This window comes from Oxyura jamaicensis, chromosome 22, assembly GCF_011077185.1.
Source record: "Oxyura jamaicensis isolate SHBP4307 breed ruddy duck chromosome 22, BPBGC_Ojam_1.0, whole genome shotgun sequence".
Lineage (NCBI taxonomy): Eukaryota > Metazoa > Chordata > Aves > Anseriformes > Anatidae > Oxyura > Oxyura jamaicensis.
In genome coordinates this window covers 301087-420111 of record NC_048914.1, presented here as the reverse complement: position 1 = coordinate 420111, position 119025 = coordinate 301087, and the positions used below count along the sequence as shown (strand labels likewise).

The following is a 119025-nucleotide window of genomic DNA, read 5'->3' as shown; positions in this document are numbered from 1 at the left end:
TTGGGCCCCGCGTCCGCTCCGCCCCGGACCCGGCCCGGCCCCCGGGACGTGGCGACCGGAGCCGCGGCCGCCGCTGCCCGCAGGCGGGGCGCTGCCCCCCGGGACGTGGCAGCCTGGGCTGCGGCTGGGCGGGAGGGGGCGCGGCCCGGGAAGGGCCCACTCGGGGCCGGGTGCTGCTCCCCGAGCCGGGTCGTAGGTACCGCCACCGCCGGGCGGGAGCGCCCCGAGGACCGGCGGCGGCCAGTTGGGAGTCCTGGCCCCCCGAGGGCTCCCGCAGGCCCGTGGAGGAAGGGAGCGGCGCCGGCAGCTGTGGGAGAGGCAACCCGTGTGCCCGGCGCCCGAACCCGCGTGACCTGGCTTCTGGTTTCCTGCCATAATGGCATCTATTCAGAAGTGAGATAAAGAAACCATTAAGCCGGATCCGCAAAGCGAAGCGGGATGGGCGTGACTGCCGGCGGAGGGAGAGGCTTGTTCGTACAGCTGGACATCCGAGTACACCATCTACGTGCAACTGCCACAGTCAAGTTCTGTTTGGAAAAAAAAAAAAAAAAGCCTGAGTATACAAAATGATAGCAAAATCCCTCCTTAATGTTCCCTTTATCTTGACAATGAAGAAGTCAATACAATAAGATTTCCTTACAAAGTCTAGAGAGAAACCAAAAACGTTAGCATACATAAAACAGGACAGTGAGAGATTTTGACCCTTCTTCTAGAACCTGGCAGAATATGAACAGAAGGAGGTCGCCAATCTAAGAAATGTTAAAAGTGAGCAGACAGCACACATAGCCATCTCTATGCTTTTGTTCAGCAGCAAAGGCATTACAGTAATAAATTGATGCAACAACACAGTTTCTATGACTTGATGCCATAGGGCAGTAATTGGGAATCAATCTGCTTAGCCCTCTATTTTCCCTTTGACCATTGTGGAGGTGGAGGAGGGCTGACTTAAAATTCTGATCTTTCCACACTTGTCCACATTTCCTCACAGGAGTCCACATCTTCTAGGGTGTGGAAGCCCCAACGCGTGGAAGCCCTGGAGCGTGTCCAGAAAAGGACTACAGAGCTGGTGAAGGGCCTGGAACACAAGTCCTATGGGGAGAGGCTGAGTGAACAGGAATTGTTTAGTCTGGAGATGAGGAGGCTCAGGGGAGACCTTACTGCTCTCTACAAATACCTGAAAGGAAGCTGTGGGGAGCTGGGAGTCAGCCTCTTTTTGCAGATAACTCATGACAGTACTAGAGGGAATGGCCTCAAGTTGCACCAGGGGAGGTTCAGGTTGGAAATGAGGAGACATTTCTTCTCAGAAAGAGTGGTCAGGCATTGGGATGGGTTTCCCAGGGAGGTGGCGTCACCATCCCTGGGGGTGTTCAAGGAAAGGTTGGACGTGGTGCTTAGGGACATGGTTTAGTGGGTGACAGTGGTGGTAGGGAGATGGCTGGACAGATGATCTCTTCCAACCTTAAGGTATCTTCCATTAATGAAAGAATCATCATAGAATCATTAGAAAGATGGATACCTTGCAACAGTGGACATGGATTTCCTAGATGAAAAAAAAACTACTAACCCACTCTAAAAGTGACCAACAGAAATATGCACAACATATGTTCAAATACTGCTCTCACCAGGCTCATCCACAATTCAAACTACCTTTGTTACTGACCTACTAGAGATACTGGTTTGTCTGCTGCTTTATTTCTATGTTACGGGTTTCTGTGCTGTCCTGTAGTAGGTCCTGCTTCACAGCTTCACTGCCAGAATTTATCCATAGATTCACTACAAATCAAAAATGTACATACAGCATTATGTGAAGAGAAATCGAAGGATATGACCCTACTTATAACGAAGGATCCACCAGACCTGAAAAAGCACGGACAGGCCTTACAAACACTCCAAAAATACATAGTTCATGTCTGCAGCACAACAAATCCTGAACCTTATGACTTAAATCTATGCAATACTTGGAAATGTATAAAAAATAAAAATACTTCAGACTAAGGCTATATGTGCTAATAATCCTGGTGCAAATTTCTCAGAATTTTACACAGAGAGAAATCTAGCTCCATGTGTTTGTTCTCAAAGTGGCTATTTCACATTTTCCCCATAAAAAAATAAATTTATCCCCTATGGAACTTGTTTAGTTATTCTGAGTCTTGCTGAATGTGGCTTTACACCATAAAATAGTTCATACCAATGTAGATGTGCAACTTAGTACCAAAGGAAGAAATATGAAGACAGTTTCCCAAACCATCTCTCACACATGTACCTTTTAAAATAAACAGTGTGGGCCACATTCAGGAAGAAGTACCCTCTCTCCTTCCCTAGCCTCAATGTACTTCAATTGAAATAGAAGTTCTGGCTACAGTCCCGAATTCTGGATAGAATGCATCTATCACCTCCTGGAAAAACATGTATTTTGTGATACTAATATGACGCACATTGAATGTTAACATCAGGTAATGTCAGCTGTTTCTTCCTGCTATGTTGACAGTACCTGCTCCATAAATCCTGTCAGTGAAGGCTGTGGCTGTTGATTGCCTCGTACCATATAAAACAGTGTTATCAGAAGACTGCCTAAAAGACAAACAGGCTACTTTCTCCTTGAAGCATGGAATCTATCAAATCCTGACCAAAAGCACATCTCCACCTGCAAACAGTTTCAAGACAGAAAGAGTTTAGATGGCTATAATCAACTTCTATAACAGAGAGCACTAGAGTAGCTTAGGAAACACAAATGATTTTTTGTTTTCTCTACCTGAAAGTGGTGAAAACAAAAATCACTGAATGGCAGACTAATTTTACACAGCAAAAATACCAACGTACTTTTTCCTCTTATTTAAAAAAAGCAAAACAAAACAAAACATGCAGTCATTACTATTTTAAATGTAATGGCTGGCTGCAATTTTTAGAAAAACTGAACAGTTAAAACCACCTTGCTGACCTGAATGTTACAGCACAGTAGTTTCCCGGCTCCCTTAACTGAAGGGCCCTCTTAAAAAAAAAAAAAAAAAAAAAAAAAAACAAACACTGAGAAAACAACATACACTGAACTGCCACAGAGGACACTGAGCACCTCATTAACTCCTAGGCTAAGCATTGAACAGTCATGGCTCTATTCCCCTTTCTGCCTCTGTCTGTGAATGCAAAAGGTTTTTTGGTGGGTGGAGGAGGCGGGACACCCTTCACCATCAGGGCTTCTTTCCATTAACTAAGCTTTTTCATTGAGATGGGAAGGTTCACATGATCTCCTAACGATTCGATACGATGCTTTTATGGGCTCTCATAAGATCAGAATTTACGGTTATTGCTAATGCTGTACATACAGTTGAATTTTGTCTTATCCCCCTGAACCAGTCCTCTCCTGTGCCACTGAGAAATGGATCTCAGCGGTTACAGCAGTACAGAATGCAAGGGCTGGTCCTACAAAGCACAAACTGGCACTCAGCCCCCTCTCTCTTTATCCAGAGCTAGAGAGCCCCTCCATCACTTCATGCAGGACAACCACTGATCTAGAAAGCTTACTTTGCTGTGGGAACGAACAGATAGAGGGGGATGGGGTGCAGGCCTTAACTTCTCTCCACAACAGCTTGAAAAACTTGGTTGAAGACACACAGGGCATGTGCTGGACATGCAATCTTTTCAGTCACAAGATCACAAGATGCTTAATATTCATCCAAAGTGCACGCAGGCTTAATTTGGTCATATTGATACAAATCTAAACCCCGTTAAAAACAAGACTGGAAACAGACAACAGCAGAACTGGATCCTTACTGTACCTTAAAGAAATTATTACTGCTTAATTGAAGAATAAAGACCACATCTGCAGAGATACATTTTTATTTAACACACAAATCAGATACTTTGCTGCTTATGTTATATAATGCATTGAATTGACAAATTAGACCTAAAAAAGCTGTTTTTGAGAAACAAGAAACATTACTTGCCATTCTATGCTTTGCTGATGAACATGGTGATGAAGTTTGCATAAGCTCTCTTGGATAGTATGAGCCTACCTCAAGGGGAATTTTGTCACTGATAAAACTTGTAAGAGCAGGAACTGTGTACTTTGTGGTGGAGTTGAAGAAAACATGGTAATTTCAAACCAATTTCTAAATCCAGAGTGGGTAATTTAAATGACAGTAGGTCATTACTCTACATGAAAGCTAAAGAAATATGTTGCTAAAATATTTATTTTCAAATTTCCAACAAGTAATATGAAGTTTGTTGTTACCACATGCTGATCTGGCATGCTATATAAGATTCTCCACTGACTTAATTGATCCCATTTAAGGGACTCAGTGGAATTACACTGGCAAGGAGGGGAACAGGAAATATACCAGAGGCTGTCAAATCCTTGCATGCAGGGAACACTACTATAACCATAAGCCAAATAATGACCGCAAACTCAGCTCAACTGTGGCAGCACAAAGAAGAAATACTATCTCCATTAGGCAAGCCATCTGCTAACGCTAGGCACCAGGAAGAAAATAAGTCCTACACGCACAAGAAATAAACACAAGTACTTGCAAAGCCTGATTTACGTATTTCAATTTCAGAACAATAACTATTTCTCTTCCCATAGTCTCTAGAACTGGAGCGTGTTCTGCTCTGCCACGTCCTCCCCTCACTCAGCCAGGGCAGCCAAGTTACACATAAGCTGCACTCTTTGGCACTGTAGAAGGAACAGGATATTGCATAGGTAAACACATTCATTTTCTTTGCTATCCTACAAAAGTAAATTTGTGCCCTTAAGCATTGCACATTCATCTTGATGTAGGAGTATTATGTACAGAGATCATCTTTTGCAAGTTTAAACAGACCACTAGCGGTGGCTGAACAATTTTACTTCTAAGTAAGCTAATTAGTTTTGCTACTTACTGATGTTGATAAGGATCATTTTTTAACATTTATTTAAAAATATATGTTTTTTAAAAACAAACAATTCACTTTGTTTCAGTTGCTATTACTTGTGCTGTGGTAGCAAACAAGTAGGTAACTTTCACAAATGATGGCAATATAGCACCCTCTAAAATTAACAGTTGAAGTTCTGGGTTACTTTTCACACAAAACTGACATAAATAAAAAGCATTTTATTAAGACTTGATAAAATTAACATTCCTGAATCTCCCATTTATAGAGCAATGGAAAAAATATTTAATATTTCTCTTGCATAAAAAAAGTCAAGAAACTTTACTTCTGCCCCCTCTTTTTTTTAATCTTGATTTTTTTGTACGGAAGAACAATGAAGAGAGACATTTTCACCATTTTTAGAAGCCTGCCATTTCAATAGAGGGAATTTAATAAATTAGTGGAAAAACTGCTTAAACTGGGGACACATTTTCACAGACAGAAGTACAACTATTTTTCTGGCAAGAAAGTCAAATTTGTTCCTCAGCACAAGGCTGATTTACATACCACAAGAAATAAATACTTATTTGGCCATAGATGATGCTAGCTTAAGTAGAATTTGCTTCTTTCTCCACGTCCTCATCATCATCAACAACCTGAAATCAAATCCAGAAGTAGCTTAAGTAAACAGTGTAAACTCTCAGTCCTATAGCATTGCCTAGAGAATTTATTGCATTAAATCCTTGCTGGACTCAAGGGGAAGAGTAGCTGTTCTATGTCACTGAATGACGATGGTGACATGAAAAACGTAAAAAAAGCTTTCAGCCAAAAATACCGTATGGAAATATGGTTGAAATAACGAGCTGGTCACATTACTACAGAGGCTACTAGAATCACTGCAGCATATCAGATTTTTAATGAAAAAGCAAAAGAATCTGCATTGGAAGGGACATGACCTTGTCCCTTACTACCACTAACAATCACATGCTAACACAGTTCTGGGCTCCTCAACAAAGAAGGAGATTCACATGCTGGAGAGAACCCAATGAGGGATCACCTCCCTCAACCTGCTGGCACTGCTTGGGGACACTTAAGTTTTCTTTGCACACTGCTGGCTTATGCTCAACTTGGTGTCCACCAGGAGCCCCAAGTCCTTTGCAGCCACGCTGCTTCCCAGACAGGCAGCCCCCAGCACATCTTGGTGCAATGGGCTGTCCTTCCCCAGGTGCAGGACTTCGCTAAGTGCCAAATCTTTTGCTAAGGCACAGCTTCTGGCTTATAAAAACTGCAGCTATATATCCCATACTTTTGCTTAAACTGCCAACCTGGCATGCTGGAAAGGCAGAAAGACCCCACCGTTTTTTTTTTTTCTTTTTTCTTTTTTTTTTTTTTTTTTTTAACAACCCCCCCCAATTTAAAAAAAAGCAGCTATTATCTCACACCAACCCACCTGTTCCACGCCTTCTACTTCAGGGATGTAGAACTGGAGCATGTTCTGTATCCCATTCTTCAGGGTGATGATGGAACTGGGACAGCTGGTGCATGAACCCTGCAACTTCAGCTGCACAATCCCATCCTCAAAGCCTTTATAAATAACATCGCCACCATCTTCTTGCACTGTTGGCCTGATGGAACATGATACTCAATTTAAAGTAAGTGTAGCTGAAACAAGTTTCATTCTAGGAATCTTAAGAAGAGTTCAAGTTAACATACACAAAGAACTGGCATGCTAGAGTAACTACAGCAACCCTCTTTCTCTACAAACACCCGATTAAAATTTCCAACAATCCATAATTTGCTGGACTTTCTCACATTTATGGCTACTCTTTATTGGATATTAAGCAAAACATATTTGCAGTAACATGCAAATAAATAGTTGAAATTCTAGGGGTAAGCACCTTAGAGAAGAGCTTGATCCAGCCTGCAAAGCCCTCTCCACATGTGATGATGCTTGCCTCAATTATGCACCAAAGTCCAGGCAACTTCCATCATATAATAGGTGTATGTCCACCATATGATGCATGTGCATCTGTTACATGACTTGGGACAGAGATAAACAGCCCTTACATCCTTCCATAAATAAATACACAGTTTACTGTAGTTTACATAGAACACAAAAAAAACTCCAACCATATAAAAGCTTTATTCTGCAAGTGGGTGAAGAAACCAGCATCTGTTAAGATTATATCCCAGTACTCATAGCTTTCTGCAGCCTGGTCTCCTTTTGCAAACAACAAATTACCAGCCTTGTAACTGCATCCCCATAGCAACATTTTTCCAGACCAAACTAAAACCATCCCATTACCCTAAAAGAAGCTTTTATACTGATTTCCAAAATAACTCTTTTTAAGAGCTACACTCCTAACAGAATAACCTATGAATCTGACACATTTATTAACAGCTCACCATAGCTAATTATCTCCATTCCAAAAAGTCAAAGAACGTGAATAAAAATTCATTTAAAAAAAAAAAAACAACTTTAAATTAACATTTTAAAACACCCTGCAGAAACTTTCAGATCTCCATTCCTTCCATCCTGCACCTTCTTATAACATTTTTGCACATATTTTTTATTCACCAAACAATAAGGCTCTGTATGTACCACTGGCTTGTATATAGTTTCCATCAGCTATCCTGCTGTATAATGAAGTAAGATGCACTGCTGCTAATATTCTCATCACCAGCTTCTTGGTCCACCAGGGATGAGAGAAAAAGACAGAAAGAACCAGTGATTTTGACAGAAATTCTGTGAATTTTAAGAAGGGCTGCTGGTAATTCAAGGACAAAAATACCATACAGATTTTAAATGACCACATGCCGAGCCCAGGCAGACTTACTGAATGCTACTTTCTGTCATGGTTTTATGCAAAAGTATATTTCAGCGACATGTTTCAACACTTAGTGCATACATCAATACACTTTGGAAAAAAATGTTCCATCTTATTTCTGCTTTTCTCCTTCTTTCAGAGAAACCAACCAGTGTTAAACTAAAAACTGCAACTAAAATATCAAGTTGCTTATTCCTTTCAGTTCACTTTAGTAAGCAACTAATGAACATAAAAATATTCTCCAGGTAAACAACACAATCCACAGCCACTCTTGAGACTACAGTTACAACCAGACTCTAAATTCAAACCATGCTAAAATACCGATAAAACTGCAGCAGAATATAAAAGATAGTATAAAAATAATAATATAGAAATAATATAAAAATCCAACGAAGACCAGACAGCAAGGGAATTCTGCTAGTAAATTTTTCCTAGAGTATGGCACAAGAAAGAATATAACCTACTTTGGAATACTTGGAAGGGAAGGACCAGTATAAGACAGAGATAAATGTAACAGAGGAAAAATGAAAGATGTCACCGTAAAAATGAAGATTATTTGTGTTGCTTTCATTATTTAGAAATAACCAGGTTAAACACAATGCTTAAAAGCTTAAATGCTGCTTAAATGCACTCCACGCGGTAAGACTGCACTATTCTGAAATCACTCAGTAATATGGACTCTGTTCAGTACACAGTTTGCTTTAAAAGGAAAACTAGATAGAAAATTTTCAGTTAGAGGAAACAGCATTCACAGCTCTAGCCAGTTCTGCATTTAAACTCCCATGCTAGATACTGAACTGTGAAATAACACATACCCAGAGTAAAATGGACCGCTCTCTAAATAAATCCAAGCCTATCTCAATCCATCTAGCAGCAATGTTCCTGGTTTACCTTATTCTTGTATCCAGCAGTTCTTTAATCATTAATACTACTTCATCATCTTCTTCTGATGGAGCTTTGGAAAAGAAAAAATGCCAATCAGAACATGGAGAGAAGTTTGTTACGATTGCTAACACTGCACTACCATAATAGCAGAGTGTAATAGCGTAAAACCATGAGATGACTGAAATCAAGGTGGACATCTAATTCCGTGTATGTATCTTTATCCGCATCATCCACATTCACATACCAGGCAGTGACTGACATAAAACAATGTTGGCTCATAAGTACCAAGCAAAGGCCTTAACAGCAGTGCCATCTTTTATAACAGCGAAGACAGCACACAAAAAGAAGAGAAAGAAAAGGAAACAACAACTACCATTCATGGGTTGGAAGCATGCGTTAAGGCAGGGTCCTCAGAAGATTCATTCTTTCTTCTAAGGCCGGCACAATTTCAGGCTCTGTGTTAGTCTCACGGAAGCATTTTTGAAATAACTTTTTCAAATAAAATAAAGCCTATCTTAATATTGAAATGAAACCCAGACAGAGAAGAGCAGAGGGGAATTATAGTCATCATCTGACTTAAAACACTAGGCGAGGAAAAACTGTACAAGCTGGTAAGTTGCAACCATAAAAATACAGAACAAAATACTGTCCTTGTCTCAAACTATAAGTTAGTCTCAATTATTTTCTGTTACAGCTTGGAAAGGACTTCTACGCACTTCTTGTTCTTGTAAGACCATAAATCTATCATTAACAAACGGATGTTAAGCCTGGGCACTCCCTTCTGATTTAAGAGGGGAAATGAAAACCCTTGTAGGTGCCCACGTGGAAAGGATGTGCAGCAACACCCAGTAGCTTTCTAAACACAGCCTCAACACTTGCATAAATATTTCATGCCACAAAGTACAGCAGAACGTGGGCCATGCTGCCAAAACACATAGCTCAGCATAGCTCCTGTGAAGGCACACTCATACTCCAGCAGATAAAAATCAGACTTCATACTTAGTTAGGCAACTTTTCCAGACAGTTCAGCATTTCTTCTGCTAAAACATAAATGTTCTGAAAAATCTTTCCTCTGTTAAGCTTTAGCAGCTTTCAATTTAAGTTCTGTTGTGTGCTTTTCTGAGGGATAAATGGAAGCTCAGATATTGCACAGACTAAACCCAGCAGCTGTTGGCCGCTTCCTTAAGCATTTGACTTACCTGTATCTGTCCTAGGTGCCTCTTCAGTAACTACAGGTAAACCAGAGGCAAAGAAATCCATTATAGTTGCATAAATATCTGGTTTCAGCAAGTTCCAATCCAGGTCTTCACTCTCCTATGAGAATCAGAAGAAAAGTGATAGAACATCTGCTTCCTAAAAATAATAAAATTAGATAGGGATTCCTCTTATGTTAACATCATAAGGGTTCTCAGGTTTCATGCCCAAGTCCAGCATTGCCAAAAATGACTCAAAATAATCAACAGAAAGGTTTTCCTGCTTGCAAGCCACGTGCTGTTAGAATATTAGCTACAAAGTGAAAAATACAGTTTCCTAAATACATTACTTGACACTTTTTTTTTGGTTGTTTCACCTAACCAAACCATATCAAAGACTAAAGTTTTTTATGGTTCCACTTGATTTTGAGCCAAAGCACAATTCACTGAATTGTCCAGGGCTCCCCATATAGCAGGAGCATAACTGTGCAGTTCCTACACATCACCTTATCTCTGCTGACATTGAGTGCCACACCTTCAGTAAACACAACGCTGCCTGCAGCACACCTCGTTCCGGTCACGCAGTCGCCTTGCAGGAGGTGTTCTCGGGAGGTCACCAAGCCCAACCACCCATTTGAAGCAGAGCCAGCTTCCAACCTGATCAGGCTGCTCAAAGCTTCCTCCAGCCTAATGCTGACAATTTCCAAGGACAAGATATCTACAGCTTCTCCAGGCAACCTATTCCAGTGCTTATCCACACTTGGTGAATTTTATTTTATTTTTAAATATTACCAGCATTTCCCTTAACACCCTTGTGACTATTGCCTCTGGTACTTTCGTTACTTATCTCCCAATGAGAGTCTGACTGTGGCCATTGACTTGGCAGGTGAATCTCAGGTCGTATTTCAGCACATGTGAACCTATGTTGCGCTTACCTTGGTGACTGTGATGAAGTCTGGCCCAAAGAAAACACTTTTAACTCCTTCAATTCTGAATAACTGCCTGTTAAGAAAGTAAACAAAAAATGCAAATGTTTCAGCCAAACTTCTAACTATTTATTTATTCATTCACAGAAAAAAAAAAAAAAAAAAAAAAAAAAGCTCTAGAATATATTTCCAGACAGAAGCAAGCACAAAGAGTGGAACCATTATGAGAAACTGGCATCTAATTCACCTACAGCGCAGCCAGGAGCTCCTGCTATGAAACAGCGTGGGTAGTCAAAGTGAACATATCTTTCAGGACTTTTCCACAAGATATGTGAAGAGAGTTACTCTCTCTCCAAATCTTCTTTGCAGGCAAAGTGATATTCTATGTATAAAAATGTATTTGATCAGCATCAAAACCACTTAGTACCTATGGTTTCAGGTAGGATGAGTGCAAATACAAGGAAAAGTTCCTTAGATTAAAGCAAGCTATTTAAAGTAATTGAGCTCAATATAAACTGCCTTCAATTTCACTGGAAAAAATGACAACCATTGCCATTCACTAAAAATATTAGTGCCAAATGGTCCACAAGGCTTTAAGACACCAATTCACATTGTGATCAATCTTGTATATTTTAGCCATTTTTACAGTATATAAAAAACTTGGAGATTTAGCATTCATTCTGAATTGCTTGAGATGGCCCGATACAGCACCCAGCACCAGGTGGTACATTAGCACACATCCAAAGCAACACAAAAAACGTAGATGATAGGAAAGATCACTCTTTTGATAATATTTTAAGTATAAAAAGCAGAACGAGTCTAAAGACCCTTTTCCACAAACACTTCATTAAAACCCAACAAACTTATCTATAGAGTAAGTATATAATGCTACTTGTGAGAGTTAAAAAAAAATTGAATAAAAAAAACACATTCTAAATGAAAAGCATCGAGTATTAAACCTGTCAAAAGGCTGCAGTTTTTTTTTGTGTGTGTAGTTGAGAGAAAAAAAGATACTCTTTCAAAAGACTGGAAAACATCAAAAACCACAATGAATGCAGGAAACAGAAATCTTATCACAAATGTATTTGTGATGAAAAAAAATAACAGAAGAGATTTCATAATGCCTGTCTGAATTTCCACACACAAAAGTTATGCATGCAGCTTGTTTTTACAACATTAAATCAACCAGATTTTAAAGTTACTGAAACAACGAAATTAAGAGTACACCAAAATATCTAAGATCAATGAAATACTTCCCACCCTCTCATGTCTTCTAAAAGTTATTTCATTTTAAAATAAATGATTATTCCATTTACAAAAAATGTAATATGTGGTTTATCAATACATACAGACATTTTTTTCCATTAACCCACACAACACACAAGCTGCCCTGCCACAGTCCACACTAGCACATACATTGTTTTTGATGAAAATGTCTGTTTGCAGACGTATGACAACACAAAGGCGCTTTCTGACAGCTGTTTGAGCTCTGCAACCTGATGTACTTTGGCATAATCAGATTCTACAGTTTCAGCATTGTAGTAACACACTGTGATGTCCTGGAAAACCTTTCACACTGTATTTGTTACTCTAAGTCACAGAGCTTTCCTTGTAAAGATCCTGTTTGCTCTCAAACAATGCTACCAGAGACCTTCAGAAACACTGAGCTGTGTATCTGATAACCCTACGCCTCCTGGACAGATCACATCAAGTAGCTTCTACTTGCCTACAGTTCTTCCAGTATACACAAAGATGACTTAATTTAGGACCTCTGGACGGAACTTATTGCAGCCTTTCTGGACCTTATTCTCCAAGTGCAGCCCTTCCACCCATGTAACAGATACAGGAAAGTTTATATTCAGAGGCTAATGGCAAAGAAGAAAAAATAGATGCTTCCAAATACTTACAGAGAGACTTGTGATGATGCTCCAAGCCCCTTCTACACCACGATGATATGAATGGATTACCTGCTTAGTGATTCTTACTTCAGGTTATGTATTTCAGTACTGAAAGCTGCAACTCCCAAGACTTGTTATAAATTCAGCCTGAGAGACTTGGCCAAATTTGGCCACATTCCTTTGTATGAAATATTATAAACCTTTTGGGAATGAAAAGGTTTATAATACTAGTTTTGAAGTTCAGGTTAACGCTAACAACTGCCAAAGCAACCTACTACATTTAATTCATAGCATTTGGGGAGTATTTACGTCCTTATGTTGTGTATTTCCCAGTTCTGAAAAGTTGCATGATTTCTGAGTAACTCCTGGAATTAGGAGTCTTCCGATTGGACCAGTTTTTCAAAATCAGGGCCAGAGGTATTACTTATGATGCAGCAACTGTTCAAGAATCCTGGACTTACAATACCACACAATCCAGCTGCGTAAACCAGACCATGATGCATTCTGCTTTAATAGAGACATAAGAAGCACAAACACACAGAAAGGCTACTTTGATACCAACAATCTGCCCAGGTTCAATTTTATGCTCAAGTAAAGAAGCACCAAAAACTGAAACCCAACCTATCTGCTCCTGAGTACACTGAGGTGCAGTACAATGAGAAACTGCATTTAAAACATCAGTTGTAAACACACAGCCCACATTGGAGTGTCCTGTCCTGTCCCATCTGTCCCCCTCAACCCCCCAAATTATTATGTATTTATTAATACCTTGCTAAAGGTGAGCAAAATGCTGCAGCAGGTGTGGAAAACTCCATAGTCCTTGACTCCAGTACTTCTTTGCCTGGAATAAACTTCAAACTATTTGGATTTGGTGTGTCCTGAGTTTGAATAAACATGCATCTTACTGGAAAATAAAAAAAAAAGAAAAGGGGGGGGGGGGGAGGGGAGAGAATAAAGTTAACGTAATCCAACCTAAATAGCTTAAATGGAAGTCAAGGATCTCAATTTCTCAATTTCCTGATTACTTGGCAAGCCAAGACTGAAGGCTCACTGTGCTACAACCAACAGCAGTCCACCCACCAATGATAAACAGGAATACATGAAAGGATCCAGGCTAACAAACATAGTAACATTATCTTATAGGAAACAAGTGGAATCCTGTCTTTGCTTCTTTTGCTAACTTGTATTTACTAAAGACTACAACAGTATCAAACCATGTGAGGCTCCCACCATCCTCACTTTCTACAGAGACCAAGAGATGCAACCTTCATTCCTTTGCTGTGCTCAGTTTATTTTTTTTTTCTTTTTAAATCTTCAAATGCTGTGAGATCCCTGTCCAGCATTATCACTTCCTGTTCAAAGTAAAGGCTCAGCATAAGTTTTACTAGCCCTCTCTTGAAGAAACACAATATGGAAATATATTTCCACATACATGTAACACATATATTACAATATATATTACATAGATACTACATGGAGATAGTCTCAAGCTGTACCATGGGAAGTTTAGACTGGGTATCAGGAAAAAATTCCTGAAGGAATGAGTGGTTAGGCCTCGGAACACGCTGCCCATGGAAGTGGTAGAGTCACCATCCCTGCAGGTATTTGAGGTGTGGCACTAAGGGACACGGGATGGTGATGGGACTTGGCAGGTCAGGTTGATGCTTGCACCTGGTGATCTTGAAGGTCTTTTCCAACCTAGATGATTCTGTGATTTAAGACTTTTTTTTTTTTTTTTTAGTCTTTCAGCATTACAGTTACAGTAACCATGCCTTCTTTTAATATTTATCTGAGGGTGAATTACTATAAGCTATCACCTGTGTTGTAGAAATTGAACCAACCTCAAAATTTAAAATTAAATGCTAAGACTGGTAAAGATATTTTTTTTCTAATATTCCTTTTGAGGTGTACGTTTTTCTTTCATTATAAGAGTCTAAAAAAAAAAAAAAAAGCCAAAACTGGTTTTGAATAAAAATTAAGTATTCTGCATCTAATGGTGTATGTTTAACAGTGTATTGTCCTGTAAACATGTCCATGCAGCATACGCTTGATGTTCTACTAAAGCCCAACATCAGGTAGGGACAGTCCCACTCCTTCTAATTCTTTCTAGTTCTCCTTCTAACTCTTCCTACACATGAAATAATTCAATGATATATGCACAGACAGCAAAGAAAAAATGCATTTTAAACCCCAAAATATCTAGTAAATAATATTTATAAAGAAATTATTCTGGAGAAACTGGCTCACATAGCTTCAAAAAGAATGATTTAAAGCAACAGAACGAGCTGACACATTTCCTAAACTGCCATGTTGCTCTTGACTCCCTAGCATTAGATGATAAATCACACTATTAATAAATTAGCAGATTGTTACTGTATGCGTCTCTCATCACAACAACCCATTTGACTCCAACATACACAATGGCCAAGTACACAGATACTACTACTTTTATAAACAGAAAACAGGCTTAGCATGGAAGTACTTAGTTTCAACATGAAAGGAACAGTCCTGATAGAACAAGTGACTTGTCAGCTCTCTCTGTGAGGATGGAAGACCCGCTCATCTTCCAGGTCCTGTTGGCATCCAAAATCACATCCAGCACGACAGCATGGTTGCAAGCAGCTTGCAGCAGGGGATGTGGATGGTATAACTAAGATACATTCTGCCAGTTTTTTGAAAGCCGTGGGTCACTAAAAGCTGTCATGCAGTGTTCACATAAGCATCTCAAACACCCTACACCACAAACGGCACCTCCCAGAAGAGGTGCCCAGGTGGGCAGACACTGTATTTTGCACATATCTTCAGTGGCTTAAGATCCACCTTACCAAGGACAGGTTTTTTAATCATTAATCCACCTGGAGTTCTTTGTACAACTGTGAATAAGCCATTCAGAATTTATTGTTGGTAACTGGCTGTATTCACAGCTAACATCTGCGTTGTTTCTTTCAATCCTCCAAGGCAGGTTGTATGCTTTCTTATTATCCTTATCTGCCAGCTGCTCAAGGTAAAAAAATACCAAATAGAGGCAGACTTTGGTAGGACACTTGCAAAAGCTGGTAAAACACCAAGTCAGAGTGTACCTGTTGCAACTACGTGGCTAGAACTGAAATAAAAACCATGGTGCTGGACCAGGTAGGATTAGACTTGCTCTGAAATCAAAAGTAAAAATAAACGTAGTGTTCTTTTTGTTGTTGTTGTTTGGTTGGTTAGTTTTGTTTTGTTTTCCCTTAAACTCTTTTTGCTACCGCATTAGAAAGCAGCTGTTAAATGCTAAATCCCCCAAGCAGGTGTAAAAGCGCAATGTTTTTCTGCACTGCAAGTTTCACAGACTTTTGTTTCTTTTTGCTGAGCATACAGCTTTCTAAAAAGCTGTTAGGAACAACAAACACAATCTTTACTGCTTTTTCTGAGTACTACCAAGTTACCCTTGCAGGTGATATTAATGGAGAATGACATTAATGCACCATACATGGGTGCATTCAAGGGAAGGAAAATTAAAAGAAGAAAGCATCATAGGTCTAAATATGGAAGGCTCTGCCTTCATCCTTGCTGGGATAGCTCAGCAAGATTAAGCTGCTGCCTAAGGAGCTGACGCAGGACAGAGGGTTACAGGAAGTCTCTCATGAGGGATACAACTACACTAAGACAAAATTTAAATCCAGAAATGCAGCAAAGCCCAAATATTATTTTATGCCAAAGTCCCTTGTACATCTTGGCAGATGAATGCCATAAAGAACACACGTCTAATCAAGCAGAAAACAAGCCATGCATGTCTTCTTCCCAAGCTTCAAATGTCCAGTTGTGCTAGTACTTCATTAAAAACCAGTAAAACCACCCAGGAAATTTTATCACACATTTCAAAAAAGAGAGGGCTTTCATTATTAACACAAGACATAAAATCCCACAACGCATTAATCTACTTATTTTTAGCTTGTATTTACCTGTATTATGCAATACTGCAGATGAAGGAAATGACTTCTTTTGTGCAAGTTGGTGGAAAGGCTGTTTAGTTGCCAAATTATGATCTTTTAATACTGTATGACAAAACCTAGAGAAAAATCATAGTTTTGTTAAGAATTTCCAAATTATAAGTTTGCACACCCCCAATACCCGAAAGTTTTTTCAAATGCTCCAAGAAATCCCCAGAACCCAGCAAGACACCCATCTACCTTGATTCAAAGTAGCAAGCCAATAGGTCAGACTATGAAATGCACCTTACTTTTCCCCTCTTCAATGCTTCCTCTTGCTCAGTAGACCTAAAATTGGAATCTAGACTCCTTCACAGTCCCTAAAGACAGACAAATTGCCTCACGTATCTGTAACAGAAAAAGGAAGGTCACCCAAGAGGAGCCCACTGAAGAAGCGCCAACCAAGAACATGGACATCTAGCTTAGACAAATTACCTAATTTTCTGAACATTTCAGACAGCTGAGATGAGCCCAACTCCAAGCACCTAAGGCTAAATAAAGGCCAGATTTACTGCTTTACTCTGGCTGGTTCAGCTGGTCAAAGTATTTCCCATGTGCCTCCAGAAGCCTTGGTGTTTCAGAACAAGGTGAAAACTGGAAAATGGAACCAAAACACCCTCGTGTCAAAAATAGCTCAGATAAATACTAATATGCAAACAATTAGTTATCCGGTTTCTCTCCTTTTCATCAGGTACAAAAGGGGAAAACAGGCAGATGAAATAAATCACATCTGCAGGGGGTCTTAATGGGGAAGAAATTCTCTCTGGTTTCTGTTCAGAAACCAGAACAGAGGCACTACACCCAGATGCAGATTCCGCAAACACAGGAACAGGCAGAAAGTCTCTCCTCACAAAACTGACCTTCCAGCTGTGGGTAGGGGAGACAAAGAAAAGGTCTAAAAGGTGTATTTCCAACCTAAACCTCTATGATACTTTTGTGGTCTTGGTAACAGGTACAGAGACCACAAAGGGATGTGTGTCCCCCAGTTCTCCTTCCTCCCTTTAGCTTTGGGAGTGAAATGAGATGAACGGTTCTAACTCCTCATCTCTGCTACACAGAGCCCACAGCCCGTGCTTCAGTTGTAAAACAAAGCAGATGGAAGAAAAGGAATTTTTCCCATCTGCATACCCATTATCTGTGTACAGAAAGAGAAAACTATGATTGTTCCTCTCCCCTGTTTGCTTCTTCCTTACAAACACTAATGAATGAGAAAGTCCACCAGAAACTAAAGTATAAGGGTACAATTGCAGGTATTTAACATTCTGAATGAGTACATACATACAAATACAGTATGTAAACCACTCACTGACAAGAAGGGCTTGCATACCTCAAGGCAGGGCAAAAGGAAAAGGAAATAATTAATCCCCCATTACTAAAAGCTTAGTCTATGGTCCCAGTACCCACATGTGGGAAATTACCTCTCGTTTTATAGTCCCCAGCAGGGGCTTTGCCTATCACTACATGGTCCATCGTGTGTCGGGGCTTTGAATTTCCCCTTCCTGTGCAGACCTGAGCAACCGTGAGGGAAGTTTCCCCTCGCTGCATGACCCCAAGCAAGTATGTGTGGAGGAGATCATCACCCCTCAGCGCCCACTCCTGACCAGAATGTGGTGGCAATCACCCTTCAGTGCCCACTCCTGAGCGGAAATTGGGGGCAAACACCCCTCAGTGCCCGCTCCTGAGCACGCTTTGGGCAATCACCCCCCGTTACTCCGACGTGTGGGCGCAGGGGTCGAGCAGCCCCTAAGGGAAGGGCCCTCAGCACACACGCGCTGGGCAGAAATTAACGCCCGGCCGCTGTTATGGAGCTGAGGGGAAGAAACAGCCTTTCGCCGCCTCTCTGTAACGATGAGGAGGAAGGGAAAGAAATAGCTTCAACCGCGGCCGCCCTGCTGCGGCGGAGAAGGGAAGGGGAAGGCCGAGGCGAGACCGGCGCGGCGCGGGAGGTCGCGGTACCGCTCGCTGCCACACGGCGGGGAAGAGACGGGGCGGGAGCGAACCCCCGGGAAGCGCCGGGCTCCCTTCTCGGGGCCGGGACAGCGCGGAGCCGACGGGCCCCGCAGTCACCTACCGGCCGCCCAGCCCCGCAGCCACGCTGAGCCACCGCGCGCCCGCCATCTTGGCGCTCCTCAGCCCCGCCCCAGGCCCTACCGCGACACCTGGCGGCAGCGAGGCCGCTGCTCTCCCCACGCCGGCGGCCTTTCCTGGCGCCCTGCCCTTGCGTTAGCATTTTTGCTAAAAACATCAATTTTTCCTTTTATTTTATTCCTCCCACCCTTTCAGGACGTTCCTGCCACCGGGGTGACGAGGTCCCGCTGTCCGTGCCCAAGCTCCTGGCACCCACCTGGGAGGAGCAGCAACGGTTCCGATGAGCGGTTTTTGGAAACCTGGAGCTGGCCGGGTGTCACTCCCAGCCCCCCGGGAGGAAGCCCATGACACACAAAACGCCTTTCTTTTTCCACGTTACAGTAAGTTGTGAATCCAGGCCGCTTCTGAATACCCTTCCTGAGATGGGGCATGCAGAAGTTAGAGGTCGTGTACTTGTTTTGCTCGCATGATTTTTGGGGTGGGAAGCTCTTGATTTTGCAGATTGCACCCACTGTGGACTCCAGGGCTGTTGCCTAAGGAAGAAGAAGAGTTTCCCTTGGGAGGAAGACTTTTGCACTTTCAGAAAGACAGATGCCAATTTGTGTGGCTGCTTTTCCCCCTTATATTTCCCCAATTATATTCCTGCCAGTTTTGGACCAGAAAGCCACTTACCTGAGGCCAAGTATGCCTGCTTATTCCATTACAATTAATGAATACAACCTAGAGTTCCACCAATGTTCCTTGAACAAACTTTCAGCTCTTAATTTCAGCGATTCCTTGCTGCACTGGCTGGATTCACTGTACCTTGGCACGCTGCAGAGCTCACAGCAAGCACGCTTTCCCTGTGCTTTGCCAAAACCCATCTCCAGCCCCCCCACGCCTCCCACAGCACATGCATGCAGCTCGGGATGACCCGTGCAGCACATCACCCACGGCTCACTGACCCCACTCGTGTGCAGTGTGTCCTCTTTGGGCACAGGTTTGTTGCGCATCCTCTCTTGCAGCAGCTCCTGTGTCTGCAGGGGGCTCGACAGCTCTGTGCCATTAAATTGGAATATCCCATCAAGTTGGAATATCCTCAGCTTAAAAGATCAATTTGACTTTGCAACTGCCAGATAAAATAGTAGAGCCAGGACAGAGTTCAGTACCTTAGCAGGAAGAACTCATTAAAAATGAGTATTTATATCTAGCAAAAATATTTTGCACGGAGAGAGGAGAAAAAGGCACAGGAGAGACAAGGTATTGTAATCAGGTACAGTTTTAATAGAATGTACATAAGTTTACAACTTGAACATTTCTTCATAATGATTACCGGAAACATAGACGATCACACCTGGAGTGCAACCCTCTACTCCACCAATCTGCAAGTCAGAGGTATTTTCAAGACCACTATGAACCACTTTAATAACATGGTTCAAGCAGAACACTGCTCTTGCAACATAAATCAGAGATTGCTTGTCACAGTCAGCAGAGGCCACGAACACCTGCAGCTCCAGCTTTCTGCTCCACACGGAGACAACGCTCCTCCACTGACAGCAGGAGTTGCTTTCACTGCTGGATGTGGTGTGCGGAGATGCTCAACCAGTTGCAACCCCTGGGGCTTTCCTGCATCAAGCTCCCAGCCCCGACCACACAGACACAGAAAGCCCCCTGCCCTCCCTGTGCTCGCAAGCAGCTCACTCTCCAGTGCTGCGGGAGAGAGTAGGGTCAGGGTGGGGGACCAGCAGATTGCCAGATCACCACCATCCTTCCCACTTCTCAGGGGGGCTTTTCTAGCTGTGTCTGACAACCTTCACCCTATGCGCAATGGGAAATACAGGCCGGGGGCTTATTTTTAGAAACTCCAACACAGCTGATCAGGTTTCAGGAATGCATTTCAGGACTGGAACAAGATTTCACTGTCAAGATACCTGCTCAGAAAATGCTTTGGAGTCTTTTGGTGTACTGAAAGGCCTTAAATTAACACTGTGAAAAAAAAAAAAAAAAGGGAAAAAAAAAAGGAAAAAAAAAATCAACTCCCCAACACAAGAGTCTTTGGTGGAAGCTGAGTTAAAGTAACCGATTACCACTTTGGAGTGATTGAGAGTTCAGCAATTAAACAGATTGTGCTCTGACTTGCCTGATTAAGTCACTCTGAAGATGTGCTCCAGGCAGCGCACATCACGATTGCTCATGTGGGTTTGCTGTCACGAGCTTAACATCACAGACGTGCTGCATGCATACCGTGCAGTACGGATTGAGTGTGCACTGGCTTCAAGAGACTAAGATTGTAAACTGAATGCCACACATGACTAGTGCCAAGATGAGAAATGGGGAGAAGTCCCAAAAATACTGCAGCAGGCGAACCCTGGGGCAGCTGGTCCAGGTACATGCACTTGTGCAAATGTTGCAGCAAGGAGGCACAGAGAGCAAAACCTGTTTCCTTTTCTTTTCTTTACTCCGCCCCCCCCCCCCCCCCCCCCCCCCCCCGCCCTTCCCTTTTTTTCATGCAGAAACTCTGCTTACTCGTTTTGAAGCGCTATGTTTCTAAGTGCATTCAAGTTAAGTTGGCAATGGATAAGAACCATGTCTAAGATTGTCATCGGACTTAAGTGGTAACTACATCCCTCTGGCCATGAGGTCTCCTGGGAGACCCAGGGCAGCTGGCAGAATTTACTACAGCTTTAAAAAAGGTGAAACCAGTGGTTCCTTCAGAAAATTGACTTTAAAATGCTGTATTGATGCCATACCAGTCTTACTGCATTAACATCACCAGCTAGGTGGCAAAGAACGCTATAAACACTATTACTCCATGATCATTAGAAACTGTAGCTTCATAAAATAAGGAAATGAAATTTCCACTTACAATACAACATGCTGAAGCTGCAGTACTGGCCATGCAGGATTAGGAGGAATACGGGCTGGAAATTAGAATGGCATCGGACTAATTGGTATTGAAATTCAATTTTCTGACTGCAACCAGAAGCCCATTCCTTCATAGGTCACACACAGAGATTCAAACAAGCTCTCTCCCCATCCCCCCAACATATTTTTAAACAAGTTAAACACTAGATGCATGCTGGCAGGATCATTAGTTTCTGGGGCATGGTTAGCTTGCTCTGTGTAAAGTGCTTGCGGAACATAAGCTGCCAAAACGCTAGCTGGAAATTCATCCTGACCCAACCTGAGCCCGTGCTGCTGGTGAGCCCTCACACCCAGCTGCCCCATCCTTCCATGTCTGGCAGCACGGAAAAGTGAGCTCTGAATGATACACAACTCACCTCCACCTCACTGATGTGAGCACAGTTTTTTTTGTTTGTTTGTTTTTTCTTACTTTTGTTACGTGAGACCTGGATGTGGCATTTTAAGAAGTTTCACAGAATTATCCAAAAACAACTTTTCAAGTAAAAAAAATGAAAGGAAGGAGAACATGAATCCAGTTAGCAGAGGTAATACCTTGAGCCCACATCTTATTTATATGTGGTACCTGTTTACTCCAGCAAAGCATATCCTGAGTGCACAGATCCATCCCTATACCACCAAGCCCTGACCTTCCTTCTGTTGGCTTCCCAAGTGAATTTAACAGCTTAAGGCCAAATTCAGCCTACTGGCCACATGCACAGCCATGGCACAGCCGTGTGCTGAAACAAATCTACACCCTCATGCTTAGCCTTCTTGGTATCCCCTGCATTTCACAGTTGGATATCATGGTCCTCCTTGGCATCTCCCTCTGATCCAATCCAGCAACAACCTGCATGGTCAATCACTCTTGGGTATGTATTTGAACAGAAAACTCAATGACAACAAAATGCAATAAACAATAGCTTCTGCTTCACTGAAGGTCTTAAGGGAAACCCAGACATTTCTTTGCAGCACTTATCTCCCAGATGTGATGAGGAGCACAGGAAGAACACACCTGCAGCAGAAGCACACCGGTGCTATGCAGCAGAGCAGGGCAGGAGGTCCAGCTGCACACAGCCTCCGTGCCTCCAAGAGCTGTCCCTCCCCTCTGCAGGGCTTTCAACACTTCAGTCCCACTTTCTCTGTCTTCCAGGCAAACCTAATGCTGAGTGTTCCCTGCAGTAACATTTGGCTTATCACTTGCAACTGCAGGTTTTGGAAGGGAACTGAGACTGGGGAGGGGACAGGGAACGCAGAGCAGTCGGTAACTCCTCTCTGCACATGCTTTGCTTGTCATCTCCTGGTGCTCCGGACTTTTCCATCCACCCTCCCCTTAATGCAGGGCTGAAATTCAACAGAGACCTGAATTGTGTTCCCATTCATGTGCACTGCTCTGCTTTGTTTGAGCAGTTTTCACGTGCATCTGTAAGAGTTCCTTTAATGTTTATTATCTGGACATCAGTGGCATAGAAAGCTATGGATGGAGGTGGTGTCTTTTTTTTTTTTTTTTTTTTTTTCCCAAAACTAGACTGAATTTGGCTGCAGCAGCTTTCGCTGGTGTGATGCCAGCAAATTACAAGGAGTTACATTGGCCCTTCCCTCCCTTAGTGGGACAGTAGTCCTGAATCTTCTCTCTGAGTGCAAGCACATTGTGAAGAGGGCAGGACAGAAACATGTTCCATTTGCAGCAGGCCCTGACCGCAGCAACCTACCTCAGCAGCCAGCTCCAACAACTCCCCCACAAAAGCTCAAAGCCACTTGTGAGAGAGCCCCAAAGGCAAAATCTGTCCTCTATCCTCTGCGCAAGGCTACAGCTTACAGGATAAGGATCAAATTCACTTGGGAAATGGTCACTGCAAGGCTTTCGAGAGGCTTGGCAGAAACTCCTGGAGTCAATGGGGAAGCCCTTGCAAACAAAACAACTGGAGATTGTCCTTGGGAGACATTCTGCAGCATCAGCACCTGTTAGGACGGAGGACCACTGCACTACAGAGGCATAAGTGACTGCAAGCCTAAATAGCCCTTACACCTGCATGCTTTGAAACCAGACAATACTTACAAATACATAGCTGCCACTGGCCAGAAACAGCAGGACCAAGACAAGCAATGCAACAGGCACTTTGCAAAAACAAAGGCAGGAGGTTTCACTCTTATCTCTGCCTTGTATTATTGTGAAGAGAGGGGAGCAAAGTCTACTTTATTTCTGCCTAGCGGCCAGCAGGTGATAAACAGCTGGAGTAAACATTCTGGACTATTTTCCCACCAAACACTATATTGGGATTCACTACGTCAATGGCAGAACAAACAGGAAGATTATGTCTTTCTCTTTGAGAATATGGTAGGAAGCACAAGATTTCTGAAGCAGAGCAAATGTTACCAGAGAAGAGTGAGTAGATTTTGTTTGGGTTCATCTTGATTGATAAGAAAACAAAAGGCAGAACTGATGAATCTAGAGTCAACTTCTCTGCTAGCATCTATCAGTCTAACCGGACTGCACCCAATGCAGAATTACACCAAATGAGGTATGCAGATCAGGACATCTGTCAGGTTGTTTCCATAATAAACTTTCATCAGGCATATTTTTAATACTGTAATAATGCACAGCTCTCTCCTTCACAACAACAAAAGCAAATTTCTGGGTCCTACGCTTTGGCATAAACCAGACGATGCATGCATGTCAAAGTTTGCTTGATCTTTTGATTTTCCTAGTAACAGCAGTGGTAGCAGCCTGACAGATTGCTACACTGAAGTTTCAATTCTCGAGCGTTTGAAAGACAAGCAGTGGAAGGCACCAAGTCCTCCTACCAAATGCTCCAGGCGCTGACACACTGCGCTCTGCACATGGCAGCAAGCTAAGAGGTGCTGGCTGCCACTGTTCTGCTCACCTCTGTACTGCATAGACCTGGTGCTAGGCATTGTCTATTGTGCATAAAAACCTACAGACACGCACTGTAGGTGAGAGGATGACCCTGGAGCCTCAGCTGCCAAGCTTGCCAGTGCTACCAGCAGCAGAACATGTCACCTTGCTGTCCTCCAGAAGCCCCCACTGCTGGGAACGGAGTCCCAATAACCCTTCAACATGCAAAATCACTTCTTTGCCAGAGCATGAGCCAGTCCTGCTTGACTTGCTCTGTAATGAATAAGCCTCCTAATTCATCTTATAACACCTTTCCCCAGCCAGAAAGTATGGAATATTACTGTTTTGGAAAAGCATCTAAAAATAACTGGGGGTGGCGTGGAAGGCAGCGAGAGGAGGAAGGTAAGAAGCAATTGAAAAGGATATGAAGATCCTGAGAGCCAGGCATTCAGATTACCTAACATAACTTAAAATGGTTCAATTATGTATCACTGCAAATAGAGTTCTGACCAAATAATAATAATATATATATATTGCTATGTCATTCAATTCAACTAAGATGTTCAAGGTCCCATGAGATGTGTTCTACAGGAAGCACACCTCCCAGCTCACAGCAGATTAAGGCTTTTGCTTTCCTGCTTTGGAAGGAAAGGGTGCTGAAGCAAAAGGATCCCCCTCGGGCAGTTCTGTAGTCCTGGAAGACAGAGAGGCAACAGAGACAGACCCTGCTATTGCCTGTCTGTTGGTCTGAGAAACCACTTTGTAAGCAGCTATGGGTTTGACTTCAAGACTTTGCCCATCTTCTGGACTGTAGTGACGGGAGTATTTTGACAAGGATTGTGGACGGAAAGGCTTGTTAACCATGGAGCCCAGGATGGCTTCTTGTGGGAGCACCTGTCCTTGGTTCCTCTCACTGGGCATGACGCTGTGGTCGGGCTGCACACCTTTAGAAGGGATGTTCTCCTGGGCCTCCATTGCTCTTACAGAAGAAGGAGGAAGATTGGTCAGCTGAGCAAAGCCTGCAGAGGGATACTGAGGTCTTGCCAAGGCCGTGGACCCATGAAATGCTGTATCCAGGCTTTGGAACATAGGGCTGGCTCTGTGTTGGATGTCACCTGCTTGACTTATGAAAACAGGAAGTGTGAATTGTTCCTTAGGCATGCTATGAGAAGTCAACTCTTCCATGCTCTTCTTTTTTGTGAAAGGGGCTCTCAGAAACACATCGGCTTCTTCTGGGTGTCTGTGAGCCACATTGCCCTTGGAGATGAAAGGAGCTTTGGTAAAGACATCCACCTCATCAGGCACTTTTCTTGAGCTTCGGAAAGGAGCCGTGGCAAAAACATCTGGTTCATTAAAAACCTCCCCAGAGTGCGACTGGAAGGCAGGGAATGGCATCTCCCCTGCTCTGGCCTGGGAAGACTGGGAGTGGGCATCTTTGGAAGCCTCCTGTCTTTCCCTGGGCCCAGCTTGCAGGAACCCTGGGCCCAGCTTGCAGGTTTCCTCCTCCTCTTCTGAATCCATCAGTAAAGGCCTGGACCCACTACAATCCAAAATATCTCCTTCATGGTCTGTCCCCTCTCCTTCACTGCTGTAGAAGGAGCTATTGCTTGAAGGACCATCTCTTGCTAAGTAGTCTGACTCTGAGTTGTGCTGGGTTTTCACCTCTAGCATCTCAGACTGACCTTTGTACAAAGCAAGTCCATCACTGCCAGCAGGTCCTTTACAGACATCAAGAGCTACAACTGGAAATAGGGCTGGATCCCTCTGCAGACCTAAAAACACAAAAGAAGAGTGTTACTCAACAAGATATATCTCTTTAGTCATAAGAAGGAATGTCAGGTACTTATTACACAAGAAATGTCATGAAGTTCAGATTTAAACCACCACCACACATGGAAAATGAGACGGAGAGGGAGAAAGTAAAAAAGAAAGTAAAAGAAAGTAAAAAAGGGAGAAAGTAAAAAAGTAAAAATGCCCGGGAGGGTATTTACTGCACGCAAGCTGATACAACTCAGCACTGTCTCATGACTCAGGGATACCACAAGTACAACTTTTCAGGAGATGGATGATGTTTGACAGACGAATGGGCACACTCAGCACCACTCACAGAGGTTTCTGTGCCACCCACAACCGTGACCATCAGAGAGATTTGCACTTTGTAGCCCTGCTGCCTGGGATGAAGCTTCAGTAAACTGTTCTTGTCATTTTATTCTGCACTGTTGCTTATTGCCACAGGAGTGCCCTATAAACAGATGTATGGCTTGGCATAGCCTCTCCTTCTGTGAGCCATCCCACAGATACATGCAAGCACACTCGGGCATGTAAAATACGCAGGGATGCCTTACAATCTGCTAAATGTCAGCCTGTATCTTTTAATGAATTCTGGTAACTATAGCAGCGTTATTTTAAACCACTGCAAGACAAGTGATTTTAAACAATCCATACCATGATTTCAAATGAAGTGTCTAACATAACTATGGCAACCTGGCTTGCTTCTGCATTGGTTTAACAGGGCAATGCAGGGTGAGGCTTGCAGAACTGCTCTTCTCCAGTTACAAGAGCCTAAGATTGGGTTGGTTTTGCCTTATGACTCACAACAGACAGAACAGAAGATATCTTACCTTCAAAGAACTATTGGCAGGTTAGGAGTATGTCATTGGACTCATGTTAGCAAAAGGATAGGAAAAAGGCACATGAGAACTAAGCAGTACGAATTGCAGGAAGAATGGGTGGGGTGGCACGGGGGACAAGGTGGTTTGGTGTCCACTGACTGATGGACAAGCGAGGTACTACCCAACCACACCTGTGGTGACAAAATAGCTTTACCATGTCCAAACTCTGTCCAGATTAATGGTTGGAACTTACACAGCCATCACAGGCTGCAAGGCACCTTTTCTTGACAGTCTGTAGACGTATGCAAGTTAACCCATTTTCAGCCATTTCTTAATTAAAGACACAGTACTCATTCATTAGGCATCAAAATTGTTATTTATTGGGAAACTATTCACTGCAATACATTACACTGCTAAAGAAAGACAGTGTAGATATGTGAATATTTTATGTTGCTCTACAAAAATACTATCTATCTTTCCTGAAACCCACATTGTCAGCAATGATTTAACCTTAGATACTAATCTGTTAGATTACAGGAATTATGTGTGCATGGTTGTGTTTTCTTCCAGGAGGCTGGTTATGTATTTTACCAGGTATTATTGTGAGATTTCAAGAATACACATGGAAGCAGACCAAGACCAGTTGCCACACCGCGCTAACACCTCTGAATTACCCAGTCCTCATTGAGATAGAGCATAAATGAAAACAGGAAAAGCAAAAACACATTTATCATACTGAGTATTATGCCAATGCAAACCAATCCAGTTTTCACAAGAACAGCACAAACAAGTAATTTGAAGAATTTTCTTTTTAAAGAGTTACGTGCGTCATGATATTTGGGACAGAGTTAAGAGAAAGGCTGACAGGATATAAGCCCCAGTTGGTAGAGAGGTTTTTTGTTTGTTTGTTTGTTTTTAAAGCATTTTTCTCCTTTGCTAAGGCCAGTACAGGAGTTAAAAATTACTCTGGGGAAAAAATGAAGTGATGTTTAAGTAGGAACTCATTCTGGCCTTCAATTAGGAGCTGGTTTCACTTGAAGTTGCTAGACAACACTGCAAAGAGACTAGGGTACGTGGTAATTTAAAACCAATGAAAAATGGTACAGCAATGTTAAAATCTAGTACGTTACCAGAGAAACTTTGCAACTTAGTGATGGAGAGGAGCACCATCTACACCCTGACATTGCATTTTTCTGATACTGAAGAAGGCAGACCTGGTTTCAAGACAGCACCTCAGGGTAACTCATCTCATGCAGCTTCCCCCCACGTCCCTGTTCTTGCTTTCCTTCATTTTACTTCACCAAGAGAAGCAAAAGGCAAAGTTACAGTCTCATGAGGAGCTATGGCAGCATCACTACGGAGAAGACAACATCATGGAGCATTTCACTGCAGCTGGGTGCGTGACTGACCAGACCACGGCTTAGACCTTTCCTCTTGCAGTCAATAATCTTGTATGTTAAAAGGCCTGAGCTATGCTCAGGCACAAAAATGTCCAATCAGACAAAAAACAAAACATAAACCCCTTTGTTAGTGCTAACCTGACATTTAAACAAGAAAAAGTCAGGGTTTCCCATAAGCAGCCATAGCTATAACCTGTGCAGCTGAACTCTTGGAGTCTCGCAGAGCACAGCCTTTAGGACGACAGAATTTACATTGGCGAGCACCAATGGATGGGTGTGCAGGTCTGCGATCACAGATGATCGAGATCCACATTAAGGTTTAGCAGTTTTGTTTGGCATTACAGCAAAGGAGAGAAAGGGTTGCCCCATGAGGTGTTAATAGTATGTAAAGGGCAAATCTCTTAAATTTCATAAAGTGCTTTTCTGCTTGAAGCTCTGGCCCTTCTCTGCAACAACTGTGCTCCTGTTCACACCAAAGGCACGCTATGCGAGAGGCCTGGAAAGATACAGGCAGATGGCTGCTGGAACCAACCCACACAGCACCCACAACCCCTCATGCTAAAGGGACGCTGCTCCTGCAGAGGCAGTGATTGCTGACAGCCTCCTGCACCACGCCAGACACTGTCACTGGGCAGCAGCCGCATCTTTTGTCCCTACCTCCCCAGGACTCCTGGGATCTACAAGGTACTTCACTGGGAAGCAGCCCTTATTTCATCAATTAAGGCTTCAGTTTTATAGCACATACTTTACTCCATGAAGTCTTTACAGAAGCTTGTGCTTACAGATGACGTTTCTTTCTACCCCTGAACCTTTGTATGTAATTGCTTTTATTCCAGGGTCAGATACAAAGCAATTATCTGAATGAATGAATGAATAAATAAATAAATAAAATCCTCAATTATACTCAGGCTCCCTTTCTAAGGAAGTTTTTGTTACTAAGGGAGAATTTAAGTAATAGAAAGCACCTCTGGCTCAGTACATCAGGAACACACCCTGCCTTTTGAGGTGGGGGCCACAGAGCAGCTCCGGCTTCCAGATTACCACTGCTAGCAAAACACCACAAAAAATGGGTTGTAATTTTACATGCAGGTAACAACCTGAAGACACTGTTTACCCTTGAGATACAGCACTGACACGCAGGGGTCCTGTCTCAGAAAACATCACACAGATGGGGCAAGGTATTGAAATAACTGATGGGAATTTCCCTTTTACAGGGCCTGCAAGGAGGTAGAGCAGTCGCTGAGATGATCTCATTTCTGGATCAGAAGCCAAAACAGGAACACATCAGAGGAATACTGAAGCATTCTGGGGTTTAAAGCTGCTTCTTGACCAGCTCTCCTCGTTTTATCTAGTTGAAGTCAGGAAGGTCTCAACACGTTTAACAGGCAGCTAAAAATCATCAGTTAATAGTAAGCAAGATTACTAGTTTGGCATTTTAAACGGGTGAGAAGACTTCTCATTCCTCCTTTCTTGAAATGGTGGTGTTTTTCCACATATTCCGATTTCTAGATGCATCGTCACTGAACATCACCACAGGGCCAGCCCACACAGGGCTTTCAGTTAGCAGACATCAAAGCAGGACACTGAAGGTCAGCATCACCCTTCCCATGTCACTGGCCAATTCAGGCAGCAAAATGGTTTTGCCCCAAGTGAAGATGAGGAATTTAATGCTCTAGTTTTGGCACACTTGCACAGTTGTTTGCACTGTGCAAAATGAGATAGAGCAGGTGTTGAAGGCACAAACTGCACACACAGTTCATGAACCATCAGTTCATGAACTAGACCAACCAACTGGAGACTAACAGCATCTGTTGGGTTTTCACCCTGCAGCAAGGGTGAAAAAAGCTTGGTACAAGCCAAGCATTACATATCCAAGTCATTTTTAAGATGCAGATGAGCTTCTAGAAGTTAAACTCCCTCCTGTGGAGGGCACAAGCTTTGTGGATCACTGATGTCCTTACATCCACCCAGCAAAGCAGCCCACCCAAGGAGCAACGAGGAGGTTTGGTGCCGTGCATGGAGTCTGCATTCCTGTGTGTAGGCACAGCTGTCCCCAGAGCAGAATTTCCCTTGGGTACAGAAGTCTACTACACCACTAAAATCACCCTACCACTCCCTCCCCGTCTGTCCTTGCCTCCCAAGTCCATATTTCCTGCTGGAGTTAATGTGCAATGCCCACACCTCAAAGAAGTCACAAGGGAAATTCTCACCAGACTACTGGTAGCTGAGTGGACTGATAAGCCTCATGCACTGGAGCACTTCCCCATGGTACATTCACTCTTCCCCCACAACTGTGCCAGGCCCTACCAGCTCTGACTGGTACCTATACAAGTTCTTGAACCGCAAACTGTATTGGCCAACAAGAAGAAAACTTTTTTTTTTTTTTTTTTTTTTTTTTTTTTACAGACACGTACATGTTCACACTTCAAACACTGATGCAGCATGCTGCTCGATGACATTTTCTGTAGTCAGAGGCCTATACGTTCCATTTCTTGCATTTGCTTCAGTATCCCTGAAATTTGCTCAACTGTCTTCGGCCTGGATTGCATTTGAGCTTCCATTTTAATAACATGATTAAGAAACAAAACAAAAAAACAACATTTCAAATAGGGTGGTTTTGGAAAGTCACTTGAGGCAATACCCTGTGAGGTTTCAGACTGAAAAACACACTGGGGACAGGATCTCTTGAGATCTTCCAAACAGAAATATAGACATCATCATGCTCTTAAGAGAAGTCTCCCACTAAAAACATTTTTTAGATGCAGACCTGCCACAAAGTCATCCATGCCACAGCTTTTCCACACATCTCTCTGCCTTTGCCAGCATGCCCAAGTTTTCAGGTTGCACAGCTCCTGCAGCACTTGCCAATCCTTCAGTAACCTCATACTTGACCAAGTTCCAAGGAACCCAGTAAAGACTTGGACAGCCAGAATTCAGGAAGCAATAACCACCTGGCTATGGGACAGCTGCACCTGACAGTGGATCATCAGACACAACATGAATTTGCTGATCTCTGAATTGTGGGTGACACACTTGTCCTAATCCAGTTAAATAACTGGGGAAGAGTTTGAAAGGCAGGGGCAGTTTGAGACCCAAGACCACTCAGAGTCAGCAAGAACTGACATCTAAGTTCCAGCTATTGCTTTTAGCATCTCACCACCCCAAAAGCAGAATTTATTCTTGCAACCAAAGCACAGCCTTGAGTTGAAATGTAGTTGCTTTGTGTATTGTGGTCGCATCTGAAGTACCAGGATACATCAGAACAATCAATGCCCAAAACAATACAAGCTCAAGCCTACAAGGGCAAAAGGGCTCCTCTGTCATCCTGACATATATAAACACCACATACCAGGCAGGGAAGAAAATCACTCTGCTGCAAGTTTGCTGTCTGTATGTATATATTATGTTACTTAACAACATCTGATCCTTAGAAGAAGACACGAAACACCTCTCAGGGCTTCCAATTAGGTTGCAACCATAGCTACATGAGAACCATTCTGACACAATTTCAGGAATTCTGGGTACCAAACTTCTTCCATGTGGACACCGGATGAAAGTTCAGTTTGTTCCTTCACAATAGCAGCTTTCACACAAACTCCTCAGCTTTTGAGCAGCACACAAATACTAAACTACTGCCTCTAGGACAATCACATTTTTTGGAGAGCTTCAAATTAATCCCATGTATCCACCCATTTCACATTCCTTACATTTTTCATTCACTTAGCAAGTAAGCGGAGAGTCTTTCTGATGAAGCAGGTCTAGGTAACAGACATCTCTAAAAATGTATGTTTCCATTATATTGCATTTCCCCCCCAGATCCATGAATGGCTACTTGAAAAAGCAATAAAATGAACATTCATATCTGCTTATTTAATAGCATTATTAACAACCCAGTGCATTTATAATTTTTCCAGAACCCTTGAACAAGTGCCATTTAAAATCTTAAACATTCTTTAAAAGTACTTTAATTCACAGAAATCTTTGTTTCTAATATACAGTAGATGGTTACTTTTTAAAATCCATTCTCTTTTCATATATTCTCAGTATCTGACTATACAATAACTTTCTATCTATAGCGTCTTCATGTTTCCAGTCCAGCTTGCCTGTGCTTTAGGAATATAAAACAAAAAAATAATAAAGTTCTATCCACAATTTTACTAAGGTCATTTCCATAGTTCTCATGTAAAGCTTCTCTTGGAAAGTGCAGTATACACATGTAATGATACAACACGCTTAAGCAATACTTTTATTATTAAGTGTAGGTTTTAAAAGAAGAGTAATGTAGAGCAGACACAATCGATGGTAATTCTATTTACAGAATTTGTTAACCTAAGTGTTGGGGTGCGGGAATAGTGGAGAGACTGGAGATAGGAAGGGAGTAGTCATGAACTTTGATTTCTTTCCGTCTTAGCGAGAGGTCAGTACATACATATTTCAGTCGTTCATACTTTCGCACATGGAAACTGCACTTTTACTAATACAGCTACATACACATACACAAGGTTAGCAGTGTAAGCTATTAATTATTCCACTACAGAGGAAGAGTCCTTCTGTTCAGAAAGAGCTTTCAAATACAAGATAGAAATTCCAGACTTCATGACCATAAACCAATGAAAACAAGTTTAGCGTATCCAGCTAGCTGACAAACTAAGCATGTAAAGGGAAAAAGAAAAGGTAAAACCCATCAAATTGTAGCAGCACTTATTTCAAACCACCTGAACCAAGTGCATGCTTGATCCATAAAGACTGAAGAGTGGAATAAAGTCCACAGTAATCTTTGTTTACTGAAAGAAAGAGGTTACATACTTAACTGGTTTGCACTATATGCAGTTACAAGAGAAAACAGGGAACCCAGAACAGATACCAGATGCTTGACTAAAACCAGGATTGAAGTAGACAAACAACTGTAGGACAATTTGTTTCATACACAATTTACAGTAGGTTGGGGGGGGATTTTTTTTCCCAGTCAAACACAGAAATAGTCACAGAAAATACATCTGCTGCTGCCACAATGCCCTTTTCAGCCTAAAATAGGTCAACAAAAAGCTAATCACAGCCATACTTACACATATTTGGTTCAAAATCTTGTCATATTTCACTTAGGGTCATTTTTGCAGCATTAACAACCTGGTGGCTTTTTTTTTTTTTTTTGAGCTTCCCCCCACCCCCATCCCATGGAAGCACAGTTCATTCATAAGCAGGATTGTTAAACAGCAAACAATTAGCTGGGGGCAGTCCAGAAAACTCTCTTCATATGCACCATCACCAGAGGTACTAGGCATGACTACTTCAGGAGAATTCAGTGCTTTTTCCTCCTCTGAAGCATATACTGGCATTTTAGAAACATCAGCTCTCCTAACCTGTATTCTGCAGGAGAAGGACGTCCCTACCAATTTCACTCGTCCCCTTCCTCCTGCCCATTCATCAGAAAATTAGGAACAAAACAAAAAACAAACCCAGAAACACAAACTCAAAAGACTGAAACAGTTGTTTAAACACTACTATATGGAGAAAGGAGTCTGTTGTATGCAGGGATTGTACATCAGCTATGATAATCTAAATCATTTACAGTTAGGCTTTCCATGATGCTATGTGTACATCTCAGCAGGGTGGCTAATGACGGTGCTCTCTTTAGACATGGGCTAGCAGAAACAGGTGCAGAAGGAACCACAACAGGTTTTCACCAGCTTTAGAGAGGACTACCTGGAGAACTGAGACAGACTCTTTTGGGGGGCATGGGAAGACAGGGAGAAAAGTAGGTGACTGTCTCCTGTTGGCAGATGTGTTTTTCTTTTAATTAAGGAAAAGAACAAAAAACAAAAGAACCACAACTGAAGGTAACTCCTCTGGAAATGAAAACGGAGGATTAGGTACGTTACAGAAACTGCGTCTGCTACTGTGTCACTGCTACAGGTCTATGAGCTGATCCACCAGCAGTAAAGACCTGGCTATGTTGGGAAGACTGGACTCAGAGCTTCCACTGTTGTTTCTAGAATGCCCACCTGAAAGTGTGAGAGATAGGAATTCAGTATTGAACAGGACACACACACACGACAGTTTCAGATGTTCAAGAACAAGCAAGAAAAAAGTCAAAGCAAAACAGAAAACCTGCTCAAGCTCTTCTCATTACTTGCATCATGGTAGCAACATTCCCTTTGCTTGCTCTTTCACCCTCTCCCTCCCCTCCAAATCCAAGCTGCTAGACTTGCATGGAAAAACATCACAGCAGCTTCTGTGCCAACAGAAATCTTTACATCCAAGCTGCAGAATTCAGTCCTTACTAAAGGATCTATAAAACAACTTTAAGTACTCCTGCAACCAATGGGAAGGACTGTTCAAAGTGGAAAGTTCAAAGTTGAGCTTTCTCAAGAGAGAGATGCTGCTCTTTATTCAAAGTAGCCTATCTTGGCCCAAATTTGGTAGAAATCTCCTCTCTCTGCAGGAGCAGAGTTTAGTATCTCATAACTTTTTCTGATAAGCACCAGTCTTTGGAAGCTAGCATTAGATGCAGAGCAGGTATACAGTATACTCATGCTGTAAATGAAAATGGTAGCTAGGGAAGTCAAAAAAGTTCTACCGAACTAAAAACCAAAACCAGATAAAAGGAGCTCTGTAATACATTTTAAAGCCTATGCTAGCATACCAAAAGCTGTAATCAAAGCCCTTCGATGGCTTAAATGCACAGAGAAGATTCATTCGATTGGCCATACTGAAAAATCCTGTCTACAAGAGCTAGAAAATTCAGCAGTATCATTTGTTTTAGGGAAACAGTACTGCTCCTTAGAGTCAACCTTGCACAAGGCTGAAATTGTTTGCAAAGACAACATTATAATGTGATTCAGGTAACAGGAATACTGTAAAAGAAGAAACTTTCCAGTCTGTGTCTTAAAGGTGAAGAACACTCAAAGCTCTTCAAAGGAGGTGGGTGCCACCTACCAGGCTTTTCACACAGCTCCCACAAGCACCTTTGAAAATCATTAGTCAGAAATAAAAATATTCGCTTTTGGCAGGAGTTTCAGAGTTATAAATGATTATTATCACCTCCCTTTCCTGTACCTCATGCCAAGTTCACTTAAAAGTCAAAGGACCTCCTTCCATTAGCTTAAACAGTAAATAAGAACCTCAGAGAATAAGAATTTGCTACTGTACTTTAGGCATAGAGCTGTTAGTGTACCCTGCCTGGCAGACTGGTAGAAATTACTTCAAGGGACCGAAAGATGCTTGCATGTCTATTCTATCTCTTTGGACATGCAACCTTCTCATAAACAGAAAATCTAGAGACACTGCAGGGCCAATATAAATCAGAGAAAGACTGAGCTCACTAAACACTACAATGATAATATCTTACAATTTATGATTTACATTACTTCACAGGTACTGTAGTACTACTATCCCAGATATGTTCATTGTTTCTTTTCTCCTTCCCCTTTCCACACCCAAATCCTGGCTTACCTTGTGAATTTTTGGATATCAACACTGGAATTGGGTCAAACTCATCTTCTGTCACTTTTTCAGAACCCTCAGGAGCATCAAAGCCTGCTATCAGGTTAGTATCTTCTGCAGTGTAAAGGAGAAAGAGGTACAGAAGCAAAGATAGCAGAGAAAGCTGGTTAGAATTGCCAACAAGTGTTAGAACATCTTAATGTTTTCAGAGACAGGGTTTAGAAGAAGGACTTTCATTTAAAAGGTGAAATACAGTCAGTAAGCCTTTAGAATAGAAGATAAGAAGTAGAAGAAGCAATTAAATACCAAAGTAGAGGGAAAAACCAACCAATCAACCAACACTAAACAAAAACAACCAACCAACCAACAAAAACAACCAAAACCCAAATCAAAAGGCAAGCCAAGTGACAAGAAATAAAGTTTGGCCAATCTGAAGGCTTAACAAGTGGCAGAGCTCAACGATGTGGTAAAAGCCTGGGGCGTAAACTGATGAGGATTGAAGGTACTCTAAGTCATCATCCAGTGGCCATCAGATATTAGCGCAGTTTGATAGAGCAATCTGTCTCTCCAGTTACCAGCCAGCTCTCATGTACAGGGAGAAGAAAAGGGCTGGGGAAAAATGCAGAAGAAATTCCAGTCATCTACAGTGGATTAAACCCCTGAGCTATTTTTACCCACAGGGATAAAACAAAAAATGCAGCATAAAGGCAGACTTCCAAGGTGTCCAAGATAAAACAAGACACACTGAGAGATATTAAAGGCAACTAGAACAGCTCTGGCAAATAATTACATTGATTTTAAACCATGTCAACAGGAATTAGATACTTGGTGGGAGGCACTTTCAACTACTTCCACAGTAGCTCAGACATTTGTCTGCCTTATCAAGCAATTACATACCTTTACGGACTTTCACACTCTAACTGTGCATCACTACTACTTTAGACACCTAAAATACCTTTTCCAAGGAACGGTAACATTCCTGTTTAGCTCGGATCAAAAATAAAAGCTCTTTACCTAAAGCTGATAGATACACTACCAGTTTTGGGGTAAGATGATGCAAGAACCAGCTTGTGAAAATACCTTGTCCACTGGAAGGTCAGATTCAGAAAAAACAAACAAAAAAAAAACCAAAAAAAATAAAAAATAAAAACAAACAAAAAACACCAAGTTTTATGGAAGACTAGGCTATAAAGCATCAAAACCAAATATATTTGGTCTTGACAGGAAGTCTCATCCTGTCATCATTGTGGCTCTTCACAACATTGCTGGGAGCCTCTGAAAGCACCCTATATCCATTTGACTTCATTTATAATTACAATTGCTCATATGCCCAGAGCTTGCTGTACAAGAAGCTAGTCAGTCAAGGAGCACTGCTCAGTTGTGGACTATCTTTCCTGAGGAGAGGGAAAGGCTGGCGAGTGTCCCAGTTTGGGCAGAACTCCTTGGAAAAAGGATCTATTCAGAAAAGCATTTGAGCTTTCCTTAATAACTATACAACACAGTAACTGGAGAAAAAAAAAAAAAAAAAAAAAAAACACTTTTCTCTCACACACATGCAGCTTAGCGCTGTGTTCAACAAACAGGGTTAAGAAATCCTGAAAGCTGAACAAATACTCAGCAGCCACAAAACGTAACACAGCCTAGTAAAGCACAAATGAAAAGATGCTATGGCTTGGCTGAAGCATTAAGCCATGTTCAAAACACAGCTGCTCTTTCTTGTCCTCTTGGTCCCACTGAGAACTTGCAGCATTGCAGTTCCATGGGCTGATTACACCTATGGATATCACTATCTGCCCCATAGGTGCTTTACAACACCGAAGCCAGGACTGGATAAACAAACCAAAAAAAGAATGGACAGATGTATCCTTAATGGCCGCATTCAGAGCTATAAAAGCAGGGTTTGAAGAGAAGTCACACATTAATTTTGGAAGAGCTTATTTATATTTTCTCCCCTTCCCTCTCCCCCTGCCCCTCTTGCTAATGAAAGTCTCATTGTCCCTGTCATATGCGAGCCTTTCTCATTCCAGAGGGAACAGCAGAGCAGCCGGGGAGAAGTCACACAGAAGTCTGTTAATTTGTTTTCTCATTAAGTCACACCAACAATGTTTTGGCTTTGCTGTGTTCCAGACATGGAGTAATAATTGCTTGACATATATTTCAAGCCATTTACTCAAAATAAAGTGGCATGAAAATGTATTATAGCAAAGAGCAATTAGAACAAATGCTTGTTTAAACCCAAAGGCTCTATGAAAAACAGTCTCATTTTGAAGTGCCATCAAGTGTAAAAATTGATTGCAGAGTGATTTACAGCAACTCCTCTGAGGAGGGATCATTTTCTGTTGCTATAGGGATACTTACCAAACAAACTAAGCAAAACCCACTGTCAAGGGGCACCAAATGGTTAGCATTCAAGCCTCTGAGCCTGTCTTTGCAAGGCAATAAATAGCACAAAAATCCTGGTCCTCCCTCCTACTCAGGTGGAGGTGTAGTACCCAATATTCACTACAAGCTTGGCTTATACAAATCATCTGCTAACATTGGCCTTGTCCTCAAGGGAGGCACACACTGTTCACAACTGCCTTAGCCCATAGCAGGAATGTGCCAGAACAGAGCCAGAAGAATTCACCATGAAAGTCACACTTCAGCTGATAGCTCTTCAAACTACTCCACTGCCACTACACTCCACCGACAGTGCATGAGAAGGCCCAAATTTTAGCTGGATGCTCTGCGGCCTGGAAAAAAAAAGTCATCTGATTCAGGATCCAGCTTCCCAGGGTCCTCTGTTCTTGATTTTTAGTGGAACTGAGAACAGAACTCAGACCACTGTACTGTATTTTCATAATTCCCCTCAAGTTCAAATAATAAAGGGCAGATCTGCAACTCTTAGGAATTATCACACGTGGTCTACTTCTTTGCAGCTCTGCTATTTTGTTACTGTAAAACTATTCCACTTTTCAATTGGATATTGTACTTAGACTCTCATTCATTTTTGCTGCAGTTTGACTCAATAGTCTTCTCCTAATAACCTCTGAAAATGAAATCAGCCTCCAAATCTGAAAGAGCTGTCACATGCTACAGACATGAATGTCGACAGCCAAAAAAAACAACATTCAGAAACACGTGACACCAGTATAGATCGTTATCAGGCTCCCTTCCAGACTCAATAATACAGCATAAAAGCAAGTCTTACATCATACATGCAAAAGGCAAAACAAGAGTGTATTCACGCACCATCCTGAAGAAGGGTTGCACACAAAAGCCTACCTATCCTTTATGCTCACTATGCCATTTTGTCTTGTGGAAGATATCACCTATCTTTATTTACAATCAGGCTGAGTACATTAACCTGCATTTTCCCCTTAGTGCTTCAATTCCCATTACAAGTTTCAGCAGCTTGGGAAAATAAACAAAAGCAATGGCCTGGGGAAAAAAAAAATAATAAAAATAAAATAAAATAAAAATAAAAAAAAAACACAGAAAACCACCACTAGAACATAGAGCATAGCATCTTCTTATGTAAACTGGTATTAGCTTCACTTCATGTCAGAAGACCGACTTCTAGGATTGATTAGGCATTAGAGACAGGAGGGACAGTTTACCTTTGTGAGGTTGAGCTGTAAAAGCTACAGGAGCAAACTCATCCAAGAGATCAGCAGCAGGGTTAGAAAGCAGAGAACAGTCAAGCAGAGAGTCTTCCCCAGTGAGAGAGTCTGAATCCAGGTTAACATCCCAAGGCCGCAAGGTAGCATTAAACAGGACACAAACACTGTTAAGCTCATATTCGCACATTCCTGTTCCCGGCCGCTTAGTGCACAAAGAGCATTGATGCAAAGCCAGCAAAAAAAATTGTCCTTTTTTTGTAGTGAAAAATATTTCTCACTTCTCTGCAGCGAGGGCAGAGGGATTTCCAACACCTTCATCAATATATAACACAGTTTCGCTGGTGCTAACTGCCCTCTGAAGTAGAGTATACAACGGTGAAATCCCATACAAGCAATACATTAAATTAGATAGGGGGAATGGAGGGGAAAGAGTTGCAGGGACTCTCTGGCAAAACTAAGTACACTGGCTGTTTCACAGCAGACCTCCAAAAAGATGTCAAGTACATCTGCAGCAGAAGATGCCAGATCAACACCTTCATAATTAGAAAGGAACATGAATGGCTCATTACCATTACAGAACAAACAGAAATCTACAAGTGTTCCAGATTTAAAAATATTCATCAGAGCATTACTCTGGCACCTACAGATTTGTAATAGTGGGCTGAAGGAATACTGTACCTTTCAAACAACAAACAGCATTGACTTTTAAGGAACCGTGCAGCACCCACTTATAAAAACACACCAACAAGTGCAGTTTACACTGGTGGGGAAAGCAGTGAGAGAAGAGATGCTTATGTCCATGCAGATACTCTGATTTATTATAGTAAGGGTACACAGCCCATCCCAGTGCAATGCACCCTTACCCTGCCACAGACCCTCCCACCTCACCAACCTGTTCTGTTGGAAGCAACCGACTCAGTCTGCGACACAAGGCGTTGGGGCAATGGAGCCTCGAGGCCTGGTATGAGACTCTCAACAGCTACATCAGGTTTTCCTTTCCAAATGTGCAAAATGCCAGAGCAGAGGAGAATCCAGAGGTTAGTTTGCAAGACACCACAGAAGTTAGAACTAAGAAGGCAGTTGTCTGAACCCTTTAGTGACTCATTGATCTCATTGACACCTGTCAGCTACATTGGCAGTGAGATGCTGAAGTTAGACTGATAGCAATTTAATCATGAGAAAAGATTAAGACACTAGTGTTTGTTGGCTTTGAGCTTTTCTATTTTGTTTTGGTGTGTGTGTGCAATTTGAAATATCCAAAGGCTGAAACTGAAGGCTACTAATGCCTGCCCTGCAGCTAAGCAGAGGGCCTGGGGCTGGGCAAATAACCACAGGCTTTTGCAAGGACCTTTTCCAGGAAACAAACAAACAAACACACCACCAAACAACCAACCAAACAACAACAAAAAAGCACTGACCTTTGAGGAGTTTCCTTGCAACAGAGGTCATTAACAAACCCACTGTGGAACCTTTAGCATGTTCCCAGCCAAGCTTATAAAAAGCCAAGACTGTGAGATCCTTTCTCATTTTGCAGTGCTCAGCAAAGCAATATTTGTAGTCCCCAGTGAGAGGTGACACATTTTTAGAACTTAACATCTTACTGAAAACACTGGTCCCTAGTATTGTTGAAAACTGACATCCATTATGGATGGAGATGCTTACACAGGCTGGACAGAAAGATTTATTTTTATATAATCCTTAAAGGGAAGGGGGACAGACAGAGGATGACTGTCAACACAGTCACAACAGCCAGGTATAATGCTTGTCTGGGTCTCTTCCTCAAGGACCAAAATTAAGGTAACGAGCCAAGAAGTGAAATTGAATAACAAGGATGCATTCAAGCGCTAGGATCAGAAATGGTCTAGTTGACCAATGCAAGAGAGATCCATGAATAGTTTTGTTTGCATAGCAGTCAGTCTCCTTGTGACTTGTAGGATCATTATCTAAGAGTATTCAGACAACTGCCAGGAACTACAAGAGGAAGAAACCATCTTACGGTTAGGTGACTCATTTCCTACCTTTTCATTCAAAGCTACAAGGTTGCAACCAGCCAGCCAAGAAACCCTGGCTTGGACCCAAAACCAAAAGAGCAGCTGATTGCAAGTTACTGCAGTCTGCAATCATTAGTTTTTAGTACATTTGGCAAATGGATCAAAATATGGTTCTACAACACTGAAACCTTCACACTTGGAGCCTGCTGCATTTGGGCTCATCACAGCTCAGCACATTTATTCTCTCAATATGCCCCAGAGCAAACGCTCACTTCCTCCTCCTGCTGAGGGCTGATGACTGACAGGTGAGTGCCCAGGCCACAGTCATACATGCAGTCTTTAGAAGAAATGTTTTTTTTTTTTTTTTTTGCATTTTCTTCGGTTAACAATTAACTCTCTTCTACCTATGACCAGAAGAATACACAAGGCCCAACCATGCCTTATTATCATGATTCTCATGGTTTCCCAGAGAAGGCAGATTTGTCTCTGTATAGTCCATAGCTTCCTATCACACTGTGTTTTGCCAACATCAGCAGCTGTTTTCAAAGCCCAACAGGGTAAACACGCAGAGTTATCATGCAGGACAAGGCATGCCGTGTCAGACAAAGGGAAGGAGGTACCCTGAGTTTATTGTTACCATTCACAGCATCTGATGCGCTACCGAAGGGGTCAGCAAGAGGCAGGATATCAGGGAGCAGAAGCGCAGTCTCAGGAGATTTGAGCCCCTCAATCAATTTTTCTGGGTTAAGCAGGAAAAGGAGGAAGGAATGCAAAAAAAAACAACAACAAAAGAAACATTAATTTGGTACTCAGTTCAGTGGCTTATCACCTACTATATCAGCCTCTGAAAAATATCTGCATAATCTTGTGTGCAATTAACACTATTCCTTAAAGAACATCTTTTCACTAAGGATCAAATAATTTCAAGACAGGGTCAGCTATTCACTAGCTGGCTACGGTCACCTAGACAGCTGAGATACACTGGACAACCTAGACACACTTAAATACCTTAAGTGTGGGAGACAGAGGGATTTGGCCAACCTCTTTTCAGTGGTTTGTGGGGACAGGACAAGGGGCAATGGCCAAAAAATGGATCACTGGAAGTTCCACACCAACATGCAAAAGAACTTCTTCACGGTGAGGGTGACGGAGCACTGGAACAGGCTGCCCAGGGAGGTTGTGGAGTCTTCTCTGGAGATATTCAAGGCCCATCTGGATGCCTACCTGGGCAACCTGCTCTAGGGAACCTGCTTTGGCAGGGGGGTTGGACCTGATGATCTCCGGAGGTCCCTTCTAACACCTACAATTCTGTGATTCTGTGAGGACATCCACAACCACTATGCACTGCTCTAATTAAGCAGCCACTGTAAAACAGCATACAGTTCCTTCACTTCTATGTGAAGCACAATGGTTTAACATGCCCCCCTGAAAACCTAATAAAAAAAACTATTCCTTTTCACCCTCATATACTTGGGAGCTCTTCATTTGTGTTAGTCTTCATCTAATGAGAAGAGGGACAGATGATCAGAACCTAGAGCTAGGTTTACAACTCCTATTAATTTTCTCAAAAACGGAATACTTAAAGTGCTTAAGAGCTCAAGCAAGATCAGAAAACACTGAGACAGTACCAGACATCAGAACCTGCCCTCAGGATAAAGAGCTGTCTAGTTACCAATTACTTATTTCAAATATCAGGTTTCAAAATCAGGTATGTCATTCTCAGTTACATGACTCCCATGGTTTCCATTATCCATCATGCACAGAAATTTAGATTGTCTGCGTGAAAAAAAAATTAATCTCAGTTATTAATCTGGTGGATGAGTGACTTTGCAATCAAAGTAACCAGGTTTTCAATACTGAGCTTAATTACGTAGCTTTCACAACCTTTTTTTTTTTTTTTTTTATCAGACAAGAAGATAAGGGATATTTTCAGAATTTGTTAGAACTAATCACCTTCAATAGAACAGCACTGATAAAACTTGCTCTATATGGACAAATTTGGTCACTTCAACTTGTTAAAACGACTACATTTTTAATCTATCATTAGAACAAGCTGTCAAATACCACAGCTATGCCTTTAGAACATATTTACATCTATATTTATGTTTTGAGTTCAACGGCTAGTATTATTTATTATCCAAAGAAAACATGCTCATAACTGCACAAAAGAACAGGCTCTGGAATACAGCTGCATAATAAACTTATCACACTGAGAAAGCCAAAGAACAGCTTAAGTTGTACTATTACGTACATGGTAGTAATATTGATCTTTTATATTGCCCTATATAAATAATAAAACAGCCTAGTGGCTTTGGAACTCCTTATTCAAAGCAGGACAAATTCTACTCCCCATGAGCAACTTCACAAGCCAACACATTAAAGCAACCGGAGGGGGTAATAAAATCTAAAAAGGGACACAAGAGGCAGCCATTATATAAGTAAAGGCCCAAAGAAGGTCAACTGAAAGGGAAACTTCAATGGGAACATTAGCCTTGAATGCATTTGAAACCTTCCCATCACTGTGAGGAATACTCCTATTTTTTTTAAGGTTGGATTTGCAAAATAAATCATCTGCCAACTGCAGAGGTATCATTCATGGTGTCTCACATAAGCAATGAGCGACTCTTTCCTCAAAGGAACAACTAGGCAGGAAGCAGGAGATTTGCAACGAAAAGCAATGGAGACACCATTAGAAATGTGGGATGGCTCCAACAAAGCAAATAAGAAGGTTGATGCAAAGGCTGGAGGCCATCTCAGGCACAGGAACCACAAATTAATGGAGTTTTCAATTCTTAGAAAAGTGTGTGTGTGGGGGGGGTTATCAGGACTGCCACCCTGGACTTCCAAAGGACAGACTTTGGCCTGTTTAGGAGACTGTGTGGTGGAGTCCTTTGGGAGGCAGTCCTGGAAGGCAAAGGAGTCCAGGAAGCATGGACTTCAAGAAAGAAGACGCAGCAAAAGGCTGTCCCCACATGCCAAAAGATGAGCTGGCATGGAAGAAGACCATCCTGGCTGAACAGAGAGCTGTGGCTAGAGCTCAGAAGAAAAAGGTTTATGACCTTCGGAAGAAGGTGCGAGCCACTCAGTAGTAGGTCTACAAAGATGTCTTGAGGCTACGTCTTGAGGCTGTGCAAAGGTCAAAATTAGAAGGGCCAAAGCCCAACTTGAGCTCAGCCCAGCTACTGTTGTTAAAGACAATAAAAGAGGTTTTTATAAACACATAACCAAGAAAAGGAAGACTAAGGAGAATCCTTTATTGGATGGGGCAAGGGTGGTGGGGAAACAGTGACAAGAGATGAGGAAAAGGCTGAGGTACTTAATGCCTTCTTTGCCTCAGTCTTTAATAGTAAGACCAGTTGTTCTCTGGGTACCCAACCCCCTGAGCTGGTAGATAGGGATAGGGAGCAGAACAAAGCCCTCATAATCCAAGAGGACATGGTTAGTGTCCTGCTACACCACTTAGACATACACTAGTCTATGGGGCCAGATGGGATCCACCCAAGGGTACTGAGGGAGCTGGTGGAAGTGCTCGCCAAGCTGTTTTCCACCATTTGTCAGCAGTCGTGACTGTCAGGAGAGGTCCCAGTTGGCTGGCAGCTAGCAAATGTGACAGCCATCTACAAGAAGGGCCAGAGGGAGGACCCGGGGAACTACAGCCCTGTCAGTCTGTCCTCAGTGCTGGGAAAGCTCATGGAGTAGATTATCTTGAGTGCCATCACGTGACATACAGGACAAACAGGTGACCAGGCCCAGTGAGCATGGGTTTATGAAAGACAGGTCCTGTTTGATGAACCTGATCTTCTGTGACAAGGGGATGTACTTAGTGGATGGGGAAAAGGCTGTGGCTGTGGTCTACCTTCAGTAAGGCTTTTGACACTGTTTCCCACAGCATTCTCCTGGAGAAACTGGCTGCTCATGACTTGGATAGCTGTATGTCTCATTGGGTTAAAAAGCGACTGGGTGGCTGAGTCCAAAGAGTGATGGTGAATGGAGTTAAATCCAGTTGGAGGCCAGTCACTAGTGGTGTCCCCCAGGGCTCAGTACTGGGGGCAACTCTCTTCAGTATCTTCATCAATGATCTGGACAAGGGGATCAAGAGTATCCTCATTAAGTTCACAGACAACACCACGTTAAGTGCCAGTGTTGATCTGCTCAAGGATAGGAAGACTCTGCAGGAGGATCTGGATAGGCTGGACTGATGGGCAGAGGCCAATACTAGAGGTTCAACAAAGTTAAGTGCTAGGTCCTGTACTTAGGGCACAACAACCCCATGCAATGCTACAGGCTGGGGAAGAGTGGCTGCAAAGCTTCCCAGAGGAAAGGGACCTGGGGGTACTGTTCAATAGCTGGCTGAATATAAGCCAGCAGTGTGCTAGGGTGACTAAGAAGGCCAACGGCATCCTGGCTTGTCACAGAATCATGGAATCATTAAGGTTGGAAAAGACCTCCAAGATCATCTGGTCCAACTGTCTTCCTACCACCACCGTCACCCACTAAACCATGTCCGTAAGCACCACATCCAACCTTTCCTTGAACACCCCCAGGGACAGTGACGCCACCACCTCCTGGGCAACCCATTCCAATGCCTGACTGCTCTTTCTGAGAAGAAATTTCTCCTCATTTCCAACCTAAACCTCCCCTGCTGCAACTTGAGGCCATTGCCTCTAGTCCTATCACTAGTTATTTGTGAGAATAGGCCAACCCCCAGCTCCCCACAGGTTCCTTTCAGGTAGTTGGAGAGAGCAATAAGGTCTCCCCTGAGCCTCTTCTTCCCCATTTCCCTCAGACACTCTTCACAGGACTTGTGTTCCAGACCCTTTACCAGCTTTATTGCACTTCTTTGGACACGCTTCAAGACTTGAATGTCTTTCTTGTAGTGAGGGGCCCAAAACTGAACACAGTACTCGAGGTGCAGCCTCACCAGAGCTGAGTACAGGAATCGGGAAGAGTGCGGCCAGCAGTACTAGGGAAGTGTCTGTCCCCACGTATTCAGCTCTGTTGAGGCCGCACCTCAATTACTGTGTTCAGCTTTGAGCCCCTGAGTACAAGGACATCGAGGCCCTGGAGCATGGCCAGAGAAGGGCTACGAAGCTAGTGAACACAAGTCCTATGAGGAGCAGCTGAAGGAGATAGGGTTGTGTGGCACTGGAATAAGCTGCCCAGGGCAGTGACTGAAGTCACCATCCCTGGAGGTCTTCAAGAAACATGGAGATGTAGAACTTACTAGTATGGTTTAGTGGTGGACTTGTCAGTGCTAAGTGAAAGGTTGAACTAGAAGATTGTAGGGGTCTTTTCCAACCTGCATGATTCTATGATTCTAAGAACTGATTGTAAGATGCTAGGAGAAGACAACACAGGAAATAAATGTGGGGACAAGATTACAGGGAACATGCTCAAGTCTTTTTCCCAACAGGAAAATGGAAAGGTAACAGGTACATCCAGAGTACAGTTGACTTAAAGAGTGCTTTATATTAAGTAATCCAAAGAGCAAGGCACAGAACACAATTGTGGGAAAAACATGGACTGTCTCAGAGTTGTGCAATTACAGATTGGGTTTAGCTCCTGCTTTAAGATGAAGTTTCTAAGCTATTAAGTTATACGTATGTATGCAGCAAATGTACTTACGTTTTAGAAATTTACGCCTATGATACTCCCTTCAGAAGCAGGCTCTTACAGAAGGCCTGTTTTCAAATGCCCAGGTTGAAGCAAATGCCCTGAAAAGCTGTGTCTTTAAAACCACATATATACTGCCTGAAATCATTCCTTTTATGATCCCATTTCCAAATGTCTTGCTCCTTGTAGTCTCCCTCCTTGAATCTTAAGTTTCCAAATACAGTTTCCTTCTTTTCCTCAATAGCGTAGATTGAAACTGTCTCTTGGTCAGATACATAGGAAGTAACATATTGAGCTCAGACATTTTTTAAGCAAGTAGAAATTACAAGAATAAACATGTTATTCTTCTCCCTTCTATCCCCTGGGCTCAACTGACTTTATGCAAAGATTTAGACTGACGGTGGTTCTTTGTCTTGTTCTGTTAGTTGTCTCATTTTTGTTTCCTTCATTGTTGGTTCTAATCTGTCAACACTTCTACTTGACCTCTTAGTGCATGATTAAAAGAAACTTTATCCCTCTTGAGTAAGGCTGAAAAATTAAACAACAAAAAAAAAGGCATCAGGATATACCAAAAGTAATAAAAACATCATATGCTTCTGTCTATTTTGAGGTTTAGCAATTTGTTTCTTGGGTTTCTGTTTAGTTTATCATCTTGTACCAATCCATAGGGTTAAGACAGAATAGAGGAACAGCAAAGTCACTTGACGCAGTGGGAAAATGATGTTTAACTAGAAGTTAAGGGATAGCTAGTGATGGCCCAGGGAAAACCACAGTTCCACATTAGGTAATAGGAATACCTTCTCTACATTTGTTTGGTTTGGTCTCTTTAGCAGAGCACACTTATTAAAAAACACACATGCACTAAATGAAGTTTTTCAGAATCCACATCAGACATTCCTAAGCCCAAGAACAGCACATGCTTTTGCAATGACATATAAATTCCACTCTTAAGTCTCTGCCCTGCAATAGCTCCAATGGTAAAAGCAGTAACTTAAGGCAGGTATACTCTGCACACCAGACTGTTTCCCTCTGCATTAAAATTAGGCAGCTTCAGTTTAATTAAGCTCTTGAGAGAAAAAATAGGCTCTCTCATGATACTAAACAGCATTGGGGGTCCTGATACCAAAGGAATTATCTAGCAGAAGTTTAAGAGAAAAGACAAAAAGAGAAAAGCTGCTTCATCTTCAAGTGAAGTAATGGTTGAGATGGAGAGAAGCCAACAATGCTAAGTAATTTGAATAAGAAATTCAGCAGTGCAAGAAGGAAAAATGGGGATTAGTGATCTCCTTTCTATTATCTGTACAAATGCACAGTTCCAAGTCATGCATATATGAAACGATCATCAATCGCTGAACAGATTCCACGAATAAAGCAAACAGCATGCTATGTGTATCTGCCATTTGTAGAAAGGATGAATGATACAGTTGTCTATGTACAACCTGAAGAACATCCTCTCCCATCTCCCATTCCCTTAGCACAGATTTTCTACTGCAGTAAAACCAAAAGATGTTTTGTCACTACAGTACCAGTTTCCTGTGACTCTCAGGACATGCAGGAACACAATCACAGGATGTGATTTGGAAACAGTCATGATGCCAAAGAAGGTCAGTTATACAGCAACATAACAAGACATAGAGAAATAGCCTCTTCTATGCTGCAGTTTCAGAATCCATTGCGACTAATTTTGTGCATGTATAAAGCTATCACTGGAGCTTAAAAGGACAAACCACATTCTGAACCAGTCACCATGCTGTTAAATTCAGGATTTTGCAGTATCAGAGATCCTCCTGCCTCGTATAGGCATATCCAGACAATTAATATGTAAGTATATGAGTAAGTCCAAGGATAAACAAGGTTAAGACAATATACCCAATTTAAAAAAAAATCACACAGCTCCTGAAGGGCTCTCAGAAAATGGCTTTTATCAAACTCCAGCTGGGAAACGTGATTTATTTGATAACTGTACACCCACATGAGGTTTTCTGTTGGAGGCACCCTCATTCCCAGTTAGCCTACCAAAAGTCTGCCAGAAGCTTCCCAGGTCACAGGGAAAGTAAGCTTGATTCAGGTACAGGATCAATCTCACCTTTGGTACTTCATTTTCTTTTTTTTTTTTTTTTTTTTTTTTTTTTTGCCTGTTTTCACTCATGACAGGATGGCAGCAAGTTTGCTACAGCTTTGCATCAGCTAGTGAGAATGCTGGCTGTGTAAGCAAGATTCTTTAACAAATCTTAAGGAGGTATCTCTGTTTAAAAGAATGCAGAAGGCATTAAAAAGAGTTCTGTCAGCTGTTCCAAGAGCTGAAGCCTAGCCACATTCACCTAAAAGCCCGCAGTATGTCTCACTTCATTCTTAAGTTCCCAGATCCACACAAGTAAGAAATTACTGCCTTTTTCCCTAGTACAGTCAAAATGAGCAAAACACACACTGCAGAAAAAGCAAAGCAAGAGTATAACTACAACTAATAGCTCTCAGAGGCATCCCCAAATGCAGACATTGGTAGCTTCTCAAACTTGAAAACTCACTTCGTTGGGGAATGAACACAAGAACTTCTCCTCTGATTTGCACCAGTATAAGAAGGATGCAATTCCATTTAGCATCAGCAGAATTAACTCTGAATTTATGTCACAGGACAAGAAAGCAAGATCAGACCCCACACATAAATTAAGGAATAAGGCCTTGGACAATTTATTAAAAAAACATTCTGATCTTTTTCTTCATTCTTTTCCAAATCATGCACAATTTAATTTGTGAGGTTTACAGTTAGTCAGTTTGCACAGACTTTGCACCTGCAACACCACCACTGCCAAAGACTAAGTTGGCATGCTGCATTTATACTTGGTGATATACCTTTAAGCAAAATATATGCAGAAAGCCTTTTAAGAAGAACTACAGTGATGAAAAAAATAATCAAGAGATAGGGGAAGCAAACAGGTTTTTAGTTAGAGCAGGCTATTAGAAAGAGCAAAGATTCCTGAGAGACTTGCAAGTTAAAATGGAAACCGAGGGCAAAAGCCTGTCATACTTGGGTAAAATGCCAGACAATCAAGATGCAACATCTCAAAAGCAAAAGATGTCCACCAGCCAGGCACTGCACACAATAAGAACATTACTCACTCATGTACTGCAGAGGAATAGCAAAAAAGAAAGACAATTCAATAGAGCACACAGCAGAGTTCTTTTCTTCGGACGGCAACTGAGAAAGAAAGACAAGGTTGTAAAAAATGCCGCCAAGTCAACTGTGCTGTGAGTAGGAGGGCAACTTACCAAGGAAGGTATAGATTAGTAACTTAGGAAGATTTGTACCTATTGATTAATCAAGTATTAAAGATTAAAGGAAGCCTTGCACATTATTCAGCCACAGAGAACTTTGACTAACCAAGGGAAAGCACTGGACTTCCATTTTCCTAACAGATTTTCTGCCAAATGGAATTGTTTCTTATATAGCACAAATAGAAAGAGAAGAAAAAAATAAGTAACATGCTTTTAAAATACATATATATATATATATATATATATATATATATACACACACAGGTTTATGGACACACGATTTTGTAAACACCATAGAGAACAGTGAGACAACACTTAAGTGTTTCCTTAAGAGATCAAGTGAACAATTTTATTGTTTCAAGTTAATAATATTCAAGTTCTATAATATTTGTCAAATGTCCCGATTAAATTAAAACCTAGACAGAAACAACACTAGAGACTATTTACACTCATTTAGTTGGGGTTCCAGTAGTCCACTGGCTTTAATGCTCCAAATCATCAAAACACCATACTGTACTGTCAGTTAATAACACAGGAATGAATTCACCAGGAAACTAGCTGAGTAGCACCCACTCTGCATCTTCCAAATACAAGATGTAAACTCAAATTGTTAGTACCCAACAACACACTCATGCATGCCTGCAGTAACCTGAAGCCCAGTCAATGTGTCATTTTGGAACAAAACTTCTTATTAGAATGCAAGATTACTTTTTTTTATTTTTTTAAGCCACTGCAAACAGCCTGATCTAGATTGGTAGTTACCTTCCCAGAATTTGTGGGCTTAGGGTACAGGGGGTTATTATGCTGGTTAAAAACATCAGATATTTTCTGCCAAACAGCAAGAGCACTGCACTGGCAATATTGTTCCCATTAAAGCAGCTGAATTTGTGTGTTTTGACAAGGATGTCAGTGATATGAATCCTAACTCATGCTCCCAAGTGCTAGAAACTGAGAGCTTTAGCAATCTATCTCAACATTTCATGATTCTTTACATGTTTCTAGTTCTTCAGTCATTGCAGTAGCCTGAAACTCACCTCCAGATTGCAACCTAGAGGAAAAAAAAGCTTAAGAGAACCTGTTCCTGAAGGTCTTACATTAGAAAGCAATGAGGAAAATAAATACTCCTGTTTTGCTTAAAACACATTTTTGAAGCCAACTGTACGTATAGCAGGAATGCACAACAGGCCCATACATTTCTGATAGGTAGGGCTAGGAAACAGGCCAAGGGTGTGGATATAAACACTTTGTTTTGAAGATGCACTGCAAGCTATGTACTTCCTCAGCTCTGAGAAGTATCCTTTTCTAAAACGCACACAAGTCCATGGGCATTTGAAAGAAATAAAAAGGCAAAAATAATCCTCAAAGTGTTTTTTAAAAGCCTCAAAGATCCAACATGATGATGATTCTTTAATAAGCAACACTGTTTGTCTTTTCATCAAAAGCATGAATATCCAGTCGTGCCCAGATGGCACAGGCATGCTTTCTTGGCCTGTTTCCTTCCCCAGCTATATTTGCATGTTTATTTAACTGTGCTGGACAGGGAATTTATCTCACTTTCTGTTATGGCCAAAAAAGCACTGTGGAGGCTGCTTGGTGTTGCTTTTCTCCAAATAACTAACTACACTTGTCTCTCAGCTGTAGTTAAGACATTGAATTGTTGCAGGTAGTGAATGGTTGTGCAAACATGCAAAGAATGACCTATTTTAAAGAGAAAGGGGTGTTTTGGTAGGTAACACCACAGAAAGACCACCAGCAGCACCCTGCATGCATGGTCTCAGCCTGCACATGAATCAGCATGGCGCAGCCAGCAGCACAGGCAGGTTTGTTCTCCGGCCAGCAGCAGGGAGGAGCTGAGCTCTTTCTCTCTCTGCTCTCACACCGCAGTGCTCCTGCTCAACAGCTGCTCCTTGCTTGCTCTGCCAAGGACCCACACCCACCACCTCATCTCTCTCTGCTCCTGCAGAGAAGAGAGAATAAGCCAGGACTGATACCACAGGGTACCTGGAGAAGAACATTGCTCTGGGACTGGAAAGGCAGACCCCTCCACCCGCCCCCCCAAGCAAAACCTCACACAATTGGAAAGCAATATTTTTGGCAATATCTCAGAGGGCATTTCACTGGCTCCACCCTTCACTTACTCACAAACTTTTATCTGAGTAGATGTTTCTAGATAAAGAACATGAGGGAAGGCTCTAGATGTATCTTAACAGATGACTTAAGGGTGCAGATAATGATGTCAAGACAGCAAACACATCAGCATGTTCAGTTTCAGCAGCTAATAATGAACACAAGCTAAAACAGAAGCATTTGCATGTTCTGGGTCAAACTTCATTAACTATTTCTGGAGCCCATCCACACCAGCAGAAATAAAGTCAAAAGAAACAAAGCTACACAAAAAATAGACATGAGACTATTCACAGAGTGGAGTCCCAACGACACAGAGAACAATTTGTCATTAAGTTTCATTACTCCCTTTAATTTCAGGTCTCCAGAATACCTGGTGCATAAATTTACCCTCCCATGCTCGCACAAGCTAAATGCATATTGATAGATATTAAGTAGCCACACGAAGCAAAAGAATTACCATTCTGAACAACTACTCCATTATGATTAATCAGCAGTGAAGCCTGCAATAAGCTTATTAAGAAGGATTTGGCTCACTTTCCTACATGCAAAGGGAAAAATGTTTTCAGCATGAATATTTAAGTCTTCCTTATTTTAACATATGTTTTGCTGTACTCTTACTCTTGCTACCTCCTCTTATGAGTTACAATTACATTAAGAATTGTAGCCATTACACAATGGAGAAGGAGAAATATACTGAAAAACATTCTAGTTCCACTTGCTAATTGCCCAGAGCTGGTATTTCTGCCTCTGTAGGGTGCTACATTTCCTCCTCTCTAGGAACACTTTTACTGAAAAAAAGCTGTAACAAATTAAAAACGAACTCCTCTAGGATTCTGTGCATCTCCTACACTACTATCCACAGAAACAGCACTGCCTGCTAGAACCTGCTGGCCAAGGTTTTTGCTGTGTGTTTAACTGACTCCACAGAACAAAAACTGTGATCTTACTGAACCGACGACGTCTGAGCAGTCATAGCTGTGTCTGTTGCCTATGGCTCAATACTGACATTCTTCTCCATTTGAACATATTTAGGCTGTCTGGGGATGGATCCTATGGCTATTCACAACTTGTTAAGCGCTGTTTACTTATTTCTCAGGAATCTGTTATAGAAAGGCTTGTCTTTCCATCTGTGCATACTGAGGAAAGGTAGGAAAGCACAAGGAGGAAGGTCTCCAGCCAACATTCAAGCAATGCCACCTGCATCCTCAGGTGCCAGAAAAGGGAGCAAGATTGTGGCACAGACATCAGCTGTGACAGGCTTAGAGCACAAAGAGCTGATGTAGCTGGCTCTGTATGGCAAACAGGGAAAATACCAAATAAAAGACAAACTTATGCCTGTACTGAAAGCCTTACTGAACAACACTGCTCTTGTAACCAAGAGGTACAAGCTCATGCTTTCACTTCCAAAAGGGCTATCTACATCCACAGTCAAAAAAAAAAAAAAAAAGAAGATAGATGTAAAATCTTGTCAGATAAATGGGATTTGCAATCAATGTTTTCTCAGAAATAAAAATATTCTGAAGAGAAAACAAAGAGAAAGCGTTTAAACATAATTCCACTGCTTTTGTGCAAAACTAAGGCAGCTCAGTAATGTGCAATAGGAGATGCTGGCATACTAAGAGCCATAAGTCAGTCCCAACCCTACTGACCCAAGGGGCACAACTAAAAGAATGCCTTTCTTTCACATCCTCTCTGCTCGCTGTGGGGATGTTCTGCACAAGGTACATAGTACAGGTAATACAGGCACACGGGCATAAAGGCCACTCTGTTCTGCGTGATAGATTGAAACCATGAGTCCGAAACAAGGATTTTTAAACTTTTATTATTTAATCTTTTCTGTTTGATATACAAGCTCAGACAAACCTTCTTAGTTTTCAAGACTAAGGATAAGTTTGTAGCTCTGACCCATGAAAACATTCAAAACTTTCACGAGCTTCTGGTCTCATCAAATTTGATGTTCAAGAAATTAAAAAAATTAAAAATCAGATGTCTTCACAGCAATTTGCAGGGAACCAACAAAAACAGCTCTCTCACATACCTTTGCAGATCAACATAACTCAATAGCACTGACACAGGCAGGCAAAGAGATCTGCCAAAAGTTTAGCACCTGCCTGCAAAGATATGCAACCAGTCTGGGACAAATCTGTGGGACAAGCAACCTGCCACTACAAAAACTGCCAATAACTGCTCCTCTCATTATTCACACCCAAGGGCAGGGCTGAAAGACAATTTCTTTGCAGTGGTTTCTGTAGCACAAATAATCTCAGAGCTCCCCCAGCTAAGGCTGTGACTGCTGCTTTGTATGGTTGCACTGTATCAAAATGTAGCAGGCAATAAAGGAAAACCACCAGCTTGGTGCTTAACTGTTTAATGTCGAGCACATCAGCAGAGAACTAAATAGTAGCCTGGGCTGTCACTCTTCACATCAGGAAAACCAGCACTTCCACTAGCATTCGGGGAAAGATTTTAAAAAAAGAGTGTACAATCTGCAAAATATCTTCTATAGGTTCTTTTCAAATTAGTGCCAGGCAAGTCAGCTCCCAACAAGCACTCACATAGGAGAGAGAGGCTGTCAGCAAGTTCTGCTTCATTTATTCAAATGCTGAACTTTGAGAAAACTCTTTTTCAGTTGTAATACATTCCTCATACTCTTTGAGCATCAATCAGAATGAAACAAGCCCAACTAAACTACAGAAAATATAGACTTTTCCACAGAATCGCTTAACTTTCCATGGAGAGATGTTATCTTTACAAATACATCTGTTTGAAGCTTGCGTCCTCTATAGTCCAACTACCAGTGATTCTGAGCTTGAGCTGAGGACAAGGGTGAGGGCTGTAACAAGCACTTGTCCTCTGGGGATGGCTGACAAGAAGGGACCTGTTGCACACATTCAAGTGAGGGCTTAGAGAAACTTCAGGATAAGAACATTGCCACATTCCAAATCTTACTGATTTGCAAATCAGCTCCTAAGCACTTACATAATCTTGTGCTAAAAAGTGTTGGCTGCTGCAGTCAGAAATAACCACACAGGAAAGACTTTTAAGTAGAACTGCAAAGTAAATGGAAATAGCTACCAACTGCACTAGAGAATTTTGCCAAATCAGAAAAGGTTACATGTTAATTTGTGCTTCAAATGAAGCAAGCATTTGCAATAGGCTTTCAAGCCAAAGAAACACTGTCTCTTACAGAACAGAAATATTAACAATAATGAAAACTGCAATTTCAAAGTTAGAGACCAATTTGAAAACGGTTTAGGTGAGCACTGGTAACCTTTAGAGACAGCAGCTTAGTTGATGTTAGAAGCAATCTGATAGCCCTTGGGGCTTATAGCACTGCTCACCACCATGCAGATGCATAGCACATTCTGCCACTGAACATCATCACTACCACTGAGTTCAGCAGAACTTGTCAGTGCCCAGCACTACTGACAAAAGCCCAGGGTTTCAGGTTTGCCTAGAAACAGAACTGTAAGATTAAGAATACAAAACTAGTGACAACAATCTCCCCCCAACTCTATAAACTCAGTTCTGGTTACCTGGTGTGTCGGATAATGGGAGAGGAATGAAAGGATCAGGCACAGTCAGAAGAGGAGGGCTAGTGTCCAAATTCAGAATGTCTTTCGTTTTTTCAGCTGGTAACCATGAAGAAAAAAGGCAGAATGAAACAGGGAAGAGAGAAAAGCAGAAAGCATCAAGCAAAATCTCAACACTGAGACACAGATCAGTATCATAGAGTCCAAGCTATGGCCTGGCAACACACTCGGAACAAATTTATGTTACTAGGGAAAAGGAAAAAAATAACAAAAAAATAACAAATCTCCAATACAGTTTAAGCAACAGATCTCAAAATACTCCTGGAAAGGGAAATACCATTATCTTGATTTACAGGAGAACAGAAAGTGAAATACCTTGACAAAAGACGAGCCCCTTTGTTGGGCCTCTTTTGTCTGAAAGAAGACACAGCATCTAGCATCAGAGAGGCTTAAGACACACTCATATTTAAGAGGAAAGAAAATGAAAAGGGCTAGAAGTGTCCATCCTAGCGCCAGCACTGAATTTCCAAAGCACCTATCTATATCAGACTACAGGACAGGAGAGTCAAGGGGCAAATTTTAAAGATAACTACTGAAAGAATTGAATGTGCTACAAGATCCAGAAAGTCCAGAATGCGTGGCTGCTTCTCAAACTTTGCAGAAAGCATGTTACAGCTGAATCCAGGGCTGCTGTTACTCAGCATCACTCTAAGAAGGTTGATGGAACATCATGAACTATTCACAGGGCAGTGAACAACTGGAAAAACTCAGAGTAACTGACTAGAGCCCTCTTGCATCATGGACTTCAACTACTAAACTCTCAGGTAAGAACCAAAACTACCAAGCTCAGTTATAAGCTCCTCTAAATCTCTCATCATGAACAGAAGTGTAAATGGATTTGTGTCTTCTTGTCCCTTGAAGAAGACTTCAATGATTCTTCAGTCTCTTCCTAGTGCTTCTTTTGCCAACAGTTGGTCTGCTTTGGTGAGAAAGTATCAAACAGTTGCATTTTTCACTGGTGCATTTTTCACATTATTGCATTCAGTGAGAACTCCTGGAGCTGAAGAACTGGAAATGAGCAGCAGCCCTCATTCAGTTTTTCCAGCACAGAAGGGGCTGCTCAGGGCAGAACCCTGGCACCAAGCACCAAAGGAGATACCAGACAGGGCCCCACATAGAGGCCTCCACACAAAAGCTCCTTAGATCAGCCAAGGTCTTCAAACCTCTGGATACCGACAGCATAGCAAGCACAAAACTTCTTGCCTTCACCACTAACCATGTTGATTATGAGACAAACTGCTCTTCTTTAAGGATTTTTCCTGCTCACTCCAGCTTCTATTATTCTCTTCATTCTGTGGCAGAGATGCTATTATTCTTGCTTCATACAGCCTAACATTGGTAGGCAAGGAAGATACTCCACAATGTCTGAGCAACATCTGAGTCCAAGCCCCTTATTGCACACTGCATATTTTACTCCCAATAGTGAGCCATGTGGTGCTTCAACATAAGTAGCTTTCTTGTGAACTTCAACGGTTCACTAAATTTCTTACCTCATCAAAAGCTCCACTTCTGCCTATAGATGGTGCATCCCTATTCTACTACTGAACTGTGACAAGTCTATGTGCCCTTCTCTGCTGAAGATCCAACCCTGTCCTGAAGTTCTCAGTACCAAGACCCAGCTCACTTCGTATCAGTTTTACCTCCTTTCAAAGAAGATATGACTCTGACTTGCCACTTTTCAGCAGTGCTGCCAAGACATTGTCCTATAGAACATGCTCCAACTCACCTGTTCCAGCAGTGAAGGAAGAAGAGCCACCAAATGCATCTGTCTGAGTTGCAGAAGAAGCCGGCTGGAAACCCAGAATCAAGTTCTCTGTGGAACTGCCCATCTTTTCTGGAGCTTTTCCTGAAATGCCAGACACAGTTTTAGGGGAAAAACTTCCATTCCAAAGGTTGTTTACTTATCTATACTTCTAAGAAGCTATTTCAGTAACTGACTTTAGGCCTTTCCTGCAAATCATTACTTGCAGAGGAAGCAGAATTTATACCGTAGCTTCTACAACCAACTGATCAAGGCCACAGTAAGAGCAGTTAGTACCTCTCCCTTTGAGGATCATGCTTAACAGAGGACAGGGGCTGAGACAGGACATTGGAAGGATTTAGCTTGTACAGGTACAGAAGACAGTGACAACATGGGAGCAACCCAGAAGCAGCTGACAAAGCATCATTCCATGCCACTTTCAATTTCGAGAGCATGCAGGTATTAAACTACCTCCATGAACTTACCATCACCCAACTTTGCAAAGTCCTTGTTCAGCAGCTCCTCAGCTGTGAGTTTGGAGAAGTTATCATCATCAAATGGATTCCATGTGGAGACATCAGGTGGGTTATAGACATTCTGCTGTGAGGTCCTTGGGGAACCCGAGGGTGTAGTGGAAGCAGATCTGGATGTGATCATCCCAACCAAACAGTCATTAATAATCCATCTGAAATTCTCTGGCCAGCGCTATAAGCCTAGTCCAAGCTACTGTATTATAATTACTTCATACTTAAAGCACTCAGTGTAAGGTATCATACTCACATACCAAGAACACTAGGACCAGCAAGCCTTCCTTATCTATTTGTAATCTGTTTCAGCATGCTGATGTCAAAGATTAAAACAAGCATCATAGGCATTCCATGCGAAACAATTTTCTGCAATGTCCATGTGGAGGCTTCCTGCCTGTAGATACTATAAGAACAACTATCAAGTGCTCCTGCAGAAGGTCTGGTGCTATGCAGCATGCGCTTTTGTAATCCACTTGAAGGCCCCATTTAGTTATGCCTCTTGTGAGAGCAGAAAGGCTCAGGAGGACTTCTGCCCTTGAGGAAGATTTTCTGTGACTTTCTGCAAAGCCCTACACTGTGGTCTTGGGAATGTGAAGACTTGTACCACAGAGTTTGCTGTCCACCTTCACCTCATAGCTGAGCCCAGGAAGTCCCCAAAGAGCCTCATATACCCCCACCTTCCATACCCTTTGATACCAACTGAGCAGCCACCTACTTGGACTTGTTGAGACTGGCTTCAGCAGCAGCTGCCTGCAGGAGCTGGGTAGACTTGCTGGCTGGAACCCCAAAAACAGCACTGTGTGTCACATCACTCAGAATCCTCCTGTGTCCTGCACGTTGTGTCTTAGGGGAGGATGGAGGGGTGAGAGAACCCAGCTTCTGCCCCTGAACTGCTGTAGGTGGTGTGGTTTGAGGTTTTTGTTGTCTTATTTGTGCCTGCATCTAGGACAGAAAGTAAAATGGTTATGATCTTTGTGAACAACTGCAATGATGGAAAAAAGGCTATCTTCTGGAGGATCTGACCTCCAAGTCATAGATCAGGAATAGTCTGGAGGGAAATTAAGCAAACAACAACAAAAAATAATACCACCACAACAACAAAAAACAATACCACACCAAAACAACAATTAAGAAGCATCTAGGGAGGTGGAGTGCTAGCAATAGCTAGTCTATTGTATTTCAGTATTACTACAGTTGCACAAGAAAAAACTCTCTCCCCTATGGTTATTAAAGGTCAACTGCCCTCAGTAACTTGATCAAGGGTAAAGAGGCCAAAGTCCAGTGTAGACCATAGAAATCAGATCATAGTGTGCAGAAATTTTGCTATACAGACACACAGAATGGAACAAGGTGAAGAGTAGATAGCGTGTGGTTGGGTTCAATTCCTAAAGGAGTAGAGGACTTCTGCAAAAAAAATCGTGCAAGAAGCTTAGTTTTCTACCAAGCAAGAAAAAGCAAGGGCACAAGGACCCTGGGAGCAACATTTACCATTTTCATGTGCAGAAAAAAAGCACGTTTGGCTTAGGTGTAAACCACGAGTCCAGCTACAAACCCTTTGAAAACTTCAAGAATTTTCTCAAACCAATTTTATATTTTCATTACTTCAGTCTTGTTTGTGTTAAAATCACAAACCCATAAATGCTTTCAATACTCTTCTGTAGTTATAAACAACATCACTTCAGATGCAATTTTAAAAAATGAAATTAGTGTCAGTGAGATAGCATGATCCAGCCATTGGGGGGATTAAAAGAGGGGAAACCTGGATGCAAAGAGCAGACAGCTGTGCATGTCACCTCTACTGCCTGGATACTAGAGCTCCCTATTCCCCATTCAGTATCATCGCAGGACATTTTCAACCACAGAAGATGGATGCAAAACTTGGAAATACCTAAGAGAGCAATGAGAAAAGAGTTACATTTCCAATGTGATGCTTAACTACAGTGGGCCAAGGCAAACAAGTGGTTAGCCGCCTTGCTTTTTATCTGGCCTTTTCAGGCAGACTAATTCAGTGTGGCTGAGAAGCAAGCTGACCTGACTGCTTCTGATGCACCCACCTTATATCTTGATATATATATAGGTCACTGCAGAACAGTACATTTGGTGCTTAGAAATAAAAGGGCAGTGCCAAAATCTCCGCAGAAATGAATGCAGAGCTTATTAAGCTGAAGTCCTGCAGCATGAAAAGGTTTTGACAGGTAGCTTGGTATCTTCTGCTTGGAGAGTCTGCTCTTTTAGAGATGATATCCTAGTATTTTTTTTAAATGACCCAACCACCACTCTTCTTGCTGCTACAGGAGTAGATGTCTCCAGATGCACCTATTATGATGGGTGCACCTATTATGATGCACCTATTCTGGGGGTGGAGGGGATGAGGCTAATTTCAGTCCAACTGATTTAATAAAATAAGGAATATTTTTGTGCTAGTAAATCAGAGCAAAATTCTTTAGAGATGTGCTTCAGTACTACGTGTCAGGTATTTCTCCCTTAAAAGGAACAGGGCGATAATGGGCTTCATCCAAAATCTGTCCAACTACTGACAACTCACTCAGATTTTAACAGACTGACTTGCCCCAGGCCATTCAGTACATCAGTAAGAAGGCCAGGAACACAACTCCTATCTCATCAGCTGCTAACAAACAGCTCAGTGCTGAAAGTTAATATTAAAGTGCACGTGTGAATTTGACAAAGCCTTAAGACAAAACAGAAAGAGCGAGACAAGGAAGGTTTCCCCAGCTTTGCTCAAGTCACTTGCTTAGAGTTTTATTAGTCAAATTAATTCATGATGTCACTTCAAAAGAAGCATACCCAAGAGATGAATTGGGTTCTGAATGACTGGCAACTCACAAAGCAAGCAAGCAAACACTGATCCTTAGTTTGGACTCAAATACTGCATAACTGAAGGTCATCAGATACTGTTTTCTTCCCACCAGGCTCTTACCACTTGTTCGTGCTGTGGCGTTGGCTGGGCCACACTTTGCTGGGTCTGTGGAGGTGCTGGAGTCTGTTGCTTTTGCTGAACTGCTGCTACTGCTGTTTTCTGCTGCATTGCTGCCTGCTGGGCCATCATCTGCTGCTGCTGTTGTTGTTGCTGCTGCTGGTAGTAGTTCTGCATCAGCTGCTGCTGTGCTGGTGCTCCCTGCTGCATCACTGGGAACTGAGAAACAACCAGTTGAGACACTTGTTGCAAAGCTAGGAACTGGGGCACCATCACCAGAACTCAGGGGCCAGCCATAGGACTAGGTAAAGCCACTGCAAGTGGCAAAGCAGTAAAAGGTTGTGATGGATTGAAGACCACCTGCAGAGGAGTGGTGGAAAATAGCCTTCTTGTCTAAATGGTAGATCCTTTCTGTGTTACACCTGTCTGTAGTAGGCTCCCATGGCACACTGACACACTGTTCTGCGGTGTTCTCCTTTTCCCATTTTTGCTTATTCCAAACCTTTCTCCAGGACAGCAAGATTCACCACCCCTTTGCTTCCATTGCTAAATATGCTTTAGTGGTGATCTGTGCTGCTATAAACACTTCAGTTAAGCACACAACTCTTACCTAGACAAATCTGACACAATGGGATTTGTCACAATGTTTTCACAGACCTTCCTAACACCACTATGTACCACATAAACAGACCTGACCATTAAAAAGGAATGCCAGGATTCTTATATCATAAAGAGCAGAAAAGAAATTGTACGCCTCTGCTCACCAGTAAACTGCTGACCTCAAGACTTTGAAATACTTTGAGCTATAGAAGAAGCAGTGCTGGCTAAGGTTTTATACATGTTCATGACAAAAATATCTCAAGGCCTTCTACACTAACAATTAAAAATGCCAGCCTTGTTTAAGCAAGGAAAATCTTGCTGGAGAACTGGAGATGCATTGGAAAACACCTAAAAACTATGTATAAAACTACCCCTTAAAACACAAAACAGAAGTAGAGGACCTGATATAAATGCAAAGATGTGATCCTGCAGGCCTTTAACATAGGAATAATGCAACAAACATGGTCATATTTTTTTCACCTGCTGAGCTTGCATCATCTGCTGCTGCTGGTAATATGCAGCCTGCTGCTGCTGCTGCTGCAGCAGCTGCTGCTTCAAGAAAAGCTGCTGTTGGTGTTGAGGTGTGGCTTGTGGCTGAGCAGAAGAGACCTGGGTCTGTGCCTGCGATGCCTGCTGGGGAGCCGGAGCTTGTTTGGCTTGTGGCTGTGCCGGAGTCTGTTGAAGTGCTGCTTTTTGCTGGGGAACACTTGCAGGGAGGGAAGGCTGACCACTGCCCAAGGCAGCAGGCCCTGCAACTGAAAGAAGAAAACAGATCCATCAGAGCGATCAACACCACATCGCAGCCATACACAGTGCTTGTCAGGAAGGTATTGCACATACAGCAGTCTCACCTTGTGGCTGAATTGCTGCTTGGCTTGTGGGTCTCTTTCTAGGTGTGAGGGCTGGCTGAATAGGTAAAATTCCAGGGTTGGGTTGTGTCTGTCCTGCTTTAGGTCTCTGGCGGGGTGCAATGGACGTCTCTGTTGTAGGAATGGGATCTGTCAACCTACAAAACAATATAACAATTAAAATGAGAAAAACACCAGCTGGAGCAGTAAAAGCAGCCCTTGTTAGCATGAGAGTTGTTACAAGAAGCACACAGTATGGGATTAAAAATTCATCCATACTTCAGCTGTAAATGTGATGAAATGATAAAGGTGAAACTCTTAGATACATCCAGGTACACTGGTCAACCCCTTCCACAAAACTGGAAGCACAGTAAAACTTAATGTATGCATTCACAAATGCATTAATCCAACACAATCATTTTAATGATTTTGCACATTGTGGTATCTTTTCCTAGTGGACAGTGGGAACTTGTCAAAATCACTCAACTCAAAAATTTGCTACTACGTACTGTTTAAAGCCACTTAGAGTTACAGATGAGCAGATGAGGGTTATAATTAAGCTTAAGAGCAGTTGGTACTTTTGGGCAGAGTTGTCTGAATTGGCATCTTTAGAAATACCTTAACTTTAGTACATCTATCCCAGAATCAGGTCACTGGACCTCCTCTGATCCTTGCTAACATTTGTCCTCCAACAATAGACTGCAACAGAGCCAAGAAGCCAGGTATTATTGTCCCCTTCCGTGTCTATGTTTCTTTGTTAGATAACAAGTTGTTCTACCAACGTGACGGTAGCCATGTTCAATTATAAAAAGAAGCAAAGCAAACTCCTGGGCCTGACAGACAGGAGAAGAGATGCCCTATTTCAGAGTCTGAAGAAAAACACCATTTTTGGAGTGCCCGCTACTGTAATGCTTTGCAGTAAAATAAGGTTTAAGTTTTGTCCAACAAAATTTATACATCTCATTACAATATCATAAGCATAACAAACAGCAGCAGGAGAGAAGAACCGCTGTAGCAGTACAGTGGTTTCCCCAGTGATTAGGCTCTTCAGATGGAGGTTACCTGGGCTCCCCCTATAACCACTGAAGAAATTATATGGCTCGTGCAGAAATCACAGCAATTGCACACAGTAATTACTGGGTCAGGTTATCATCTGCTGAGGGTCAAACTCAAACAGCAGTAGTCCCTGATGCAGTTTCTCAGAAGACGTGCATTCTTTGGACCAATTCCAGGCCCACTGTAGGATAGCTGCAGTCTTTCTCCTGACTTTGCTCTTAGGTACTCTGGGTACTTACTGCCTTAGATGAATCTGTTGTGTCATCCATCCTAAGTGCCTCATGGCAGCACTTGAAGTTCATGCAATGCCTTTGGTATAAAAAGTCTAGCTGTTGAGTCATGCTGAGTATTGTCCAAATCCCCTGTCCTAAGGCATGCAAAATTCCAGTATCTGCATTTTCTATCTTTCAGATCAATGGATATTTACATCGTTGAAGCCTCAGGACTGCAGTGTTTGTCTCGATGTAAAAACGTAAACCCGCAAGGAAGCAGCTAAATATACCAAGCCTCTTTTCTAGTAAAAAGCAAAAGACAGCATATAGTAAAAAGAGCACTGTGCATAATAAAGATGCAGTTACCTGGCCTTGGGTTGACTCTTCTTTGCAGCAGCTTCACTTGCTTTGACTGGGTCTGGGAGCTTAGCAGGGATTGGAGAGTTCTGCAGATCCCAAAAATACTAGGTTTAGCACTTTGAGGGCAAAAAAAAACAGTCAGAAATCATTTGCAAAATCACTACTGTGAAGCATGAAGATTGCAGGATTCCCATAGCAGCTATTCCTCATGCTGGATGTAAGACAAACCCTTGCTGTTTGGGAGAGGGAAAAATTCAGTTTAGCTTTTTGACAGCGTACTATCCGTGGAATCTGAACACAAAGCTTTATAGTATGTCTTGGGTGTTTTACAAGACAACCTGGGAACAATGGCAGCAATAGTTATTAATACAGCTATAAAAACAAGCATAATTACAGGGTCTTGTTCATAAAGATCATAAATAATCAACTGGACACATTAAAAAAATAGGTTTCTTCTCATCGGGAAAGAACAAGAGATCTCATGTCACAGATATACATAACACTGAAAAAAAAACTTGTCATTTTTCAATTGAAGTCTGTAAAGATATGTGAAGAAGGAGCAGATGGTTGTGTAAGGTCTGATGTGGTTCAAATGCAAGTTGACTATTCTCAGCCAGACAGCAGACAAAATCACTATGTTTAAAACCAACTGCAGTGCAAATTACACATGCTATGATGAGTTTGCCTGGAAATCAAATTGGTTTCACAAGCATGGCCTAATTTTCCATGTTCGCATGCAAAAGGTCCCTTGGTTGGCCTCACGCTGTTAACTGGATGAGGGAGCAAATCAGAGACAGACAGAAATAAGCAACATATGAATCAAAACCCTGATTTACACACCCCCTTAAAGCAAAAATAAACAGACAACAACAAAAAAAACAGCACTGCTAATCACAAAAAATTAAATAGAGCCTCCTGACTAGAGACCAGGGGAATAATATGGCAATATCCTCGATATTTAGCAATTGTCATCCCCAGCCTTCCTACACAAAGCCCTACATCAGTCCACTCCTTTGCTACTCACCTGGACGTTCTGGACCGGGCATTCCTTCTTTGCCAGTTTGAATGCAAAGTAGGACACCTGATAAATATCAGGTCTCTTATCAGGGTCTGGTTCAAGCATATACCCTTTAAAAGATAAAGATGCTAACATCAGAGCAGAACAGATTCACAGTCAGAGCTACAGCTGTAGCATAAGCAGATGCTAACACAGTGCCTTGCCGCTTTCAAAGCACCCGTTCAATGGTCAGCAGGACTGAGCTGATCATCAGGGTCAGCTAAGAAAGGGGCTAGATGGCCAGCCAGGATGGAACAAGAAATATTTTCCCAACACTGCTATGCGTAATTTCATAGCTGCTATTAAAAGTTCAAAGCAAGGAGGGGGAAACGCAGCTCTGCTTGGTCAGGGAACAGCGTTGGTTTTAACCTCTGCATTTCCAAGTGAACACACAGGAAAAGAGCTTGATCCAACCCTGGTGTGTCAGTGGGGCATACCATTGCCTTTTCATAAGGCAAGAAAATACCAGGCTGCTTTGAAAATACATCCATTTCTGTTACTCAAGATTATAGCTAGAAATAAATAAATAAAATAAAACGCTGTACTAAAAACAAGAGAGCTGCCCCAGCTTTGCCAAGAGTAATGCATTGTACCCTTAATTACATATTCACTCTAGGCAGTAGGTTATTTATAAATCATTTCAGTTCTGTTTCTCAATTCACAGAAGACAAATTCTTATCGCTAGTCTAAGTCACTGTGGTTCTTTTCAGTTCCCTATCCAAATAGATTTATTACTGGAGAAATATGTTTCTGCATAAATAGGCTTATTGTGCAAGTTTCTGTAGACTCTTAAACCAACTGGTTGCCTGTTTTCCTTCCTTTTCAGAGTTCACTACAGCCCAGCCAAATAGAAATACTTGTTGTAACTGTCTTTTGAAAAGTGATCTCCCAAACTACTAGAAGACGATTTTATCCATCCCTGTGTGCAGTCTCGTACAAGATGAGCTACACCAACTGTTTTGCTGTGGGAGCAGGTAATATAAAAACAAAATGCTATTTTTTTTCAAAGCTCTGTAGAAGTAGATTATGCCACTGTCAGAGACACACTCACGGATGAGGCAGTGCATGTCTTGCGAATGCCGAGAATTATCTGGAATGGTGAAGTTGCCATCACAGATTGCCACCTGACTCTCCCCAAACGGCAGGGTGAAGTAACACAACTTATACAGCAAACAGCCAAGTGCCTAAAGAGAGAGAACAGAGCAGGTGATTTAACAAACTGAAGCAAAGCAGGGAATCACACAACTCAAATACCATTGAAGATAACAGGGAAAGTATTCTAGCTTGTTCAATCACAGTGGTCCTGCATGACCTCAAGCCTACATTTTAACATCCCTCTGGTCAACTGAAAACAGTTATATGAGAAGGTACATACATGAAGAGCTCTCCCTCACTAAGCTGAGATACCATAGGCAGTGGGGATCAGACGAGTAGCACCACACACAACCCACGGTTCCACATAGCACTGTGCATAGTGCAACCCTTCTCATTCAACTGGCAAAGCCTGAGGCATACTAAGAACAGGACAGAAGCAGGTATAAAGGCTAGACATCAGGAAGAGGTTCTTCACCAAGAAGGTGGTTGCACACTGGAACAGGCTCCCCAGGGAAGTAGTCATTGCACCAAGCCTGTCTGAATTTAAGAAGCATTTGGACTGTGCACGTAGTCACATGGTCTAAAATTTTGGGTAGACCTGCGTGGTGCCAGGAGTTGGACTCAATTATCCTCATGGGTCCCTTCTAACTCAGGATATTCTATGATTCTATAAAGCAAGATCTCCAAACCTACACAAACCTTACACTGGTATATGTTACTACACATAGGTACGCAGAAGAATTTTTTTCTATTCTCAACGTACTGAGAGTAAAAAAGCAAAGTTAAAAGCAAAAATAAACGTCATCCATCATCCTTAATACTTTTATTCTGACGAAAAACAAATAATACTGGTTACCAAGCTTAAGCTGTACCAGTTCACGCAACCTTTCAACCATTATAATTGTGTACCAGAAAAGTATACAAATACATCTGCAGGCTGCTAGGTTCTATGATTGTTCTATTGCCAGGCTGCTTTTGAAAGAAGAACCATCTATCTGAAAATAAAATGGAAATTTTGCAAAAACGGCTAATTATGAAACACTGCCACCATCCCAAAGAGGAGAGGGGGAACACATTTCCTAATCCTAAGCAACTCATCATCTGCTTGTATTTTTTGTCATAGGATTTCACAATTAAATTGCACTATAGTTTAAAATAACCTCAATGAAATTTGAGGAAAGAGATTACGAGCAGGACAGCCACAGTGATAGGCCCTGAAGTTGAGGCCCCACTGTGCACAACACTGCACGCTTGTTGGGAAATGCTCAGCAGGTCACTTGAAGAGAATTCCTTCCACATCAGGAAGAGGAGGACAGTTTGAGCATCTGCATCTCTACCCCTCCCCATTATCACAAAGAGCGCAAAACCTGGGTTCTCCTCTAGCTGCCTCTGATGCCCTGACAATCTTTTCACACTGTTACAGCTGTGACCTCCCCTCTCTAGGTCTCAGCAAGTCAAGTGACCAACACTGGTACAGGGCCCAGTTCCACAAACCCACTGAACTCAGCAGTGCAAGAGCCCCATAGGAGCTGCTACATTCCTCACTCTTGGCTGAGCTCACAGATTGCATGGAGGACTCTTCCCAGCAGATGCCATGCCAGCAATTTTGCCTCTTGCATATGCAGACACACAACTATTGAGGACACATTAAACCTCTACTTATACTGCTTCTGCTTTGCTATTTCCCAGCTCAGGACTTTAGAAACTATACAAACACACTCTGAAATAGAGACAGCACAGGCTTTTTTCCACCTCCATCACGACTAAAAGCAAGCCTACCATCCTTGACTAGGTTACCCAGAAATTTAGCCAGTAATCCAGGTGCACTTTGCTTTCAGCATGAACACCATAGCAAGACCACACTAATCATTAGAAAAAGCAGTGCAAAAGCTTGGTCTTTGGCCAGGTTTGAGAACGCTGAGCTGCATTACAATGTCCAGGAGAAGCATACTGTTATTCCTTGGGGAAGGCCTATTTTTTCCATTTTCTATCTTCTTATGGCCAGTGACTTTAATTTCATGTGCTTGCCCAACCAAGGCACAAGAATCACAAGACCCTGAATTTTCTGTTTTAACTGTTTTATGACATGAAATCAGGTTTGCATTGTTCAACCCTGACATTTCATACATCTCTATATTAAAACCACATGCAAGACAACATGCAAAGAACTAGTCGTGTTTTATCCACAAACCAGCCCATTTAGCAGTAACTTATCGGAAGCGTCAAGCAGAGGAACTCTTTATTCAGGAACTGTCTAGTCTTTTATGAAAACTAGGTTAGTCCACACCAGAAAGTTACTCTGTCATTATGATAGCGAAATCAAGCTGCAGTCTGATTTTATGTTAACTGGGTTTTATACATACCCATATGTCTGCTTTTGTAGTAATAAGTTTGCCACTATACAGGTTGACCATTTCTGGTGCTCTGTAGGATAACGTAGTGTACCTGTAGAAAAAAGATCCATTAGTGAGTTCAAAATTGATAGCAGAAGCATTTCCACTATCCCACATTTTATAATAGTTCAAAATTCATTTTTTCCCTATTTGTTTTAAGGCATATACTAAGCATAAATGATTAAAAAAAAAAAAAAAAATCAATAACAGCTTCTGCTGCATGCCTCTAACTAGAAAATATTGACCACTGCAAACCATCCTGGGAAACCAAAGCAATACCCAAGATCCTTTCAATAGCAAGAAATGTACTCACAAAACAGGACAGTCATTTTAAGAACTAAAACATAAACTTTCAAGTATTCAGAATATTAACAAAGTCAGTAGCCAAATGTCCTCTGCAATGTCCTTACTGCTGGGGCTTTGGCCAACCTACAAATGTTGTAACCGGATACATGGCTCCTAATAAGTAGACTTCCATACCAGGATTCCTAATTGGAATCATTATGGACACAGAAAAGGTTATTTTGGAGCTCAAACTGGAACTAAAGTCTGTCACATTTTAGCAAGTTACCAGAGCTAGAAAAGATAAGAAACAGAGACAGTTTGAGATTCTTACGGACCTACTGGTAGGAAGAAACCTTGTAATTTCTGCTGTAGCCCCTTCCCCGCTATTTGGCTTGATCACAGGAAAGCATCGCTAAGGGCAAAGTTTTTGTAGGCTTGTTAATAAGCATACAAATACGGCATTCCGAAGGGACCACAAAGCGAGACCAAGAGAGCTCTGAAAACTTCAGTCAAGCACATCTAGGAAATCCATGCAGTTATAATTGAATCCTAACAAAAAGGAAGCATTTGCACACATTTCTAACACACTGCTTTCTAGCCAGAGCATTGCACTAACAGTGCTGGAAAGTACCCAGCAGAGATGCTGTTAAACCTAAAGCAAGAGCAAGGACATGGCATCAGGTCCATCCCTGATCTAGGCCCTACTGGACTATGAGTTGAGTTCGCTTTTTAAAAGCATATCTAGGTACACCTCACTGTAACCACTCTAGCTGGGGCAAAAGAAGCCAAACTAAACACCTCAAGATCCATCCACTTTCTACAGAGAGCTGAGAAATTGGGCTATGTCACTGCAGGGTTTTAACATGAGCAGCTCATGGAGGACAGGCATTTTGTCATTTGCTATGTTTGCAGTTCAAAGAAACCAAGATAGATGAGAGACAGACTGATTCCACACGTAACCAAGCACGTCACTACCTTATCAAGGTGGGCAACATCTCTGCATTGTTACATTCAGCCTTTCAGGTCTAGAGCAATTACATCAAGCTCAGGGCTTTATTGTTTCACCTTTCCCCGGCCCTTATTTACCTCTAGCAGGTCCCTCTATGCAGCAGCACCCAACCTGCTGCAACAGGCACGAGTAAAATCTAGTCCCAGTAAACAGAAAAATTACCCCTCAAATTAGGTCCAAGCTGAAAAAAAAGCACTTACTTTTTGATCTCCTCCTCTACTGCATTCACCCCTTCTGTTTGAGGGTTCTGGAATTTGTTAGTGGCACTTCCAAAGTCACACAGGACATAGTGGCCACGATCATGCAGCAGGATATTTTCAACCTATGAGCATTGCAGACACAAAAAACACTCCATTAGACAAAACAAAACAAAAATACTTGTTTTCTTTAGATGACCCAGGATTTTTAGTGCCTGAAAACATATCAGACATGTCAGACAAACACATAACATGACAGCAAAGAAAATATGCATCAGAACTATCACACCTCCTAAAATAGAAGTCAAATCCTAGAAGCTTAGTTGTAACACTGCCTTCCATTCTGCCACGTTTCCTTTCTCCTTCTCTTTCATTCTCTTTCTGCAAACACATCACCCTGCCTCTTTTAAGACTACTGTGTGCTTCAGGATAAGAACTGCATGTTTCAGTATCTTCAGTGCCCAACTTCCCTCAGCCAATACAGTGCACAGTCTGCAATTTGAATTTGGGACAGCTAATACAAGCTTTCCACAGCTTTATAATGAACTACACCCCTCGCTGTCTAGTGGAGAAGAAAGGATGCTAACGGATGACAACACACTTCCATACTTCATGAAATTAGCATACAACTCCTTTTTTTTTTTTCCTGCGGTTCACTGGTCACTTAGGGATTTATTTATAACAAACTTAACCTTACACTCACACTTAATCTGCTTTTTATCACATTGGATACCCCACTGTCCTTAAACAGTGATTGCATCAGCAGAGATTGCTCCAGGATGCTGAAAATATGACCCCGTTCTTTGAAATATTATTTGGCAATTTGAATCAAGCACCAGTATGCTGAAAAAAGCACCTGTGGTAGCTGAAAATCAGTGGAGTTGTTGCCTTTCTCCTAAATACTTCCCCTTAATCATGCACTAACAAAAATCTGCCAACTATCCACCTAAGAAGGCAGTGCAAATGTTACGATACTGACAAGGCATGGAAAACCTGGGTTCAGTTCTTTGCTTTGGCAAATCACCCCTACATTCCAGTGTCTCATTTATCAGCTGCATTAACATCATGTTCTCTCGAGGGAACATTGAATATAAATACTTTAAAAATTGTCTAAGTCAAAGCCAAATGCTCAGATACAACAAGAAAACGTACCAATTGTATATTAAAAACAAAACAACAGCAACAACAAGAAGCATCACATAAGTAGTCACTAACAAAATCTTTTTGAAATAGACTTCCCCATCAAAAACAATTTTTCCAAAAAGGAAAGAAAATGAAGGAGTCAGCCTTTTAAGCATCAGAAAACCCAGCCAAATTAGAGCAGCTGAGGGGGAAAATGCTGGCTCGAAACCAAGGGTTAAACAACACCCCTTCCCCTCTCTGCCATCCATCTGCTTTGAACAAAACCATTGCACACAGATGTTTTCCCTAGCATATCAACACTGACAGTGTTATTCCCCATTCCCTTCAAACACACCACAAACATTTCCAGAAGATTCCTTCCACTTTCTCTCTCTGAAAGTCTGACATGACTTCTCATCGCAAGTTTTATTAAAAAAATTAGCACTGGAATATTAAGCAAGCAGGCTTGATCAGTAACTAACAGAGAAGAAAAAAACAAAAACCAAGAACCACTCAACCAGCAGAGCAGAGTACCTGAATTACTGCTACAGGCTGCCAGGCCAGAGGAGCCTGTCTGTTACAAACGAGATGGATGTGCCTCCTTCCAGTCAAAGACCCAGAAAGCTGTCCAATTTGCAGCACTTCTGAGTGCTTACAACTCCAGCTGCGGCCTTGAATGTGACTGACATATACAAAATCAGATTTGGACTCCAAAAAAAAAAATCTATAAGGGAAAGCTATGAGTCACCTTAAGTTCTGTTAGCTACAAAATGTAATTAGTTTTCGTCACTCTCTGAAACAAATGCTAACCTGTGCTAAAACTAAGTGGTAAAAGACACCGCATAGCCACAGACTGGCAAGGGATAAGACTTTCTTCAACTAGCAAAATCAACTCACTTCATCCTCTCATAACCACAACTTCTAAGATGGGTATGTCTAAGGGCAGGTAGTGATTTGGGAGGGTTGCATGACTGAGGCGCCCTTGCCCTTTCTGACTGCTTCCCAGCACCTACAGATTTGTCTGAAGATGTTTCAGTTTCTCTTCCTCCCCAGCACTATTCACTACTTACTTTCAAAAGCTTATTTTGTATTTCAGAGCAAAAAGATAAATGCAATATGACATCTGTGAGCACTAACTGACGTGCTGCTTTTTTAAACGTGGTCAATACAAGGGTGTGCCATCAGAGGACCGGGTAATTTTTACAGATCACAGTGAACAGAGCTGTCCAAACAAATTCCAAGCACAGGTTCATTGGTGGCATCAGGGCAAGACTTGACATTACAAAGGAGCATAATAAAGAAGGCACAGGGATAAGAGCAGCACAGCATAACTGTCTTATCATACCACAGAAGTGCAACACTGGCAAGACTCCTGATAAAATGAAAACAGAAGGAACTAAATCCTCAGCATAAGAGTACAACATTCTAGTTATTTCAGAAAGTAGACAAAGCAAAGGAGAAGGGTGTTTTGATCAACCTCCTGTGTTGATTGACATAGGATTTTGCTGTATCTCACTGTTTCTTTTACAAGAAAAGTCAGCCAGTTATCTACTCCTGGAACCAGACAGTTTAAAACTAGCTGAAGTATCACAGGTAGAAGTGGGAGACCTCTCACCGCAGAAAGCTCAGAGATGTAAAAATTAAGCTGAGCTCTAAGCTGCTGCTTTAAAACAAAGTGAGGATATGAGACAGGAAAGACAAGGTTAATTGTGAAACGAGTTATGCAGACAACTTCCAACCTGATACGGGGTACTCGTTTAAATTATTATCATTGCCAGTAGATAAATCCTTCCACCCCTTCCACCTCACTAAATGCAACTCCTCCCAGGGTCTGACAGTTTTCTCTAGACAGATTCCAACACAGAAGCAGAGACTGCACAGTCAGGGAAATACAACAGACATTCAAAAGGTTTGGTCATTTGTTCTTTGCTGTTAAAAGGCCCAAAGTAGAGGCACAGGAAGCATTCTTACTCCAGTGAGAGAGTGTAGTGGGTTTATGTGGCAAGGTTTTGGAAGCAGGGGGCCATAGGGGGGCTTCTGTGAGAAGGATCTAGAAGCTGCCCCATGTTTGGTAAGGGCCCCACTGCTGACCAGAACTGAGCCAATAAGTGATGTTGTTTGCGCCTCTGTGAGAGCATATTTAAGACAGGGAAAAAAATGCTGCGCCACACAGCAGCTGGGAGAGTGAGAGGGGTGAGGAACAGCCTTGCATGCACCAAGGTCAGTGAAGAAGGAGGGGGAGAGGTGCTCCAGGCGCCGGAGCAGAAGTCCCTTGCGGCCTGTGGTGAGGACCATGGTGAAGCAGGCTGTCCCCCTGCAGCCCATGGAGTACCACGGGGGAGCAGGGTTCCACGCTGCAGCCCGTGGAGGAGACCACGGTGGAGTAGGTGGCCCTGCACCGACAGAGGCTGCGGCCTGTGGAAGACCCCTGCCGGAGCAGATTCCGGGCCGGACCTGCAGCCCGTGGAGAGGAGACCACGCAGGAGCAGGTGACCTGGCAGGAGCTGCTGCCTGTGGGGGACCCAGGTTGGAGCAGTTTGCTCCCGAGGGATGGACCCTGTGGTACGGACTCATATCTGGAGCAGTTCTTGAAGAGCTGCTGCCTGTGGGAAGCCCACGCTGGATCAGCTCAGCAAGGACTGCATCCCATGGGTGGGACCCCATGGCACAGGGGACGAGAGTGACCGAGAAGGAGCGGCAGAGAAGAATTGCTATAGACTGACCATAGCCCCCATTCCCCCGTTCCCCTGCGCCGCTCGGGGGGAGGAGGTGGAAGAGGGTGGATGGGGGGGGAAGGTGCTTTTGGTTTCTTTCCTTTGTTTCTCACTTCTCTAGCTCGTTTGTAATAGGCAATAAATCTTACTATCTCCCTATGCTGAGTCTGTTTTGCCCATCACAATAATTACTGCGCGATCTCCTCGTCCTTATCTCAACCCTTGAGCCCCTTTCATCGTATTTTCTCCCTGTTCCTCTTTGAGGAGGGGGAGTGAGAGAGCGGTTGTGGTGGAGCTCGGTCACCCACCCGAGCGAAACCATCACAGAGAGGAGCAAAAATAAACTTTAGGTAATGCCCTGCAGCACCGATAGCCTACTAACCCTGAAGCTGAGGAAATTAGCTGCAAGAACAAGTAAACGTCAGTACATGATGCAAGCCTACTGCCTTGTTTACACGGCCCAGACAAGGGTCTAACTACAGTAGAGGTATCTGAGATTGTTCCAAATCTTATTTTTTTTTCAGGAAAATGCAGCATCAGTGTACACTTGTGTTTGTGGTAATCAAAGCACATAAAACTAACCAGCACATCCTGTACAGTACATCATGCAGCTGTAAACACACAGAAGCACACCGACACACCTCCTGATAGTTAACAGGTCACGAATGAAAACCTTATACATTAACACAGGGGCTAGGTACCATCTTTTTCATGACAACAGGTCATTCTGCTTCAGGAAAAGCCTGCTGGGTTAACTCAAAATCAAGGTCACAAAGTAATCTGGCTGAATTTGTCTGAAAGGGCTTAAAGACTATTCATGAATCTCTTCCGCTGGCAGATCCCTCAGGGCAAGAACCTCCACTGTTAAAGAGTAAAATCAAAGAGCTCGAAGAAAAAGTCTGTCTACAAAGTCAACATTTGCCTGCTCTTCAACAGGGTTACGTTCACCCCTAAACCACTTACCCACTCTCTGATCATTCCTTACTCTCTGATCATTCACAAACCTTTTCTGGCCCTTAATCTCTCTCGGATTTGTGCAGCTCCCCCTTTGCATTCAATTTGAACTCAAAGTCAACACATATCTAAATAATGAATTTTGTGTTAATACTTAGATCCCCAGTTGCAACTGGAGCTCCAGAAGTCATCATGAGGAGTGGCCAGAAGGTGGAAGAAGGTGATTGTCCCCCTCTGCTCTGCCCCTGTGAGGCCTCCCTTGAAGTGCTGCATCCAGGTCTGGGGCCCCCATCATAGGAAGGATGTGGGGCTGTTAGAGCAGGTCCAGAGGAGGGCAAAAAGCTGTTCAGAGGGCTGGAGCACGTCTCCTATAAAGAAAGGCTGAAAGAGCTGGGGCTGTTCAGTCTGAAAAGGAGAAAGCTTCAGGGAGATCTCATTGCAGCTTTTCAGTACTTCAGGGGGGCTTATAAAAAAAGATTAAAAAAGAGAGCAACTTTTTGCTCAGGCAGGCAATGATGGATGGATGGAATGATGGGGAGTGGTTTTGAACTGAAAGAGGGGAGACCTAGATTAGAGGTTAAGAGGAATTTCTTCACTCAGATGGTGGCGAGGCACTGGAACAGGTTGTCCTGAGAAACCGTGGATGCCCCAATCCGTGGAGGTATTCAAGACCAGGTTAGATGAGGCCCTGGGCAACCTGATCTAATGGGTTGCATCGTTGCCACTAAGTGATCTTTAAGGTCCCTTCCAACCCAAGCAATTCTATGAAAACATGTCTTAAAAACAGAGAAAACCCAGGTCTCTAACCTCAGGCACAGATTACCAACCAAGAGAACCAGAACTTGAGAGTTCATTTCAATACAGAGACTAATACTAAAGATTAACATACTAATCAATTACAGATGTGGATGAAATCATTCACTTACCACACAATGAGTTTATTATTATTATTATTTTACAAAAAAAAAAAATAGAAGGATTTGAAGCCAAAAACATAATAGCAGGGGTTAATGTCAACTGAAGAGGTTCTTGCTCCTAAGCCTTATTCTCTCACCCTAACTTTCCTTGCCTGTTCAAACTCCTGGAAGATGTCCACAGGCTTAAATTCAGTCCTCAAATCCATAGGACTCCACCCATTTCACAGCACTCTAGAAAAAACAGATGTCAGACTTGTTTCATACATTCAAACTAACTGAGCAGTGGGGTCATGATCATTTGAAACACACTAAAGCATACCAGACCCTGAGGATTTTTTCCCCTGCACTGCCTGGTTGTTCTTAGCACACAAGTCGTCTTTTGCTCCTATAAAACAATAGCCAGCAGCATGAAACAAGCATCTGTTGACTGACTCACAAAGCACATCTGAATTTCAAATCCATGGCCAAGAAGAAGGCTTGTGTGAATACATTATTCATGCATTTTTATGATCTAGTTGAGAAGAAAAGGGAACGTCTTTTTGTGCTTGTTTGATTATAGGTGTGGGATTTTTCAAAAACTCTCCCTGCTGGCCTTGCTCTGTTCCCATCTGAGCGCACGAAGCCTTAGAATTCACTTGCACGGTCAACAGCTAGAGACCAGTTTCAAAAGCTTCTAACAACTCCTGACCCAAGGCCAACATCTCTGGGGTGATCCTTTTAATGTGGGTCCAGGAAACAGATTTACAGTGCACTTTTTGTGAGCTACCTTATAATATTAACAGTGTTTCAGGTGGTAGAAAGTCACTGTGAATAATTCATCAGATACATTCTGGCACACCTGTGCAAAACAGAATTATTCAAACATTTGTGTTTGTAAAGTAGATCTATAGATGGTAAACATATAGTAAGCTGCAATGAGAGACATTTTTTCCCCCCAAATCTTCCAAGAGGGAGAGGCATTTGTACCCAACTTTCCCTTATTACTAAGGACAGAAACATTGGACCAGCTTTCAAAGCCTGTCTGCTATAGTGTAAGCATGCACGCGCTCTGGAGTATTACTGGAGTCCACAACTCACCTTCAGATCCCTGTGGATTATTGGTGTTTTACACTGGTGCAGCCTCGCTACGGCTTCACAGGTGTCACAAAAGATCTGCAGCACCTCATTCTCAGTGAAACCTGTCTGCAGGCGCTGGTTCATGAGGTTCACCACCTGCCCTCCTGAGGAGAAAAACACCAAGAATGAGAGCAAGTGTGCCAAATTGGATCCAGTCTTGTCCAAGCCCCAGTCCTACCAGACCTACTTTGTCTTAGATTGCTCCCTAAACTGTGGCTGCACAGTCAGCACACAAGATTCATGAGTTCAAATTCAAAGTTTGTAACACGCCCCCCCCCCCCCCCCCCCCGAGGTTTTTGGGAACCTGCTTCATCATCATCTTGTTTAATTTTCTTCCCTCTTCACCTAAATCCAAGGGGATTTTTCATATCTGCTGACAGACGTCGCATCTTATCTTGTCTTTGGACTACGCTTCAACAGCAGCAAGTTACCTTCTAAGGCCCTGATCACCTCACCTTGTTAACACTGAAATATAATTCTGACTAAGCAGTGTTTTTTCTTTCGTCTTCAAAAGTAAAAGTTTTTGTCAGACTAGATGAATAGAATGCTGAATGTGGTGCACCCACAGTCCACAAAAGAGTCTGCAAGAGGGAAGAAAAAGACTCCATAAAACATACATTACTAAATGGTTTGGCCAAACTCATAGACTGGCAAAATCTGTCTGTACAAGTGGAACCTTCCACATTTGTTACTCTTTGAATGAGTCCTGCATTTGCCTCAACTTCAAGATTCTCTTGCTGTCAAGGACTTTTCAAAAAAAAAAAATCCACAGAGAATTTCTTCCCCCTCTAAACATCTTCGATATGCAGAGGGGAAAAAAACAATACATTTTTGGACTGTTGGCAAAGGGAACTGTATCATTTAACATAAGTGTTGGAAAACTTCATAACCAAGGTACAAAAGTTCTAAAGAAAAACTGAGCCCAATAAGTAAGTAGTTCAGCTGTAAATATTTTGCGCTCAAAATGAGTGCAGTTCTGCACATAAAGATGTATTAACTTGGTTTAAACAGCTGTTTATCACAAACAGAGTAACGAGGGAAAATTCAATGTATCACAAAACCACAGAATGCTAGGGATCCCAGGGATCAGAAGGGACCTTGAAAGACCATTTAAGTCCAATCCCCCTGCCAGAGCAGGAACACCTAGTTCAGGTCACACAGGAACATGTCCAGGCGGGTTTTGAATGTCTCCAGAGAAGGAGACTCCACAGCCCCCTGAGCAGCTTGTTCCAGTATTCTGTCACCCTCACCGTAAAAAAGCTTTGTCTCATATTTAAGTTGAACCTCCTGTGTTCCAGCTTGCACACGTTGCCCCTCCATCCTCCTGACATTCGCCCTTTACAGATTTATAAGCATGAATAAGGCCACCCCTCAGTCTCCTCTTCTCCAAGCTAAAGAGACCCAGTTCCCTCAGCCTTTCCTTGTAAGGGAAATACTACACTCCCTTAATCATCCTCGTGGCTCTGCACTGGGGTCTCTTAAGCAGTTCCCTGTCCTTCTTGATCTGAGGGGCCCACAGCTGGATGCAATATTCTAGATGTGGTCTCACCAGAGCAGAGTAGAGGGGGAGAACTCTTGACCTACTAGTCACACCCCTTCTGATACTCTATTCCTGCAAGAGGCATTTGAGCACAGCATATGCATAACTTTCCAAACACCAAGTTCTAGCCATAACAGATCAAAGCTTTGGGACAGCTGAAAAAAAAAAGTGGAAGAGTCTGTCTGACTAGAGACAGACAAGCACAAAGGTCAGAGGTAAAAGTAATGCCTTTTGGCTTCACATTACCCATTTCAAGCTTCTTCAGGAACAATCCTAAGTCAAACTGAAACAGAAAAAGCTTGCAGTATGACATACTGTGGAGAACGATTTCATTCCACAGCCTAGCCATTAGGGAAGAACAATTTTTTTGTGTGGTCAGCCTACGGAAAACAACAGTATATACTTAAGTGTTCCTTTCACAACAGAAAAGATCTAGATCTACCATGTGCAGTGGCAAAGGTGGTAACAGTCCTATCAGAGCCTCATATATCACCCACTTCTCCACATTTAGTTTAGCTTTGAATTGTTCAAAACAGTTCTTTGGTATTCAAGGATGGACCAGGCCTAGGAATAAGGTTGCTTCATCCTTTCATTAAAAAAAGACAACCAAAACCAACAAACAAAAACCCACTTGATTTGTGCAAGTTCCCTGTAAGCACTGGAAAGGGCCTATCTACCAACGAGGAACACTGCGAGCCCACACTCACCTCGGCAGAAGTCCATTAGTATCAGCACTTCCCACACATCACCGCTGCTTACTGAGTTTATACTGGAATCAATGTATCCAACAATGTTCTTATGGCCTGACAGATCCCGCTGCAAGGTAAATATATTCAAAGCATAAGACAGCCATATAGAATGAGTAGCACTTTAATCTACAATGCTCAGCTTTCCTAGTTCTTTCCCTGCCTAAGCACAAGTTTTTGCCACTTTGGATTATTCATTGCATACAGCTCGATCAAATCGAAGGTCTGTCTCTACCTGTTTTCCTTCCAGAAGGAGCTGAGACAAACAACAGGGAACCAACCAACCTACTGAACTAACTCATTCAGGGGTCAGTGAGTCCAGATTTTTAGATGTTCCCTTGGATGGCCCAGGCCAAGCTCACTGCAGCTGCTCCTCCTTTATGTAGGGGGGAGAACAAGGCAGATGTTTTGCAGGGGCTGTGCACAATACATGTTCTGCTTACTTTTCTCCTCTCCTTCCTCTCTCTTCCACTAACAAACAGTATGTCAAATCTTTGCATGCTTAAAAACCACTAAGGTAATAATAATTAAAAAAAAAAAAGTTGTTAGCTTAGTTTTAGAAGTACCTTATTTTACATGCCTTGATGGATTAAAGCACAAGTTCTCATACCAATGACTTGTCTATGACATGCTGAACCTGAAGGGAAGTCGTTTTTGTGACTGCCAGAGTTACACACATTTCCAGGTGTGACAGCCACTCCCATGCTGTGCTCAGCTTTACCAGTAAAATAAATCTAGATTTTGCTGGTAACATTTTGCTCTCTTCAGTAATTCTGCAGTGCTGCAGAAAGCTAAGTTTAAAATGCTTCTTTATTGCACAAAAGCTAGGAAATAAAATTTCCTTTTAGTGATGTACTTGTTTTTCACAAAGATTAGTGCTTATGATAAGATTCAATATGAGAGTGAGCATGTCAGGACACTTCTTGCATTCGCTTCCCAGGTTAGCCACACATTTCACAGAGACACCAAAAAGACAGAGACAATGGAAACCACTGGCAATTAAAATCCAAGCAAACAAGTTTGTGGGCACAGTTAAAACCTTTGATGTAGTATCTAATCTCAACCTTTCCCATGCAGCTTAGCTATGGTGATGACAAAGTATGCCCCAAAACCTCACTGCACTATCTCACAAAATCCAGAACTTAACTTTGAAGGTCTTAACGTAATTGAAAGCTACTTAAAAAAACACTCTGAATTGCTACAGGTAAGAGGTTCTGATAAGAAATAGTCTATCCCAAACAAATACTTTACATTATGAATTATCAGAATGCATATTTTCTGTTTTCTTCCCCACTTTAGTTACTCAAAATGTTAATCGATATACAATTTCAAAAGTGGCACTTCCCACGTTCACTAGGATCCAAGCAAGACTAACCAAATCCATTTAGATCATCTCAACTTTTTATTTGTTCAGAGATAATTGTTTAAAACAACTACTAAAATAGCTACCCTAATGCCTTACATCCAATAATCTACAGAAACAAGCCAAGGAAGTAACTACGCCACACATACTGGTTTCAACCCATCAGCCTCACCAATACTGATATAGCCCTCATCCTAAACCAAAAGATTAGAAGCTGTTGTGACAAACTTATCTTGGCATGGAAGTCTTCCATTCACGTCCTGATTTGAGTTCAGAAACTGCTGTATCAGAATTATTAGCCTTCGAGATGAAATCTAGAAGAGAAACACCCCCAACCACACACACCTCTTCAGTTCTTCCCTTTCCCATCAAGTCTGGCATTGATACAGAAGATTTTTTCGTCTCCTCGTTTTCCTGAGATTCACTCTGCCTTTTCAGCTGGTGTGTTTTTCTTGACCACTAAAATTTAGGTTTTAAACAATTCAATCCAAGATTTTTCACATAGCTGTGCAACTCTAAGAGTTAGGTCTTTCTAGAAGAATGACAATTTTACTAAGAACACCCACAGTTTGTGATGCAACGCTACACAGCTCGAAGGCAGAAGGTGACTGGGCTCTCACGACGTTCCACTCCAAGTCAGGGTCCCCACTACAAAGTGTTGACTTACCATGATTTGGATTTCTCTTTTGCAGACTTGCAAGTCGTACTCGTTATTGACGTACATCCGCTTCAGGGCACATTTCATCCCATTGTTAGTCCTCACAAGAAAGACTATTGCAAATCCACCTGGAGGAAACAAAGTTATCCCATTCATTACAAAAGAAACTTCTCAGTTCTTGCTTCCAACCCTTGTCCCTGCCTCCACCTACCTTCTGAGTACAGTCAGAGCAGGGAGGGGACTCAGCAGCTACTAAGAGCACCATGGTGGGAGCACCCTTACATCTCCTTAGCTCCAGAGACTCCAGCTCTGCCTAGACATTTAACATCTCAGTAATAACAATTACACTGGTTCTTGTCCTGTCAGACAGTCCTTCATTGCTCCATCAACTTCCATTACGATGTAGAAAGATGAAGTATAAACAGCAACACCTCCTTGGACAGAAATCAGAGCTACAGAGCATCTACTGAATTACTAAAGGCCTGAATTTAAAAGGCTTCTCAACTTTTGAAGCATCTAAGTTGCACAAACCACCTTTGTAATAAAAGAAAGAGAAGAAATCCATCTCCCACACATGGTTTAATGTTAGTGCTTTTAAAAGAATGACAGAACAAGAAAAAAATAATTCATTTTGTGGTCCACCAAGAAATCACCAAGAGTGGTGATTCTAAAAAACTCAGTCACATCCCAAAGATCTCCCATTTAGAGGGTTTGTGCCTTTAAATGATTCTTACCATATCCCATTCTTTAAAAGCTGTCAGAAACCACCTGATCAACAATACATCCATGATTATATTTGACATGTTTGTACATAATTATTACTAATGGTTATTTGGCACTCAGATAAGCTCCATCCTATCATATAAAATTCAACAAGCAAAACAAAACCCATTTCTGTTAAGACTTAGTGTTAAAATATATTGCATTTGACAACACCAGTCTTGCAACAACTGGTGCTTACAAGCTGTTCACAAATCAAATACAGCCAAAAGGCCCATCGAAGCTTTTACTAGAACTGGAATTTGTTTTTACTAAGAAAACATTGAAAAGGAACAAATGAACAGACAACACTGCTACATTCAAAGTACTGCCCCCCTCACTGACCAACAAAAATGGGTTGGATACTCCAAAGCCCATCTTCCAAAACAAGCATAGAAGAGTTGTGTGCAGATAATGTGCTTCAATGCCAGGGCTGCTGAACAGCAATCTCTTTGCAAAGCACTTCATTTTGCACATCATAATTTGTCATGGGAACCAGACCAGGGTTTGCCAGGAAGCCCCACTGACTTTTAGGAGCAGAGGTAATGCAGAGCTGCCCCAGAGAAACTGCAAAAAGATGTCACTGGTGTGTGGGGAGAGGGAAGTGGGAAGACCTCAATTCAGGTTCTTAAAGAACTGTAACCAGGCTGCAAAATGGATATGCAAATTCAGAAAAATGGGACATGGCCCTGGGACACAGCAAGCCATACACATGCTGCTCAGTCCTGCTGGAGAGGGTTGAAAATCCTTGTAGTTCTGGAGGGTCTAATTTCTGTGCTCAAATTCAGTCACAAAAACAACCCTGTCTCTTTCCCGTAAGTTGCTTCAAGCTGAGCATCTCAAATTACACATCATTTTTAAGAACTCCTAAACCTGCAGCCTTATTGTCCTATCCTGGCCACATTTGTCTCATTCCTGGGAAAAAAATCTGCACACCACACTGTGCTATCTTTTGCCCAGTGGATGTCTATACTGAAGAAAGCAAGACAGCACACAACTGATTCCACACACACACACCTTATAGCCAGTAATGGAGCTGTAAGAAATAAGGAACCCATAATCAGCATCACTTTCCCACCTTCTTAAAATATCACACTTTTAAAAATCATCGGAGAGATCAGGTTTGGGCTTATTTTTTTCTGTATAATATTTCCATGGACCACAGAAATCCTAGAGAAAACACTTTTTTTTATTACAGAGTCTCAGTTATCATCAAAATGTTTTTGGAATCACAAGACTTGTGTTTATTTTAAAATGAGAAACTCCAAAGTTGTCCACCAGAAGCTTCCCCTCCTCTCCAGGGGCTCATTTATCTTCTCGCAGCTCCTCCTGCCAGACTGGGAGGCCAGCAGGACACCCCCTCTCTGTTCACTGTACCACGCTCAGCAGACAGGAACACATGCTGAGCAGCAGCAAAAATAGATCAATTGACACTTTTTTTTTTTTAAACAAAAACCACAGATCCACTAAATTCAAGGACCATCTTGTTCTAAATACTTGCTTCAGCTGAAGTGGGGCTGGTAACTCTTCACACCAACCAAAGACCTCATTAGCAGACTGCTGTGCAAGGTACCTTTCCTCTACTCTGGATCCTATACTAATTAACCACTGCACTCCTAGAGCACCCTTACTAGGATACATACATCATGCAGGTTTTCTTACAAGCAACCAGGGCCAGCTGGCAAAGTAAACTACAGCCTCTGCAACAGAGATAAACCACCCCAACAGCTCAAAGAAATTAAGAATTAAAAAATGCTTTCCGATACAGGCCTGCAACACCAGCATATTGGGACCTGACAGAAATATGGCCTGCGGCATCTTCCCAGTGGATCAGCAAGAGCTGCATACATCAGGTAGAACTGCTCCCAAGGAAGATGGCTGCAAAGTTTGCCGAGAAGTTGGCGTGCATCTGATGTTCCTACACAAGTCAAAGGAAAAATTACCTTCTTGTGTCCTTCTCTTCTTTATATTCAACTCCTGCAAGCCACCACAAGTGGAAACTGTGCAAAATCATTTAACTTATTTTGCCTGCAAACACACCTACCAATTTGGTTACTTTATTATTAAACTCCCACTGACAGCTGATTAAAGCATGACAATTTTGCTACTAGTAAAAGCAGCATGCTTCTATCCAGAGAAAACAAGTATTGGTTTAATCAGGCTACATAGAGTAATTTTAATACAGGAAGCTACAGTAAGTGTCTGTGCTATCTGAGATGGAAGACTTGATGATCCACATCCATTCAAGAGAGGATGCCTAAGTTTTACTTTCTAAGCAACTATTATGTCCTCTGCTCCAATTGCCTTAAAGTAGGCCATAATATTCCTTCTGAATAACAGTTAACAGCCCAGTTTTCTGCTGTACCCAGGATGTAGTCCAGAAAGGCACAGCAACATCAAGAACATCTAACTTCCCTTAGGTAGCCACTGCACGTTTTAAAATCTGAGGTGTGAAAAATGCCACCTCCATTTAAATTCCTCAGCATTTATTACACCTTCTGCTGCTAATTGGCTTCAGCACCATCAGCCTTACATGCAGAGAGCAGGACTGCAAAGCACTCAGTATAACAGCAAGAGGATGAAGGAAGCAGAAAGGGAGAGAGAAGTTCAAACAAGAGCAACTGCTTGCTGCATTGCTCATACACAAACAGCTTCAAGGAAAACAAGATTGAAGGCTGTTTGCAGGACATTTGGAGTAATTTTGTGAAGGTTTAGCACCTCCAAACTGGCTTCTGTACTCCCACAGCAACAACTTCCTTGGTAAGCAGCAGGCACAAGAAGCAGCTCACCTCTCAAAGTATGACAGAGAGCAGGAGGACCCAGCAGATGGCTGAAATCTTCACCTGGCAGCATCAGAGAGCCCCGGGCAGCGTGGCTGCTCAGCACAGCCCAGGAAGGTACCAAGCGATCAAGCACCCAGACCGCAGCCCACACTGCCTTGGGAAGACTTTGAATGGACTTAAGAGTTTTCTCTCACCTACCACACAGCGTTACTCTGTAGAAGAGGGATTTGTTCGCAGAAGCTGATGGGCATCCTCTCCTGCAGGTTGCAGCGGTGAGGGCAGGTGCTGCCCAGCTCCTGCTGGCTGCTGGGGAGAATAGCTCACTGCTGCACTGAACATGCATATTTTGCTTACACCACTCACACAGCACTTAACTGAACTCTGATGTATTTCAGAACATTAAAACTAGTTCATTTTAGCTACTACCTTGTGAACTCCCCACTGTTTATCCCTTCCCCTTGCACACTACCAATCTGTACCACCACTCCAGCTGCCTCAGCTCCCAGAGTCTCAGACCACAACCAGCTTCTTCCTGGTTTATCCCAGTCCAACCCCCAATTTTGCTAAATCTGGACAAAGATAAAAGGAAATAGATCAGAGGCAAATTGACAAGCACTTATTATGAAACACCACCAGATACACATTACAGGAACATTAAACTTCTATTCTCAGCGACTAGCAAGCAAGACAACCCCTTCAACAGCCAGAAATTGCCAGCTGTAATGCAATGCGCCAGCTCCAGTACAACACACAGACACACCAGAATTTGTGTCCAAGCCAGCCAAGGTCAGCTCAAGAGCCTCTGCTGCCTCAGGTGAAGTCAGAGAGCTGTGCTGCACATGGCCATGGTGACAAAACAGCACAGCTTGGAAGCAAAGTAACCCAGGCACTAGGAACATCCTCACGTCTTCCCAGGTAGAGCCTTTTTCCAGTACAGGTATCGAAAGGGAAAGGCAAGGGACTAATTTGCACTTCAGATGCAATACAGCAAATAAATCCAGAGAGAAAAACAAAAAAAATAAGCCTGAGAGTCAGTTCAGAGGACAGTTTTCCATTACATTCCCAAACAAGTGCCTGTGACTAAGAGTTATAAAGGAAATGAAACTTTTCCTGCACAAGGCAACAGAAGCTAAAATAAAGCGTTCATTCTAAGAGACAAAAAGTTATTTATATGCCCCTCTTAAGGCATACTAACACCGTTGAGCAGGCAGTACACAGTCAGTATTGCAATCACCATCAGCTCAGAGCTGGCAACAGCCACAAGTACCTTGGGAAACATCGCTGCTGGACGCACTTCAGCCCGCACCTGCCACCACAGCAGCATTGGAACGCGGCTATCTCACCATGCACTCCTCACCTGACTGTTGTTACTAACTGGTTCTAGGATAAGCTGAAAAAAAAGGGGGAAGCTCCAATTATCCGCAGTCAATAGAGATGCCAGAGCATTTTTCCATGCAGGCTTGTGTCAGTGTACTGGCTGGTTTCCAGCACTGGCTGTCATATTTTCTGCCCTTCTGTAATTCCAGCAGGATGCAGAACTCTTCACAGCTAGGCAAGCACTTCTGAAGTAGGTAAAACCAGCTGCAAAAGCTACACGTGATCCCCTCTCTTAGCTCTCCTCACAGGAGTGGGGCAAGGTAACAAGATAGCATTGCATTTAAGTAATTCAAGCATCCTGGACTAAAAGCTCCAGCAACCAGCAAGCCACAGCAGCCAGCAATGCGTATCTGAAAACAAGCGCAAGATGTTACTGTGCAGCTTGCTTGGAAAACTAATCCTATGGTGAGGAAATTCAGAGAAATTTGTTGCTCTCTCCACCACCCTTTTGTGATAGGCTCTTCCAGAGCTGCCTTTCACTGGTGAACACAAATCAGTTGAGCTCAGTGAGTGCTGCTGGAGCAGACAGCTGTGCAGCATTGAACACTGCCCCCCTTACCCTGATGAACATGACTGCCCTCTGGCACAGCCTGCATCTGCTGGACAAACAGATTCACCTTGTCCTTGTGGTAAAACACTGCTGGTGATGGTGGGGAAAGTCGTCAGGCCCCCACAATAAGCCTCATCGCATTCATGCTGAGCCAAAGAAAGTACTTGTAACCCAGAGGAACCCTCTGCAGCTGACAGTATTGGAAACACCAATTCAACACATCTCTTCTCTGGGCTTAATCAGAGCCCAGAAGACTGGTTGGACTCTGCCCTGGACACATGAACTGAAAGCAGGTGAGATTTCACAGAGCACACAGGACCAAAGCCCCTTCCACTAGTCACTGGTGAAGCACACGGCATTTTCCACGTTGCCCTGCTATGCTGATCCACTGCCAGGAGCCATCAGATAAGCTGCAGAAACAGAAATAGCTTCACCCAAACACAATCAGGCAGGATACCTTTTTACAATCCACGCTGAATGTGCCTCCCAAAGACATGAAGACAGCAACAAGACATGTAGCATGATGATCTACATGCACACTTGAGCTCTGCAGTAACAGCTAAAAACACCTCCATGGCACAGATAAGCATTCCCTGCACAAACAGTTTAAAGTTTTGTCTTAGATCACAACCTTTATCTCTTTCCAAGGCCATGCTTGCTAATCCCTAAGAAGAAAGGTTTAAGAAGGAGGAATCACCCCTCTTTTCTCTTAAGGCAGGCAAGTCAACAGGCCTGAAGGAGCTAACTATCACACCATTAATTCCACCTCTAAAAATCACAGCTTCATTTTGAATTTTCTCCACTGCCCTTCTACAAACAAATTAACAATATCAGGAACTGTGGGAGTTCCAGATAAATATCCTGGTTGCCACGAAAAACTTTATTCTTCAAGGGTAAAATTCTCTTCTGACCAGGACAAACAATGCATGTGGTTTTCCACCAAACTGTTTCCAGCCTTCTGTGTTTTAGCTCTATTTCATCCACCTCAAAGCTCTGTGTTCAGGACAGCCCACAGTGCTTTAGTACTGAAGATAAAGGGACAGCCAAGTGCTTTGCAGATGGCCCCAACAACTGTCCCAGGAAAATTTCATCTCCAGGGACGGCCAGCAAGGCACTTTAAGCCCTGATTATGCTAGCAGACACTTCATTTTAAGTGCTTTGCCAAACCAGGCACAAAGTCACTCTTTATTTGCACAATCCAAATACTTATTGATTCTAACCAATCAGGAATTATGTCATATTTTGCTTTATCTCACAAGCCAGAAGAGCTTCCTTGGCATTTACTTTTTTACGTACAAGAGGCAGGCTCAATATCCCCCTGCCCCCCGGTCAGGATGCTGTGATCCGGTTACAAGAAAACCATATATACTCCCTTTGATAAGGGTATTTCCAACCTCACCATTCCCAAAGAATTACTAAAATATAGTTCCAGCACTTCTTTTTCCATTGTTGCAGCCACAACACACAGATACAGAATTACCCATCACTGGACATCATCACTTGGCAACCACAGAGTCATTTCTCTTTGCTGCTGTACTGAGAAAGCCACCCTGCATACCTCCAACACCTCTCTTCACCTGGGATAGCATGCTGCTGTTTAACACAACAGATGTCTTTCTCCATTCATATATATACAATAGTAATTCTTGATCATAAAGCACCAAAATATCAGGGCATCATTTCCAAGGAAAAAGATAGCTTCAGCAAACCTTCACTTTGTGCTTCACTTATCCTTCACTATAAACAAAAAAGGCCAAGAAAAATAGTTTGGACAAAATTAGACAACACTATCATCTAATTATTTCAGACAACAGCCAAGTTCAGCCGACATTATCATCAAGCTCTGCAAGCACATCAGGGAAAAGCACTCCAATGTACCAGTACTTCTCTCCTGCAGCTCTCAGTGCTAGTTTTCAAGAACGAAAGATCTCGGTTCTCCCCACCTATAAAGCAAGGTGGAAGCTGGACAAGTGACTCATCTGTATGACAAGACAAAAAAAAAAAACAAACAAAAAAAAAAAACAAGATCCCCTAGAATACTCTCCTGGGACACACATTAGGAGTGCTGAGCTGCAGAGACAGTCAGAAAAACCTACCATTACTTCTAGGAAGCATCAAATGCACATGATGAGTTCAGATGTCAAAAGGAGACTCACCCAGCACCGCCTGTAGAAGGCACCACACTCGATCCCAAGAACACGGCGATAACGGGGAGGAAAGCCTAGGAAACAGTCCCTTACTGATCATGTCTTGTGTGCTGATCTTGCGTTACCCTCCGCACAGGAAAATATTTGCAAATTTATCTTTATACAGGCTTTTAATTTTAACTGTAGTTCTAATACTCAACTGTGTTAGGCACTACTTTTGTCAGTATTAATCTGCACTACTGTATGTTCTGCTATCTTTTATTCCACTCTTTCATTGCCCAGCAGAAGGGTATTAAAATAGGTATAATCTCAAATACCATTTTTCCCTTCTCCATTAGTTCTGAGCTCTTTGTTTCCAAAGACAGGATGTTTCACTCCAAAATAAGTTTTGTGTTCCAACATTACCTGCTTTTATTTTAAAATCCTCCCATGAACTGGGATTGGTATTGTGAAATGTTCTGCCCTTGATACATAACAGGGAATTGGAACAGCTGGGGTACACTGCACATTGTTCTCTTGCTCTATCAATCATCTACAATGCCCTTAAGAGTTACAGAGAGAGGCCAGCGTTAACACCTTTAAAGGAAAAACAACACCACCACCACCACAAAACCAAAAACAAACAAACAGCAACAACAAAAAACACAACCACCCCCTCTGGACTTGTTTTTAAAGTCTTTCGAGGTTTAGTTAAGAAGCCACAGTGACAAGGCAGGCTTTTTGCTGAGGCAGTAATACTAAAGATCACTGCTGTATCATTGGGCAAAGAAAGTCCAGAAAACACTCATAAATCCCAGATTCGCTGATTTCAACCTGGAATGTTTTCTCTGCTCCCACTTCCCTGAGATGGAGACTGTCAGAAACACAAGCAATTTGCAAATAAGTCTTCTTTGCCTTACGTCATGGTCTTTTACACTACTAATGTGGGAGAACCTAGGATTAACAAAAAAAGGCAAAAAAAAAAATAAAAATGCCTGGGCAAAGAACACAAATCAGTATAAGAACATAGGGGTTATGGCAGCAGTAGAAAGCAAAGGCCTGCTTATACAGCTCACCTGACACATCTGCCTTGCAGACAAGAGCTCTGGGGGCTATCTCCAGAAAGCAGATTGGTGCTCTAAGTTTTGTTCTCTCAACCAGAGAAAGGCGAGAAAATACCCCTCAGACTACAGCCCGTTGTGGTAAGGCAGTGACACTGGACTGCTCACCATCTCCTCCCAGCTGCTGCTGGGAAACCACTGCTGGCACACGCAGCAGCGGCACAGGTGTGGTCGGCATCAGCTGCTCGCTGCTGTCCCCAGGGTGCTCCTTTGGTTTTTCTTCCTCGGACAGCTTAGGACTTTGAACTCGCCTTGCTTCTAGCAACATATTCGGGTACCAGCAGAGTTGGCAACATCGGTCCTTTCAGATACAGGCCTTCCAGGGCACACCCTCAAAGCTAAACTCCCTTCTCTGCATACAGTGCAGGGTTTTTGCAGGAGTTGCATACCTGCTAAACAGACCTACACCGGCTACAAGACAGAACAACCCCCTGATATCCAATATACAGTTCAAGTCAATTGGGTGAGCAGGTCCTATAAAACCCCTAGTTTTGTTCTGTCATCCTAGTGGGACTGGACTCAAGTTCATCCAGAAACCCCTCTCAATACCCCCTGGGTATGGCACAACATATTACTAACAGGAAGACACATTTGCAGAGCTTTCCTGGTTCTGCCACATATCGCAAAATGCCCTGACTCTAGACAAGAATCCAGTCTTCAAAGTGAAGATTAAATCTGTTACTCACAAGCTTTCTTCAGTCTGGCTTAAGATTAACCGCTGATACAGTCCAACAATGTTTCCTGCACCCTCTGCTTTTCCAGGAGACAGGAGGAGTTAATTTGCTACTGTAAGTCTGCAGGCAAAAGGCATTTCAGTTTTCCCTGCGCAAGGACTTCAGACTTGCTGCAGTTAAGCAGGTAACTGCAGGATCATTAGGGTGGCCCCAAATATTCTTTTTTTTTTTTCTCCACCTAAGCAGCATCCAAAACAGTGAGCACATGAGGCCGTCAAAATTCTTTCTAGTGGTTTCACGGCTTTATGACTAACATAAGTTTGCATAAAAAAGAGGGTTTTAGTCTTGCCCCAGTGAGAACGAGAGAAGTTGAATGCAGGTAGGCCAACAATTACAAGATTAATGGACAAGGTAGGCTGTCACCAACATTCATTTCACCGTCTCCAAATTGCAATACGATCACAGAATGGTTGGAAAGAACCTTAAAGATCATTTGACTCCAACCCCACTGCCATGGGCAGGGACACCTCCCACTAGATCAAGTTGCCCAAAGCCCCATCCAGCCTGGCCTTGAGCAATTCCAGGGATGGGGCATCTACAGCTTCTCTGTTACAGAGCCACATCCCTCATAGGAAATAATTTCTTCCTTATATCTAATCTAAACCTACTCCCTTCTCCTATCACCACAGTCCCTGACAGTCCCTTCCCAGCCTTCCTGCAGCCCCCTCTAGGCACTGGCAGGCCACTCTAAGGTCTCCCCAGAGCCTTCTCTTCTCCAGGCTGGACAACCCCAACTCCCTCAGCCTGTCTCCACAGGAGAGGTGCTGCAGCTCCTTGATCATCCTCGTGGCCTCCTCTGGCCTCCTTCTAATACTTCCATGTCCTTCTTGTGCTGGGGGCCCCAGAGCTGAGCACAGGGCACCAAGTGGGGTCTCACGAGAGCAATGCAGAGGGGGACAATCCCCTTCCTCCTTCCCCTGCTGGCCACACTGCTTTTGGTGCAGCCCAGAACATGGCTGGCTTTCTGGGCTGCAAGCACACGTTTCTGGTTCATGTAAAGCTTCTCACCAACCAGCACCCCCAGGTCCTTCTCCTCAGGGCCGCTCTCAATCCATTCTCCACCCAGCCTGTGCTTTTACTTGGCCATGTCCAGGCCCAGATGCATGACCTTGCACTTGGCCTTTTTGGAGCTTATGAGGCTCACACAGGCCCACCTCGAGGCCTGTCCAGATCCCTCTGGATGGCATCCCTTCCCTCCAGCGTGCCAACCGCACCACCCAGCTTGGTGTCATTGGCAAACTTGCTGAGGGTGCACTTAATTTCACTGTCCACATCACTGCACCGGTCCCAGTACTGACCCCTGAGGAACACCACTCATTACTGATCTCCACCTGGATATTGAGCTGTCAACCACAACTCGTGGAGTGCGACCCTCCAGCCAATTCCTTACCCACCAAGTGGTCCATCCATCGAATCCATGCCTCTCTAATTTAGAGACAAGGATATAATGGGGGACAGTGTCAAATGCTTTGCACAAGTCCAGGTAGATGATGACAGTTCTTCTTCTTCTATCTACCAACGCTGTAACCCCATCAGCGGAAGACCACTGGATTTGTCAGGCAATGTGCCCTTAGTGAAGCCATGCTGGCTATCACCAATCATCTCCTTATTTTCCATGTGCCTTAGCAGAGTTTCCAGGAGGATCTGCTCCATGATCTCGCCTGTAGTTCCCTGGCCTTCCTTTCTTCCCTTTTTAAAATGGGCATTATGTTTCCCCTTGAAAGTCAGCAGAAACTTCACCAGACTCCCACGACTTCTCAAATATGATGGACGGTGGCTTAGCAACTACATCCACCAGTTCCCACAGATGTGTCTCATCAGGCCCCATTGATGTCTGCACCTTCAGGTTCCTTGGATGGTCTCAATCCTGGTCTTCTCCTACACCGCACAGTTCATCATTCTCCCAGTCCCTGCCCTTGCCTTCTGGGGCCTGAGCCATGTGGCTGGAGCTCTTCCTGGTAAAGACTGAGGCAAAAAAGTCAGTCCTCAGGGACAATTAATTTTTTCCACTTACCAAGATGCCGGTAAGCAACACAGGCCTGCCCCAGCAGAACAAGAAGGCCCTAGATCACTGCACCACACCAGCATGGGACTGCACCTGACTCAGTCTCCTGCTTGGAGGCAGGGCTGACAATGTCAACAGCCACTCCTGACCACCCGTCTAACCCCCTCTTTAACCACTATATTTACACATTCTCCGCATGCTTCTGAGCAGTTTATTCCTGGGGTGCTGTTACCATCACCATCAGGAAGCCTCACCAAGCTCTCCACTGACTTGATTTCAACCCCAGCTTCTTAGCCAACACTCCACAGACATTAACAACTTACTGCCAGCCTTTTCTCCAGGACACCTGCAAAGCTGGAGGTATGGTACCCAGCGGGTCTCTTCTGGATTACCTAGCATGAAGACTAAAGATATGAAGCAGTGCTGATTGTATTAATGCTCTCCTTTGTGTTTGCATTTTGATGGTTTATTACTACATGTTAAAGTGTCATTCATCCTGACACTTGGGGTTTGGGATTTAATTAATACCCATGACTCACTCTCCCACCCAATTCCATAATCCTTTGGTTGCATTAGGGTGTTTACATGCTATTTTACATCCATATAAGTGAAGACACTTCACCCTCAGGTTGCACACACAGAAAACACATAGCCTATCCTAGAGTCACAGGCTTGCATCATGCCTCAGGAGTACATGAATGTAATTGGTGTTTGTTTCCCATGACCCAGGCTACAAAATTAGGATTCTCTTTACCTAGGCTAAGCTGCATCAACCAATTGCAAGCTCAAGCACAAAATAGTGATAGGGTGTGCTCAGTTACCAGCTGAAACAGAACAGGCTGGCAGAGAAAAATCCACAGCTCTACATTTGACTTGAACAATTTTCTTAAGGTGGCTGTGAAAACAGAGGAGTGAAACACGGGACACCACACAGAACACAGAGTAAGCAGTCCCTGTAGAACCAGGAAGGCCAAGCTCCTTTAACTCCAAGCTGTATGTATGTGCCTGTGTTTTAAACACAAGAGTTCAGTTCTGAACAAAAACAAAACAAAAACCCTTATCCACTGCCAACAGACTCGCCAGCTCAGACAAGCAGATAATGCTAAACTAAACAGGTCTATTCTCAGCTGAGATTTTCTACCTCAAAGGAAGTAACAAGCTTTAGGGTTTTTTGTTTGTTTGTTTATTAAAACAAAACAAAGCAAAGAAAGTCACTTGACTTATGCAAAAGCACCACCATGCTAAGTTTAAGGGACTACTTCAACCTAAAAGGCCTGCCCCTGCATCTCCTAGATGCTTTTGGCTGGTGAGAATAGCATTTGGAACAAGCTATTAAGATGAACTCTGTATTGGGAATATGGACCACTGGTCTCTGCATACTACCGTAGGGGTTCTCCTTCATCTCAAGGCCTCTAAAACACGGAGAACTAAGGCCCATCATCTGTGCAGGCCTCGTAGCTACGAAGCAAATGGGATGGTGGGAAAAGTAATGCAGTACCTTTCGCACACAGGAGCAGAACCTGAGAAGTTCCCCATGCTCCTTTGCAAGAGGAAAGACTTAGCTCTGGGAGTTTAACCTTAGGATATTAATCTACACAGGAAAGCAGTCCTGGAACATCAAGGTAAATTCCCAATTCACCTGGTTCATATTTATATCAACACCAGTTCTGAGCAGAGCAGGTCCTAAACTCACATTCAGCTTTGTGTTTCACACAACCTGTGGCAGGCCGGAGAACTGCACATGCAGTGCTGGAGCTCCAGCTCTCAAGGCTCAGGCGTCAGGCTCTGCACTCTTCCACCACTGATAAGCATTTCAAGCAGCAAGAAATACTCCACAAAGCTCACATTGCAGCTAGAAAAAAAATTGGTCTCTGCAAAGTAACGTTGTGCATATGAGCAATACAGTCTGTATGTTTTATTCAAACATTCAGAACAAGAGGAGCTTCCACTGCTGGCCAGAGAGAATCTCTTCAGCAGCTTCATGCTAAGCAAGTTCACTGAACTCAGAGAGCCCAGCATCTGCATCAGCTCTGTGTCAGGTACAAAATGGAACTGCTACATGGCTGATGCAGTGGGTGGGGGAAAGGGGGAAAAAAAAGCAGCAACAATCCCTCCAGTGTCATGCACATCCATTAGGCAACAGGCACCAGCAAGGCAAAGAACTGGAAAGCCCGAGGTGTGCAGCCAGAGGCCTGTAATTTAAAGACTCCTCTCATTGCCCAGGACAGCAGTAGCTCTCTCAGCTCCAGCATTACTTAACATCTAGTCTTTAAATACCACCAAACTTTAATAGAGCATCTAACACATTTAACGTAGCAAAGGACTTCTCCCAAGGTAAAACAAAGGCTTAAGCTCACGTAGAGCTGATGGGCTGGATTCTCAGCAAGAGTAAAGCAGAGACTTAGTTACCCCTACATAGACTTACCACAGCTGAAAATCCTAATGTGATTATCCAATATTACCAACATAATTATAGGGCTCTTGCTTAGTGTCATTGCTGCAATAACTAGGCCATGACAAGACAGATTTAGATTTACAGGCTCCACCCTCTTTCTGGGTGCTTTTTACGTAGAAATGTCATAGTTAATGTTAGTGTGGCAGTCATAGCCAGCAGTGTCTACACTAAATTGTGCAGAACGATACAACCAGAAATGTTACCCAATGCAGAACAGAAACACGCTCTTTACCTCACCTAAGTTTAGGAAAACATGGCTGGTTTTCTAGGGTTTGTTGGGAATTTTAGGGTGAACAATTATTATCTTTAACACAAACAGCCACAAAACATTTAAATTGCGGGCATTTTCAGTGCGTTGATGACATGGAAAAAGCTTAAGTGCCTCTCCCTCACTTCTCTGGGGTTTATTTTGATGGGCCTGATTTAAAACAGTTGAACTTCATTTCTCCACATATTCAGGGCCATATCTCATGACAGGTCTTCAAGATCCACACCTCTCCCCAAGATGATGCTCCCTCGGCTCCTGACAGCTCTATAGACAAGGTGAGAAAAGGAACCTGTAAGTCACTAGGCAGTAGAGAAAGGAGGAAAGGGGATGGTGGAAAATAGGAAAGAAATTAATCCCTGTGAAGCCTGAAATAATCACTGGGCAAGAATCATCCTGTATGTTAAGTGCATTCCCTTTTAAAAAGTTCTAGTCCAAGGGCTACAATAGCTTCTCACACTACCCATCCTCCAAGAATATAGCTCTCAGCCTGAACACCTTGATTTAGGGGTATTGAATCTTATGAAATTGCTATTACAAATATTGTAACAAATAGCTCACTAAAGGAATTAGAAATGCATTAGTCTTCTAAACAGGAAGCAAGTTTAGATATTCATATGGATAGATTTGCTAGGTACGTGTTCTGCTTTACGGTCTCGTGCATTCGTTTGATTCCTCCCTGATGGGCAGACTTGGAAACTCAAAGCTGATGGAGCAGTGTTTTATTACTGTGCAGCAAGGTACACTGTCTGCAAGTAGGTTACTCAGCAAGACAGATTCAGCTCCCACTATTGCAACAACTTCAGTTGGTGAACCTCCACTGTAAGACTTAAAATAAATAAAAAATTAAGGGGTCTTGGATAACTCACAGCTTAAAAAAAACATTTGTTAGCAGTCAGCTCTCTAAAAAGCACGTTTCAGCTACTATTATTCCAAGCAGCTGCTAACAACATCTGAGACCTCGTTCACCTCCAAGTGAAATTAGCAATGGCATAAACATGCAGCAGAGCATGACTTTTTGAGTAAACATGACCAGAACCACAAAACCAGCAAGAGGCTGCTGCTGCAACTGCATGCAATTGAAAAACTGCACTGGAAGAGGCAAGGAAGTAGCGAATTGCACTGACAGGGCAGGAGAGAAGAACAACGCTAGCTGAGCAGAGAGCAGGTCTGTAGCTGGAGAGGAATGAGAAACCAAGACTGGCCAGGGCAGGGACTTTTTTGTCATTTTTTTAACTGAATTTGCTTGCAGGGACCAACCAAATTGGGCTTACTGAAGCCCTTAAGTGCTATGGAAACAGCAAGTGCCATTTGAGAAGCAATTATGCAAGGATCCAATGAGAGCTCATGGCAACAGACAAGTTAGACATTTAGGAATTTTGATTACTATGGTAGCACCCAGACATCTCTACTGAGCAAAGCAGCATTCAAAGACAAGAAGTACCCTAACGCATACATTCTAGGAAATGCTCAAGCTTACAGCCCACGTGATACTGTAAGGCCTCCACAATAGCATATGCAGTTTTGTTTTAAACAAGTTTCTTCCACTTAAACCCAGGAATCCAGACTTCAACCTTTTTAGTTCTCCAGTATGACTACAGCTATACTCGAAGTGCCACCTCACTGCATAACACAAAATGACCAGATAAGGACTACGTAACATTCCTCTGCAAGAGAATATGCTAATCAAACCCTGAAGACAGCAATGAACTTTTCAACTCCTTAGTACATGCCAAGGATGGAGAGAGGTATCTACTATCAGGCCAGACAGCTCTCAGGGAATTCAAACCACCAGTTAGTCAGAAGCATATCGTATTTATCATTCAGCCCAGGGAGAGGAGGAAAAAACAAACAAACACATTTTAAAATCACCCCCACGTGCAGCAGAGCTTTGAGTTTTTCCACATATACATAGGTAGGAAGGGAAGATATGAATAGGCATATGCCTGGCTGTTCATTTGTCAGATGTCCAGAACAGGAAAGGGTTGCAGGGGTCCAAAACTGCAGTCTTGTGACTGTTACTCATAAATCCTGTAATATTAAGGATTGAATTCATCAGCTCTAATTGAATTATATAACTGCTTGAGAAGCCCAACTTATGTATTATATACAGACATAGACATTTCTAGCCTGCTCGGTGACAAAAAAAGCTTCAAAGGTACAAAGGTGCAATGCTTGTTGTTAAATTTTAAAACAAAAGCAAAAAGTAGAAAATCACCATCTGTTCCACTCCAAAAATAGTATCATTTTAATTTTAAAAAATCCAATACGTTTAATCCTGTCACATGTTCTGTTGAATGCTATGTGAGCAAGGTTGAGTCTGTGCACTTCATGTGGTCTCTGAATAAAAACAGATCATTAGAAGAATACTCTGCATTAATTATCATGCCATGATCTGCTATAAGATTACTGCTGCTGGCACCTAGAGATGCTGCTTTCTGAATACGACTCCTAAAAGGTGGCACACAAGCTTATTTCTGTACCAAACAAAACCGCTGAGCCTCAGCAGGCACACACGAGGGCAACCAGGCACCTCCCAGAAGCACGGACGGTCTTTGTTCTGTGTTTACACTATGTGACACCGGGCTCTAGCCCATGATAAAAATTCCTCAGTTCTATGCAGTTATGAATATTAACGACACTGTGGTTAAAGCACCAGACAAGGAGTTACATTTGCATTTAATACACGGCTTTGTCGCTGCTTGCCTGTGTAGCCCTTATCAAATCAATACGTCTTCATGGGCTTCAGTTTTTCATCTGTAAAATAATTTGTTAAACCTTTCTTCTATCATCTGTTTGTCTACTTTGCAGAGAAGAGAAGGGGAACAACCACGCACAGAACCACAGGTGGAATGATACCTAGTACATGGGGGCCCTTACATTCTCTGAAGAGCAGAGAAAGCACAACAGTTCAAATGACAACTGGTAATCAGGTAGAGAAATGGAAAGGTAAACTCATGTATTAATCATATACTTGTAAGAACATCTCCTATGGGAAAAGCCACAGGTAAAGGCCAAAAGAAAGGCTCTAACTTTCAGGAAAATGCACTCAAGGCACCCCAGTACCAAGTCTGATCCAAGTCCATACTGTCCCTTCCCTTTCTCTCTGCTGTACTGCCCCTCCTTTACCCTTTGCTATTCCACACTCCACACACCAGCGCTGTGTGATGCATTTTTATTCCCCTCACAAGCACAACCAATGAAGAGAGCAGGATCACACCAGCTGACAGCTGGGTCTGGCTTCTAGTGTTATCTTAGACGTCTGAACTCACTTACTCATAAAAGGGCTGTCATGAATACGCAGCCACTAATGAGCACGGGTCAGAACACCCAACTTTGCAAGAAGAGCTTGCTGAAATTGCTGCCAGTATTCAGTGCACATCAGCTGGTGTCTCCATCACCTGCTCCCCAACACGGTTACGAGCATCCTGCTAACACTACCTGCACCACAAGGTGGGACCTAAGTCACAGAGGGATCAGATGAGTTTGGCAGACACCTCTCAAGCATGTAAGTTACCTAATGGGACATTTGCAGAACTCTAGGCAAAGCAAGAGGGATCCTACACGGAAAGAATCTTTCTCTCCCAGCCACCAAACCATCCTGTATCTCTGTCCTTAATCCAAATCTCTCCCCAGAGACATCCCACTGCCTCTTCCCTCCACCCAACAGCTCATCTATTTGTGCTGAATCTCACAGTGCTGGTTGTTATTCACTCTCTGAATGCCACATGTATGCCTGCCTAACAAGATATTCTACAATATCCTGCTGAAAAAGAGAGGTGTCAGTGTGCAAGTGTATACACATGTATTGGGTTTCCGTGGAGAGGTTCTGGTAGCGGAGGGCTGCAGGGGTGTCCTCTGCAAGGAGAATGCAGCAGCTGCCTCATGTTAGGGAAGGGCTGGTTCCAGAGGGCTCCAAAGGAACCCACTGCTGCCCAGAGACGAGCCAAAAAGCGATGGTGGTGGCACCTGCTTGAGAGCCTATGGAAGAAAGGGGAAAAAACCTGCTGAACAAGAGCAGCTGGGTCAGGGAGGAGTGAGAAAGCTCTCTGCAGACACCAAGGTCCATGCAGAAGGTGGGCAGGAGGTGCTCTGGGTACCAGAGCTGAAGTTCCCCTGCAGTGTGTGGAGAGGCTCCTGGTGGAGCAGGCTGTCCCCCTGCAGCCCATGGGTCCCACATGGAGCAGATTTCCACGCTGCAGCCCATGGAGGAGCCCACAGTGGAGCAGGTGGATCTGCCCTGAAGGAGGCTGCAGCCCATGGAAAGCTCCCACAGGAGCAGGCTCTGGGCTGGAGTTGCATCCCATGGAGAGGAGCACATACAGAAGCTGCTGCCCACGGGGGACCCATGTTGGAGCAGTTTGCTCCTGATGGATGGACCCTGTGGCACAGACCCATACTTGGATCAGTTCTTGAAGAGCTGCTGCTTGTAGGAAGAGCACGCAGGATCAGTTTGGGAAGGACTGTAACCTGTGGGAGGGACCCCAGTTTGGAGCAGGGGAAGAGAGTGACAGAGAAGGAGAGGCAAAGTGTTATGGACTGACCACAGCCCCCAGTCCCTGTTCCCCTCCAATACTCATGGGGAGGACATAGAGGGTAGATGGGGAGGAAGGTGTTTTTAGTTTGCTTGTAGTTTCTCACTGCTGTAGCTTGTTAGTAATAAGTAAAAAATTTTATTCATCTTTCTATGCTGAGTTTGTTTTGCCCTTGACGATAATTCTGGAGTCATCTCCCCGTCCTTATCTCAACCCTTGAGCCCTCTCCAACATATTTTCTCCCCGTCTTTTAGAGGAGGGGGATTGAGAGCGAGGTTGTGGTGGAAAGCAAGGAAAACCATCACAGCACACACACATGCTTTCACATAGGCTTCTCATAACTTAAAAGGATATTGAATTCTTAAAAATGTAACTGTGTGAAATATACAGTCACTTACACATTCCCTAGTATTAATACTTCTTGCCAAAGATCATGAGGAAAGTTATCAGGCCACAGCCCAAGGGTCAACAGCAGCCACAAAAGCCTTCACATAAACACAGTGCAGTCACAAGGCAGGGATTTCCTATCAATTCCCCCTATTCCTTCAAAGCAGCAACGAAACAGTGTATAACGTCTTTATTACTGAAGTACTTTACAAGTCAGATGCAATTAATCCTTCAGAGACTCATGACAGGTAACTAAAGCATCACTGACTTTGCAGGTAGGCCACGCAGAGAAGGCACATGAAGCAATAGGCCTGTACCTTTGTGCTCTTCTCTGAATGGCTGAGGTTGGAAGGGACCTCTGAAGATCAACTAGTCCAACCCTCCTGCCTGCAGGATCACCTAGAGCACATTACGCAGGATGGCATCCAGGCAGGTTTTGAAAGTCTCCAGAGAAGGAGACTCCACAACCTCTCTGGGCAGCCTGTCCCAGTGCTCTGTCACCCTCCCAGTAAAGAAGTGCCCCCTCATACTCAGCCAGAACCTCCTGTGCTTCAGTTTGTGCCCATTGCCTCTCATCCTGTCGCTAGGCACAACTGAAAAGAGACCAGCTCCATCCTCTTGACACCCTCCCCTCAGATATTTATATACATTGATGAGGTCTCCCCTCAGCCTTCTCTTTTCCAGGCTAAACAGGCCCAGTTCTCTCAGCCTGTCCTCGTACAACAGGTGCTCCAGTCCTCCCATCATCTTAGTAGCCTTCCTCTGGACAAGCCCTTATTCTCACAAGCCCTCATTACTTCTGTTCATTTTTAAGTATTACACTTCGGAAGTCTGAGTTTTATATCACTCTCATTCCCACATCTTAACAGCTTCCATGTGCAAGCCAGGATGGCAATAAAGCCACCAAAATGGGTATACCACATCAAACCGAAGGTTCATTTTGCTCTTCCTGACACTTTAAACATCAACTGACATTCAGGGAGCACCTGCACACACCATGCCATGTCACACTTCACACGGGGCATTCTGTACTTCTTTAAGGGACAAGCTTTGACTTTATTTTACTGTCATCATTCGAGTTGTGCAGCAAAGTACACGTCAACTTTGCAAGCATCACTTATCTTACACAAGTAAAGCAGACAAGCTAAAGTTTCAGGGTCTGAATAACAGCTGTGCATTTATTTACCTTCGTAAGACCATGTATTTTACTATCACACCTTCCAGAGTAGCATGCTAGATGGCCTTTTTAAATGCACACAGGCAGATTTTGGTGTCTCTTCCTTTTTGCAGCCCTATGAATGTCAAATAGGAGATGAAATCTGCATGTTCCTAACAGCAAACAAATCAAAATCAGATCTACCTGTCCTCTTCACAGCACCATCTTCTGGCTCAATGCTGGGGTGGATATATAGGCATGCAAAGTCTCTGCTCAGGGAACCCAGCTGTTGATGGCTTTTTTGTTTGTTTGTTTGTTTTCATCTATGAGATCACCCATCACCGGTACATAATTTGTTTCTGCAAAGTCATGAAGCAAACCAGATGCTACAAGACTCTGTTCCAAAAAAGTCTTTAATCGAATCCTGTGACACATGGCCTGGGGTCCTGATGTCAGCATGGGTTCTGCCACAGAGCAAGCATAAATTTATGCCCAAATCACGTGTGCCAAGAACACACCCATTTAAAACACACAGAGGCAGCACTTGAGAGAAAACAGACTGCAATTAAAGCACTCTATCTTGAAGGCCAGAGATCAGTTCCTGACTTGGCCACACATACTCTGCATTGCTTCACTTTCATATCTCAGTGTAATACTTCCCAGCAGCCCTGAAAGGAATGGAAGGACATTTTTGTAGGCTGTGCCAGAGCTCAGATACTTTGGCAACAGGGCGGCAAGAGATCCTAATATTAGACCTGTAGCAGCTCTCCTCTGCTTTCATTTTTGCTTTGGCAGACATTGACAGGACAAGGGGGAATGGATTTAAACTAAAAGAGGAGAAATCTTGATCAGACATTAGGAAGAAACTCTTCACTCAGAAGGCGGTGAAGCACTGGAACAGGTTGCACAGAGGAGCCATGAATGCCCCATCCCTGGAGGTGTTGGAGGCCAGGCTGCACAAGGCCTTGGGCAACCTGATCTAGTGGGTGGCATTCCTGTCCACGGCCTGGGGGTTGGAACTAGATGATTTTCAAGGTCCCTTCCAATCCGAGTCGTTCTGTGTGATTCTATGATTCATTCTACTGCATCGTACTATAGACAGCTATCAATAACCTTCACTTCACTAAGCAGCAATTCCTGTACCTCCCACAAGAGGAAAAAAGGAAAGTTGCCATAATGACAGAAAACCACAAATGAGAGAAAATAACTTGCAACTGTGTTGCAGTTAGGGCTTTCCACCTCTTTTCCTTGTGCCTGTAAATTGCTGGCAGCATTGCTCCTACTATCAAAAAAGTACAGCAGCCAGGATTTGATTTAGTATCTTATTGCCACAGACTTCCCTCTCTTACCCCTGTCCAAGAATGGAGGCATCCTTTCCCAGGAAACTTATTTATTCAGTTACCTCTCACTATCAAAAGAGAATTCTTCTATAAACCCAGCTTACTTATGGCATGTTTCTCCTCAGAGACTTCCTGTTCCCTTCCACATGGAAAACACAAGTAAACAGTATAAACCCAGCCAAATCAGTTGTGGCTTTCCACAAGAGCACCAGCAAGTCCTGCAGCTGGCAAGCTGCTGTTCCAATGGGTACAGTTTCTCTGATTCCCCATTTTCAGTGAAAAAACAAACAAAAAAAATCTTCAAAAGGAAGCAGCTTCCGTTCTTAACACAAGCATGGAGCACCTAATCAGTTCTGCCCCCCTATTAGCTATGATTAATGCAGGTGTGTGAGCTTTAAAGGCAGCAAGTGCTAAACCCAAAGTGGATTCCAGCTTGTCTTCAGCACATTTATAACCTACCACCTGCTCTCTTCAACTATTGATAGCTGAAGGACAAAGGGGAGAAGGCCTGTATGCAATAAAAACATTATGGGAGTACCTATTCTTCTCTGATCCAAACTATTGTTGCTGGGGTTGCAAGCAGAGGTTAGTAGCCTCTTCAGATACAGCTACTAGAACTCTTCTGCAAGATCCCAGTTGTGTAGTTTAAGCTTTTATTTTCACCCCACCAGAATCCCAAATCTAAGCTGTCTTGTATTTGACAATTTCATAAGGCAGGAAACCTTCAATTAGAAACTCTTGTGTTTTTCCATGGAAGACCTTCCAGAGAAGAAGACTAAAGGAAACCTGCACTCCCATAACTGTGCTGGGCTAACACAGCCAGTATACGTGATTTTAGCTAATACAGCTAAAAGACACTAATAGAGCTAAAAGACACTAGCCATCCCTGTGTATAATCCCAGACCCTTTCACAGGTTTGTTACATAAAACCTAGAAATGAACACAGGCAATACAAGTTTCTGGGCTGTACAACTTCTTACACAGTTAAATCCACTCACACTTTCCTTCCTGATTAAAGCTAAGGACATAGCACACAGTCCGCCCCTAGCAAAAGCTATGCTGATAAAGCACCAAAGCACTTGGGATACCTTGATATTTACCCAGCAACTCACTTTGGATTCTTCATCAGTTTGCCAAAACAAACAAACAACAAAAAACACATTATTAGGAGACAGCAGGATCAACACCATATCTACCAGTGCAGAGCACAGCATACATGCCCTGCTTCATAAGGTATGCAGGAAGAGCAAGGGAAAACAAATCACGTCCCATTCCAAGAGAATAATATGAATAGAATAGTTAATTCCTAATCCAAATGTCAGTGGTCAGCTGACTAGTAGTTGGCACTTGGCAGAAAACAGAAGGCAGTAACTGACAAAATACACTTCACAAGTGATGCCTTGAACCCAACCACAGAGGAACTGGGCTGAAGCTCACATAAATTTGCAAAATTTATCTTGGATGGAGCTTGTTTGAAAGTCAGCGTTATTACAGCAGAAGCTTACACGTAATTTTAAAGGATGGCAGTGACTTCATGTTATGATGCACGCCACAAGAAATTCAGGGAAAGGGTGTACTGGGTATAAGGCAGGCAGCAGCCAGCAGAAGTCCTCTGCAGTTAGCCCAAGCACACAATATAGGCAGCTCAGACGGTCAACTTCCCCCATCAGACAGCTCATGCATTCACAGCCTTACCAAGCTCTTCATGCACACTCCAGACCTGCTAAATCACACCACAATGAAACCTTCATAATTTCTTTAAAACAAAGTAAAAAAATACAGCTGACAAATTTAAGTTTATTTTACATTGGTTTGTAATATCTGTCACTGAATGCTTTGAAACATACATTAGCTAGCAGCACACACTCGCAAGTATCTGAAAAAAAATAATATCTGTCAATGCTTACATACCTTGGATCAATTCAGCACTCTGCTACAGTTTACAGGTATGCAAAGTAATACAAAAACACAGACCCCCAGAACAGGGCACTCAGTCAATCTCCGCTGTACTTGTTTTAGCTCAGAGAAGCATACATGGCTTGTGGTACCCCTGCCATACATGCACATCCCACAAACTCCTAAAAGGATGTCAGAAATCAGAAATTTAGATGTTTCCACTGCCCTGGTCCCCACCCATCACAGACACCCTCCTCCTCCTAGTTCCAGTTTTTTTTTTTTTTTTTTTTTAATAAATAAAAAATAAAAACACAGGCAGAAACAAAAAGCCGAAACCAATGTGATTACACTGCTTTGGATTTTTTTCCCCAAAATAAAACAGCAAAATAGTAGCCTGATGCACCCACATACTCAGATGCCTCCTGGGCATTCACTTCAGGGCTGGGTGAAACACAAGTCACATTAAAATCAGCAATAACCCATTCAGCTCCTCTGCAGCACCATGCTTATGTTGTCTGTTGCCTTTAACCGCGGTCTTGCAGATCTAGCAGTTAAACCTCATAAAAACTTTGGCAGTAATTTTTCAAGAGATTATTCGTACTATTATGTGGATTAAAGGAAGACAACTACAGAGACTCAACCAATAATCACCTGCTGCAATACACTGCAAGAGAATTTATATATATAGTATTATAACACAACAGGCAAACAATTGCGCAAGTTCCTTCTGTATTATTCCCATCCAATTCCTTCCAGAAGGAAGGTCCTTGACTTGTTCCTCACCACCCGGGAAAGTAAGCATTCAGACACAACTATTTTAAGGGGGTGGGGTGGGTGCACCTAACCGCATTGGATATTTTGGGGGATCTACGCAAAAGACTACAGACACATGGAGACATCTGTCATCTAGCACATCACAGTGCCTGCATTAAGAACTCCCATCCTGGGCCTGGGAGCAGTCATCTTCAGCAGGGTTGCTCAGCAGAATCGAGGGTGACCAGTCACAGCTTTGACATATCGAGGTAAATCCCAACACTTCAGTTCCAAAAGTTCTGGTTCAACCAGTTCCTTGGCTTGTTACTTGCTCTCCCCTGTACCATCCATCATTATTTCACAGAATCCTTCTTTTAATCCACTTCTACATCTCATTTATATGGGATGCATACTTCACACGCTGCACCAGAACACAGGCCCATCCTCTCCCTTTTAAAGCACCAGCGATGAAAGATGCGTCTTTCCCAGGTAGGATACTCCTCCTCGGAAGTGCTTCCCAGGAGACTTTTCCTTTTAGCAGAAACAGCCAAAACTTCACAAGCTGCCTTTTCAGTACTGCTGAACCACCAGAATTCACTGCACATACAAAACAGTTCTCCAACCAAGGATACAGGCCTCAACAGTGCAGGGGCCTGGTTGCCAGAGAGCTCCCCAGATCTCTAGTTCAGTCAGTGAAAGATTTTTTTTATTTTCTAACAAGCACTTGGGGAACACAGACAGCTACACTATAAGGCACAAGGTATGCAAAGATACAGCACCATGTTGACTCCCAAGATGACCTGTGAAGGAAATGGAACTTGCCCCTCCATTTCCTTCAAAAGGTGATAACCTGCAAACCTACTAGCTACCTTGCACTTGTCTCCTTGGAGACTTCATTCACCACTTAGAAGGATTTTGGACTGCCTGTACCAGGAGCCTCACTGCAAGCAAAGTAACTGCTTAGCGCATTTCATAAAGTCTTTTGCCTTATAGCATGGTTAGGAAAGGAGAAGCTAACGTCCATTTTACAGAACTGCTGCTCCTCATTTGGTGTGCACAAGCAGATCTAGCCGCTGTAGCCAACGCTAGGTCATGCTCTGTCCCAGAAGCCAGGCAGGGACACAGGAGTCACAGGGAGAAGCCCTCACAGGCACAGAGGACAGGTATGTCTCCACCGCAGCCCTCTGCCCACACAATCTGTGCCATCCCCCCGCACCTCTGCTGGCTGTGGCTTAGGCATGCCAGGCAGGAGAAAGCCCAGTGACACACACAGGCGTACCTCCTGGTGCCGTCAGCACCAGGGCATAACCTGCCAACAGATTATTCATCAGCAAGAAAAAAAAAGTCTCTGCTTTCCCATGTTACTAGGATGAGGCCAGACTGCATTAAAAACAAACAAACAACAACAACAAAAAACAACAGACTGATTGCATCTCAGGTTTAGCTTGTCTAGCTCCTAACCTCCTAGGGCCAAAAAGGTCTTACAAGTATCAGCCAAGGTAAATCCATATTGCAAATTTCAAGTCAGGAAAAAAAAGTCACTATAATTATTTGTTGAAGGGGTGGTTTTGGTGCTCCCTCAGCTTAGCATGCATCAAAACTTAACTGAAAGACACTTACAGATCTATTTTCTTTTACACTGAGGTGACTCTTTCACAAACCTGAACGCATACAGCACACTGAGTTCCTTTTCCATTTTAGGGTTCTTTCTGTAAAAGCCAATGCAGGTCATCCCACTCAGCTCTCATAGAGCAGCTAGCCTCTCCTTCCCAATTACAAGATCTAAACAAAACACTGGTTTTGACTGAAATTGCAAAGAATACTGTGCAATAGATGGACCAGGAGCAGGTCTAAGGAGGCCAACATTTTTCTGAAGGTCGAGCCTAAGGTTACCAGCCAGAGACATTAATAAGATTCTCTATAGTCCAAACAAATTAAATGTAAAATGACAGTTAAAGCAGTAGTGCTGATTACAAATAAATATTGATAATACCACCAGCTTGCTGCACAGCAAGGATTGTACATGTAAGAGTTTTATAATCCATACTGTTCGTTCTTAGTTCTGTAATTTTTTTTTTTTTTAATGCAATTGGGATTACCATTTCCCCTGCTGAAACCCCCCACAAACAGCAATCTCTCATCCCAGATCACAGCTAGCTCTACTCAGCCTACGTGCTTGCCAAATATATACAAGGAATTTACTCCAGGGTATTCTTCCTATCTGCTTAATGTAGGAATGAAGGGCCTTGGTTCAAGAAAGTTAGGAAAGTTAGAGGGAAGACCACAGCTTTATTTACAGTACCTTGTTCTCCACCAAAGCATATGACTTGGGAAAAAAAAAAAAAAAAAAGCCTCACAGTTTCAAGGTGGGAAACCATTAACTTCTGAAGTCCCTGCAGTTCCTAAAGCATTAAAAAGAAAAAAAAGAGACGACTAAACTGAATCCAGCAAACGCACACAAGACTCATGCATGGGAAGACCAGAAACATCAGCTGCAGACACCACCGGACCGCACGCCCGTCAAGGACAATGAAATACGAGGGGAGACGGGGACAGAGGGGGAGGTGGGGTGCCGGGAAAGGCCGAAGCCTACCCGGCTCTGCGAGGCAGAGGGGGAGGGCCGAGAAGCCGCGGTAGGGCGCTCTGCACAGGGCACCGGGCTCCTACCTTCGGCCAGCACCTCGTCCACCGTCACCTGGTAGCGGCCGATGCTGAACACCCTGCCGATGTACCCGCTGCCGGGGCCTCCGCTGCCGCCGCCGCCGCCGCCGCTGGTGCCTGACCCGGGGCCAGAGCCACCCTGCTCCCGACGCGAGTCGAAAAACTTCTTCATCTCTCAGGAGGCAGCAGCCGCCTGGGAAGGGGGTCGATGCTCTCGTCGGGATAACGTGCCCCCTCCTCTTTTTTTTTTTTTTTTTTTTTTTGCTCCTGGAGCCCGGTCGAGGGGCTCCGAGGGCCGCTGGCCTTGCGGGGCCGAGAGCCGTCCTCCGGAGGAGTCACACCTGCAAAACAGGGGGTGGGGGGGCGGGACACGGGCGTTATCCCCGCGGCGCGGCCCGGCGCCCCGCCGCCTCCGGCTGCCAGGTCCCCCCCCCCCCCCCGCAGTACCTCTCTGCGGGCGTGGGGCGCCCCCATGCACCCCGCAGCGCCGGCCGGCCAGCCGGCCTGCCGCAGCCGCAGCCCCAGCAGCTCCCCCGCGGGGCGGCTCACGGCGGGGGCCGCCTGCCGGCAAGGCCCGGGACCCGCATCGCTGCGTGGCGGAGCTCCCGGCGGCCACCGAGCCCGTCAGGGGCCGACCCCACCGCCACCGCCCCCCGCCGGCCCCATCCGCGCAGGAAATGGTCCGTCACAGGAAGTCCCGGCCGCCGGCGGGAGCACCGCCCCCGCCAGCACGGCGAGCACGGCCCGGCACGGCCCCGCCGCCCTCCCGCGCGGCCCCCGCCCCACAGCGCGGCAGAGGGCGAGGGGTCCTTCGGCTGGGGAGGGGGGAGCTGTAATGGCCGCGGACCGCGCCGCCGCGCGGCACCCTGGGAATCGTAGTTCCGGCGGGAGCCTCCTCGTCCTTGCCCGCCGCAGCGGGGACTACAACTCCCGACAGGCTCTGGCGGGGGTGGGAGGAGGTTGTCGTGGTTTGGTGGGTCCGTGAGGAAGTCGCCAAGGCTTTGGCGGGTCTGCCGGTTACTCCACACTATTTACATTTATTTTTGAAATACCACGCTTAAACTTGACATTAATGTCAAAATAACAAAAGCTTCCTGTTGGCATGTCTCCTAAAGCGCAAGGCTGGTCTTTGTACAGGCCCTGCTAGCACCTAATTGGCAAACCTTAAATAGAACGTTAAAATAAAAAACATATCCCTAGCCCCAGACTGTAACCTGCCTGGGAACGAAGATTTTCGAAAGGAAGAAATGAAGGAAGGAAGAAAATTGATGCTTCATGTGTACACAAAAAGCTCAAAGCTTAGCCAATGTTTTAAACTTGGTGGTTGATTTTGTGAAGCCTGACTTGAAGCTGCTTCTACACTTTGCCAATACCGGGTGTTTGGCGGCGCCCCCCCCCCCCCCCCTTTCCTCTCAGTCTGGGAATTTGGCAGACCCTGTTCCTCGCAGGGCTGCTTTGCGGGTTCTGGGTTCCCTTCAGAACACTGTGCAAAACACCCTGCATGCACCCAAAACTTGCTGGCTTTAGCTGGTCAACATGCACACTTTAGGACTTGGCTTTGGATTTAGTGTTAGATTACACCTTTTCCCCCATTCCTGCACCAGTACCTTGAACAGTTTACAGGCTTGCAGCAAAATGTTCATAAGCAGCAAAGCGGCTGTTCAGAAGACCCCAAAACCTTGAGTAAGGCTTCAGAGAACAGTGAGTTTAGCTTGAATCTTGTGAAGCTTTCTGTAAGCACAATTTGGGTTCTTTCTCTCAGAAATCAAGAGAGATTTTGGTTTTGCAGCCTATGGCATCTGCAGCAGCCATTTCCTCTGCTTTTCATGCATTAGCTAGGAAGGCCAGAGCTGGGATTTCAAACATCCAAATATGAAAATAGCAAAAATTGGTTTTACCAGCCTGCAACGTAGAATACAAAAAACTGAGGAATGCATGGCTGTGAAAAAGAAAGTTATTGTGAAAGTAAGGCTCTCATTCCTCCCCTCTGACTGGGGCAAAAGGTGTAGTACAGAAAAGGAAACCAAAACACATTTGCATTTTCCTAATGATACTTATTTCCTGTATTATGATAATAACTACAGCCGTCCTGCTGACAAGCTCCTGTCCCAAGTGGATAGGTTCGGCAGGGGCTGGTTACTGTGGGAGGGCAAAAGTGCTTACCCTGTATTTTGTTTTAAATAAGAGAGCTTAATGAAAACAACTGCGTAACTGAAAGACCCTGGAGAATACGTTGGGAAGCAATATGCATGTGAGAATAATTACAGGCTTTGCACAGTCCTTTTTCCTGCATTGCTACCTTGCATGAACAAGCAGACATTTGGGCACAAGCCTCCAGAAGCAGTGACAAGACTGGATCTACATGTTGAAAATGGACCAAATTGTTTTCCCCACAGTGTATGAAGATTTTTAAGATGCTATTATTGTGCAATTGGTCATCAGAATAAGCAAGGAAAATTGCTGGTGATAGTATTTAGCATGTCTGATGCACAGATCTAAAAATGCATCACTATACAGTTGCTTCTCTGCTGAGCCAACATTGTGGTCAACTCTACACCTCTCCTGTCATCTTTACTTTCAGGTGTTATTGTATGTAGTGCTCTACAAGCTGACAACAGACCCCAAAGGTTTCCTTGACTATTGTCATTCACCCTTAGTTTGTAGGGTGTTGCCTAGTGCCTCCTATCTATACATCATTCCCAGGTGTCATTTAAAAGATGCTCTAGGCCCACATGGTTGGAACTGCAGTCACTGCAGCCAGTCAGCTAACACAAGTATGAAAACAATCATTTTTTATTTAATTGGCTTTAATCTTCATTGAACTATGTTCAGCTGTGATTTGAGGCTATATGATGAGTTGCCAGTGGTCAATACAAAAGATTCACTTGTCCTTTCCTTCAGATGAAATATGATTTTTTTGAATTACTCTAACCCGTGAAACATCGCCAGACATCTATTAAGATTGAACTAAAATATCCAATGCAAAATGACTGCTATAATTAGTGATTTCTGGAAACTCTGCAGAACTAAAAAAATTCCCCCCTCCCCCCCCACCCCCCCTCAATTGAACATTTCTGAATAGCATAGGCAAATAAGTCATTTCAAGATAAAACCTACTGCCATGAAAAAAGCCTGCAGATGCACTTCTGACTATGGGGCCGTGATGTTCTTCTCACAGGCACACAAACCTTGCTGACCATTTGGGGAGCAAGAGTACAGCAGAAGGCAATCCTCAGTTGCCAATGCTGATAACATTCTTTACTCCAGAAATCACAAGGCTCAGCTGCACTGCTGAAATTCCAGTGACCTTCATAGGGATCAGAGAGAGCTGTGCTCGAAAGCTTTAAGTTGAAAAGCTAATCACTGATTGCCAGCAGATATGTGGTCTAGCACTTCTGTGTATGCCTGGAGCTACTCCAGCATCCTCATAGCTTTGCTCTACTGTCTGCAGAAAACAATCTCAGCCTAATGCTGTCAATTCTAAACCCAAAATTTAGCTAAAATCCTAAAACGTTTGTTTTAAAATATTTGAGTCCTGATGATGTGGTCAGCAGAGTTATTTGCCTGCATATTGTCTCTCTGATCCCTGATTCCCCTTATACTGCTAACAAAATGCATTCAAATCCCCAGGAAGAAGCACATTAATACTACTGCTTCCTTTCTGATGAAACTTTCCAGGCAGCTCAGCATTTTCTAAACAAAAACATACGTTTGAAAATGTTTCATGTGAGTAACGTGAAAGCTAGGGAACATTGACCTCTTCTGGATATCTCTAGAAATGACAACAAGGCAGGAAAGCATGCTCAGCTTTATGTGCTTAGTTATGTACAACAATCCCCACCAGAGTTGTAAACCTCACTGAAATCTACATTATTTTGGTTTACAGCAGTGGCATATGACAAAAAGACAAGTAGCAATTTACTGAAGGTAATGAGTTTTAATAATTTCACCTTTCTTTTTGCCTTAACGCTTAAGTTACAGGGTTCTCCTATGTTATATGCTCGTGTAATGCCTCTGAGTGACAATTTTGCTGCATACAGCAAAACTCACAGCAAGAGGCTTTTGGCAAACTCAGGTCTGCATGAAGAGAGGCAGAAAGAAAAGATTGACAAGGTAATGGTCTTTTTTTTTTTTTTTTTTTTTTTTCCTTCTAATCAATGCATAATAACTAAATTTTCCCATTCTATGACTTTAATCTTGCTAGGGATGTTCCCTTACGCTCTCACATTTACTACAAAACTTTTCTGTTGAGATTCCCACCAGTTAAAAAGTATCAGACCCACTCTTCTATCTGTCTTTCTGTCTTTTTATCTGTATTTTCTAGAATCCAAAGGTTTTCTTTAGTAGTCCATAAACACTGCCAGGATAACCAAGCATTAGATACCACTTTTACTTATAATCCCTAGGAAAAGGTCAGCTCTCAAGAATCATCTAGATAGTTGGCTAAGTTCAGAGTTCTCTAGAAGAACAAAAAAAAAAGTGAGAAGCAAGACTTTGGAAATTACATCTATACGTTACCTCTTTGTTTGTTCTTTATGCTCCTGCTTACTCCTGCAAGATATATTCACCAAGGCTAGTGACAGTTACACTTCCTACCACTAAACATCAACATATTCCACCACTGTTAATAGCAGTAATGACCTATATAAAGTAGAAACACATGGAAATAATTAAACTAATTGACATCTCAAGGCTCATGCATGTTTGCTGCAATACTATACATAGTGTGGATTGATACTGCTTACATCAATCAATACAACTGACCACCAGGTCAAAAAAGAGCTATGTTTCTCAAGGAGTATGACTTTGCACTACAAATAAATGCTATTGATTAGAACAAGTATCATTACATCAAGACAAAGTTGCAGATTAAGCTCTCACTGAAAAGGGATTTACCTGCTGGGTTTCAAGAGTCAGGGTCCTGAGTGTCCTCAGGCCTTCATTGCCCCAGCCAATCTCACCTGTCCCTTTACCCAGCACCTTTTAATGCATTTAAGGCTGCTGGGAGCAATGGTTTATTAGTTTATAGCTTGGAGCTCTAGGGAACTTCCCAGAGGTTGTCCCACAAATAATCTACAGCTCCCACACTGGCATTAAGGGTTTCCCTGACTGAATGTCTCTCCATGGAGCTCACAAAGGTCTTAAGGCCTGGAACTTAAATGTTATCAGTTAGTCTTGATAGTGGGTGTTTGTTCAAGGCAAAATACTGTATTTGTACCACCTGCAATGTGGGTGCAATTATAGTGGTCTAGTATTTCTTTTTTATTTAATGTAACTAGGCTGTATGACAACAAGCAGTTTAATTTTGACTGAACTGTGTCCACACAAGGTGATTTCTTCCCACCAAGTAATGGGAATGGCTTATCAAAGCTGGGCAGCACTAGATGATGTGAAGACTCCTGCATGTCTTCTGTCACAGCCTGTGCCTTCAACTCTACTGGGGAAGTTAAAACAGACTTATTTTCCCCAGTCCAGCTGGAATGGTGGACAGGGAGAAAACAGGAGCAGCTAGGATCAAGAGTAAGAGACTGCTTGTGTGACTGCAAGGGGCTCTTTTGAAGGTTAAAGTGCCAGCCCACTAAGGCCTCATCATCTTCACAACCTGACTATAGAAGTGCTTGCTGACTGCAGTCCACTCCTGGATGGCATTCATTAACGTAGGCAGCTGATGAAGCTGTCAGACAACCCAGGCCTGTTTGCCTTCCCTGCCATTTATAGTTTCAGTTAATAAAAGTAAAGAATAGACTGGGATTATGGCCAAGTGCAACCTTAAGTTTCTGTGCAAGAGAGCTGCAGAGTGTGTGGGTATTTCCTGAGCAGTATCAACACAGAAGATGCTTTGAGGCAACAATGTGGAAAACATTGCATACTGTAACACCTGAGGAGGCACTGTTATGGTTGCCACTGCTATGCCTTGTAATAGCATTTGGGATCCTCTCTTTTGGGTCTAGGCCTTGTGGGCCTGCCTGCAGAGTCCTCAAACCACCCTGTCTGAAAAAATCTCATAACTGAAGCACACTTAGAATAGGAGGATCCCTGTTTTTTCCATATGGCTGCCCATTGAAGCATCCCGTTGTATTTTATTTTCTAAGGCATGTAGATCACTATGTCTAGTGGTCTTTTGTTTTAAATGCATTAAGTTAGAGGCATTATCTCAAAACAGTTCTGCTCCCCTGCTCCCTCATGGCTATATGTGACATGTATGTTTATGTACTCAAACAAGATCTATCCAGAGAGCCCATAGAATATGCCAAGTTGGAAGGGACCCTCAAGGATCATTGAGTCCAACTCCTGGGTCCCCAAAGGACCATCCAAAAAATCAGACCATATGTCTGAGAGAGTTATCCAAGAGCTTCTTGACTTGCCTAGCAGTACTGGTACACTGTGCTCAGGCTTTTGTAAAGTCATACATGATTTTCCAAGAGGTCTAGTGTTGCACATTCCTTTGGTAAAACTGATCATGTAAAAAACAGTGTTTCTAATGGTTATGGTAAGACGCAAAGAGCTACGAATAGTTTCATTTCTTCATTGTATTAGAGTATTTCAGTTTTCCCATGTCAAATAAATACTGCTTACCTATTTCTGGGAATGAGTTTTTCACCTTCTTTCTTCTCTTTGTGTTTAAAGAGCTTTACTCAAATAATAGGACAAAAGCATCAGCCTGCCTCTTCTTAGGGTCTTCCCCAAACCATCACAGTTTCTACACTGAGGTTATCTCTGCTTTGTGCAACTGGACATTTCATCTTACACAGCACTGAGCTGAAGGTAAAGAGACATACTTGCTCCAAGAGTCCAAACTACCTCTATATCTCTGCAGTGATTCTTATATCTGCAGTTAGTGTTATCATTAAGTTTATATTAATATGTAGAATGTAAAAAGTCTTTACCCCACTACAAGAACATGGAAATCAGTGCTTTAGAAAATCAAACCCTGGTTTTCAGCCTCTACCCTACCCTCAGCTACCTGCTGCTATGGAGACAGTAGTCTAACTGAACATTGCATTTGCATTGCATTTGCATTGCAACATGGATCTGACAGTACTTGTGTAACAGAATAACCCCATTTTCAGGAGCTGCTGATTGCAATCTGCTGGTGCTCATATACAGAAATGAGAATTCCTGTATGAACTTCTCTGAAAATCTCTGCATAATACCCCAACTCCTAGATTGTGGTCCTACTTAAATCTTTTGGGAAATTGGCTAATGGCTTCATCAGTGCCAGGATTTAAGTGCCTCAGGGAATGAGGTGAGGCAGTTTCCTAAAAATAAAGGCAGGTATGTGGTGATGAGATGACACATGGAAAATCTCTGCCTCCAGTACCGGGCTCCTCTGCTCTTGGAGATTCAAATCTAAAAGGCCAGGTTCACAGGGCAAAAACACAGATGTTGCCATTTTCTGAGAGGTTCAGTTCTGTTCTCGGTGTTCGCATGGTGGGACCCAGAATAAATAGCTCCTGCTTAACAGGCTGGCTGCTTGATCTCCATTTATTTACTTCCCTTAGTGCATTCTGCCCTGTACTTCTGTGACCTTTATTTTTAATTGTCCTTTGGGACAATAAGGAAGGACAGCCAGATGGAGTGGATACAGAGCAGGTATGAAACCAATATATTTGGAGAGCTTTATAATGTGAAGATTTCAAATAATGGATGGGATAAACAGGAAGTATCTGTGAAGAGAAAACCAGCATACTTTGACTGTTGCTTACTACATTGTGATGGGACTTGTGGGGTTGCCCATTCCTCTCCCTCTTTTGATATCCTAGTGACAGAAGTTTCAGTCAGGTCAGCGAGGAAAGTGAAACCATGATAGACAGTGCTTCAGGCTGGAGATATTTAAGGACAGCTGTAGCCTTTCCATCCTGTTAGAGGTTAAGAAGATGAAAGCTGATCAGGCCTTAGGCAAAGGGCTCTTGAAGTGCGTACGAGACAAAGCTTTCAATCTTCTGAACTTTATATAGGAACATTTTCCTACAGCAAGAAAAGGTCCTGAGGCTACCCCTCCTTATTGAAGGTAGTAGCTCCTCTAACAAGGCACTACAGGGTACAGACAACCATTGCCCTAAATTTCCAGCCCTTCTACATACCATCCAGAGGAGCTCAGCTAGCTTCCAGCACATTTGGTAGCTTTTGTACTTTATATATATTTCCTTTCTGGTCCAAATTATCATGGTTGTGTGAATTGGACAGATAGCTACAGAGCCAGCATCTGTAACCAACCAAATTTATGGGGAACTTGGCTGAGTGTTGTGTCAGGATCATAAAATAATAGAATCATTAGGGTTGGAAAAAACTTCCAAGATCATCTGGTCCAACCATCCCCTACCACCAATGTCACCCACTAAACCATGTCCCTAAGCACCACGTCCAACCTTTCCTTGAACACCCCCAGGGACGGTGGTGACTCCACCACCTCCTTGGGCAACCCGTTCCAATGCCTGACCACCCTTTCTGAGAAGAAATGTCTCCTCATTTCCAACCTGAACCTCTCCTGGTGCAACTTGAGGCCATTCCCTCTTGTCCTATCAAGAGTTATCTGTGAGAAGAGGCTGACTCCCAGCTCCCCACAGCTTCGTTTCAGGTAGCTGGAGAGAGAAATATCTGCCCTGAGCCTCCTTTTCTCCAGATGAAACAACCCCAGTTCCCTCAGCCACCACTCCTCACAGGACTTGTGTTCCAGATCCTTCACCAGCTTCATAGCCCTTCTCTGGACAAGCTCCAGGGCTTTGATGTCCTTCTTGCAGTGAGGGGCCCAAAACTGAACACAGCACTCGAGGTGTGGTCTCACCAAAGCAGAGTACAGGGGGACGATCACCTCCCTGGTCCTGCTGGCTGCACTATTCCTGATACAAGCCAGGATGCTGTTTGCCTTCTTGGCCACCTGAGCACACTGCTGGCTCATGTTCAGGCAAGCATCAACCAACAGTCCCAGATCCTTTTCCTCTGGACAGCTTTCCAGCCACTCTGCCCCAAGCCTGTAGCGTTGCTTGGGGTTGTTTTGGCCAAAGTGCAGGACCCGGCACTTAGCCATGTTGAACCTCTTCCCATTGGCCTCAGCCCATTGATCCATCCTGTCCAGGTCCCTCTGCAGGGCCACCCTATTCTCCGGTAGATTGACACTACCCCCCACCTTGGTGTCATCTGCAAACTTACTGAGGGTGCACTCAACTCCCTCGTCCGCATCATCAATAAAGATATTAAAGAGGATGGTCCCCAACACTGACCCCTGGGGAACACCACTTATGACCAGCTGGATTTCACTCCATTCACCACCACTCTCTGGGCCCAGATGTTCAGCCAGTTTTTAACCCAGCAAAGAGTGTACCTGTCCAAGCCATGTGCTGACAGTTTCTCCAGGAGAATACTGTGGGAGACCATGCCAAAGGCCCTGCTGAAGTCTAGGTAGACTATGTCAACAGGCTTTCCTTCATCCACCAGGCAGGTTACCTGGTCATAGAAGGAGATGATGTTGGTCAGGCAGGACTTGCCTTTCATGAACCCATGCTGACTGGGCCTGATCCCCAGGTAGTCCTGCATATGCTACATGATTGCATTCAAGATGACCTGTTCCATCACCTTTCCTGGCACTGAGGTCAGGCTGACAGGCCTGTAGTTTCCCAGGTCCTCCTTATGACCCTTCTCATAGACGGGCATCACATTAGCAAGTCTCCAGTCATCCGGGACCTCTCTGCATGACCATGACTGCTGATAGATGATGGAAAGTGACCCAGAAATCACATCCGCCAACTCCCTCAGCACCCTCAAGTGGATCCCATCTGGCCCCATGGATTTGTGACAGTCCAGGTGGAGCAGCAGGTCTGTAACTGTTTCCACCTGAACTGTGGGGGGTTTCTTCTGCTCCCCATGCCAGACTTCCAGGTTGGGAGGCTGAGTACCTAAGTGGTCTGGCTAGTAAAGACAGATGTAAAGAAGGCATTAAGAAACTCAGCCTTTTCCTTATCCACAGTAGTCATGTTCCCCCTGTGTCCAGTAAAGGATGGAGATTCTCCTTGGCCCTCCTCTGAATGGATTGCACTTACATGACTAATTCTGGATGGCCAAAACCACCCATACAAATACTTTGCATCTTCAATTATTCCTGCCTACTTAGAGCTCCTCCCAGAGAGAAAGCAAAGGTTAAATGGTGCAAAGCATGAATGGCAGCATTGGTGCAATACATAAAGGGTAAATAACTACCAGAGAGAATGAATAATTTATGGTCTAGAATAATTACTTTTGCATATACCACTGTCCTTGGTGTCAGAGCCAACCAGTCCTCAGGGCTGAAGCAGCTGGAAAGCAAACAGAACAATGAAGCTCTTGAACAGACAGCACAGACAAGCACAGACAAAAAGTCAAAGGCAACATAAGATGAAGAAGCTCAGGAGTTCTCTTACCAGTGGATTAAAATGAGCACTTAAAGATCCAGAGCAAGAGACAGATGATGTGAGAGGACAGACAGATGCAGTAGAAAGAAGAGTTTTTCCTCTGTGACTGTAGATAGTATGCTCTAGTCCAGACTGTGAATCCTGGTCAGGGCACAGTGCCACATTCTTCAAGGCAGGAAATATGGCTACTGCTTGTAAAGACTATAAAAAATGTTTTTATAAATATATAAACAAGAAAAGGATGACTAAAGAGAATCCTCATCCTTTATT

The 119025-nt window shown here is 43.1% G+C and overlaps 2 protein-coding genes across 9 annotated transcripts; both read right to left on the bottom strand.

Annotated features, from left to right (window-relative positions):
* Nucleotides 1-3818: 3818 nt before the first annotated feature.
* On the bottom strand, nt 3819-18737 carry NFU1 (NFU1 iron-sulfur cluster scaffold). The gene is made up of 9 exons (XM_035345160.1): nt 18615-18737; nt 16517-16623; nt 13344-13479; nt 10687-10753; nt 9758-9872; nt 8565-8628; nt 6296-6470; nt 5413-5501; nt 3819-4669 (listed from the first exon to the last, which is right to left on the bottom strand). Exons 1-8 carry the CDS (start codon nt 18659-18661, stop codon nt 5454-5456), a joined length of 759 nt encoding a protein of 252 aa, XP_035201051.1. The 5' UTR covers nt 18662-18737; the 3' UTR covers nt 3819-4669; nt 5413-5453.
* Nucleotides 18738-21093: 2356 nt separating this feature from the next.
* AAK1 (AP2 associated kinase 1) lies at nt 21094-109128 on the bottom strand. 8 transcript variants are annotated; one of them, XM_035345286.1, is made up of 22 exons: nt 108818-109119; nt 108377-108711; nt 81477-81595; nt 79408-79516; nt 77122-77264; nt 70341-70462; nt 68817-68898; nt 66410-66542; nt 65326-65429; nt 64308-64387; nt 62677-62831; nt 62306-62580; nt 61229-61444; nt 59006-59232; nt 58249-58406; nt 57749-57868; nt 55966-56061; nt 42054-42155; nt 40318-40419; nt 39423-39533; nt 35833-35937; nt 32230-34382 (listed from the first exon to the last, which is right to left on the bottom strand). In XM_035345286.1, exons 2-22 carry the CDS (start codon nt 108540-108542, stop codon nt 34288-34290), a joined length of 2820 nt encoding a protein of 939 aa, XP_035201177.1. In that variant the 5' UTR covers nt 108543-108711; nt 108818-109119; the 3' UTR covers nt 32230-34287. The 8 variants fall into 8 exon arrangements, with proteins under 8 accessions (XP_035201173.1, XP_035201174.1, XP_035201175.1 ...); XM_035345287.1 differs by lacking the exon at nt 42054-42155; XM_035345282.1 differs by lacking the exons at nt 32230-34382; nt 35833-35937; nt 39423-39533; nt 40318-40419; nt 42054-42155 and adding an exon at nt 21094-26140 and having other exon boundaries at nt 108818-109128.
* Nucleotides 109129-119025: the final 9897 nt, after the last annotated feature.

What these genes read in the sequence shown, in the direction of transcription:
- AAK1 (XM_035345282.1), bottom strand. Translation starts at nt 108,542, where the DNA reads ATGAAGAAGTTTTTCGACTCGCGTCGGGAGCAGGGTGGCTCTGGCCCC. An exon ending in CTACAAAAGCAGACATATGG is followed by an intron (nt 66,543 to 68,816) that starts GTATGTATAAAA and finishes CTCTCTCTTTAG; the next exon opens with GCACTTGGCTGTTTGCTGTA. An exon ending in TTCCTTCACTGCTGGAACAG is followed by an intron (nt 56,062 to 57,748) that starts GTGAGTTGGAGC and finishes CATGGTTACCAG; the next exon opens with CTGAAAAAACGAAAGACATT.
- NFU1 (XM_035345160.1), bottom strand. Translation starts at nt 18,661, where the DNA reads ATGGCGGGCGCGCGGTGGCTCAGCGTGGCTGCGGGGCTGGGCGGCCG. An exon ending in TTTTGCTCACCTTTAGCAAG is followed by an intron (nt 10,754 to 13,343) that starts GTATTAATAAAT and finishes CTTTCTTAACAG; the next exon opens with GCAGTTATTCAGAATTGAAG. An exon ending in CTGCTGGATACAAGAATAAG is followed by an intron (nt 6,471 to 8,564) that starts GTAAACCAGGAA and finishes ATGTTCCATCAG; the next exon opens with GCCAACAGTGCAAGAAGATG.